Source organism: Syngnathus leptorhynchus, chromosome 14 (assembly GCF_054491065.1).
Source record: "Syngnathus leptorhynchus isolate UIUO chromosome 14, UIUO_Slep, whole genome shotgun sequence".
NCBI classification, from domain to species: domain Eukaryota; kingdom Metazoa; phylum Chordata; class Actinopteri; order Syngnathiformes; family Syngnathidae; genus Syngnathus; species Syngnathus leptorhynchus.
In genome coordinates, this window is record NC_141208.1 from 7,678,821 (window position 1) to 7,785,000 (window position 106,180).

At 38.2% G+C, this 106,180-nt stretch overlaps 5 protein-coding genes and 1 long non-coding RNA gene across 8 annotated transcripts; 3 read left to right on the forward strand and 3 right to left on the reverse strand.

Annotated features, from left to right (window-relative positions):
• Positions 1-869: 869 nt before the first annotated feature.
• LOC147046380 (myosin-7-like) lies at positions 870-11,987 on the forward strand. The gene is made up of 37 exons (XM_085930387.1): positions 870-1,086; positions 1,169-1,312; positions 1,391-1,547; positions 1,615-1,642; positions 1,728-1,836; positions 2,005-2,097; positions 2,175-2,238; positions 3,038-3,136; positions 3,240-3,343; positions 3,431-3,569; positions 3,853-3,971; positions 4,044-4,193; positions 4,300-4,470; positions 4,542-4,851; positions 4,966-5,033; positions 5,382-5,587; positions 5,671-5,794; positions 5,873-6,009; positions 6,476-6,731; positions 6,816-7,058; positions 7,127-7,303; positions 7,378-7,523; positions 7,603-7,693; positions 7,962-8,351; positions 8,445-8,571; positions 8,650-8,768; positions 8,841-9,037; positions 9,104-9,287; positions 9,385-9,550; positions 9,631-9,755; positions 9,846-10,154; positions 10,233-10,436; positions 10,520-10,816; positions 10,941-11,045; positions 11,136-11,231; positions 11,300-11,434; positions 11,868-11,987. Exons 1-37 carry the CDS (start codon positions 886-888, stop codon positions 11,886-11,888), a joined length of 5,811 nt encoding a protein of 1,936 aa, XP_085786513.1. The 5' UTR covers positions 870-885; the 3' UTR covers positions 11,889-11,987.
• A 2,814-nt stretch (positions 11,988-14,801) lies between these two features.
• LOC147046381 (uncharacterized) lies at positions 14,802-58,226 on the reverse strand. Its single transcript, XM_085930356.1, has 20 exons — positions 58,131-58,226; positions 53,199-53,278; positions 52,662-52,768; positions 45,207-45,406; positions 43,309-43,395; positions 43,033-43,110; positions 42,542-42,781; positions 39,412-40,638; positions 37,395-37,403; positions 29,472-29,836; positions 28,253-28,441; positions 27,444-27,558; positions 27,122-27,181; positions 26,664-26,920; positions 24,405-24,461; positions 21,554-21,646; positions 20,353-20,434; positions 20,161-20,270; positions 19,608-19,803; positions 14,802-19,304 (listed from the first exon to the last, which is right to left on the reverse strand). The coding sequence occupies exons 2-20, from the start codon at positions 53,205-53,207 to the stop codon at positions 19,300-19,302; spliced, it is 3,486 nt and encodes a 1,161-aa protein (XP_085786482.1). The 5' UTR covers positions 53,208-53,278; positions 58,131-58,226; the 3' UTR covers positions 14,802-19,299.
• Positions 31,882-33,448, reverse strand: LOC147046382 (uncharacterized). Its single transcript, XM_085930263.1, has 3 exons — positions 32,855-33,448; positions 32,065-32,255; positions 31,882-31,909 (listed from the first exon to the last, which is right to left on the reverse strand). The coding sequence occupies exons 1-3, from the start codon at positions 33,446-33,448 to the stop codon at positions 31,882-31,884; spliced, it is 813 nt and encodes a 270-aa protein (XP_085786389.1).
• A 26-nt stretch (positions 58,227-58,252) lies between the features above and the next one.
• On the forward strand, positions 58,253-62,302 carry LOC147046383 (LIM/homeobox protein Lhx8-like). 3 transcript variants are annotated; one of them, XM_085930355.1, is made up of 8 exons: positions 58,253-58,409; positions 59,485-59,628; positions 59,927-60,048; positions 60,176-60,396; positions 60,539-60,630; positions 60,792-60,887; positions 61,257-61,431; positions 61,634-62,302. In XM_085930355.1, exons 1-8 carry the CDS (start codon positions 58,383-58,385, stop codon positions 61,708-61,710), a joined length of 954 nt encoding a protein of 317 aa, XP_085786481.1. In that variant the 5' UTR covers positions 58,253-58,382; the 3' UTR covers positions 61,711-62,302. The 3 variants fall into 3 exon arrangements, with proteins under 3 accessions (XP_085786481.1, XP_085786479.1, XP_085786480.1); XM_085930353.1 differs by lacking the exon at positions 58,253-58,409 and adding an exon at positions 58,826-59,147; XM_085930354.1 differs by lacking the exon at positions 58,253-58,409 and adding an exon at positions 58,826-59,147 and having other exon boundaries at positions 60,542-60,630.
• A 627-nt stretch (positions 62,303-62,929) lies between these two features.
• On the forward strand, positions 62,930-70,501 carry klhl20 (kelch-like family member 20). The gene is made up of 14 exons (XM_085930146.1): positions 62,930-63,060; positions 63,992-64,052; positions 64,211-64,468; positions 64,577-64,685; positions 64,812-65,018; positions 65,158-65,316; positions 65,410-65,504; positions 65,640-65,755; positions 66,053-66,236; positions 66,708-66,851; positions 66,934-67,067; positions 67,317-67,525; positions 67,717-67,823; positions 67,997-70,501. The coding sequence occupies exons 2-14, from the start codon at positions 64,030-64,032 to the stop codon at positions 68,079-68,081; spliced, it is 1,830 nt and encodes a 609-aa protein (XP_085786272.1). The 5' UTR covers positions 62,930-63,060; positions 63,992-64,029; the 3' UTR covers positions 68,082-70,501.
• Positions 65,743-102,007, reverse strand: LOC147046385 (uncharacterized). Its single transcript, XR_015068208.1, has 3 exons — positions 101,850-102,007; positions 67,284-67,418; positions 65,743-66,504 (listed from the first exon to the last, which is right to left on the reverse strand). It is a non-coding gene; the product is annotated as an uncharacterized LOC147046385 (long non-coding RNA).
• Positions 102,008-106,180: the final 4,173 nt, after the last annotated feature.

Genomic DNA, 106,180 nt, shown 5'->3' on the forward strand with positions numbered 1-106,180 from the left:
TAAAATCTGGTTGCTTACAAGCCCATAAATACTTAATTTAGAATCAGAATAGGCCCAATGTCTGTACAACATAACGAGACAAATTATCATATAGATAATACAATTAAATCTATGCCGTACATTGATTATAGGTCATGCGGTTTGTTTTCTGAGGATACGTGACACAAAATATCAAATAGTAATTAAACAATCCATTTAAAAAAAACAGACAAACCCAATATAAGAAAAATCACCATAGCAATACGCTGTTCCAGTTTGCATCCTACAATAAAATTGCTATTATTAGTTGCTATTGTACTTCGTAATTTGATAGAGAGTAGTCTACGGCTCTCCACCTACAACCACCCCTTCCTACGTCATGTCCAATTGTTCTTTTGTGGACAAGGTGATAGCAACAAATAGCAGCACTAGACTGGACCCAATTTGGGGGATGTTTTTTTTCTGATATGCAAATGGGATACAATCCGTCTCATATTCATCACCTTATTTGGCTGAGTAACAACCTTTATTAATGGAGAGGACACCTGGCATCAGCTACCACAACCATTATTCCGCTTGACAGTTTGACAGCTTAAGGTAAGCACAACAGAACACGAGATATTCACTACAGTATTTACATTAGCTTAACATCTTAACATACAGGATTTGTTCTCCAATTAACTTTTATTTTGTTGACCATGTCTATAGTAGATCATAATGGATGAGACATTCAATTTTGTAATAGTAGACTAATTGCTACAATGTAAATATTGCAAAAAAACATATTTTTAACAGAAATAAACATACTAACATAATTTACAGAAAAAGTGGAGTGAAATGCAACTGGAACATGGTTGTGTTCAAACATGACATTGCCTCTTGACAGAAGAAATAAAAAGGAGAAAAATGGGTGATGCAGCAATGGCAGAGTTTGGGCCAGCTGCCCCTTTTCTTCGAAAGTCAGACAAGGAGCGTTTGGAAGCCCAAACTCGACAATTTGATATGAAGAAGGAATGCTTCGTTCCAGACCCTGAAGTTGAGTACGTCAAGGCATCTGTTACAAGTCGAGATGGTGACAAAGTTACTGCTCAGACTGAGTTTGGAAAGGTATATTTTTAAAAGTTTTTTAGTTGAAACCCTAAAAAAACTACATGCTTTCATTTTAAGAGTGCATTATTTATTTCTACAGACTGTGACAGTGAAGGAGATTGACGTCCATCCTCAGAACCCGCCAAAGTTTGATAAAATTGAAGACATGGCCATGTTCACATTCCTTCATGAGCCCGCTGTGTTGTTTAACCTCAAAGAGCGTTACGCGGCATGGATGATCTATGTAAGATAATCACATTCATTTTCCTGTCATTTCTTGATGTCACGCAATTTAAAAGTTTTTTGTTTTTGTTTTTGTTAGACCTACTCCGGGCTGTTCTGTGTGACTGTCAACCCCTACAAGTCGCTGCCAGTCTACAACCGAGAGGTGGTTGTTGCCTACAGAGGAAAGAAGAGGAGTGAAGCTCCTCCTCACATCTTCTCCATCTCTGACAACGCCTACCAGTACATGCTGGCAGGTACAAAATCTACATTTCAACCACAAATGTAAAAGCCATGAATGAAAGGAAGCTTTTTGATTTACAGACAGGGAAAACCAGTCCATTCTTATCACGTAAGTCACAGATATTGCATTTCTTAAGTAGTTAATAAGGTTTCGATGTCTTGTTCTAAACTGATGCTGTCACGATTAAACTCAGTGGAGAATCCGGTGCTGGAAAGACTGTCAACACCAAGAGAGTAATACAATACTTTGCCAGCATTGCTGCGGTTCCAACTGGAAAGAAAGATGCAGCAGCTGAGAAAAAGGTGACACATAACTGCATATTTTTCCTGAAAAGTGTGACTGAATTACAAACGATGTGATCTGAGCGGTGTTTGAATTTTAGGTTTCACCAAATTTAAAATAATCACAGCCATGTTTATTTCCCCACACACCTTGTCCATAAGACAGCAACTCACAAATTTTGTCTTCAGGGTACCCTGGAGGATCAAATCATCCAGGCGAACCCTGCTCTGGAGGCCTTCGGTAATGCTAAGACAATCAGAAATGACAATTCTTCGAGATTTGTGAGTATGTTCATTCATTGAGGCAAATTTAGAAATGCCATATTATTGAAATGACTGTTCAACACTTTGCATTTCAGGGAAAATTTATCAGAATTCATTTTGACAATCGAGGAAAGTTGGCTTCTGCTGATATTGAGACCTGTAAGTGAAGCATTATCTTTCCACATACATTTTCCAAAACACATCTTCAAGTGTTGCGAGATCAGACATCAGCTGACTTGGTGGGTAACAAGAAATCCCATGCCAAACAGTAACGCGAACAATTCAACTACAGAAGTACCGTATTTTCCGGACTATAAGGCTCACCTAAAAACCTAAAATTTTCTCAAAAGCCGACAGTGCGCCTTATAGCCTTACATATGGACCAAATTCCTAAATTTAAACTGGCCCAAAGCATTGTGTCATGAAATCAATCATAAGTGCCCCGCTGAAGACTATGAATCATGAATCAAAAAGACAATGGATCATTATTTTGTGATTATAAAGTAATTTGTTGCATCTGAAGTTGAAATAAAAAAGATAAAATGGAGAATGATTTGATTTGGATTACAAATCTGACATGATGCATTAATGGTGCACCTTATAGTCCGGTGCGCCTTATATAAGGACAAAGTTTTAAAATGGGCCATTCATTGAAGGTGCGCTTTATAGTCCGGGGCACCTTATAGTCCAGAAAATGCGGTACATAAAATTGAGACAATTATTGAATTAACCTAATTTATTGTACATGGAAACCATACAAAGTGGAAGAACATACAAATATCTCTCAAATTATTTTTATTTAGCTGCAAGCAATGACCTTCTTGTTTTGCACAACAATGCTAACTTTTTTTTTGCTATTTTTATGTTTAAATGTTTCAAAATATAGTGACAGCAAATGCCCAAACTGTGTTTTTTAACCACAACATACATTAATATTCCATATGTATATATTAAACAGATCTTCTGGAAAAGTCTCGTGTGACCTACCAGCTCAAAGCTGAAAGGGACTATCATATTTTCTACCAAATTTTGTCTCAGGTGAAACCTGAACTTCTTGGTAAGTAATCATAAGCAAATGATATTTTACCAGCTGGGATTATGACAAAATCAATACTTGCTCGAAGTAACTATTTTAAACATTCGGTGTAACGTAATTTTAGAAATGCTGCTGATCACCAACAACCCCTACGACTACGCCTTCATCTCCCAAGGAGAGACAACTGTAGCCTCCATCAATGACTCTGAGGAGCTTATGGCAACTGATGTGAGGGGGAAAAAAAACAGTATACATTGAAATCCAAAAGTTTAATCAATGTTTTGATTGTTTCATCTTTTAATTTTTAATTTTCAGGAGGCCTTTGACGTGCTTGGCTTCACTCAAGAAGAGAAGAACAGTATTTATAAGCTAACAGGTGCCATTATGCACTACGGTAACATGAAGTTTAAACAGAAGCAGCGAGAAGAGCAGGCAGAAGCGGACGGTACTGAAGGTAAGCTAATATTTGCCCACTTTTCTTTAACAAATATATTTTAAATTTTTTTTTACCGGCATGGTGTTATGGTCAAACTCAGTCAAGCTTCTCCAAGAGGTATTACATCTAGTGAAGGGTCCGGTTTATGTGGGGAAAAAATATTTATCTTGGTCTTTACCATGCACTTGTGTAACCTCTTCGAGCTTCCCCCGGATATCAAAGCAATAACAGAAACAACAGAAATAAAGAAAAAAAAAGATGTTCAATAAATACAGGCGGTATGAAAATATTCTCCCTACAGTTGCTGACAAAGTTGCTTATCTGATGGGCCTGAACTCTGCTGACCTCATCAAAGGTCTCCTTCATCCGAGAGTTAAAGTAGGAAATGAGTGGGTCACCAAAGGACAAAGTGTTGCTCAGGTATGTATTGGTGAGGAATCTTTTGAGGAAAAAATTGAAATACGTACTAGAAATGTATCAATTATTTTCTAGGTTTACTATGCTATTGGTGCACTGGCCAAGTCAGTGTATGAGAAGATGTTTCTGTGGATGGTGGTCCGTATCAACCAATCGCTGGACACCAAGCAGCCTCGTCAATACTTCATTGGTGTTTTGGATATCGCTGGATTTGAGATCTTTGATGTGAGCTGTGGTTAATTAATCATGGAGTAAAATCAGATTTCAGATCTCTTTTAGATTTACTGTGCATAAGTTGAAAATGAGAAAAGCTTTTAACTTTCATTTACAGTTCAACACCTTCGAGCAGCTTTGTATCAACTTTACCAATGAAAAACTGCAACAGTTTTTCAACCATCACATGTTTGTGCTGGAGCAGGAAGAGTACAAGAAGGAGGGTATTGAATGGATCTTTATAGATTTCGGTATGGACTTACAAGCCTGTATTGACTTGATTGAGAAGGTGAGTAACGTGTTATTAAAATATGGTTGCGCAATGTAGATTCTACTCAACGTCTATTTTGTTTTCCTTAGCCCATGGGTATCATGTCCATCCTTGAAGAGGAGTGTATGTTCCCCAAAGCCAGTGACACCACGTTTAAAGCTAAGCTCTACGACAACCATCTAGGAAAATCCAACAACTTCCAGAAGCCCAGAGTCGTCAAAGGGAGACCAGAGGCTCATTTTTCCCTTGTCCACTACGCTGGCACCGTTGATTACAATATCAACAACTGGCTTGTAAAGAACAAGGACCCCCTAAATGAGACTGTTGTTGGACTTTTCCAGAAATCTAACCTCAAACTATTATCCATTCTTTTTGCTGGGTATGCAGGAGCTGATTCTGGTATGTTGACCTTTACAAAAATTGTATTTGTGAATAAGGTGTTTCAGAAATACAAACCTTGAATGTGATTGCTTCCAGCGCAATATGTTTTACAATTCAGTTTTGTTCATTTAGATTCTGGCAAGGGAAAAGGTGCCAAGAAGAAAGGTTCCTCGTTCCAGACGGTGTCTGCTTTACATAGGGTAAGACATTTCCCTTTTTTTTTTTAAATAGTCACAACTATGAAAGGCTCACTGATTACATAGCAACATTAAAGAAAGCAGCAACACACAATGCTTTTAATTCTTGATTACTCTCATTGACAAATCGACAAATTATCACAGGTAAAATCAGGGAGCATTTATCCAAGCTGTATGCATAATCATTATTATCATCATGATAAACCAACAATTTAAGTTTGTGGCACTTAAGGACACTACAGAGATATATATTATACACTCTTTCACAAAAACCCAATACGTCAAAGCACCTCCACATCTAAAAAAATGGTTTATAGAATTCACATGAATCAAATTGATGAAACCTTGCAGGAGAATCTAAACAAGCTGATGACCAACCTGAGGTCTACTCACCCCCACTTTGTACGCTGCATCATCCCCAATGAGACCAAGACTCCTGGAGCCATGGAGAACCCTCTGGTGATGCACCAGCTGCGCTGTAACGGTGTGCTGGAAGGCATCCGAATCTGTAGGAAGGGCTTCCCCAACAGGATCCTCTATGGAGATTTCAAACAGAGGTATGCATCTGAGTGAATTGTCCATTCAAAGCACATGAATCAACGAGATAATTTCAAATGAAAAATGTTCCATTCCCACAAAGATACCGTATTCTGAACCCCAATGCAATTCCGGAAGGGCAGTTCATTGACAACAAGAAGGCTGCAGAGAAACTGTTAGGGTCTTTGGATATTGACCACAGTCAGTACAGGCTTGGACACACCAAGGTCTGCAACTTTTACTTTATATAAGAGAATATTATTTTTATATAATTGTTGCCAATAATAAATAATGCACTCCAACAGGTGTTCTTCAAAGCAGGACTGCTGGGTCAGCTTGAAGAGATGCGAGATGACCGATTAGCACTGATTATCACTGGCATCCAAGCTCGGTCAAGGGGTCTTCTTGCTAGAATTGAGTTCCAGAAGATTGTTGAACGAAGGTAACAAAGCCAAACACTGTAAAGATTTATATTTCATGATGAAAAAAATGTAGGTACACCTTGGCAAATACTGTATGAAAGCCATAATTTATGCAAGGCCAGGTCCTAAAACGGGCATCCTCGGCTTACTGAATACACTAAATTGGATTTACGGTTGTAGTCAAAATTATTCAACCACCGTTGTACACAATATTTCTTTCCAATTTTTCCTAAAAATATATACTTTGCAAATCACCAACAAAATAAGAAGAATATCTATTGAAAAACAACTAACATTATAAGTTGTAATTATTTTGTCTTAAATGTGGCCATGGTTGAAATATTGGACATTTTGCAAGTAGCCTTCATATAATATACAATAAGAATTGAATTAATTATTTTGTAGTGAAAGGCAGTCAATCTGAATAAATGGATTTGGATGTACTGTACAAAGTTCTAACATAAAATCAATGACTGTTGTCAACAGAGATGCATTACTTGTGATCCAGTGGAACATCCGTGCCTTCATGGGGGTGAAGAATTGGCCCTGGATGAAAATGTTCTTCAAGATTAAACCTCTCCTTAAGTCGGCAGAGACTGAGAAGGAAATGGCCAATATGAAGGAAGAGTTTACCAAACTAAAAGAGGCTTATGCAAAATCAGAAGCCCGGAAAAAGGAACTGGAAGAAAAAATGGTCACTCTTCTCCAAGAGAAAAATGACTTACAGCTTCAAGTTCAGGCTGTATGTCTACCATAAGAAATACCAATCATTTTAAGACCAAAACAAGCCTGCCAACTCATCATTATGTGTATTTCTTGATAACAGGAGCAAGATAACCTTTGTGATGCTGAGGAAAGATGTGAGGGATTGATTAAAAGCAAAATCCAGATGGAAGCAAAAACCAAAGAGTTAACCGAACGACTGGAAGATGAGGAGGAGATGAATGCTGAACTAACATCAAAGAAACGTAAATTGGAGGATGAGTGCTCTGAGCTAAAGAAAGACATTGATGACTTAGAATTAACCCTTGCTAAGGTGGAAAAGGAGAAACATGCCACTGAGAACAAGGTACAATCCAGATATTCCGTGTCCTGAAGACGATCATGTATGAACTGAAAATATATTTCTATGAATAGGTAAAGAACTTGACTGAGGAAATGGCTGCTTTGGATGAAATTATCGCCAAGCTGACTAAAGAGAAGAAAGCCTTGCAAGAAGCTCATCAGCAAACACTGGATGACCTTCAGAGTGAAGAAGACAAAGTCAACACTCTTACAAAGGCCAAGTCAAAACTAGAGCAGCAAGTGGATGATGTGAGATTCAACATGAAATATAAATCAATAATCAGTGCTAACTAATCAAACTAATTGTGAATACTTGCCAACAGCTGGAAGGATCCCTGGAGCAAGAGAAGAAAGTGCGAATGGACCTTGAAAGGGCAAAGCGAAAGCTTGAAGGGGACTTAAAATTAGCTCAAGAGAGTCTTATGGACTTGGAAAATGACAAGCAACAACTTGAAGAGCGACTGAAAAAGTAAGAGGTTCCAGGTTTAAAAAAAACACACAATTGTATTTTAATTTTGTGACTGAAATATATTTATGTCCACTCACAGGAAAGATTTTGAAATTAATCAGCTTTTGTGCAAAATTGAGGATGAGGAAGCCATGAGTACACAGCTCCAGAAAAAATTGAAGGAGTTGCAGGTAATATAATAATTCTATTAAAAATATATTTATATATTCAAATACATAAATATGTCATCGAAAGGACCACAATTTATAGCAAGCTAACGGAACTTAGTTTTGAGAGCCAAAAAGACCAAGGGTCAGTTTTGACTGGATTGCTGCCGATTGACAATGGGCCTTTTGTATTAATTAAAATTTGTTGTCTGCTGAAGAACACAATCATATTCTGGGTCCTGTGCTCAGACATTCTTGTACGGTTTTGCACACAACTTCTCATGCGTAATAGGCCCGCATCGAAGAGCTGGAGGAAGAGCTCGAGGCAGAGCGAGCTGCTCGAGCCAAGGTGGAAAAGCAGAGAGCAGACTTGGCCAGAGAGTTGGAGGAGATCAGTGAGAGGCTCGAGGAGGCCGGTGGAGCAACATCTGCCCAGATTGAGATGAACAAGAAGAGAGAGGCTGAGTTCCAGAAGCTTCGCCGAGATCTGGAAGAGGCCACGCTGCAGCATGAAGCCACTGCGGCCACTCTGAGAAAGAAACAAGCTGACAGTGTGGCTGACTTGGGGGAGCAGATTGACAACCTGCAGAGAGTCAAGCAGAAACTGGAGAAGGAGAAGAGTGAACTCAGACTGGAACTGGATGATGTCGTCTCCAATATGGAACACATTGTAAAGTCTAAGGTACTGTAATTAATATGACAGGTTAGTACTTGTTGTTTTGCTCACTTTGAATCACCTATTTCATTGCCTTTCTCTTTAATCGGTTGTTTTCAGAGTCATTTGGAGAAAATGTGCCGGTCTCTGGAAGACCAGATGAGTGAATATAAAACAAAAGCAGAAGAGGGACAGCGTACCATCAATGACTTCACCATGCACAAAGCCAAACTTCAAACTGAAAATGGTATCGTTTGTTGAATTCATTTTCTATCATTTTCAAATGTCCTAACAAAAACACATATCATTGCTCTGTGAAAATTAGGTGAACTTTCAAGGCAACTTGAGGAGAAGGATTCCTTGGTGTCACAACTCACCAGAGGAAAGCAGTCCTACACTCAACAAATTGAAGACCTTAAAAGACAACTGGAAGAGGAAGTCAAGGTAGCTTTGTGATGAGAATAATAATATACATTACAACGTGAGGCATAGCCAACTGTACGTATTTCATTTTAGGCCAAGAACGCATTAGCCCATGCTGTGCAGTCTTCTCGCCACGACTGCGACCTGCTCAGAGAGCAGTATGAGGAAGAACAAGAGGCCAAGGCTGAATTGCAGCGTGGTATGTCCAAGAGCAATGCTGAGGTGGCTCAGTGGAGGACCAAGTATGAAACTGATGCCATCCAGAGGACTGAAGAATTGGAAGATGCTAAGTGAGTTAACGCCACAACTGTATATCTAACAGTGACACAGAGAGTTTCACAGTAAACTAAATGCAGGAAGAAGCTAGCTCAACGTCTGCAGGATGCAGAGGAAGCTGTGGAAGCAGTCAATGCTAAATGTTCCTCTCTGGAGAAAACCAAACACAGACTGCAGAATGAAATAGAAGATCTCATGGTGGATGTGGAGAGATCAAATGCTGCTGCTGCTGCTCTGGACAAGAAGCAAAGAAACTTTGATAAGGTTGAACTAATTTCATACGGACTGCCAATGACCGTGATTTTATTTTATTCTAGGAACACAATTCAAAATATTAAAAAAAATATGGACTGCCTTTCAGATCTTGGCAGAGTGGAAGCAGAAATATGAGGAGTCTCAAACAGAGTTGGAAAGCTCTCAAAAGGAGGCAAGGACTTTAAGCACAGAGCTTTTCAAACTCAAGAATTCCTACGAAGAATCTCTCGAGCACCTTGAGACTATGAAGCGAGAAAATAAGAACCTACAAGGTCAGTTAGCAATCATTCATTCCAATATTCCATAAAAATCAATATCACTTGAATTTACAATGGATTTTATATGAATGCAGAGGAAATATCTGACCTCACTGAACAAATCAGTGAGGGTGGAAAGAGCATCCATGAGCTCGAGAAGATTCGAAAGCAGTTGGAACAGGAGAAGTCAGACATTCAAACTGCTCTGGAAGAAGCTGAGGTAGGTTGTGTAAAAAAAAATAAAAATAAATCAATTCATCATGAATAGTTTAAGCAGGTGCAGCAACACCACAATATTTGATCTTTATAGGCCACATTGGAGCATGAGGAAGGAAAGATTCTCAGAGCCCAGCTTGAGTTCAGTCAAGTGAAGGCTGAAATTGAGCGCAAGCTGGCTGAAAAAGATGAAGAGCTGGAGCAAGCAAAGAGAAACCAACAGAGGGTCGTTGACAACCTTCAGAGCGCCCTTGAGGCTGAGACCCGAAGCAGGAACGAGGCCCTTCGTTTGAAGAAGAAGATGGAGGGAGACCTCAATGAAATGGAGATCCAACTAAGTCAAGCCAACCGGCAGGCAGCCGAGGCTCAGAAGCAACTCAAATCTGTTCATGCGCATCTGAAGGTTTGAACTGACTGAAGAACAAGCCCTCCTGACTCCCCTTCAAAAACAGACTTTAACATTTGGGTTTCCATTTTCAAGGATTCCCAAATCCAACTTGATGAGTCTCTTCGTGCCAATGATGATCTTAAAGAGAACATCGCCATTGTGGAGAGACGGAACAACCTGATGCAGGCTGAGCTGGAGGAACTGAGGGCTGCACTGGAGCAAGCTGAGAGAAGTCGCAAACTTGCTGAGCAAGAATTGTTGGAAGTCAGCGAGAGGGTGCAGCTACTGCACTCACAGGTAAAAATGCATTCATGCAAATAGTAACTTGATCTCAGTTAAAGTTTGGTGAGCCGATGTGTATTTCTCCCCGATTTATTCAGAACACCAGCCTGCTAAACCAGAAGAAGAAACTGGAAGCTGACACATCCCAACTTCAGAGTGAGGTTGAAGATGCAATTCAGGAGTGCAGAAATGCTGAGGAGAAGGCCAAGAAGGCCATCACTGATGCAGCCATGATGGCGGAAGAGCTGAAGAAAGAGCAGGACACTAGTGCTCACCTGGAGCGTATGAAGAAGAACATGGAGCAAACCATCAAAGACCTGCAGCACCGTTTGGACGAAGCTGAACAAATTGCTATGAAAGGAGGGAGGAAGCAAATACAGAAGCTCGAGGCCCGGGTGAGTGCTACTAAATCATGCAACCATAAAATGCTGACCACATCAGAAATACACGGTGGATAAAAAAGATCCTATCTAAGATTCCAAATAAAAAAAAAAAAAATTCATGTTTTCCTCCAAACAGATTAAAGACCTGGAAAGTGAAGTGGAAATTGAACAAAGAAAGTCCAGCGATGCAGTCAAGGGTGTGCGGAAGTATGAGAGACGCATCAAGGAGCTAACCTACCAAGTAAGATTAAATTAGTTACAAAAATAACACAAATTAAAATTTTAATATTTTTGTTTGATGTATTTATTATTATATTTATTTTTATTTCAGACAGAAGAGGATCGTAAGAATCTAGCCCGTCTGCAAGACCTAGTGGATAAACTCCAGTTGAAAGTGAAATCATACAAGAGGAATGCTGAGGAGGCTGTAAGCACTCATAATATACTTTTGTGAAATCTTCCCATGTGAAAATAATTCTAATATTGTGTGTATAGGAGGAGCAAGCCAACAGCAACATGATCAAGTTCCGTAAGATTCAGCACGAGCTTGATGAAGCAGAGGAGAGAGCTGACATTGCTGAGTCTCAGGTCAACAAGTTGCGAGCCAAGAGTCGGGATGTTGGCCCAAAGGTCAGTTTGTGATGTTTTGTTCATGTGTTAAATATAATAAATACATCTTGCAAATATTTTTAGAATCCGGCTATGGAGAATATTGTGAATAAAACTAAATATTTTTTATAGCTACTAGTTGTTGCCAAAGTGGATATGGATGATTTTGTTGCACATTCAATTTCTGCCGAAATTTCACGAAAATCGAGAATTAATTGGGATAATTCTATGTTCATCATCATTAAGCAATTGTTTGGTGTTTGACTATCATGGTAAAACAATTTTATACAGTTACAGAGCGTACAGTATAACATAATACAGATCATTCTTGACCAAATGAAATGTCTAAATAAAACAACTTAGACAATATGATGGACAAAATTTACCTCACAAATTTCAACTCTGAGAAAATTGTCAGACTCACATAGTCTTTTTTTTTTTTCTGTAATTGAAGAAAGGACAGAATGAAGAATGAAGCTCCCGGATCATCGTTTTGCCCCGGAGTTACCTGTGGCCTGACTGTTGGTGATTCCAGGAGTGTGTTAATCAGTAGAATAAAGTAATCTGCATCTCACACCATCCTTTGCCTTTTTATTTCCAATTCTACCAACATAATAATTGCAATGATTTCAATGAGCTGCAAAAAATACATCTGCTTAAAGCCGCCGGTGGCTGTAAGATATCCCACTGAGTCGTGGCCATGCACATGATCTTTCTCATATGCGCACACACACACACACACACACACACACACACACACACACACACACACACACACACACACAAAGTACACAAAGTCTTAAAGGTTGTAAGAAAGAGATATACATTTTGGTCAGTGTTGTGATTTACTATTTCAAATAGACAAAAATGAAAACAAGACACAATTAAAAGGTATGAATAGCTTATATGTAACAGGTCCAATCATCTCTAATAAGACACTACAACAACATAAACTGCACAGAGATCATCGGAATCTCAGAAATCTTAATTATAATCCAGCTCTTGTCATTAATGACTTAAATCAAATCTAGCCATATGTTTTAAAAAGAATAATAGACTTGAAATTATTCTTGTACATTTAGTGTTTTCTCGCAATCGACATTCGAAAGAGTACGTTAATATTAAAATGCATTGAATTAGATTTGTGATCTCAATATAAATATTAGAGATGTCACAAGATAAATGTGGAAAAAGAACTTCTTTATATCCTGAATTATTTTGGTGCAATGTTATATATGTCTTACCTTGATGTTGTTTCTCCGTTTTTCTCCATGCTCATAGCACTTTCCATCAGCAGAAGAGTCCTTCTGAGTGTTTAAGATCCCACCTCATTGTCTGAATGGACGCTGATATAAAGGACAAGCCAAGAAAAGGACATATGGAGGGAAGGTCCAATACTCAACACCTCCTCAAGTGACATTTGGAAATAAGCATTCTAATAATAGCGGCTTCGTCTGACAGATTTCAAGACACATAGAGTGTCTCACTCCTTGCCTTTGTGCACATGCATGCATGAGATTGCACAAGGATACAAGGACAGTGGACAGCTGAGAATGGCACATTTAATGAGAGGCTTACAGTTCATCCTCATCCTTGATGCCGGGCAGAGATTTAAGGATAAGTAATGGAGTTCAGAAAACGGAGATGTCAAACATTCAAAAAATGATTTATAAATGTCACTCACCACGCTTCACTGGGCAGTGGCTGTTTGGCGTATTCTACGACACACTGTGCAGTGTGATGGCGATTGTTACTAAATGATGGGCAATCACTGATAAATACTGGTTATACATGTCATGGTTGCGACACGTTTTTGAATAATTTAAATAAATCAAATTATAGGCTTGATATGGAGCCGGAAAGGGATGAGTTTTCAGAATTCCAAGTTTGGTATTTATTGTCGGTCAGGTCATAATAAATAGGAGGAGTGTTTTTTTTTTCTCCCCCAAACTCCCCCTTCAAATGACCTAATCCTTAATATCACGTCACAATCTTATAAAATGATATCTAAAATTAGGTTGAGTTGCAAATGCATATTAAATATTGCATTATAGTGTAGGATAAGCGGTTTGGAAGATGAATGCTTTGTGATTTCACAATACAGGGTGGCAAAGAAATAACAACGGTGTTGACGTCTGCTCTTTTCTTCATCTTTTTATTTCTTGATGAATATTCACATCACTGGTTGACAATCACAAAGAACATCTCTTTCATACCAAATATTCAGAATTGGAGGGGAAGATGAGCTCTAGCTAAAAAAAAAGATGGATGTCTAACAATCAGCAGTTACTTTCTTGTCTTCCGTATGCTTTTGCTCTGGTGTTGTGCCCATCACAATAATTGCACACACTACAGTGGGCCTATTCAACAACACTGAAAAGCAGTTCCTTGTGATAATGTATAAATGTGAATGTTGCACACACACGTGTGCACTGAATGTGCAGTTCATAATTGCGCAAGAAAACTGTACTTATGTGTATACAAAAAGGTATACAATAAATTGACCCAGTTTTATTTTTTCTTGTTTACAAATGGATTTGTACTTGAGAAGATATCATTTGATAGTCCTAAATAGCCCAATATTTTTATGTTTTGGAAATACCAGCCAACATTTGCCAAATTGTGTTGATTGGTATGTAAGGATTTATATCAATAAGGAGTAATACTTTAAAAGATAATTCAAAAAACTGTGGAAGAAAGGGCTGCCCAGTGTGTCCTACTCTCCTGTACCAAATACTGCCAAAAGTAGACATCCGTTTTCAACGGATACATACGAAATATCTTGAGGTTCCAAAATGTCCGTGGACATTTCCAAGCCGAGACACCACATTTGCTGTCCTTTTAAAGAATCACTGAATTTCATTGATCAGCTATCTTCCAGAGCATAACAGGAACAGACCTCATAAATGAATTAAATCTTTGATATATTTGAAGACATTCTTGAAATCAGAGTCTACGAATTGGGACTCTCTCCATAAAGAAAAAGTATGTTTTTCTTTCTTGCACTGTTAATTTAATAATAATACCATTAGAAGCTGTAACAGGTTTAGGAACACAAATGTTCACCAGTCAACATCCACAACACCCTGTGAAGTATGATTTTTTTTTAATTATTATTATTATATCAGGAGTGATAAAAAGGTGGTTCTATCTATATACAGGGGATAGTGAAATCCTAGAAGGAAATGCAGAATTCCAGTGATAATTGGACACAAACACTTATGGGTGGATATGATCTAATTATTATTACCTACAGTGCAAGTCATAGATCTGCAACTTTACCTAGATTCCCCACACATGATTACTTTTGATTCCAAAAGCACAATCAATATTATTCTCTTTAAAATGTGACTTCTTCAAAACCTTGCTACAGTTGTTCTTTGCTACTGGTGCAGCACAAAAGCATATGTGTTAAATTTGGCTGTGTTTTGCCAGTTTGTGGAGCGAGCCAAAAACTTGTACCCCTAAACTGCAGACTTGTAAAGCTCCCACTTTTTAGGTCTTTTCCACCGTTTTAGGAGTGAGCCTTTTTGAGCCTAAAAAAATGTTGTGTGTCGCTTAATGCATCACTCCAGGGTGCTGAAATACAAATTACTCCAGACTTTTTTCTCAGACAATTCATAGTTGATTGCTGCTACGATCGAGAAGATAGGAAAGGGGGGGGGGGGGTAGCAATCGACACTGTCAAAGTGCCATTTGTACCTCGTTTTGTTTTTTTAATAAAGTCAGCATGAACACTTCTCCTGCTGCTATCACCACTACCACCCACAAGTATTTTACATCACACTACTGGATGCTTATAATGAAAATCAGAGATTTGGAAATAAAACATTAGGCCACATACTTGAATAGCTCATTCCAGATGGGCCTTTAGAATCACCATTAGATGAAAATTACAAAGCATACGTTATGCTGAAGAGTAGAGTTTAGGTGAGGGCACACTTTAGCTCAGCTTTGAAATGTTGTTATAAATGTCGTTATAGCCAGTAGCACAACACCAATGACCAACGCTTCACCAGAATCCACAAACTGACTAGAATGATGGTTTATCCAAGATACAACTCAAAGCCATGGTCACATACAGGTTGTCTTTACTACTATTACGAGTTCATATTGTCATACATGTGAACAACTTACTATTCTTATCAAAGTGCTGTTATTCCTTTGCACAGAATGACAGTGGAATGCACAATTTAATTTCACGCATGATCCACATATTTTACTTAGGCATCTTATGAATATGATTTGGAGGGTGCAGAACAATATCAAATCCGATTATTCTTTTATTGTCTAGATTTTCTTCTTATTTTGATCAATTTTAACAATCCAGACTAATAGATTCCCCAAAACATAGATGCACAGTAGCCGACTATACCCATATATACGTAGTACTGTAAAACAAAGTTTAGTACCTCAAGAAATGAACAAGACTGTGTTGAAAGTGCACAAGAGGGGAGCTGTACATAATGAATATAATTTGAATAGCATTTATGTGCAGGACACACACATATAAATAGCATGAGAGACAGATCAGCTTTCTGAAACAGCCTTACGGTTTCAGAGCCAGACTATCAGTGTTCCAGAGGCTAAGCGGCACTCTAAAAGGTGGATGAAACGGCAACACTTCACACATCTGACATCAACGGCCACAAACACCTCACTAAACCTTCACTGTTTAAGTGCAGGCCAGTAGATTGGAAATTCATGGTCTAAAGGCCTTTTGCCGAGTTGATGGTGGGCTGAACCTATATCACACAAAACATTCTGTCTGTAAAATTGGTACATCACAGTGTAAAAAGCTGAAATGTTGTTCATGGAGCCAACTCTTTAAGTTTAACAAAAATAATGCTCCATCATATTTTGGGTTCATTCGTTGAATGTTATACAATAACCCTACTGAGACAAAACCACATAGGATAATTAATTAACTAATTAATTCATCAATCAATCAATAAGTTAAATAAATTAGTACATCGATTAGTTAATTAATTACTTAAATGATTAATTATTTAAATAATTCATTTCAAACATCATTAAAAAAAAGTCCTCTAATATTACTGAGTGTGCCACAACTACAATACTTTATCAATGCCAGAGTAGAGTTGCATTGATGGGATTAATTTGCAGTCTAGTTCAGTCAAATACAGCTAAGCCTCGATTCTACGTAGCCTTTGGGGTCCAGAATTTGTGAATGGCGTTAACCCCAAAAGAGCGTTGTTTAGAAAGCCTTGGAAGGAAAAAAAATCAGAGCCATATATACGATAGTATGGGGAAATTGCAGTAGGGAAATACGTACTAAGACACACGCGTTTGCATTTGAGGAATAACATCATTGTTCTGGGTGAAAATAAATAGGATATAATTGACCATGTAGTTTTTGTTGTGCATTCTCTACAATATTGTCCATTAAAATTACGACGAAAAAAATGAGGTCGATACTCAAACCGCGTTAGACAGAATGTAGTGTAGAATCGAAGCACGTAAAATCGAGGCTTAACTGTAGTTCTTGGTGCTTTTTTTTTAAATAGTTCTTTTAGTAGGAGTAATAAAACAACAATAATAATAATTATAATCTTTGATGTGTTTTGATGTGCTACACAAACTATCAAAGATGGAAAGTATGACAAATTAAAATGTTTAAAAAAAAGCATCTGCAAAAAAAAAAAAAAAAACTAACATCTTTCTTGTATTTACAGTACAAATCCAGGCTATAACAAAACAAGAGAATCAAATTTGACCTCCACTCTTAATCAGTATTTCATTTCTCGATATCAGTATTTTCCAAAATAATTAATCAACATGTTATGCCAAAGTAGCACAATAAATCCTCACTTGGATTTATTTGAACACATTCTACCCAAAAGACACTTTAGATTAGGATTTTTGTAATCTTGCTAAAGGCTACCTATTCAGCACATGTGTCTGCTTGGGTATGTAATTGTGACAGCAGTCGGGATTACTATATTGCTCTAATCGACGTCTAATGAGAGACAGGAAGTGGAATTTGATGAATGAATGTCTGCTTGAGGTAAGCCTATGACAAACATGATAAGAATTTTAAATCAGTCTAGTTTAGCATTGTCTTAATCAACAACCCAACTTGTTTGGATATTGGGTATTTCTTCTTGTGTGTGCATAGACAGCGTAAAGAAAATTAACAGGTTGAATCTCTTTAGGCCCAATCCACAGCGAGCAAAGCAGCCAAACGAAACTGAAGTGGACCATTGTGAAAAAAATGCAGTTGGTGACTCTTCCCATTCCATTGACCACCGTAACTGCAACCCTGTAATAATACACTACACTGTATTATTTCATAATTGAACTACAAAAACATGACGTGATTGTCGAGGAAGAGATGATGACTGCATGGTGGAAACGGGTGAGAATAAAAAAGATGGTGGCTATTTTGAGAGGTCGTTGGTAGTGATTGATTGCCTCATTTATTTACTTCACTTGTGCATTTTGGCAACCATGCTTTGTTTTCTAACCACAGGTATAAATTAAATTATTAATATTGTTTAGTATTATTGTAAAACACAATAGATATACTGTGAGCGGTGTATTGGTACGACTTGGCGGGTCCCCTTAAATGTAAATTTAGCAAATCATTTTGTAAAGGTTTGAAAATGAATTACAGAACCCTGGACAGTGCCAGACAGTTCGTTTGGTTTCTACCACGGCGCTCGCTGCGACGGGCCTAATAGATCACATCACATTGAGATCGAAATATGCTATAACACATTAGCTTTGCCTTTAATAGAGTTTTATCTAATTCACTAGATTTAGACTCCCCCCTGGCCTCCAAATGTATGAACCTGAACTAAACTAAACATTCCTGCCATGTCCCACAGGTCTTGTGCTAAAACCATGTGATCAGAAAGTCCAAGTGTTGCAGAGACTTTTTGTCAGTAGGATGCAAATGTACATGATCCAACAGTTTAGTAGTGCTGATACATTCACCTAACACAAACAAAGCAATCTACAGTAAGGCTCGTCTATCAGCAGACAATAATCACATCCAGCCTACTGAATATTCATATTTTTCATGTCGCAATTTATATGCAATGTAATTTTAAAATGTGCAGCAGCAATGAATTTCAACTGAAGTTCAATACAAATGAAATGCAAATAATTCAAGGAAACACAGCAATTAAATAGACACTAATTCTGACGGATATCATTTTCCCTTCCAAAATCGTCTCAATCTATCATCAACTGTTGTTTCACTCTCTCTTACTAACAGTGACACTGATACCAATGTGTAACTGCAGATACAGTATAAGGGTTTCAATAGAGACAATGCTAAGCAAGCTCTAGTTACCTACAATGACACACAGTGCAGCGCTGTAGTTACCATAGATTTACAAACCATTAAGTGCTGGTTAAAAGGTTGACTGTGCCCATTTAAAGCAGACAGGGAATTAGTTGCTATCCAGCTGAATTCATGAGTAAGCTTCCGATGGTTAGGAAAGCGTGGAGCTGGATTATCAATAGAGGTGAAGTTGCTACTAGTTGGAGGATTAATGGATTGGTGAGTAAGTTACTAAAGTAGGTGAAGTTACTTCATGGAAAAAAAAAAAAAAAAGGCCAACTAAAAATATTTCTACGGAGCGTTGAGGTCTACAGTGATGGGATTTTAGTTTTGCATTTTACGTCCTCAATGACAGTGCTCATGAGGAGTACGATGAGACGGAAGTTTTACAGACAATAAGTGCTCTTCTCTATGGTGCGGAGAGCTAAAGGTCAATCCCCTGGCAGGCGGACGTTCAGTTTGGTGCTGCGGGAGGGGGGGATGGAGGGCGGGGCCAAAGGGAAGTCACCATGGAAGGTTGGTTGGTCAGCCGGCAAGCGCGGTGCCTGCCCCACTAAAACTCTGGCGCTGAGATTCAATCTGTGAAAGGGAGGAAGCCAGATTAAATTTCTAATGCTCAGTTCACTGTTTTGTTTTGTTTTGAAATATATTGCTAACTACTTTATAATTGTTACGTTTTTTTTATATATTGTGTTTTGTGTTTGTGAGTCAGTAAGTGACATAGCAGCGTCATTAAACATTTGAGCATTGACAATTAGAAATTACATTTTTCAAACCCTTACACCATACTAAGTGAGCAAAATTAACAGCAGAATACCGATGAGGTGTTCAAAGTAATGACTATAATTACTATTTATTCTAGTAATGTGTGTTTACACCTACTTTTCTCAGCAATGCGCCTGTCAATACTCAGGGGGTCCCTCAATCCATCTCCTCCAAAAGGAGTAGGCATGGGCTCCTTAACCCCATTTTCCTTTGCAACACCTCCCGGTGCTGTCGTTGCCTTGGCAACACCTGCCGGTCCTACACTTGGAGTGCTGTTTGGGGGTGAGGGTGTTTTTTCCTCTGCTCTCTCCTCCTGTTACCGTTTATAGACATACATGCATGGTAAGCAAGGACAAAAGCACACATCCAATTTATTAGTGGGCTAGTCATTGTGGCACTACTCCATCTAGTGGTGATGACTGGAAAGAGCACAATGAGTCAGCAGACGCATCATATACATTCATCCATCTATTCTCGACTCTATACTATAAAATAGAGCCTGTCCCTTGACCTTTGGCGAGAGCACACTGAACAATTGCTGGGCCCAATTTAATTTTCGAAGAACCTAAAAAAAATTGGAATGTGTGTGTGATTCAAACTCCATACAGGAACTCCTGAGCCAAAATTGAAAACGTTCAATATGAAAGAATTTATCATAATAGCAACTCACCTTGTGTCCATTCGTATGTCCATTTCCTTGTCCCACGTTGTCCAGTGAGCCAATCTTGGATTTTGCCTTGATGTTCAGTTTATGAGACTCAATCTTGACATCTCCACCACCTGCAGTAAATGTGTTAATATGAAACCATTCTAAAAGGAAAAACAAGCACGCACTCACGCACACACACACACGAGCGACAACCTGGCTTGTGCTTGATGTTGTCCTTGGAGCCACATTTGGATGTGACCTTGCTCACGTCAACCTTCTTGTTCAGGATCTGCACCTAAGAAGCAGAGATTTCAAAAATGAATATTCTGTCCTAGCAAATGCCCACACTGACGAATCGGCCATGTTCCATATCTGGCACATTTATTGAAAGGATAAAGGGATCTCTTTTTTGGGTATGTGGAGAAACCACAATCATCCTGAATTCTTTGAGGTTCGTTTTGATAAGCTAATTATTGCCAATCATATAATTTATGTACTTCAGAATTTATATCCAATGAAACCACTGTATATTACATTGATGAATAAATACTATAATATACTTGATGCTGTATGGCAGTGGTATAAAGAAGTTGACATGAACCTAGTATATTCAAATAAATGATCATGTGCATGTTATATGGAAGCTGAATTCCAATTCTTCCTTCTTTTGGGGAAGTACACTTAGAAGTAAGACCAAATGGCAAATTAGATAAGATCAAAATGGAAAATTAAATAATGTATACAAAAAGGAAGAAAGTATGATAACTGCAAATTAAACCAAATATGGGTCTCCCCCACCTCGCCTGTGATCAGCACTATCAAGTTCTTCCATTAAAACTCATCAAACAATTCCTTCAGAATTACTGTATCAAAAAGCAAACAATTAAAAAGGGGTCAGAAATTTTAAATTCCTTTAAGATCCAGTTCATTCAAGTTCAGCCCAAAGTAATTAGAGATTGGTTGTTAAGATTGTTTGTAAAGTAGTTGTGAAAGCACAGATCATGCGTTTTGACATGCAGTAGAGTTAAGGCACATATTAACTCTAAATATAATGAATGCTAAACTTTTCACATTCATCACCACGCACAGAAAAAGCAAAGACACAAAACGTACCTTTAAGAGTGGCAGGGGGGGGGGATTTTAAACAGCAGTGTGGCGCTTACTAAGATAAAGATCAGTCCCATAAGTGTAAATACAGCCCAGTCAGGTCTATATGATAGCTTTGCATACCCAAAACTGCTGTTATATATTTTTTTTTTCTCTTGCAGAAAGCAATGTAGGCTTTTCATGGCTGCTACAGAATAACAAGAGATTCTTGATACATCACAAATTTGGAATTTGCTTAAGAACCTGATATTGAAGTCTCATGCCAAACCAGTCTACTCTCATCAGCAGCAGCAGCAGCTTTACTTACATTGCCACCTCCAGGGACATGTTTGATATTGTCCTTGGAGCCACAGCGAGACGTGACATGGCTGAAGTCCAACTTTTTGTGCACTATCTGAACCTAAAGACAGTCAGGGAGACACATAGGCAAGCAAGAAAAGGATAGGTATCAGATGGAGGTGTTACAGACAGAAATAGAAAGCAAAAGAGAGATGAGAGCAGCAGAAAAGAGAAAGATCAGCTGGCAGCTTTAAGTTCACAGAAAACTTGCACTGTTATGGAAGTGTTTCTGTCATTCAACTCAAATGCTTCCTCTTAAATTAGCTCAGTGTTTGAAACATCAGCTAAATGGAGCTAATGCATAAGGCTGTACTTTTTTTTTTTTTTTTTTCAAAAAAAGAAATTCATTCCAGTTCCAAAAATGAATGCTGAATGTGAAACAGATGAGGATACTGACTTAATAACAAAGCGCTTCCATTGACAGCATAAGATAAAGCCAGCAAAGGACAGGTGAGACAGAGCACATGCAACACAATACTGTACTGCACAAAACATTCAGGGTGAGTTTTGGCTAAGCATGCCGTTCAGACTAAATGTTGTTGAACTGTCACCAAGTTTGAGCAACAACGACCAGGATGTTTGATTAAACATGGATTACAGACAAGAGAATGTTGATTTGCACCACAGTGGTCAGGTCAAGGCCTCATCATGCGTGATGTAACCTCATCAGCATACCAGCAACCTCATAGACATCAGCAACTTCAGCCTAACTGAGCCCATCAGTGTTCACAATTGTGTGTTCTGTTTTTTCTTTGACTTTTATTTTTCGAGTAAAATATTCCAAAAGAAAGACACAAAACGTGATGACAAGAAGAGAACGCATAAAATAAGTGGACTCACTTTCAAAAAGCAGTACCCCACAACTGTCAGACATAATATGTATTTAATCTTTTAATTCATTCAGCCCTTATCAAATGTTTTATTTAAATGCATTAAGAGACTATAAAAACACAAGGTTCCTATCATTTCAAAATACTTGATCGATGTTTTGTCTGAAATTTTAGCTTGTATCTGTGTGAGTGTTTTTTTTTCTTCAATCAAAATCAAAACTTAACAGTATTAACAAGAATGCTGCCCACACACACACACACACACACACATACATAATTCCTGATGCTTTGCTGCTGGCTCAATTGTGGGAATTAAATGAACATCTCACTCAGCTACTCCAACATCCCTAAGTAATATTTGATAGAGCTGAATAGTCGTAAATTTCCAGTACAATCTTCCGCCATGTCCATTTCATCTGCTTATATTGCACTTCTGGGCAGGTTCTCTTGTATATTTGCTATCTATCTATAGTTATAGGGGCCACTCATAAACAATGAAATACTTAACCAGCCATACTTCAAAATTACATGGTGACAGGATCAACCCAATTTATTGCCAACACAGATCACTATGAGTGAGTGGGGAAGATAAAAAAAAAACACATTTTTAAAAACAAGATTAGATAAATGGCTCAATGCGAGGGGCGTGGCCTCACAGTTATGCTTATCAGAGCACAAATATTGGGATCTATATTGTTTCTGTGCATTACGATATTCATGGTACCTAAATAAAATGTTTTAATTATGGCAGGGATCACCAACTATATTTGTCAGAGGGCCGGAATTTTACCAGACAGTCACCTTGGGGTGACCGTCAAAAGAAGATTACATAAAAATCAAATTTTGGCTATTTTTAAACAAATGTTTTCTTTGTTCCTCATAATGATAAAATCCAGTCACGGGCCGGATTGAATGGTTTGGCGGATTTGGTCGGCGGGCCACCAGTTGATGATGACTGGAGTATGGAATTGAGCTACATCATGTATTCTTCAGTGATGACTGAAAAAGACGACGGTTTGACAATTCAATGGGGATCCAGAGTACGTATATACAGTATGTACTTCCTATTTATTATAGTTAGATGTCAGTAAAACTGGAAAATGCCTGCCAACTTTACCCTCTTAAAAGTCCAGTTGTTCTTATTCAAGCAAAAAGCAGTATAAACCGGCACACAGCGGAATGAAATATGGATAAAGTGGGTTTGATGGAAATGTTTCAAGAAGAATGTATGCAGAACACTTTCGGAACTAAGACGTCTGATCGTAATGGGAATGAACAGGAAACTGAAATGAAAGTGTGGAGTTTTAATACTTCTTAATCCATGAATTCTTATGCTAAATACTGCATATACGCAGGAGCCACAGCACAGCGGAGATGATCTTTGAGCTAATTCCAGAAGTAGTCTTGACTTATAAATAGGGAAATTACTTTTTGCAAGAAACTGTTTCTTTTTTCAGCCTGATGAAAATGCAATTTACAAATCGTGCAACTCGGTTTGCTTCATATCTGTCATGTATTCGGGACTGATGTTGTCTCATACCACTATTATTTTTTTTTTATATTGTATAGTATTGTAAATGAAAAAAAAAAAAGATTTATGTTGCCTGTAGAGCAAAAACATTATTTCACTTCAGGCTAATCCTGATGACTAATATTTACCGATATCCACTAAATTGCAAAACCCTGCATGATTAAAATGAGGGGAAAAGGGAGTTTTGAACATTCAAAGAAAAATTCTTAAATCATTCGACTGCAACCCTTCACAAGATATATCTGAGAAAAACAATTTCCTTACCATACCAATGAGTACAAATAAATGCCCATCATTGTTTTTTATATTAGAGGTTTTAATTACTTTCTTTTTCTACGCCTTCCTCAATTTTACTGTGTCTTTCATTGACCATAGGAGACACTATGTGGTCAATGCAAATTAGAGAAGAAATTAAATATTGGTGTGTAGAAGTGAATATGCAGGTGGCGGCGACTCACTCTGGCCTTGGGAGGATTGGATGGGTCTGTTGTCTTGTTGTTCTGTGTGGAAGAAACCTGGGGAGACACCCACCTCCTGGTCAATAACTCTCACAAATTCTTACTGGATAGGATTATTAGCTTCATTATGAAACATGGTCCTAGCAGTTTTGTAGCATTTGGCTGAAATGTAAGCAGAGCAAGAACTATACATTTCAAAATCCATCCAATTATTTATTTTGGAAGTTACATAGTCGTCATAGAAGGAGTCTGTTTGGTCATTCATGCCCATAGTTAACCTCCACCATATTTCTCAAAAATGTAATAAAGGCAACAAGTTTTTTCTTGGTTGTTCAAGACAGTTCATCTTGAAAAAGGTTTCTTCAGTTCTAAATCTAGAGCAAGGATGGGCAACCAAAAAGGCCACTTGGGCATGTTTCCTCTACTACAGTAGATTCCTGAACACGCGCAACAATTTGCAGATTTTTACATTTTTGTAAATATTGTTTTGGGTTTTTCTTTTAGGGGGAGGTGCAGTAAGCCCTGTTTCATTGCAGAAAAAGTATAATGGAGGTTAATCTGTGTTTTTTTTGTAGAATACTTTGGGTTTTATTTTGCCAATGCATTTCATTGGGTGTCAGATGCAGATTTTCGCAATTCACAGGCCGACCTGGGGCAAGCCAAATATTCCATATCAAAACCCAAATTGGGTCACATAGCTTGTTAGTGAAGATGAAAAAAGGTAACAAAATCAGAGAGCATTTGTTGAAAGCGACACTGTGCATGAGGCTTCATAATGTACAAACAAATATCAGCATCATTAAAGACGTAGTGAGCCAGTGCTAAGAAATTACAATGCAGGGATGTGATGTGCTGGAGCGAGTATGTTCTACAGCTGTCACCAAGGTTGATCAAAAGAAGAGAGGCGTGAAAGAAAAAGAAGTGAACTTATTAAAGAGCACTAAAAGAGCAAGAAGAAAACACGAGAAAACACAAGACTTTTTTTTTTTTTTTGGGAGACTTGGACATATGCCTGTCAGACTGGTAATTTTGTGGTAGAAATTCAATCCATGGCTAAGTCCTGGCACAGGGTGAACTGCTGATCGGTGAATTTGATCAGAGCACCGGCTAAAGCAATGACAATGTCCCACTCATGCGCAGATTAGTCCCATCATTCCTTGTCAGTTCAGCTACCTGTCTTGCTCTCATAGTCGGCGTTTTTTTTTTTTCTGACTGACCGACTATACCCAAACACCGCCTGCCCCGACCTATACGATTCCCGCCTTACGTCATGCTTGCTTGTCGGTTCGACCTCTGCTTGTCTTTGACCATGTTTTCACCTTGACCTCCTGCTGCACTGCATCTGCAATGCGCCCGCTCTCCACCTCTTGCTCTTTTCAAAAAAACAGGACTTGTGCTGCATTTGGTTAGGAGGATAGGAGGAAAAAATTTTTTTGATTTGCACAAAGGAGTTTATGCAAATTTGCACACCATCCCACCTTACAGGTATTTTGCCTTTCCCTTCCAACGAGCCAGCAGCATCAATTCCTCCTCTATTTTTTCCCTTACAGGGCACCAAATGGAAGAGCTACAGTACATTTGTTTTGTATTTTCTAATACTAGTGTCAACGTCGAAAAAGTTTGTTTTGTTACGTTCATGTAACTTGGAAAAAAATGCTGATTGAAAAATATTCAGAAAAAAAAATGCTGATTGAAAAACAAGCCAATTGCCCCAATATAAGGACATACACATTGTCACAGGAAATACAGCATGCATGAACAGAAATAATGTGGAAGTGTCACAGAAGGTGTGAGGCCGTAAATTGCAACTTGGTGGTTGGAACAGTACAAATAACAAACAGAATGGCATACGTAAATATTGCTCATGGACTTTGGATGTTTTATGTTGTAAGCAAACAGGCTTACAGAATATGGACTAATTAAAACATTAAATACGAAAATAATAATGAAATCAACAACATAAGAATGGGATCTTGTATTTTTTCCCCATTTTGGGTTTAATTGTTAGAAATCACTGCGTTGTAACAGAGTCTATAAATTAAAATAATGCTTCACGGATTATATTTGAAGATGCCCAAGTTATAAAGTTTTCGTATGTAAGTTCACAGTAACAAAGTTTTATCCCTTATCCCAAAAAAATTCAGAATTCTAAATTTAACCTTGGACCCATGTGTAGTGAGCCCTATGATGAGCAATTAGTGAAGAAATCATTGCGGCATGATTAGCAAAGATAACATTTAGCTCCTTTGGTGGTCCTACCTTTCCTCCACCAGGCTGGTACTTAATGTTGTCGGTGGACCCGATCTTGGAACGCACGTTCTTCAAGTCTGGTGTGGGCGCATTGATGGGGCGGAGAGTTCGAGGAGCACGGGGCACCGTTGGCTTCTTTTCCAGAGCGGTTTGCTTGGGAACAGGAGGCTTGGTGATGACCCGGCGTCGTTGGGTGGGAGCGGTTTCACTGTTGGTTGTGTTTGCTGGAGTCGTTGGAGAGGTGGTGGAGGCTGGACGTGGACGAGCTACAGAGACAAAAAAAAAAAAAAAAGATCTCTCAAATGATGTTTGAATCAATTTAATGTCATGTCAGAGTAAAATGGTGTAACATTTGAAACCTGATCATGCACAACCCTAAAAAGTACTTACATCAATGTAATTGAAGAAAAACACTGTCCAATATTTCTGACTTTATGAATTTCATTCATATGCGTTAAGTTTCTCACCTGTAGGTTTGGTTTTCTTGACTTCTGCTGATTTGTTCTCAGTCTTGTCATTCTTATTCGCTGTAAAAAAAGAAGCAGTAAATAAGTGTTATACAGGGACTAGAAATAGGAACCACTGGGAATATTGTGCACTATACCGCTTATCTTTATTTATGTTGTGGATGAGCTGGAACCTATCCCAGAACGCATGACATTACCTCAGAGGTTTCAGTCTACTATAGGTTACTTTTAGCTTAGGTACCAAGATGGAGACTGAAGCAACTCCATCGCAAATTATTTTTTGTTGTTAAATGTGTGTATTTGTGTGTGCTCGTTGATTTACCAGCAGTTTTGGTCCCAGTAGAAGCAGAGGAATTGTTCTTATTGGCAACAGAACGCGGAGCGGGAGTGGCTTTTTGCACAGCCGCACGTTTCTCAGCTGCTCCACTTTCTGGTGTCTGAGAATCAAACCCAAAAAAATATAATGTCTGTGTGCGTGCGTGCGAGTGTGTATATTTATCCATCCATCATCCGAACCGCTTTATTCCCACGGGGGTCGCGGGTATGCTGGAGCCTATCCCAGCCGTCATCGGGCAGTAGGCGGGGGACACCCTGAACCGGTTGCCAGCCAATGGCAGGGCACACAGAGACAAACAACCATCCGCACTCGCACTCATACCTAGGGACAATTTAGAGTCTTCAATCAGCCTTCCAAGCATGTTTTTGAGATGTCGGAGGAAACCGGAGTGCCCGGAGAAAACCCACGCGGACACGGGGAGAACATGCAAACTCCACACAGGGAGGGCCGGAGGTGGAAACGAATCCGCACCCTCCTAACTGTGAGACGGACGTGCTACCCACCATATATATATATATATATATATATATATATATATATATAAAGAGAGAGAGAGAGAGAGAGAGAGAGAGAGAGAGAGAGAGAGAGAGAGAGAGAGAGAGAGAGAGAGAGAGCGTATAGAAATAATCGGGACATAATGGGATGTTGTATGCACTGTATAAGGAGAGCGGGAGTATTCTGCTTTGGAATAAGAAAGACTGTAACAAATTGTAGCAAAACATGTAAAAAGTGCAACAATGTGAATAGTTTTCAAGTGTACTGTTAATACTACAACACAATTATGGCTTTCTTACTTTTGCAGATCCAGTTGCTATTGGAGGCCTCTTAGCAGCGGTGGGTGTTGCCGCCTTGGGCAGAGGACTTTTTTTATTAGCTGGGGTCATGGTTGGGGAGGGGCGTTTGGCTGAGGTGGCCTCGCCATTGGTTGGGAGGGTGGACGGACGAGATTTAGATGCATTTGTTTTGGTCGAAACCACCTCAGTCTAAAGGTTCAATTAAAATGAAATGATCCATAAGAACAGAGTAAAAAAATAATAGAGGGGAAAAACAAGAAATGAATGTTTGGATCAAATAAAATAGGGAGGGAAATAGAACAAGCAGAAATGGAGTGAGCAATGTCATTGCAGAGCAAGCACATTACAATTGCAACAGTCCATTCATTTTCTATATCGCAAATGCTCATTAGGGTTGCAGGTGGGCTGACAAAAAGTCTCCATATTTTTCACAACCCAATGTTGGCAGGTATAGAACATGCAAACTCGACACAAGAAGGCCTGAGCTAAGATTGGAACAGCAAACCTCTTAATTTTGAGGCATGCTAACCACTCAACCGCTCCACTCCAACAACTCCAATCAGAGCAGCCACAAATTCCAAAATAAAAACATATTCATCAACATAACAAATTGTCATCATGCCTCAGTCGCAATGAGAAGTAAATTACAAAAGCAAGTGCCAAATATGTAGCAGTCCAAATGCACATAAATAATCAAATCAGATATTAGATACTGGGCATGCACAAGCAAGGACGATGAAAAGGTACTGTCGTTGTACTACGTATGTATGTATCAAATGTTATTATTGGTATATTTTGGCAAATAATAACCAATCTATGTAGTTTTAAAATATCTCAGTTAAGTGTGTGCTAAAGTGAGCGTACAACTCTAGCTACAATGTTGGACTCTGACAAAAAAACAACACAGAATAGTCAACATGGTAAACAACATAAAGAGAAGGGATATTTTTTCATTTGAAAACAGCTGCAGTAATAGTTTTATCATTGTACCAATATTTTCGTAATAGCTATACAAATACAATATATGTTTGCTTAAGTACTAGTAAAATTATCTGCTGTGTTTTTTTAGAAGACAGAAGTCCAACCTTGGATTGTGTCTTGCTATTCCTAAATTTGCCACCCTGCGCGTGTGAAGAAATACGGCATGAGTAATGCAGATGTACAAGTGTGCATGCGTGTGTGTGTGTGTGTGTGTGGCATGTGTGTGTAAAAGATCCACCTTGCTCTTGTTGTCCTGGCTTGGCAGGGCCTTGCTTCCATTGCCCGTTGGAGACTTGGCCACCACTTTTCCTCCTTTCTCATTCTTCTTTTCAGTCAGCTTCTTTTCCTCTTCTTTCTTATCTTCTTTGTTGGTCTTCTCTGGCTTGTCTGTTTTCTCTGCCTTCTCACTGGCCTTGTTTTTCTCAGCATTCATCTTGTCCATCTTCTCGTCATCTTTGAGAATTTTCTCAGGCTTCAGATTCTTGTCAGGGCAATTGTCTTTGTTCTGCTTCTCGGCTATCTCCTTCTTCTCAAAGGCATCCATCTTTTCTGTCTTGCTGGACACGATGTCTGTCTTTTCCTGCTTGGCCTTATCAACTTTCACTGTGAAAGTAAGATTAGAAACATTAGTGTCAGGCTATTTTAACCAATTCACAAAGACTGAATTACAACACAAATGGAAAAAAGTATTCCAAATAATGCATTAGGAAATAAAAGCAAATTAAATTAGTTTATATCTTCTCGTATTTATTAAAGACTGCGGTAAATACAAACGTTCCCTCTGTTAAGCGAAAAATCGTCATTAGGTATAAAACCCAAATTAGTAACTGACTTTTCTAACACAAGCTATAACACTGTGAATTAAAAAAAAACAACTGTGAAATAAATTTGTTCTGCTGCAAAGTTTGAACAGAATTACATACAAGTAAGTCTAAGACACAAGTATGACAGTAATTCGACACATTTTATAAAAATAAATTGTTATGGTAGAACTGGTTTGCTAATTATTATTGAATTAAAAAAAACTGTAATAAATGTATTCTGCTGCAAAGTTTGAACAGAATTACATACAAGTCTAAGACACAAGTATGACAGTAATTAGACACATTTCTTTTTTCTTTTTTTACAATAGAACTGGTATGCTAATTATGCATGCTTAGAAGGGCAGAAAGAGCCAGACTCTCTGCTTCTGTTTTTAAAATCTTACATAAGACATCTGGTTGCGCTCAGTCTTAATGCCGCACCATTTTCATTTGTGCGACACACTTGCCAATTTGATTTTGTTGTGCTTGTAAAATAATGACAGATATCACTTGACAACATTCCACATCTTTGGCTACCTTCAAATAAAACCAACAAAGGTTATATTGGATCTTTCAATTAGGTCAGCCTGGAGCCTCAATCAAACAGGCTTTGCTGATGAAAATTGATCACTGGTACTTGTGTGGTCACACAGTCAGTGATGACCTAATTAAATTACCTTTTATGGAGTACAATTCATTTCACACTTGGATTACCACTATAACCCAACACATCTTAAAATGTTCTCTCCCCCCCTCTCAGGGGGGGCCCATCCCACAATTTGAGGAGAACTGAAACATGAAAATGTTTGTGATGAGAAATCTTATGGGGAAAAAAACCCCAACTCAAAATGTGTCAAGGATATGAAACTGACAAAGTAGGTCTTTACAATTGATATATCTGTTAATTAGTTCTAATTCTGCAACACCGTTTCACACTATGTAAAACATGCACAGTGAGGGTAGATCAGTATGTTGTTTAACAACCTGATTATTTTTAGTGAGACTGTGGTGAGGAGCATCTTCGAGCAAACACAGATCTAAAAGACGCAGAAATAGTTGTTGCTCTCTGTGCAGTTGTGCCTGTAAAATCTTGAAGATCACGCCATTACAAACTCTTCATCTAGACGCGTGTGTGTGTGTTTGTGTGAGTGTGCATGCACAGACACTGCTAAAAATAGCTGCTCTATATTTGAATGAGTACAGTCAATGTCTAATCAATGTCCCAGCTCTTTCCTTATAATTGCAGTTTCTAAACAGATCCGAACGCTACATAATTCTGTAAACTACAGCATATTGGAATAGACTACAAATAAAGAAAATAAAAATGCATACTTTAATTAGCTTCATATTTTGTCCCTGTTTTTTGTTTTGTTTTGTCATGTTTCAAACCATGGCAGCAATGCAAAGATGTGGTGAATATGTGGGAGAGTCAAAGTTGACAAGTGGAACCTCTTTTTACGTACAAATTGAATCTATTCTGTAACTCAGTAAACTGACATTTTTTCCATTAAAATGAATGGAAATAGCTCATGAACCAAGTTATGTTTTCCTCATTTTTATCAAGGAATGGTTATAAATAAAGGTGAATATAGAGTAGAATGGGAAATAGAATAGGAAATAACAGTGTATTTGCAAGCCAATAATATCAACGTCTTACCATGTAGCCTTTTCACATTTCACACCGTTTCAAAACACAATTTTTTTTTTCTTACGCCCTCATCTCTTTATTTTTTGCTGTGGCGTCAGCAAGATCACACCTAAGAATGGGAAGTTTAAAGTGGCCTTGCTAGTGCGAAGAACCCAGACAGCGAGCACTCATTTTCAACACTATTTTTTCCTGACCCGCTATTTTTCTTTTTCTCGTGGGTCACACCTGAGAACACGGCACTTCAAAGCAGCTAACAGACCCAATTCCATTTATGTGGCTGGAGAAAGAAAACCCTGAATCTTCTGTGGCCAAGTCAAGATGATTTTTCTTTAAAGTTTTTGATGGTAAATGGACATTTCGGTAACAGTGGACATACATACCTGCTGAGGTTGGCACAGAAATTAAAACATTGGTCTCGCAGGTCCCATGATGTCTCCTGGGTGGTGGAGATGATGGCAACACAGGTGATATCATTAACGGAGTTGACAACATTGATGCCATTGCAGCTGAGGCCTCCGTGGCGTCTGTCACTGTGAGCGAGCGCCGGACCACCATATGCGGGTAGGGCGCCCTGAGTGGACACGCTGTTCCCATTACGGCAAAGTTGGTTAAGTTAGGTGTTACTGCTGCTGAGCCTTCCGCACTGCTGAGGTACATTTCAGCATTTAACGAAGGAACAGATAGGTGAGAACAGTCCGACATTGCTCGTCTGACCACACTTCGCTGAGGTAGCTCGTTGACATGATTATTTTTTGTCCCATTGTTGACTGCAACATCTAATGTCACTTTGCTGTCTTCATTAGGATTTATCTTTGCATCCTTACTTTCTTTTCCACCTGTACAAGTTTCAGCATGGTTCAAGTTGCCTTTAACCATCCCTCTTCCTTCTCCAATAATGTTTGCTTGGTTGGATGAAGCAGGTAATACGGAGAGCCTTGGAGATAATGCCATGTCACTTCCTGCTGCGTTGGCTATAGATTGAGCAGCTGGTTGATCATCAGGGTTTTGCCTCCCTATTGGTGACTTGAGTCCTGCGTCTTCAATCAGACAACCAGTTGAATTTTCTTCAAAAATATTCTCAAATGAAGAACAAACTGTATTTGTTTGATTAGTCTTGTCTCCCAAACATGAACGACCAGTCGGAATAGGTGCGCCCTGCCTTTGTCTAACTTCTTGGGATTGCTCAATGTAAACTCCATCTTTGCTTGGACGAGAGCAGTTCAGGTTCTGTAAAAGGTTTGTTCCAAAGTTAGCGTTTGATCCAGGTTTAGATTCCAGTGGGGCATTGAATAATTTCCCAGGAGAAACTGCTGGAGAAGTTGATGAAGAAGGGGAGGAATAGGGAGAAAGAGGGCTGCTGGGAGTTTGTCCTGCACTCCCTAGCGAAATGCCTCCCCTTTGTTTTTCCTCCCCACCTGTTGTGTTGTTATCCTCTACAATCAGCACAGGCATATTTAGACCCAGGGTCTCTGGTGTAATTCCAGAGGATGTTTTGCCACACCCTAATCTCAATTCTTCTTCAGTTAAAGTCACATTGAATCCCCTTTGTGGGGTGGTAGCAACCTTCCCGTCAGGTGCCATCTGGCCTGGGTCATGCAAGCCGCTGTGGTCGGCAGAGGCCAAGACTGCAGGGATGTTGGCAGCTGAGAGGGTAACCGCAGGTTTTGGTTGCTGCTGCTGATGCCCACCGGATGGTTGTCTGCACCCGTTGTTACCAGCAATAATGCCAGGCTCCTGCCACTGTGAGCCAGACAAAAAGGACATTTTCCCGTTGTCGTGTCTGTCCTTTGCCCGTGCCGCTGTGTTACTTAACCCCTTTTAATTCCGTCTTGGTCTTCTCTGTTGTTTGAGTCCGTCTTCCTCTCTGTTTTCTTCTTGCCTAATGTCCAGTAAGAGGAAAAATGCTCTATATATTAGAGCTTAAAAAAAATGATGGAAAAAAAAAAAACATCCCTGTAAAGTGATGCCCGAAGTGGTTTGAGGGTGCGAATGTACTGAGAAGAGCATGCACGCGAATTGTATGTGCATGTTTTAACAAGTGAGGCAAGGAAAACTCAGATAAGAGCGAATGTGTGTCTGGTGGTCTTGCTTCCTCTCTGAGCTCTGCACAGATCAGCTGTAGGGATAAATTACACCTTGCGCTCTCCCTCTCCCTTTCTCTCTCTCTCTCTCTCTTTCCTGACATCACACGATCACATGACAACCGGGAATATTCCCTCATTTGCTGGTACTAAATTTCATCTAGTCCCTAGCGACAAACATCTACAAGCATATGTGAGACCACACAGTTACATACACGAATATGGGCTGTGTCCGAATGTCCATCCTTTTTCCCTAATTCACTATATATTCCTGCACTATATGGCACTGGAAAGTAGTTCCCTCATTCTGTTTGGTGATTTCAAATTTTTCTTGTGGCATATCAGGTGACCACCATACATGTCCTGACAAAGATCCCTGACTATTTATTGTGAATAAAAAGTATATTTATTTTAAACGGTTTTCATTTTCTTTGTTGTACATTTTTTCAATTAAATTACATGAATTAATTATACCACTTTGATATTTGTGTTTGTTTTTCTGCTCACAATGCATTGTGGTCTATATTGTGGTTGCATTGTGAGTAATTTTGAGTACCCAACATTTATGCTTCCTTGACCTCCTTACAAATTGCATAACACTATCTGGGAACAGTGTGCATTTTTGGACACAACCATGCAACATTATACAGATGTCCTCAAATAATGATCAATAGCTGTCACGGTTGTTCAGATGGCATATGACAACTGCCTTTCATATGTTGATTTAGACAGACACAAGGAGAGATTTGCAGAAAAACACGGAGGACTGCAATTACCCTGACAAGTGTGATGAGGCTGTTGACTGGCGACAGATGTAAAAAAAACAACTAATATCTACAGTGACATCAGTTGACATCAATTATGATAATTTGCGTGCTTGTCTTAGAATTTATATTTTGCTGTTTTTGATTTACATAAATGAGTATTTTTTTGGAAAAAAAATAAATACATTGTAATCAACTCACAGAGGCTTCTCTTATTTCCTTTGGCCCAAAGAATATCTTAACTCTTATACCCTCAAAATAATGATAGGGAAAATGTGTTTCTTGAAAGATGCTTGTAATAAATGTATATACTACTGATTTCAATTGTTTGCAAATAGCAACCTTATACTACTACATAGTTCAAGTGACACACTCATTTAGCTATGCCATGTAGTCATGGTCAAGGAAGCTGAAGACATACTCATAACAACATGCCACCAACGCAAAGGCAAACTTCAAAATTAAAGCTTACCAAAGAATTTAAAGGCACCAATGAAATCGCCGGGCAGCACGGTGCCGCAGTGGTTAGTTAATTACCTTTATTATCTTTAGCTACCCAGTCACACCGAAACAATAAACTAGATTCCCTGAGAGCGCCAATTCATGTCTCTCCAACATACACCCTAATCTCTGCTTCCTTTCTTCCTCATCCAATCACACTTCATGACCTCCCAGACAATTGGAGATTACAGAACTCGTGAACAAAATCCAATGATTATTTTGCGTACCACCAGAGAGAACCTTGAAGATCACTTGTTGGTAAAGTACAATTTGAGAATCACTGCTCGAGCATACTCATGACACTAGTGAGCATAAACGGCATAGAAGATGGAGGAATGATTTCAAATTAATGCAATAGTTTGTCTTGTGTTTAAATGTTTAAATAATAAGCTGAATTTATTTAAGTCCAACCCTTTTCGACAAAAATGTTGCCTACATGTAACACACATCTTATGATGATGTGGAGAATCATTAGGTTAGATTGCTGTGCCTGTTGTAAAATGGCAATTTCATAAATGGCCCTATGGTAATAATATTCCAATAAACCACTGTTCATTGAATCCAAACAAAGGCGAATCACTCTGGACATATTGATGTTCAACAAGGTTTCGCTCCTTAACTGCACCTGCTTTTACTGGCCTGCAGTCCAGAGTTGATAGATGACGTCAATCATGAACTAACATTAGGAAAGCATAGGGTACCGAATAAAATAAGATTTTTAGATGCTGTTTTCTACCCAGACAGTTTTCATAGAGGTCATGGTAATTGATCTTTATGAAGGTCAGAGATTTCTGAGCAGCTGGAGACAGGGGAGCCAAGAGGAGACGGGGGATGCTACAGCTGCCTGCCTGTGGTGCTGGGAAAAGAGGCAGAATGGGTGGGGGCTGAAGGAGGGACAGAGGGTTGGGGATCTTGTCACAGTGTTTCTATTTTTAATCTTCAACCTCACTGACTGTCACACCCAGTCCACTCCTTCTCTATTCCTCCATCCCTCACTTGCAGAGTGGCTTAGTTGCTATGGCAACCGCCTCCCACATCTCCCCGACAACGCCTTCCCTTCTCCAACAACACCCTCAATTGCCCACCCCACCCCTGCAGTGCAGATGCAGTGATTATTACGTTGTGGCAGAGACTCTGAGAATCTGGGTAGCCAATGGAAGATATGATGTGGTCGTAGGAAATAGAAAAGGCAAAAACATAGATAAAGGAAAAATCCAAATAGCAAATGTGGACATAAAAGGAATAGAGATTAGAATTCAAAAAGAGAAAATGGAAAATACAGTAGTGCTTTTGTGACCTTCAAAAATATTTTGACAGCACCGTCGTCACTATTGGTGGGCCGTGGGGGGGTGTCACACTTGGAAATACGATTGCAAGGTGGTCTATCGAGCTATCTGAGGAAAAAAAACTCTACCCATTCGCACAGTGAGACTGTGATTTGCTCTAGACTTAGTGCACGCTATATATTTCTTTTCCCGGTGTTAAATCTAAAAATAACTAATCAATAACGAATCAAATAGATCACAGAGGTAGCAACAAAAAGAGCACCAACCCATGTTACTGCAACATCACAGTGTAATCCAAGGCTAAATTAAGACTATATTTTCTCTCCTGTGAAAAATATGGTTTTTGACCAACTCGCTATAATTGAAAACAAATGAGCCAAGACTGAGCCACACAACACTATTAGCAGCCAATGCAATTAAAAGGGGTCGTTTCTCATGCTGCGTCAGTGACAGCTCAGCCTTCTGTACATCCTCAGCAGGAACTGCTTCCTCAAGATCAAGAGGATACAGTATAAGCAGATGTGAGTGAGATCGCTTTGAACAAGGAGAGAGGTGCAGAAGCACAGACTACAAATATACTGTAAACGAAAAGATTTAGTGCATGCCACTGAATGGCACACCCTACAAAACAGCTGCTGACCTTTGATCTTAGAAATATACGTAGACAGTAGATAAGATAGATCCCGTAAACAAATTGGAATATGTATGTAAGATGAAATAATGATTAAATAATAAATAATGATGCAATTATGTAAGCTCTTTGAGTCGACACCTTTATTCTATATAATATTGGACTAAAAAAAATAAAAATTATGAAACAGATATTTGGGTTTTTTCACTATCATGAGGCCATCTGCCATCATTATGTTTAAAAACGTTTTGCCACAAAAAACAAATATGAATCTATAATCTATATATTTATATGTATTTCCAAATTACATTGCAAACCAAAAAGACTGCTGGAAAGGATTGTACCCGAGTTCTGAGAGCTCAGTGTTTCATTTTAAATATTTGCTTTAAAAATTGAAAGCATAAGTACACGGCACAAATTTGATATGATGATAGAAAATTGACTTACCTGGTGCTACTTCATTGGCAGCATTGTGACAGGAAGTGAGAGAGAAGGAAGAAAAAGAAAGATAATTTTAAGAACCATGATACTTGACACACTAAACTATTATGCAACTTAGACATTCCATTACCCAATAACTGTTAAACAATATATTATCAGAAAATATAAATTCAAGGAAGTGCAAAAACATGTCCAGTAAGACGTTGCAGTTGACGGATTTCAGATTGGTCCCAATTACACTCTAAGGCCGATTCTCATTGTTGTAAGAAAAAATATGAATTTAGACTCTTTGCCATGTCAAATTTATAGTTAGAACACACTGCCACTTACTGGTCAGGTTATTAAGTGAGGAGAATAATACACCACACTATATACTTCATTCGACAGAAAACAGATATATTAAGTATAGCCAGAGCATTCAATCATTATAAAAGTAAACACAATTCACCCCAAATTACAGGAGAAAATGCATTGTAAAAAAATGGTTACACCCAAGATGGTAGGTTGATGATGATGATCAAAAGTATTTCACAATTTTAGTACTTTTTGAAGTACCACATGAGTGGAAGCCCAATGACAAAATTTGATTTGTGGATTAATATAGTACACAAAAGAGAGGCCGGCTTTTACAAACTGCACCAGATAATATTATCATGTTTAAGGTTAGAATAAAACTTTTAGTACAGGAGGTGGGGCAAGGGTATGAGGGATCAGATTTTAGTATCATGCAGTGGATAAAAGTCTACACGCTGAGGGTTGAGCTAGAACACGGATGTCAAACTCATCCCGCCACATCATTTTATGTGGCCAGCAAAGACAAATTGTGAATCAAATTCGTGTGTCATTACTAGAATTGCAAATTGTCTTCACTTTTAATAATATATATTTTTTAAAATATTTGATCAGTTTGTACTCATCTGATTTGAAAACGAGTTATTTGTCAGTTTGTTTTGTAGCTTTTACTGTATATAATATGTACATTTATTTGGGTTGACAGTCATAATGGCCCTCTGAAAGAAGCTATGACTAAAATGCAGCCCGCGAAAAAAAAGAGTTTGACACCCCTGCAGCTAGCAGGTCAAATAAGAACGGCAACTAAAATAGCCGAACTTAATTTGGTGTTAATCAGAAGCAATTGAAATGGTGGCAGGTACGTGCTGGCTCCCATTTAAAATGGGTTGAATATAACTGGGTAATTTTTTTCTTAGCCATATGTAAACACTTGCATCACCACATTCTTTCAATTTTTTATTCTCCTCTCTAAAAGCTTATTTTTAAATATTTGGCATTGTACAGTTACTTTCTAAGTGTCAAAATGAAGGAAAACGTTTTGAACTAATTATCTCAAATTTTCCATTTCACAGTTGTGTAGACTTTTTATATCCACTGTAGTAGCACACATTTTGATATAACATTTCATCTTTCAAATTATAGTCATGTATACTTTTAACAACATCACAACATTTGCAGTTAGAGAACTATAGCTGTGTGCGTTTTTTTAGCCAGCTTGCTTCACACTGCATTAAATTAACATTTGTGTTTCTATGGCGAGAGGGCACTGTGGAAAGTTACACAAGCTGTTAGCCTTACGAGAAAGGACAGAGGAGAAATAATTTTACTTATCTGATTTAGCAGATCAAGTAATTAACAGGATATGAAAGAGGTCATAGAGCAATACACAGCAGCAAAGCATAGCGGAACCCTCATTTGGTGCGCGACTAAAACAATTTGAACATGTCCAGCATTTGTGCAAGTCGTTATGAAGGGATATAAGCACTTTTAAAAACCCTTCCAGTAAAGTATTTCTTCACTATTTTTGGTTTGTTTGCTTTTTTATGCTTAACTGCCGGGCCCTTGTAATTAAAAATTTGGACCAAGGTCCAAGCAAGTCTAGTACTGAATCCACAAGCAAACAGGCATGCATAGCACAAGACAAATATAAACAACTTCCTCCTATACAAGCATAAACGATTTTAGATGATCAGCCCCATGTTAGTCATACTTTTCCCTGTAGTTCACCAACCTTCCAGTGGGGGAAGCAGTGTTGCTGCGGACTCCTGGTGCTCAGAGTGTGTAAGGAGAGAAGGGGGAACTGCAGGTGTGGTGAACAGAGATGGGGTGGCTGCAGCTTTGGTGGGAGTGTCTGATAATGCTGGTTTTACAGCTTCACTGATAGTGGGGGGAGGACAACCAAGATGCATGACTGCACCGGTGGAGACTGTTGCATTAACAGTAGCAGGAGATGCGTTTGGACTGGGAGCAGTTGTGGGGGTTATGCGTGAGGCTGAGGGGATGAAAGGCTTTGCATCAACGTTGAGGACCGATTCACGGGCAGATTTAGAATACTGGGTGTTTGTGACGGGTGAGGGGCAGGGTTTTGACGGCACAGCAAAGGTTGGAGGGACATCTGAAGTGGTCTTAGAGGCTTGTGATGAAGGGACAATGATATCGGTTGATGTGGGCATGGAAGTTGAAGAAAGTACGGGTGCGTTTGTGATAGGGGTGGCGTTCTGTGAGTCGGGGGTAGAACCTGGCGGTGTCTGGAGGACTGAATCGAGAAAAGAGAACGTCTGGGAGACTGGGCTTAGATTGTCCCCCGTCATTAATGCTAAATCTCCACTAACAACCCCTAGTGTACTACTTTTATGGGTAGAGCTAATTGGTTGAGGTTTGCTGGTCACATTCTGGGTAGACACAAGGTAGTCATCGACACACATGGGCTCAAAGGAACTAGGAGATGAATCTGCTGTGCGATTGGTCAAACTTGTAGGTATTTGCATAGATGGAGAGAAACCTGGACTGGGGTTGGATTTAGGAACTTTGGAGTCCAAAGGGCCAAAGTCTGTTGCTGTGGCCCAAGTAGGAGCAACTGCAGCTGGGATGGGAGACACCGGCTGCTGGGGTGCTCCCCACTCCTCTGGAAGTCTTGCACGGCTTTTCAATTTCTTGCCTTTTACTCTACCTCCTGCTCCACTCTCTCTTATTTCCCACTCCCAGTTGTCTTCCTCCTCCTCATCCTCCTCCACACCCTGTCCACCCTTATCCTGCAAGCCATGTTTGTCGGAATGGCCGTTCTTCTCCTGGTTATCCAAGAAACTGTAAACCTCGTCACGCCCCTTCCTCTTCTTCTTCTTCCGCCTTTGCTGTTGCTTGCCAGCCTCACACCCCGATCGTTCGGGACTGAGGGGTTCAGATGTGGAGGAAGTGGGGCTGCTGTCATCCACTGAGCCGCTGGGAGAAAGGGTGGGAGCTGCCGAGGGGGGAAGGTTTTATATGAGCAGGAACCAGTCACATACTGTGTCAGAAAGCAAAATGAACTACCTAAAAGAAATGTATTATATAAAAATGTATGCTCTTTGAATTATGTCTAAATGTAAGTCCTTAAGGTCCCTAAACAAAAAATCCCACAATGAATCTTGTATTACTTGTATCACACATCTCTTTAAGGCTTCAGCATGTGAAGGATTAAATCCACGTGCTCTTTTTCTTTGATTTGTAAGGGTTTTGTGATGTTGCTAAAAGGCATTACAATTAATTAGATTAAATGGGTTGAAAAATCATTAAGTCTAAAAGGGAATTGATGGATTAATTTTGGAATAGATTTATTTTATGTAGATTATTTTTTTTCACCAAATAGTTTTAGAAACAAATCAAATTGTTGTCCAACAACACAGAGTGGATTGCGGTAGGTTATTAGGGTTCCACTGTAATTGATTTATTCACTAAACCTAAATAATTAAAAATGTGTATCATTTTTAGGAGTACTATATCTATCATTTATAAAAAAAATTCTGACTCATAGCATTTCTAAATTTGTTTTACATTCATGGCACATTTTAGAAACCAATCAAATTGTGTATGAAGGAGACATACGTAAGTTTAGATTCACATTTACCTAATGACATCATCATTAGCAGCACAACCCGAGATACAAAAGGCCTTGTCTATGAAGCAGCTATATATAACATAGCAAAAATAGCCATACAAAGTATAACAATAAAGCGAGTGCATTGTGAATACAGTACATCATTAAAAGCAGGATTCAAAACAAATTCATGCGTGCTGGGAGCATCATGAAATATTATGATCCATTGCTACACATGCAATGATTAGAAAAAAAATCAATAAATCATGTTTAAAAACAACATCTTGGAATAGGTAAGAAGAAAGGAATAACAAGCAGTACATGCAAGATATTACAAAATAAATGTTTTGCATATTAACTTGCTTGAAATGATCCAATCGTTTTTTCCCCTTGTTATCTGACCTGTCATTACATAAATAATAATTCTATAAACTCCTATTTTTTTATATTTATATAATATGACTATATATCACTCATCCAGCTAATAAAGAAATATATATAGAAACTGAAAATAGAGACTGCTAAAAAAAAACAAAAAGAAACTGTACCTTTATCAATCTGCTTTCACTTTATCTTTTCATGTAAAATATCTATCATTTCTGCCTTTCGGTCTTACATCATGAGATAAAACAATCAAAACCTCCGAAAAGGTGCATACCACCCTAAAGCCGACTTTTCACTTCATTGATTGATTGCCGCTTGGCATGCGATTCTCCTGCTATAAACAGCTCGGACAGGAGTATTAAGGTATTTAATGGATGCACTTAGTCTGGCACGCTCTCAAAATATGCATTATTGTTCCAGTGCAATGTTGAACATCTGATCAAATCACTAATGTTTATTAATCATATGGAACTATGACCATATATGCCAACAGAAGTAGATGATTATGTCATTATAACGTTTCCAATTTTCCTGTCAATTTCTTAATCTTTTTTAAGATAGAGAAAGTACTGAGCTGTGTGCTTCCAATAAATAAATGAGAAGATGCAGGAAATCTAAAGATAGGCACTGAAACGGCTCGGTCGCAAGAAAAGGCTGCCCTCTGCTGCTCAAAGTATTTCCTTTGTCATCACGTCACATCACACAGCTCATGACATTGCCTACACTGGAACTCTACAAGAGACAAGATTTTTTTACTAAGATTTAATATTTGTTCTTTTCATTTCAGAATTCCAGGCTGGGCACATTCATCGAAAGCACTTATCGTACATGCATTTTAACATACTTCTTATCATCACTTCACTAATTTCATCCTTTCTGCATGCAACTAAACCATTTCGGTTACCTGGACTGCGATCCAAAGACTGGATTCCTGGACCACCAGAAGAAAACGGATCATTTGGTTTGAAGGGATTTTTGCCACTGGTGTTACTGATGTTTTGGGGCTCTGAACCAAAGAGGCCAGAGGTTTTCTGCGTGTCCGTAGATTTTCCCATTCCCATCTGGCCTAGAGAGGAGTTCAGGTTTGTTTGGAACGGTGGCATGCTGGAACCCATATTACCACTCATTCCAGACTGAGAAAATCCTGGAGTAGAGAAAATAAATACATTCAACAGGTATACTTCACAATTCACACTAACATTCACGAGGTTCCGTCATTCAGTTGTCATTTAACGACACCTTGTCACACTTCTTTAATCTATTATAGCAATTAATGTTTGGAAGTCACTTTCATAAAAAGGTTTTACAAAACAAATACCTCCTTTCTAATAATATTTCTTACATTTAATTTTACTATCTTAAACCGGGGAAACATGAGATAAAGAATAAGAGAACCTAGGAATGAGTCAGGCATGCTGGCATCCTTTGTTTTGTTCTGGTTCCACTGGTCACTCATTCCACCCATCATAGGACCTTGGAAAGCAAAAGCGAGGAAGACAGAATCAGTAAATTAGTCATTTACCGTAAAGTTAACCCCAGTTACTTTCGCTCAACATTTGCAGTTACCATTACCTGGATAACTGTGAATCAAGTCACTCAAACTAATTCTTGTAATTAGTTAAAGAAAACATTAAATGTTAAATAAATACATTTTCATCAACAAATTCTTACCAGACAGGTAGTCGGAAGTGAATGCAGGTTGTCCAGGAGGGTCTTGGCGTCCACTTGGAAACATCATTGATGAGGTCATCCCATTTCCTGTCAAAGAAAAACACTTACTGTATTATATGTGTAACCAATACAGTATATAAAAGTTATTCTGTCCCAAACTATTATGGAGGCCATCAATGTCACCAGTTTCCTACATTTACTCACTGCCAAACTTTGACTGAGGGTCATTGTCAAATATTTGTTTTATCCATCATGTTGAATTTATCCCCTGACAACATCCATACATGCTGCTTGTTCATCAAAACATTTTGCAAAACTGGCTGAACCAGCTAATAAGTGTCTCTTTCTCGTGCGGGTATTTGTGCATCTTTGACAATGACACATACAGACAAAACATGTCGCTGTAGGGTCTATCTCTATGGTTACACCAGAAGAGGACGACAGCATCAGTGACTCTCGGCGGTCGTGTCTCACCGTCTCAGAATCATCACATTATGTCATTGAAGGACATATTAGTAAGTGTGTTAGAATAAGCGTCTTTGGCACGCGTGATTAGCTAGGTAGCTTGAGCTATGCTGTTATCTTGCTGTGAAAACTACTCTTGATTTCAGAGGTACGTGAAAAAAAGTGGACGGAATAAGTTGATCCATAAAATATAAGAAAAAGGCTAATTGTCTTCACACAATAAATGCTTTTACGGTTTCTCCCAAAAAATGAAACTGCTGTTTTGAGCTTTCACCATCTGCGTATATATGAGAATGACTGAAAAGGTGTAACAATTCATAATGCACTTTGTAACGCTAAAGACGTATTTGGAAATGTTCTTTACAATGCGGGAAAGGGCCCAGATTCAACAAAGGAGCCTATCATACCTAATTTTGCAATAAACTCAATTGTTTGATGAGTGTATCAGGAATTAGGGATATAATAAACATTCTATATCACACAACAGGATAGGTAAAAAAAAAGGTGAGGGCAGCACAGCTGGAATCTTGTCAGGCCTCTGAGGACTGCAGTCATTCTGCAGGCTCAAGGTCAAAGTCCTTTTTTTAAACCAAACGGCATTTCTGCATCAGTAAACTGAAAGCTCTCCCAACATTTCCCATCCAAGTAAAAGCTTCCAAAATGGGGTAGCATCCCAAAAATAGATACCCACATGCGTGGGTAGGAGTGAGTGTTTTTTAAATCAACATCATGTACTGCAGTATTTCATAAGATGCAAAGTTGACCTTTTCCTGTTTAGTTCATTGTACAAGTACACAGGGGAATACTTAAAGTCTCTTGAAAGCTAAGTCAGTTATTGTGACACAAACCAAAGCTGTTGTGTAGAATTAAGTCATCGTGCAAATACTATTCCGATTATTCTGTTATGTATAAACACTGCCTCGGGTATAATCCTTATTGCAATATGTAGTAATTAACATTTTGACATCAAATGTTATTAGGACTAACTGGTCGTGTAGTAATAATATTTGATCCACAATGGTTTCATCATCAATACTGACTTAAAAGCCAGCCAATAACGATGCAGTCAAGCGGTACAGGTTAACGTAAAAAAAACCTGCACACAGTAGGACGCAAAATAACCATCCACTGGATGGATAATCAGAATGACAGTTTCCTCAAAATTCCATATGACATCCTACAACACACGGTGAGACATTTGGCGAAGCCTCACGATGACATTTATCCTCTGGCCATGTGACATTTTAGAGAGAAACTGAGCTATGATTTTTAGTCAACAACTAGTCAACAAACAGTCCTTGCGTGATGTGTCTTGAAACATATAGCAGCAACACCATCTGCCTTAAGTATAAAGTGTACTATTTTTTATATATACCTAGAAATTAAGATCCTCAATAAAAACACCATTTTCTGAAATGTTTGTCGTGACTCACCGCTCTTGCCGTCCTTTCCATCCAGTAAAGGTCGGTAGTCACTTTTGGTCATTGTCTCGCCGACTTTGTCGTCATAACTCTCTTTTTCCAGCGCACTCATAAAGTCTCTCTTGATTAGTGCCTCGGCAGGGGCCCCGCCTGGGACCCCACCTCCACCCCCACCCAGTGCATCTCGCAGGCTCAGGTCCATAGTCGTTGAACTGGAGAGATAAAATAGAAACACACGCATCATTGGTTGTATTGCTCAGAGGTAGGGCTGCTCCATTCATCGAATTTTAATCGTGCTTACGATTTTTGCTCCACATGATCTCAAATTTCATATAATCGAAGGAAAATTAATATTTAGTGTTTACGTTCTGAGACAGCTGCATCCCTGTATGTGTGGAAATGTTGCTCCAATTTCAAAAACATAATCGTACAAATAATTGTGGTTTCAACATTGAACAAAATAATCGTGATTATGATTTTATCCATAATCGAGCAGCCCTACTCAGAGGAGTTATTTGAAATTAGTTTTATCTATCACTGCAAAGTTTTTATTTATTTTATTTTGTGTTCTCCTCTCTGTTGTAGAGTGACGTCAGGTAAAGGTTGTAAACAAGTTCTTCCACATCAAAACTTATTCAAGCATCTTTTCATTGCCCTTGCTTTGTGCACCAGAGTACATTCATGCTGGAACAGAAAAGCATCATGGCCAATCGCAAGTCAAGCGCAATGCGCAAGTCGAACTATGTTTTCTTTATTTTGATATTTTCTTAGAATCACACAGATGAAAGAGGAAGTTGGCAACTGTGCGCAATCATGGGATGGCGACTCCCCCTCATTACATTTAAAATGAGGGCAGTGAAATTACGGAAGCAGAAATTGATTTGCTAATAATAATAATATAATAATGATATGATTATACCTGCTTTTGACATAATAGATTTTGGAGGATTTCCCTGACTCAGAGAAATTAAAAAAATTAAAAAACGGTCTACATTTTTTTTTTTTTTTTAAATAAACATCAAGGTCCATTCATTGTCATGCCCATTGTGAAATGATACAAATATCAGCTATAAATGGTATCCTGACACTTTGACACCATGGCCTCTACACAAACCCCTCATTCTTTTTTTTTTTTTACATCTCCACATCCAGGCTCCCAGTGCAACAAGTTGTCATTGTCTCACAGAAGACATCCACACAAACACACGCACATAAGATACACACACACGATGGCCAGCAGCCAGTTTGAAAGCATGCAGTAGTGTAAGCAGGGAACTGTATGCCATTGTTTCAGGGTAATGGTGCAGTCTAGTGGAAACCAATTTTTTATTTATTTTTGCCACTCCTCTAGTCTTGCTTAACAAACTATTTTGTTATTAGGTGGTAGTCATGAATAGGCAGTTAGTTGCTAAGCTCATAGCGCCCTGAGTGCATTTGTCTCCTATAATTCATTCGTCCATTGGAACTTGGAACAGTTTCATAATCTAAAATATTCAGTGGCCTGAATTTAGAGATCTTTGTTGTGGGGTCTTTCATTCATTCGGCACAAGTTTTTCCACTGTTTGTATCGTTAACATATTTGTGAAAAAATACAGTATCTGCACACTATCAACTCAAGAAATGTAAGGCTTTCGACCAAAATTGTGAGTGTCAAGAAAGGAAAGAATTAGCATGCATGGTTGGTTTATGTTAATGATTTGCCCTTTGACCAATCCTATCTCAGTCAAAATGTGTTAGATAACCTTTGATAATAATAATTAAAATAAAAACAAAATAAGCAATGCTATATAATGTTGCCAGCTCCCAATTCTATATTGTCTATATTGAAAACTAAATGATTGTTTCCTGGCTAAAATTGACTTGAGTAATGTGACATTCCTAATGTTCCTAATGTGACATTTGACATTATAATATAGTGGTGTGTATGTGACGATAACATTTGTGTAACATAAGACATCTCAAAAGGCAATCAGCATCATCAGAAAATGTCAATTTCCTTGTACTGTACATGTAAACAGTACACATAAAAACATTTCAGATTAGGGTACTATAGTAAAAATATTTGGCTATATCTAGCCTCTTTCGAAATCAAGCCTTTTCAAATTGCAGTAGTTCTTGACAGAGGGTGCCATTATGATGTAACTGGTGGCAAGCAAAAAGCGATGCATGTCTAAAGTAAGAGAGGGAGAGAGACTGAGCGAATAAGAGGGGGAGAGAGAGAGAGAGAGAGAGAGTGCCTGTTAAACTCAGAGATTAAAAACAATCTCAGTATTCACAATCCCTGGCTTTCTGCCACCTCTGCCTCTCTGAACCTTTAACCGCCTGCTACATAATCATCTCATGCTCCAAAACCCGAGGAGCACTCACGAAAACGACGCACACGCACATGTAAACTAAAACACACTTGGATGAAGGCTTTGCAGGAGAAAATATTCTAATTTGAAAACGGGGGAAATAATGTTCTAAATTGCATGCATTACATTAATTCATGGGCAGCAATTTAACAGTCAATCAAACATTTATTTCAGTGTACAATGACACCTTAAGTGATACTGTTTGTTTTTGTAATTGTCCCCACAAATGTCAGTATACCCTCACATTGTCATTATTTTAATATGAAGCATATTTGCAAAAATATTAGATTTTATCGAGAGTGCACCTAAGTATACTCAAATGTCAAATTTGAAAACATCATATTTGGCACCATCTGTATAAAAAAAGTTAGTTACAAGGTAGCCACAGGTTAGTTGGGCTAAGTGATGAGTCATTGTACAACATCCGCGGTCTTAGCTCATGATGTAACAGTAATGAATGGAGAGGTTAGTGGCCTCGGGGAGAAACTCTTTCCTGCTTTCATGGGATTATATTCATTGAAAAAGCAATAAAGAGTCATGTCACTAATACTGATGATGGAACTTGTAAATTTGTGTTGGGCAAATCACTGTCCAAGCTGCAGTCCAGGAAGTAGTAGACTGATCCAAAGACAGGCGATAAATAGTATGTATTGTAAATTTACTTTGTAAATTGGATGTCGTTAATATTTCTCGACTGTGGGTATGTGAAAGCCTTTGGGACTGTGATTAAGGGCTACATACATAATTTTGACTTGACTCCAACTTGCAATGCCATGAAAGAGTATTTGCCCTCAATTTGTAATGAATTAATGTACGCACGTTTAGACTGAGATTTTTTTTTCAACTTTCAAATTATTATATTTTTGAGACAAATGATTAAAAATGAACAAAATATTTCAAACAACCAATTCGAGGGAGAAAAAAATCATAATGCACAAAATTGCTTATTTTAATAACAAAATATTTCTTGCTATAGTTCTTCCTTTGCACATATTATATTAAAACATGGAATTTAAATCTTATGGCCTTAAACTGCAAATTATGGCTTCCTCTTGCCTTTCTCCTGGTGCTGTTTGCCATTGACTCCCATGATAATTCCTTTATTTCTAAGATTAAAAACCACTAAGCAAAATACAAGGACAAAGGAAACACTACAATATTTCCCTTTTTCAAATTGAGTGCATTAAATCTGTTCATCAAATCCGTGCATGTTTGTCCAGGCAGTCAGTTACCAGGGTGACTCAGCACCTCATCACTGTGCCCTTCTTGACAGGCAGAAGCTCTGTCACGCATATACACAAACAAACACACACACACACACACACACACACACACACACACATATACGTGCGCACACAGCGTTTCTGAAAAGAAAAAAATGTTGATTAGTGCTGACAACACTGTCACCTCAAGCACACACACACACGTTCACACATCATACTGTCAGGAAATTAGAACTGTGCATATATTTTATACAACTTGCCTAATGATTGAACCATTTCTTCAAAGTTGTCAGCAGTATGGATTTCACATTGTGTTCGTGCAGTGGGATTTTTAAAACGTATTAGCTGGCATCCTTCCCAGGCGAGACGCACATTTGAGTCGGCGATGGCAGTGAATGAGGGAATGGTCGAAAATAATTTCTTCTAGGTTTCTACTCTCCGATTTTTAACATAAAAAAGTAGTAAAAATGAAAAGAGAAATAATCTGTACAGTCAAACCTTCAACATCAGAATACAACTAAGGCTGCACGATAATGGAAAAACATGTAGCGATAACGATGAAATGTAGTGATATCGATATTATTGTAATATTTAACATGTTCCAAAAGAAATTACAAGTTTGCTATATCATGGAAAAAAATTGCCCTTTCTGATGTAAGAGGCATACACCCACAATCCAGTCATCAACCCAATCTGATTAAAAATAGCTAACCCAAGCTTGGGGAAAAGTAACTTCATTTGTTCAAAATTCAAAGCTACCAGCCAGCAGGTTCGGAAAGCCACCCGATATGTCCTTGTGTGTATTGCATATCCACAAACTAAACTCGTTACTCATCATCTTACTGATTTATTTTCCAGACAGGTGTCCTTCACATTGCCTGTCCCCAAAAAACAGCGATAAAGACGATCTAAGAGCCTATTATTCTGGTGTATTGTACCTACTCTGTCTCAAGGTTTTGAGGGGCAAGGATTGTGTCAGTAAACCTTGCTGGTTTACCTGTCTGTCATGGTAAACAAGAATTGATTGGGCTACCTTGAAGGAGGTAATGTTGAATATGATAATCAAAACTCAGATAGCAACACTTTGTCATTGATCCTCTGTTTATCCTTTACCACTGTGATGCAGTTCATTAACTTGCCTCTCATTTCCATGGATGCTGAAGCAGCAAAATAAACTTGACTAAAATTTGACTCTATTGTTTCACCGTGTTCACGTAATGTAAACCAAACCCCGGTTCGAAATGCCAATAATAATCAACGTCTACTTTATCATTCATTGTGTTCTGTGAGAAATATGTGTAGCCTACTGTATTGCATTTATTTACTATACAAAAACAAAAAAATATGGCTTTAACTATTTGAAACCGGATTAAAGAGCAGCAATATAAACCACTTAAAATCATTAGGTCATAAAATCAACGACATCTGCACTTTACAGTATCATAGACTATTTATTGCAATAAAATTTTACCAACTACTAATGAGGAAAAATATTGTCTTTGGACGGCTGTTTGATCACATTTGTGTGATCGCACCCCTGTACTGCCTGCCCCTGCCTGATACACTGCCGTAATGAATAAGGGGACACATTTCCTGTAAAAGCACCCTACTAAAACAGACAAAGGTGCTTTTGTCTCAAAACACTAAGAGATAGACCTACTACTGCCCGTTTATCTGCTCATCACATACATGACTCAGACTCTATGGATGCTGGGCAGAAACTGTGGGCTGTACCAGATGTACTCTATGACCCCAAACCTAACTGCCTGACTGGTAATCTGAGAGGGATTGAATATAATCTCACCAATCCACACAGTACAAATGCTACATGTATATCATCATGCCAAAAGATATATATTTTAATATCTCTGATTATCAAAACACTTCATCTTTGTCGTGTGTATTGTAGCAATTAAAAAAGGGGCTCAGACTCACCTAATAAAGACAAGCGCTACAGAAAATGTTTATGCTGATTGATAATTTGATCGACACGCAACACAAACCTTTACTGCGTGTGTTATGACGTCAGTCTACGGGTTTGTTATTCCCGGAAGCTGCCATCTCCTTCAGTTCATCATCACTTGTGGCTTAAAAATAATACAAAAAAAGAGCGGATGTGCACACTTGTGCAACTATAATTTTAACTTCCACACTTGAAAAGTCATCATATATCACAGAAATGTACAAAAGTAAATTTGGCATTTCACTTTTTGTAAATTTCTCCAACATCTATCCTGGAAATGCCCAGTCTAACATTAGACAAAAGATGTATTTTAATGAGAACATAGTCTGCAATCATTTGACTCTTGCTATTCTTCCACGAGAATGGGCCCGATCCATGATATTTCAGTTTAGAAAGACAAACAGCTAGACAGACATGGGCACAGACAGAACAATGTGGAGGCCTACTAATCCCCACAGAGAGGATACAGGATGTGCCAGGATGCCTTTGTGTGTATTGAGGGACATCATTTTATAATCAAAAGCTCCCATCTAAAACACAGTCTTTACCTGACAAGCTGCATTAAATCAGAAAAGCATATTTTATATAACAAGGTCTTCCACCCTACCTACGAAAGAGACAGCGTGTAATAAAGCCGAAAGAAATGTAGATCGTGATTCCTCATTTTGAGATTTAATCATCCACACATGCACATCACGTATGCCATTTGATATTATTTTTTCTGATAGCTGACAACCTACGGGCCTAGTCTTTTTTTTTTAGCATGCGCGTAGATGGTCGCGATTGCGGCATCACTGTAACAAAGAGGAATGAATTCACGGATCTCCGCAGGAGACAGACAACACCCCCCACTACACGCCCACCATGCTCTGCTATTGTGGATGGGGGAAACATCGTATACTACAATGATACATATCGCTACTCCGACATCTTTGCTGGTAATCCATCAGACTTGCATACTTGTCTTGTCATCTAGATCCCACGCATTTCATCACTCATTTCAAATGATGGTGCAGAGCGCTGCAGCAAGAACAAGGTTTTCACACGCGATGACATAACAGCCCAACTAGTGTAAAATGAAGAAATTCAATTCACTCACGGTGCACTGGTGTCTTGTTTTCTCGTAGCGTGTGTAGCTGTCAGTCAGAGTGGGGGATTAAAATATCTCTCCACCTTTCTCTGCTCACTCAAAAAAAACTGATGACAGGGATGAGAAGTCAGTTCCGCCCACAATAGACCGTTTGACCAATTGGAAGCCAGAACGAGAAACCCCATTCGGCACAATTTGCAGACTCTTCGCGTGGCTCTTCGGAGGGTAGTGTTGCCTTCAAGTGCTACCGTACATACAAGAATTTCCCCAAATGCATAGTATCCAGGGACGCAAATTATATATACATTTTTTTCCGAACTGCTTATCCTCACGAGGGTCAGTGATGTCCCCAAAAGTCTTTTCAATTTGGGGACATGGGGAAAGTGGCAACCAAAAATAATATTTATGTCATATCAAAATAAGATGCCACCCAGGTTGATGAAACTGCAGCATCTTGCGCTGCAATCTGCCTGTTCTTTGTATTTGGCAGATACCAGTAAACAGTTTACATAACAATGCTTTGGCTACAGTTGTTAGCAACTATCAAGTGGGCAGAGAGACAAATATTTCGAATCTAGATTAAAAACAGAATAGTGCTAAAAACCTGTTTTGCAACTCAAAAAAATTGATGACTTTCATTGTAACCTCATCTTTGACACTCTTACAAGGAGTGCTTTTGGCTATAATGTGTTTACATGCACAGGTTCATCATATCGGACCATCTAGCTAGACTCGGAGCATGCACCCATAAAATTGATGTCATATTTTTTTCCATAAGTGTATGTCAATTGCATGTGTGTGCTTTCTTACCACACACCATACAGTTTACTGTATTACATGCAAGTCGGCCACACAGGCCAGATGTTGGAGCTCTGTGGACCAATCCAGATGAGTTTCCAATGGACCTCATCCATACAATGATGACCTAAATAAGGAATGAACCCCTGCAGTGTTGGAGCTTAGTTTAGAGATTGACACAGTAATATGAAAAACATCCTAAAGCACACATTAAAGCTATACTGGCAATATTATTAGAATAGAATATTACAAATAGAATGTAGAGACAAAAGAACTGCCGTGACATTTTCAAGAATTCTATCTGAAATAATATCTTCTTTGATCAAGAGAATTATCGAGGGAGGATTGGGAGATTTTACGTCAGTCAGTGATGTTGGTTGTCAGACTAACCCGGGGGTGCGGCGGAATGAAAGATTTGGAGAGAGAGTGGGGGAATTTGTTGAGGGGATTTGGAGTGAGGCTGTGCAGGGGGTGTCTGGGTTAGATTGGGGGATGAGACACAAGTGGGGCATTTGGAATGCTCAAAAGAGGTTTTATTTTTATTTTAAAAGATAAATTGATATCCTTTAAAAGTACCTCAAGCATAGTTGTTTTAGAGACTGGTCTGTGGATGTCTTCAGATGGATGCCTGAAGACGCTAGGTCCGTTGAGTCACCCTTGACACACAGGCCCAGACATTAGCTGACAAAGTCAATTTGGTGCAGCCTCCATGAGGAAAAGTAAAATGAATGGTGCCTTGTGAGTGGTTTGCACTTGGGAGTTCACAGTAACTTTCTACATTCGGCCACTTCTGCCCTTCATCATGGTAATGAAATCCATACCCGTTATTGGCACAGCAGTGTGTGGCGGGACCACAAACTGACAAATTTCAACAAAACCAAAACTCTAGGTGTGTAAAGCATGCAATATCTTTTTAGCTTGAGGTATTTTGACAAAACACATTCACTAACTTGTGATAAAGGCACTTGCAAAGTTTTTTTTACATTTTGAAATTTCTAGTCCCCTTTCAATTTACCTGGCTCATTAAACCTCTGGTGCAGACAATGACGCAAATTAACATTCAATTCTGTGCCACATTTGTTACTGACGCTTAAAAAGGATCATATCTATATGTGTCCTCCAAAAATCAAAGAAGAATTGGAAATTCCAAACGAAAGTAACCTCCGGATTAAAAAATTGGAATACATCTGAAATTAAAAAAAAAGTGAAAGCAAAAAATTGATCATTTGTGTTCTACAAAAACCAGCCGAAAAACAAAGCACCCTAAAATAACATGGATACACACTACCCTCTTGTGGACAAAAAGCGTTGGTGCAACTTTGATATATAAAAGGAAACCATAGGATTTAATTGCCATTTTAATCATCTCGCAGACAATAAAAAATTCGATCATCCAGATTTAAATGGTTTAAGAAAACACGAAATTATGGTAATAAATTAAATGACTGATGGACTTTATATACCGTATTTTCAGTAACCTATAATTATATCCCATATTTCAGTACGCTCTTTATTTTGTGCATGCTCAGAACAACATTCATGCACAACCACTGATCACCAAGTGTATTGTTTTTTTTAACATGGCATTGCAAGTAACCATTAACCAACATGCTCAACAAAAAGCCTTTTTAAATCATTGAGAAATCACTTGGAAAACAGTTTTTGTGAACCTACATTCTGTAAAACAATGCATTGAAAATCAAACTGTACAATTCACTAGAAAACATTAAACCCAGTTGGTGCATGGGCCTTGAAAGAAACCATTAAGTTAGTGCGGCTCTGGATAAAGGCACTTAGCAAATGTTTATTTTCATTGTCACTGAGTAACTGATAGTGTATTGTTTCTTTCCCTATCTACAGTGCAAGTAGTGGGGATTCAGTTCCCACTCAAGGCGGTATGAATGTGAGTGTGAAAATACTTGATTGTCTCTGCAAGTAGTCGCGGATGTAGTTGGCCGTTTGCCCCAAATCAGTTGGGAGAGGGTCCAGGTTACCGTGACGATGAACAGGCTAAGTGGTTTAGAAATGGGTTGGATGGAGCCACTATGGCATGCTTTACAAAAATGTTATCCTCCTTTGTTTTTAAAAGGCCTTGGAGTAAGTCCCAAATTGATAAAACTATTAATCTAATGACGGTGAAGAATGTTCCTATACTGTAGTACTGCAAATCATAAATACAAGCATGTAAAAGTAAATGCAAAATTATAATAGCAAGTCATATATAATAACCAAATAACATTTGCAAAAATGAAATTTAAATCTCTTTTTGTGAGCAATATAGGTTCAGACATTGCCTTGAACACAGGTTTGAGGAAATTGTAGATGCTTTCCACTCCTACGCTCGATCTTTCATGACTCCATTCATTCTGGTGTCCTGCCGCAAAGTATGTTTGTATGACTAAGGCAATGGGTAAAACATTGCTTTCATCTCTTTAGATTAACTGCGGCAAGCAGTGAGCCAAAGGACACACAGCCCAGCTCTGATAAGGCACATGCCTTAACACATACAGCCACTGGATAAATGTAAAACTTCCTGCTAATAGGGCCAGGCCATGCATAAGTGGATCTGTGCTTATCTGAGTGGCATCACTGCACCCTTAACATACAGAGCCAATTTACCAATTCCTTCAAAGACGTACACAGAAACCAGACAGGCAACAATTTAATGGGTTTAGTCTTTACCGATGTACTGCCTATATGACACATTCATTTTAACTAACTATGTTCTGTTTTTATGTATTATAAAAACAGTTTTAATGGTCATTAAATTTCAGGAATAACATGGTTTGATTTTGTACATTTCTAATGAATGTAATTAATCATTTTGATCATAGTTAATCAATAAAAGCATGTGTCATAATTTGGCCTGCAGCAAACTGTGTGTGTGTGCTGGTTATGATAATCTTGATATGATAAGACATGATCCGTGATTATCATGATATGATACATTCACTGTGATCTTTCTGTGGAAGGACAGCACAGTAGTCGACTGGTTTTAAATCCCGGCTCTGGCCTTCCTGTGTGGAGTTTGCATGTTCTCCCCATACCTGTATAGGCTTTCACCGGGTTTCGCAATTTCCTCCCACATTTCAAAAACATGGATGGTAGATTAATTGAAGATTCTTAATGGTAGGTGTGAATGCTTGTCTATTTATGTCCTGTGACCTGTTCAGGGTGTACTCTGCCTCTCGCCCAAAACCAGCTGGGATAGCAGTATGAGTAGACTTAAATGTGTTCTTGTGATGCTAGAACCTACTGGCCTATTGTTTGAATAACACCCATCCAGCGGAACCGACATTTACCTCCATTACCCCTCTATGTTTATCACCGCACGATGCCCAAAATAACCTGTCACTCTGCAGCCACTGTTCACCCGTTTCCTCCAATAGCGTGACTCTGCTATATCAGGGGGCGGGAACTCAATTAAAACAGGATAGAAGGAGGAAAACAAGATGTGACTGTGAAGTGGGTTTCACAAAGGGCAGGAAACTTAAAGACATGTCAAGGAGAAGTGGGAGCAAGATGGAGGAGCGATAGAAGGACGACGGCTGTGTGGGTGAAAAGAATTGAAGTGAGGTAAGTAAATGTGTTTGAAAAGAGAACAAAAGTAACAAGAACAAATACAGGGAGGAAGGAAAGTCCAGACATAAGAGGAAAAAAGAAAATGAAAACATCCCCAAAATATTGCTGCATTGCCTTTGAAATTCATGTATAGACGTCCTTATCATATAATTGGATAAACCCTCTCTGCATCCATTGCAGCCTGGTCAACCTGGAAGGGGGATCCTCTCATCTATGGTCCCTTCTCAAGGTTTCTCTATTTTTTCCCCCTGTTTTGACTACTGATGAAGGAAGGTTCTAATGTTTTGAAACTTATATAAAAAAAAAATACTAAGGGGTCGAATGGGGGCTGAAAATATTGCTGACAGTGATAGCACGATATAGTGCTGTAGATATAATGTATTATTCTAACTTGGATAAAGAGGTTAATAAATGATGGGACACTTTTACACTTCCATAACTACCGTTACAAACAATCACAACATGACATGACCAAGTCACAAAAAAAAACCTGCTGCTGTAAACCAAAACAACTCGATGTTCGTGAGACCCTGGTTGTTTTTGGTTGGAGAGGGGAAGCCAAACCCAGTGGGTGACATAACCCTCAACATCATGATTAATCCATTCACTGGGGATGGAACTGGCCTTCCCTTTTTAATACCACTTGTCCTTGTGAGCCTGTAACCCAAATGACTTTAGAAGAGAGGTACGGTGCATCCTAAATTGGCTGTCAGTCAATCACTGGGCACAAACAACCAGTCACACTCACATTCACACATAGGCATAATTTAGGGTCTTCAAATGACCTAATATATGTTATTTTAGATGGAAAACCAAGAAGGGGCTTAGCCGAGATTTGAATAAAGGATTCCTGAACTTGAGGTATACGTATTAACAACGGTCATCATATATCGTACGTATATAACGAAGTCACCCTGCTTCGTAATACGTTACAGTATACATTTAGCTATTATTTATCTATATTTTGATTGAGATGGATACTTGGATGGATTAAAAAAAAAAAACACATAGGGTCCACACTCTTCATGAGGAGGCCTTTAAGGCTCCATCTGCTGTCAATTATAGAAGCAGGTGCTGGTTGTTCAGAGCTCTCAGACACACTGAGCAAATGAGACTGGGGAAAAAAAAGCTTAGCATCTTTTTTTTTTCTTTCATTTTGCAAGTCTGGCCATGGGCAGATTTGTTCATCTAAAAATTGTGTGACAAGTACTTTAATAATATACCATTGTTCGTACAAACAGGGAGCTAATGGTCAGGTAATCTTTTCCACTGTTCATTATAAAGAGCAGATGCTATATGAAAGTGTTTTGGTAAATCCTTAAATTTACAGTGAGAGGGCGTACCAATAAAATGGAAAGGTCATGTCAAAAATATTTTAAACAATATCATTTCTGATTCCCGTTTAGAGCTTTAAGATAAGATAAAAGTTTGCACTTCATTTGACGCATCTCTGGCCTATTGTTTCATGATGCAAATTTGTGTATTGTAATTTAAATGGTAAAAAAAACTCATCGCATATCCGTTTTACTCAATACAAAAAGTATTACCAAACAACTTGGATGTCTTCAAATGTATCTAGTAAAAATGCAAACATTCTTAAAATAAAAATGTCTACCTTGATTTACATTCCCAAACATTTTGTGTTTGATTTTGTTTACCAAAACATATGCAAAACCAAAATGTATTTAGACAAAAAGCAGTGTTTTTTTTTTTTTTAAAAACATCTATTTATTTACAATATTGAGATATGTCGCCTATAATCCAAGTTATCAAGCAATTATATCCTAGGGGGAATTATGACTGACCTTGGGCTAAAATAAATAAAAATAGAGGATGCATGGCACGCTATCTGCAGAACATTTAAAGAGTTTAGAACTTTTGTGACACATACAATACTTGAAAGAGAAAATAATATTTGACACCTACATTTGAGACCAAATATCCTGCATGTAGGCCTCTTTCTGTTCGTCAAATGTCAGACCAATTTGTGGTTCCTGATGCTGCTGCAGGCGGGCCTCTAGGCGTCTGAGTGGGAGGTACGTTTTTTTTTTTTAAACTTGTGAAATTTAAGGGACAGAGGCAAATTAAAACAAGCTTTGCCGAAAGAAGTGGGTTCCCAACAAATACGAACGTGGTGAAACGGACAAGTTTATTAAGTTTGATGATTTGGGGTTGGAAATGTTCCAGTCTGTTTCCAATAGCGTGGTAAGTTGAATTATTCATTATTAATTTCCCAATTCGTAGAGCCGGACAAGTGCGATGAAGAACTTGAAACGGAGTTTCTTTTTTTTAAAAAAAGACAGAATTTCAAAAACCTAAAAATTGACGCACGAGTTTTTCCAATGCTTTTTTTTTTTTTCGTTTCAGTATAAAGATACGGTTTACATTTGAGTATAAATATGTTTTCTTTTTAGGGCAGTGTCATTTTTTACATTGTCATTCATACAAATTCGTGCACAACAAACAACACGTCGAAATATGGGAGTAGTTTGTTTTTTTCTATGTTTTTGATATTCTGGTGTGGGACATTACCTGCGCGTCTCTGCAAACTATGCACGGTTATGTGCGCATCCGCTTTATCAACTACCTTCACCTGTGAGGCAAATTACACGCACACACCTTGTCCAGCTGTGCACGCGTCGGCAGGCCCGTATTTCGGATGTGACTCCGGAATAGACCCTAAAAACTTTTGTTCCGTGTTTAATGTATAACTAGACCCCTATCATGACTAAACCTGTCAAATGAAGACTAGAATAATGTTGAAGATTAAAGTTTTTTTTGTAAATTCTAATAAAATAAATTGGTGGTCATGGGAATATAAACCTTGCTTCCTGTTTTGGTCTTAAGGGAGTATCTGTCAGTATTAGAAGCAGAGGCATGTCGGACACACAATTGACTCCTCCGGACGCTTTAGTCCAATTTGGAAATTATTTTCTTGACATAGTAAGTTCTTTTTTTCTTAAATTATTTGAATGTTGTCTGGGTTATGTTACCTAAATGCTCGGGGATTTATGTGGTAAAACAATTTAAAACAACGCCGACTGACTGAGCGCGCACATCAAAGAGTTGCCGCCCGTGACAAAAACAGTATAAATATGTCAACAATTGCCGTGCTAGCAAAACAACGGGTATTGAATTGATTTGAACCTTTTTTTTTCTGTTAAATTTGTATACTTCGACGACCTGAATGCAAAACTTCAATTGTGAACTTTTTATTTCTTAATGGTAATGTCATTTGTAAGCAATTATCTATTACATAAGCAACTGCGTTTTCTAACAGGGTTCCTCTGGCTCCGAGGACCTTTTTGAGGACTGCTTTTCTCCCTGCACTTTGTCCTCCTCCTCTTCCACAATAAATTCTAAGCAAGAAAAAATCTTCTGTTCAGCTTGCTGCCAGGAGATAGTGGACAGGTATCTCCTCAAGGTATGGCCTTGTTAAACTGTATCAAAGAGACTATAAGTACAGAAAAGAGTCAACTCCGCCAGACTTTTAAGACTGCTCAAATAAAAGTGAGATAAAAACTCCCAGTAATTCATGGGAATTCTCATATTGCTATTTTAACATGGCTTTCTGCAAACATAGAGCCAGGGGTAGGTAACCTCATAATTAGGTCTGAACTCTGTCATTCAAACATGCCACTATAGTTGTCCAGTATGCAATAAACAATCTTTGGCAACAATAAAAAAAAAAAAAAAAAAATTTAAGCTGATTCTCCTTTCAGGTGAACAATTTATGTTGGCATGTCGGCTGCTTGTCATGCTGTGTGTGCAAGACATCCTTAGGGAGACATGTGAGCTGCTTTATCAAGGGGACACACGTTTACTGCAAACTAGACTACTTCAGGTAACACAAAATGTTTTGGTGATGCTGTGGGGAATCAATTTCTCTTTTTTATAGTGGCTTAAGAAAAAAAAGAACACATTTTATTGATATTGTTTTCAGTTCATCATTATTTTTTGTTCTTTATCAGGAAATATGGGACCCGTTGTGCACGTTGTGGTCGGAACATCCATACCAGTGACTGGGTGCGACAGGCAAGAGGTAACACCTTCCACCTGGCTTGTTTCGCCTGTGCCACCTGTAAGCGTCAGCTGTCGACTGGAGAGGAATGTGGGCTATTAGAAAACAAAGTCTACTGCCGGCCCCACTATGATGTTATGATGGAGCATACCAAACGTTCTAAAGAAAATGGTAAGCAAAAAGGAATACAGTAATGACCAAATGTGATTGAGACATTAAATGGCAGGTGGACAAAAACACAGCATAAAGGTAAGATTTAAAAAAATAAATAAATAACATACACTGTGTGTTGTCTCTGATGACCAATCCTAAGTAGATACAGACCAGGCAGTGAAAGATTGCACCAGCACCATGCCCAGACCTGCTAAGAGGGCTAGGACCAGTTTTACTGTTGACCAGTTGCAGGTACTGAATTGTTGTCAAGCCCACCTCAAAACGTAGACTTTGGAGTTATGTTTTGTTCATACTCCACATACTTTACATTCACTGAAGTTATAGGTATAAAGGACCCATGGTTGTTCTGAGCACTGGTCATGTGAGCCTCATGCCCTCAACTCTATCTTCAGGTAATGCAAACTCAGTTTGCTCAAGACAACAACCCAGATGCTCAGACTCTCCAGATACTGTCAGAGAGGACTGGTCTAAGCCGCAGAGTTATTCAGGTGGGCTAACACAAAATAATTTAAATTATTGCTTCATCGATGGATAACTGTTGTCTGAATTTCTATTTCCTTAACTAAAAATGGGCATTATTTCAAATTCATAGTGCACAAAAATAACTGCATCAACATAACAGATCTCGAAGTTATGAATTCTGATTTATTTGTTTTTTTGTTTATGTCCATGTATATTTTACAAATGAATCGGTAATGATTTTTTTTTTTTTTTGGCATTCTCAATTATGGATTTTTATTGACTCACTGTTTCAGCCCTATTGAAAAGTCCCTTGTGGTACTGTAATTTAAACACAGATCTTATGCTGCATAACATTGATTGACATTGCAGCTTACCCTAATTTTTCTCAACTGCAGGTCTGGTTCCAGAACTGCAGAGCCCGTCAAAAGAAACACACAACCTCAAATTCTGCCCCCAAAACAATGCTTTCACTCCCTACTAGTCATCTGACACCACTGTTGGATGACTTGCAGTACACAACTTATATTCCACAAGATGTGCCTCTTCTGACCACAATGACCTATGTGGATGGTAAGAAATCCTCTCTTCACACTCGCCTCAACCAAAATTCCCAAACAGAAAAATCTCGAACCTACATCATTGTATAAAAGTGTTAGACCTTTCCCAAATTAAAGTTGTACGTATACATTGTTGGCAAATTTCTGAGAAATGCTTGCAAATTGTATTTGTTTAAATTCTGACTTTTTACCTTATGCATTATTTATATTTTCAGTACAAACGCAGGACACACTTCTACTTCAGCCGCTCATACCCCATCCACAAACACAGCTGCCCGTCAGACACACTTAAGATGCTGCCTACCACTGGGAGAGGTCAAGGTCACCACTCACAAATTGTCCATCTATGTTTTCTTCACCGCTTATCCTTATTTGGGTGGCGAGCGAGCCTGTGCCAGCGAGTGGCGGGGAAACACCCTGGACTGGAAGCCAGCCAATTTCACAAGTTATTACTGTAAAGTTTACGCACTCGAATGTGTTCCCATGCACTTCAGATACACAGGGAAGGGAGAGGAATTTGAGTGGAGTTTTATGTTTAAAAAGTATGCTACTTCAATTTATCTGCATAGTATGTTGAAAGCACCAAGACAGTTGAAGTAAATTGTTTGATTAAAAATAAAACTTCAGTCTACACTCATAGGATATAAAATGTCTGTCTACTGTTACAAAATTCACAGCCACTAGTTGAACTGAAAATTACTCGAACCAGTACTTACATTCTTGCACCTCCATTTTCTTTTCGATTGTTATATATAATGTGTAATGATCATTTGGCGCACTACAATTGACTGATTGTTATGCTCAATTCTTCATATTCTGTACTTGGTAATTCTTATGTATTATCACAAGGATGCCTTACCACAAAATAAAACACAGCAAACATGGTCATTTGTCAAATGTGAATGCAGGAATTACACGCTTGCATAACAATATTTAAATAGAAAATGGATGCTGATATGAAAGCTGAAAGTTGGTAGCTTACCGAACTGTCCCAATTATCATACGATTCTTATCAGTTTGGGGATTTTTCACAACTATATACAAAATCTGCATTTACTGTGTACTGTATAAACAGTCTCTGTACAATTCTTGATCTAGTGGAAACTTTATGATACAAGAGTGATTCTGACTACTGTACAATAATGAACTAGTCCAAGATAGAATGAACTGTTGCACTGTATGCAATAGTTATTTGGAACAAGAGCAACAATTTCAATTGAATTTTGATTCATATTATATTTATACTATTTTAAGTCGACATATTTAGTTTTGCTTCATTTGCGTTCATTAAGAATGGCCAAAAATTAAATGTTAAAATTAAGGAGACAAAATAAGTTTTGTTTAATCATCAATTGCGTTACGTTCTATTGTAGAATCATCAGCACGTATGAATGAGTACGTCACTCATGGTAAGACAAAAAAAATTCGGCCCTTAGGAACCGCTGATCTTGCGCGTTTAACTCGATGACGTAATTATGTTCCTTTATTTTGAAAGCGCCTTGTCCGGAAGCGATACTTGATACTTTGACATGCGCACATCGTCGATGAAGAAAAGCTGCGTATCCAACCATCAAACTTGTAAACATTAGCGACCCGAAATCCTTGTGTTTTTCTGCGTCTGATTTTGGCATGTAAATATAAGGTAACTGTACTTCAAAATCAATACACTTTCTATCGTTTTGACATTCGGAATTTTTTATAACAGCTCTGGATGTGGCGTGTTTGCTGATAATGTGGAGTTAATGTTAGCATGGCATTCTGTTGATACCAGTTTGAGGCAAAAGCTATAGATTCTCACGTATTACAAAAAGGTACTCTTGTAAATACATGAAATTACCCTTACACAAAATTACCATTGTTATTTTTCCTCTGTATTACTTAAAATACTCGTCATGGGAAATTGATTGTGACACTCAGCTACCGATAAAAGCAAACAAGTTAGTTTACTGTTTGTTTAAAGAGCAGTCTAACGTTTAAATTCAATGTTTGATTTAACATTAACAGTATTGCAATGCATTCTATAGGAATTTGTCTGGTCCATATTGTCGAAATCAAATATCTTTGCTACTTTTCTGGCTGAGCTCTTTATGGGATGTGTCTATTTGCTGAAAGTACAAATAGTTAACATGAAACGACATGACTTCCACGTTATTTGTAATACGTAATCTATAAAACGTATAAGCGAACGAGCCACTACATTCTGTGACAGATGCCTGACGTTACGTCCATTAACCATTCAAGTTATTTGTTGTAACCGGCGCGAGACTTTATTCTCAGATGTACAGTAATAAGGTAAACAAAGGAGGTCTAAGAAAAGCAAAATAGTAATTTAGCAAAGGTAAAAACATACAGTGTTGAGAGATGAAACATTATAATAGCCATAGGAGAAATGATTCATCCCTGACCCAGTTTTAAAACAGCCAGGCTGTTTACATGTAGTGATGAGGCTGATTTACAGCATTAGCAGAAAAGCAGAAGCAGAACTTCAGATGACCTGAACTTGTTCGGTTAAGAGGTGGGGGTGGGTGGTGCACAAAATTCTATATTCTGATATAGTTTCATTATGTTTGCAGGCTTTTAAGGTGTGGTACAAAACACTGTTCTACCTTGCATGGACCCAAAGCTGATGCGCAGGTATGTCTGAAAATAATGTGAATTTGGGATTCCTCAAGTTAGCAGTACGGAAAAGGCATAACCATGAATTGAATATGGTTCGGTGACTGGATTGGTCCATACTAACAAGTTTTTACAAAGCATATATTCGCTCATTTGACTGTGTGGTTCATCTCCAGGGCCACCAGCGCACGTCAAGACGCCACTGGAATGGACATCACCAGCCGCTGTACCTTGGGGGACCCTAACAAGCTTCCTGAAGGGGTCCCCCAGCCTGCGCGCATGCCGTACGTCTCGGACAAACACCCACGGCAAACCCTAGAAGTGATAAACCTGCTGAGAAAGCACCGTGAGCTCTGTGATGTGGTACTTGTGGTGGGTGCCAAGAAAATTTATGCCCATCGTGTCATCCTTTCTGCTTGCAGTCCCTACTTCAGGTAATAGAGCAAGTTGGATGGCGACTTAAGTTTGATGAACTTTACCAATATTTATTATAATGGTCGATTTCTTGCCACGTATAGAATGTTTTGTCCTGTTCTCTTCAGGGCAATGTTTACTGGGGAGCTTGCTGAAAGTAGACAGACTGAAGTTGTTATTCGAGATATTGATGAGAGAGCAATGGAACTGTTGATCGACTTTGCCTATACTTCGCAGGTAATAATGTTTGTATGCAGGACGCGTTTTTGTGTTATTAGTGTATAAATTGCTTTCAGTTTACTTCTGTAAATCAGTGGCCCCAAAATCCACCAGGTCAATTCGATGTTCTCCTTCCATCTGTAGGTGACTGTAGAGGAAGGGAATGTTCAGACCCTGCTTCCAGCAGCCTGTCTGCTCCAGCTTGCTGAGATCCAGGAGGCTTGCTGCGAGTTCCTCAAGAGGCAGCTGGATCCTTCCAACTGCCTGGGTATCAGGGCATTTGCAGACACTCACTCCTGTCGGGAACTGCTTCGCATTGCAGACAAATTCACGCAACATAATTTTCAAGAGGTGAAAATGTTTTTAGCCTGATACGTTTTAGGGATAGGCGACTGTCTGATGTGCTTACTATGAATATTTTAAATCATCCAAACTAAATGAAATGTTCCCAAAGTGATAATGAAACATTTATTTTTCATTGTCTCGTTAGGTTATGGAAAGTGAGGAGTTCATGTTACTACCCGCCAACCAGTTGATTGATATAATTTCCAGCGATGAACTTAATGTGCGAAGTGAGGAGCAAGTTTTTAATGCTGTGATGGCCTGGGTGAAATACAGCATTCAGGAACGCAGACCACAACTACCCCAGGTATATTTCTTGTTGAAAAAGCACTAAAGCAATTTTTTTTTTTACCGGTGTAGTTGGAAAAATGGACACCCAATGATTTTCTTTTGGTTTTAGGTTCTACAACATGTCAGACTACCGCTCCTTAGCCCCAAATTTCTGGTGGGCACTGTGGGCTCAGACCCTCTTATCAAGAGTGATGAAGAGTGCAGGTAATCTGAATGATAGATCAAATATTTCATGCAACTTTTGCCCTTAGGCCTTTCTTTCTTTTTTTTGTTTATATGTCACTGTATCAATTTGGTTAGTAGGATGTGTGCTATATAACTCTCTTCTGTGGCTCTTAGAGACCTGGTTGATGAAGCTAAGAACTACCTGTTGCTGCCACAAGAAAGGCCACTGATGCAAGGCCCAAGAACCCGGCCAAGGAAACCCATACGGTGTGGTGAAGTCCTTTTTGCAGGTTTGTTTTATTTAGTATTTATTTAGTATTACAATCAAGACATTTTATGGGGCTAGGTAATATTAACAAAATTACATGGTATCTTAAAACTAATGCTCAACATTTCAAAAATGATTAAATAACAATATTATGAAAACCAAGCTTTTTTTTTTTTTTTTAAGGAAAAAACAAAACAATCCAAAAGGGTGGCGGCATGAGCCTCAAACTTTCTTGACATTCTGAGCTCTCCAAAGGTTCAACTCCCCTTCAATGCTCCCTGTTCCAGAAGATTAGTCGAAATCTTTCATTTTCTTATAGTTGGTGGTTGGTGCAGCGGGGACGCCATATCCAGTGTGGAACGTTACGATCCTCAGACCAATGAGTGGCGGATGGTGGCATCAATGAGTAAACGGCGTTGTGGAGTGGGTGTCAGTGTCCTGGATGACTTGTTGTATGCTGTAGGAGGACATGACGGCTCCTCCTATCTCAACTCAGTAGAGAGGTGTGGAAAAGAATCCTGCTTTTCATTGTCTCTTCAGAGCTGTATATCCCAAAATTTACCAGAGTAGCTGCCGTTAAAAATTGGATTCTGCTTTGGTCTCGTCCTCTTCTGTGTTTGTTGTAATATGACTTTCCTGAGCCACACTATTTCAAACTGAAGCCATGATAGTTTTGTTGAGCTCTTTGCAGCTAGTTTAGTGACCTCCACCTCTTGCAGGCACATTGTCTGATGGTTTTACATGCTGTGCATGCCAGAAGCACTTGCCTTGCTAAAAAAAAAAAAAAGATAATATTTGAATGAATCATTTTGGGGACAAAAATTACTTCAGCAAAAAGTAGGTCAGATTAAAGAATTGAACAAGAGGCGAGAAGAAAATATTTTAAAAAAATTGGTAATTTCTTTGTCTGCCCATGCTTCTAGGCAAAAGTTTTCTGTGTGACATTTTTTCTATTTCTCCTTTGGTCGTTCCAGATATGATCCAAAGACCAACCAATGGAGCAGTGATGTGGCCCCAACTAGCACCTGTCGAACCAGTGTAGGCGTAGCTGTTCTTGGTGGTTTTTTATATGCGGTAGGAGGACAGGATGGGGTTTCCTGTCTCAACATTGTTGAAAGGTACTAGTTGAAACCTTAAGTTATTGCCCATGAAAATGCTTATGAAAATACATGAGTTGCTTTCAACGCGCTTGCTGTGCAGGTATGATCCAAAAGAGAACAAATGGACTCGTGTGGCCTCCATGAGCACCAGGCGACTGGGTGTCGCCGTGGCTGTGCTCGGAGGTTTTCTGTATGCTGTAGGAGGCTCTGATGGGACATCCCCATTAAATACAGGTATTAAATAAACTGTATTTATTAACTTAAATTAACTTTTCCAATTGTGGAATTTTTGAAAATGTATCTACAGTAAGATACAGTACATTTCAAGGTATGTATAGAAATAGGGAGGGAACATAATGCAGAAAGAGACAATTTTTTTTAAAAATAAGTCAACACGATGGAAAATGAGTAGGGTACAGTGTGGAAAACAAATTGGGAAATCATATTCACCTGACAGTTTTCCTTTCTCGTTCTCCTCCTCAGTGGAGCGTTACAATCCTCAGGAGAACCGATGGCACACTGTATCTCCAATGGGTACGCGGCGTAAGCACCTTGGCTGTGCAGTCTACCAAGACATGATTTATTCTGTTGGAGGCCGAGATGACACAACAGAGTTGAGCAGTGCAGAGCGTTACAATCCCAGGACCAACCAGTGGTCTCCTGTCGTCGCTATGACATCCAGACGAAGTGGGGTATGTACCGTAGTCAGCCGGCATGCGAATTGTATAAACCCGCATATGATTGATTTCCTTTGAAATGCATTAGGAGGAAAACATTAAAAACATTTAATGAGTCTTTCTCCCCCCAAAAGTTTCACATCAGCATGTTACACTTGGATCACGTAATGTTGATGTGTTGGTTTTGATTATCACTGCGTCTTCAGGTGGGCTTAGCTGTAGTCAATGGTCAATTGATGGCAGTAGGAGGATTTGATGGGACGACATATTTGAAAACTATCGAAGTTTACGACCCTGATGCCAACACATGGAGGTAGGTTCCTTTTGCTGCCCTAATTATATTTAAGTCGTGTATATTTAAGATTGTTTCTGTATCCTCGTTGAATGCCATTCAACAATGTGAAAATGACTCATTATTTTAAAATATTATGTTGAGTCCCCTACCACTCTGATCCCTTGTTTTAACTTGCTTTGACCTCTTCACAGGTTGTATGGAGGAATGAATTACCGACGACTAGGCGGTGGAGTGGGCGTCATTAAAATGACTCACTGTGAATCCCACATATGGTAACGTTAGCCTCCTTCACAGACACACACACACAGCCTTTGAAGTGGACGCCACCAATCCTCATACCTCCATAAAAGACTGTTACTTATGTGAGGATAAAAGAAATGTTTGGACGACACTGAAAGCGGAACAATATTTCCTACTCATCGTCATCATCCCTCCTTCAACTTTCAAAACTCTTGTCTTCAGTGATTGAACATTATCTCCTTGTTATGCATTGTGCACAGAGAGCACACGCTGGGCATCACTGAAGCGCCATATTGGGAAAGCAGATATAAGGACCCTTCCAGTGACCTCATCTTACTTTTACCTTCAAAGCTTTTAGCTTAAAAACAGACTTGCAATTGTGTAGGTTTGTTTAATTGAGACGTGTGGGCGGTGACTGTTTCTAAATCTTAGAACAAGGGAGGGGGTTAAAAGATCATCAAAGGAGGTCAAATAAAACATTGTACAGCATCCAGCAAACAAGCAATCATTTTGTCCAGTTTCCATGAGACAGATAACAACAAACGCTAACTCAATATACAACCTACTCACATTTCCACATAGCTTGAGGTAACTTGTACGACATCCCAGTTAATATTCATGTATGCAATTTAAACAACAGAAAGCGATCAAGACAAATTGCCGCTTGTCGATTAAAAAGTATCTTTACAACCCTGCCACTTTCCAACAGAAAAATCGGTACAAGCAAGTCACATCCTATTTGTAGGCTCCATATGACACATGTCTAGCATTGTGTTTTATGACGATGTGTTTTAAATACTTTGTTCAGGCCCCTCGTCACACTACTGCAATAAATAATGGTTTAAACTCCAAAATCAGTCATTTCTGACGCTCGCCGAGTCTCGTTCTGAAACAGCTCAGTGTGCTTTTAGCTGACTTGCACTATTAAATTAGTGCGGAGAGTCCACATATGAAAAGTTGATTTACTTTTCAACAAAAGAGGCCACACTGTCCTAAGTTGATATATTTGTTATTGATCACTTTCAAAAGCAGACTAATCAACATTTCATCTAATAAGTATTACAAGGTGAGATTGTGGCAATAAAAAAAAAAAACTTTAGTGGATACAATTGTTAGGGTTTGGTCTGGAAATCGTGTTGCTTGCTTACTGGATTACTGCATTTTTTTTATTTATTTTTTTTAGAAATAGCTTCCCTTTCGAAAGGTATTCAGTCATCTATATCTAAAAAAAAATCTCAAGAATAGGCCAAGGCTTTCTAATTGGATTGCTGATGCTTACAATTAACAGACAAATATGAAAATCAGCTTTCATCCCTCTTGTTCCATCAAGTTCTGCTTTGGGTCACATTACTTTTGAGCGGGCTTGTGTGCAGCAATAGTGCCACCTGCTGGAAACTGTGGAATAGTGCAGCTGTTTTGCAGCTTTTGTAATCGTGCTGCCTTTCCAATAGGTGGGAGTGACCTTGCGTGAAAACAGTTCATGACAGACGTTTATATACTCCGAATGTATTGCAGTGCAACTGGAAGTGAGTTTCAGATTTAATTTAATTTCTTTAAATCTATTTTGTTCGACTTTGTTAAACTTTGCATACAAAATTTTCAAGTCACCAGTTGTTTAATGCAGTGATGCTTGACGTTTTGACTAGCTTTTGTCTCAAAGTGCTCTGTCGTGTGTGTGCGTCCCCGTGTGTGTGCGCGTGTCACTGCAATCACAAAGCTCATAACGTTAAGTAAATGTTAAAGGCAGCTCAGCTCTGATTTGACAATTTCATGAAGGAACAAATGCTCTCTAGGATTAATGTTCGAGGAAAGTTAACCGCGCCAATCTGCCACGTTCTTAGTTATGCAAGTCTTTTGTGTTACAGATGCATTTTTCACAAAATTCGATCATTTCATGCATTTTATTATTTGTTTTTATTTTATTAACATGCACCATCTAGCCTCGTTTTAGGAAACAAAAGTGAAATCCTCTTGCTAAAAAATAGTTTTTTTCTCTCAACTGCCTAATTCAGTTATGCAGTTTTACTGCCATTTTTTTGTGTCAGAGCATCTCTGTTTTTATTTTACAAAACAAATCTGGTATTAATGCTCAAGGAGTACCGTTGTTCAAGAAGAAGAAGAAGAACTATAAATGATTTAAGTATGTCCTCACTATTTTTTTCCCCCAAGTACATGTTCTTTCCGCTCTCTTAAAAAGCCTTAATTTGAGCATCTTCTTCAACAATTTTACACTTTTCTGGTGTGTCTGTACATGGTTCAAAACTAGACGGGAGTTTTCCAGGAATAATGTGCTCTTGTAACGATCCGTTGGAATTTGTTTGGTGTGACCTCTGTGAAGTATGTCCTACTTGTAATCTGAATAGAATTCCTAACACAGATTCATTTTTAAACTATGGCCTCAATATCAAAAATGTTCGCCATGAAAATAATAAAATTTGGTTTAGTGGGGAAAGAAAGGTTCCCGTGTTCATGTAGGTTGTATGTTTTCTATGATAAAATTATTTTCCTGTCTGACCTGAAAAGTATTTGCTCTTTTCTCAAATTCATACTCTGAGCCACAAACTCTGCCATCATGTATGTTGAAGCCTGAAAGCTAATTTATTTTTAGCCGGAAAGCCTTCACACTTGCAGCTGGAAGTTTTTCTTCATCCAATCACAAAGTAATAGTGTTTATGATTGGCGTGGTTTGGAAGTCCAAAAAACATTTTATTTACGTCAAAATAAGCTTGCATATTCCAATCATGGTAATTTGACTAAGAAAGTGTTTTGATTGCGCTCGTGTTACTTGGAACAAAATGCAATAAGTACGATGAAGAATTCTTTCTTTTAATTTTATTTTATTTATTTATTTTTTTAGAAATAATAGCTTTTCCGAGCGGCACTGGTTAGTTATAAATATAAAACAAATATGTTGTACATGTGTTCATCTTTCTTATAAAGGGAACCGAAACAAAATGTCAAAATGTACAGTATTTAAATTTTCATCAAAAATAATTTCTTCTCAAGAGAAGGTTTTTAGCCACCTCCTCTTCATGCTCTCTATTTCTCCAGCTTTTAAAAAATATGCATTCACATGGCACTGATGATGCAGAAAGCCTAATATTTGCATCCTACTTCCCACCAGTGTGTACACGTGACATCAGCGTGGGAGCATTATTTATGATTTGATGATATGATTATGCCTTTTCTTTAAACTTTTTAAATCATACCCCTGGCCTCAGAACAGCTATGAGTGGTTTTTTCTTTTCTCTCTTTATTTGTTTGTGGAGTACGGACACAAATGGAATTGTAAAACAGTAGCCCCCTAACCTGTTGCCTGCTGCTCTGCAATGAGATCACTGGCTATGAAATATTAAAACAAGATGACTAATCTACTGTAATTGTCATTTATGGGGCATCGTATGACAGTGTAGAGAGCCTCGTGAATCAAGCATGGATGAATGACGTTTGAAGCATCATCACAAAGATTTCTACAATGGTCTCAGCAGAGCTGCAAGTTGAATGAAGAGCTTTGTAAACTCCATCAGACAAAAAGAAGTTAGAGGCATCTCCAGGAGCGAAAGTAACTTCAGTAAACCTGAGAACAAGTTGAAAATAACTCAGTGGGAATAACTGGGGATGAAAGTCAGACTTGCAACTCAGGTTTTCAGCAGGAGTTTGTCAGATGTTTGAGAACACACGCCGCTGCACACAGCTGCATCTGTCAAAGTTCAGAGAATGTTTAGAGATCGTAGTGCTCCTGAGAAACATTGATGTCAACCTGGAAGGGCTGCACAGCAAGAATCCCTCAAGGTGAACAATACAAAGCGCTGTGGACATACAAGCACGTATAGCAAAAAAAATGCTCTGTGAAGTCAGAAAATTCCAGGAAGTGAAATATTTTATATTTAGTATATATGAATATTTTATATTTAGTATATATGACTGTTTTTTTTTGTTTTTTTACGATATTTCGATATATTTACGATATATGTCTGAGTCTAATGGCCAAGGCTTATACTTCCTTATTGTCAGAGTTTGTCATGATCAAGTTGGGCCTTTTATTACTCTGAAAGCTTGCACTGAACGAACAAGCGCACGGGAAGACAAGTGTCCTTTGATTAAGCGACATCAGGAGACTGAAATAGGCCATTGGACCTCTGTGACAGTACTTGCTAGTCTTTGAGGTTATACTCAGGAAAAATAATTCTGATAGTACAAAGAAGAAATAAAATTCTAATAAATGTTGACTCGGAGTCAAGGCATTCAAAAAGACTGGATAGTTTGCAATCATTCTGCATGTTTTCGATAAAGTCTTTCTTGTGAAGAGACAGGTTAAGTGTGATGTTGAATTTAATCTGACAGCGGTATTTTGATTCACATCACATCCGTACTTTGAGTGTCAAGCTTGCCAACTTGCTCGTTATACAAATAAACAGCAGGTACAAAAGCTATTCCAAAATCTTTGTTAGATATTTCAGGCTAATTATAGTCGTTGCTTTTTGGAAATGCTTACAGCTGTCGGCTGCTGTCACATGTTGTCAGGTTGAGGTTCATAATGCAAATTTCCACCAACTTCACACAATATTTGTGTTTTAACTGTGTGCTTATTTTTATGTAAAAGCAGGTAGACTGGTGAAAAAGCCCTTCACATGATTTAAAATCTATCAATGTTGGAAAAACATGTATTATTCATCATGCATTTTCTGAAGAGCAAAAAAAATCCATAAACTCACTATTCCAAATATGATATAAAATGCAACGTAATGTAATGTAATATATATAATATAAAATACCTCAATCATTACATTTTAAAGGGTGAAAATTTCATGCAGGAAAAAAAAACCCAATAACCCAAAAAACTCCACAGGCATACAGTATTCTATCCTTTGACTCCCTAAATAAAAAGGAAATAAGCATTATTGCCACACAGCAGAGGCCTATTTATGTCACCTACCACATACAGCATATTCTTTTGTGGCTGACTTTATTGAAACTTATTACCTTCATAAATCCTAACCCTGGTAAAGAAATGATAAGGATCCATCAGTAAAATGCTCACATGTGCAATAGACTGGATATTAGATATCTTTGGTCATCTGTCATTCGAGGATGCTGCTCTGAATTGTAATGATATTGACTTTCATCCATGCATTGTTCATATTGCTCAGCCTGAATGATGGTGGGGGGGCAAGGCAGGGCCCACCCTAAGTAAATCGTTAGTCAATCACATGGTACATAGATATGGAGAATGATGCAGACTCATCTTCCCACCTATGGGTAATTTAGAGCCCTTAATTAGTATAGAATGCATGTTATTGGAATATGGGAGGACTACTGTACTTGGCTTGCAAAAAAATTGTAATGTGATTATGCCTTATTTTTCTGCAACTATAACGGAATACACAACTCCATGTTAAAATTCACCCTGTGGGCCGGTTTTGATTAGATAGTCAGTCACATCCGCAGAATAAATGGATATTCATGTTCCTTCGCTATTTCATGACATCATCATGAAATGAAAGTGCCATTTGATAAATTATTCAAATGTTTGACTCTATGCAGCAAGGCTAAAAAAAATTATGCATGGTGAACTGCAATAGCAGGCTGGACTATTTATGATCTTACTTTAGGAGGTGACAAGAAAAAAGGTTAGTGTACAGTGCTCATGAAAGTAAAATACTAATGGTGTTTGGTAGTAATGTTGCAGAAATATTATGGTAGGAACTACTACATCTGTGAACTTATTAAAATAGTAGAATAACAATTGCAATTTTTCTCTCTCTTGCTCTCACTTTCCAATGAATATCCAATTCCGTAGTCCATCATAAAAGCAGCCTTACGTTGAATCAGAAATAAAACATTTACTTTGAAAAACAATGATCAACATGGTCTATTTTCTGATGCAATGTCCGGTTTTCAATAAAAAAAAAAAGAATGGGAATTCATAATGTTTATTAGCTGATGCATCAAATCAGCAAATTAAATAATTTAAATAAAATAATTAGAACAATAATAATTTGTTGCAGCCCTAGAATTAAATATTACATATTGAATATTTTGTGCTTCATCCACTTCAGTTGAAATCATCATTAATAATTTCATGCGCTGCACATATTAGTTGTGCACCTGATCCTGTCTTATTTTTTACAAATGGATAGTATATTTTTAAATATATCATAAACGTTACAGTGAGCTTATTAGTTAATGTTTTCTAACTTACAAACTTGAACAGAGGTGAAAATCAGTGACGCAGGATCTTTTTGTGTTCCAAAAAGTGGTTTGATCAATAGAATCCTAACAATAATGTCAAAGAGCCAGAGGAAAATGGAGGTGAAGTGGACTCGGAAATGATTGTTTAAAAAAAAAAAAAAAAATACAACAACAACAAAAGTGCTGTGCTTATCAGCTGTGCCTCCATGTGAAAGCCCAATGAAACAGATGATGCACATACACTGAACAACAAAAAAAAAAAGACACAGCCGTGCCAGATTTTTAACAAGGAACTGGTCAAGCAAAGCACTCTTCTTCCTGCAGAGCCAGAAAGGAATCAGGAGGTTGGCGACTGCAATAACACAATAGCTCAGTGCTGTCTCCAACAATGAATAAGCAAGAAGCAACAAGAAGAAAACATAAAAAATCCACGAGGTAACATTGCCCACATACATGCTGCCATATTAAAAAAAATGGACCTAAATTTAAGGATATTGATTACCTAAGGATCCAAACAGGCTGGCAGGATGTCTCCCACCCACGACGTCAAACAATCTCTTCTAACGCTCTCAAAGAAAACAAAATGGTGTAATCTCAAGGTGCAAAAGACTCCCGAAAGACATCACTTAACCAAATGAAAACATCAAGCAAAACTTAATAAGCTCTCAGATAAACAACAGCAAAGCATTTATTCTAACTAAAAGCGGTGAAATAAACATAAACCCTCAGGGCAAACACTGTTCAGCTGACAAAAAGAAAATGACAAAATGAAGAATTAATTAAAGTGTGACAAAACAGCAAGTGTTATTAGGAAGTTCACTGAAAAATAAAAAGTGAGGGTCGGGCTAAGAGCGTCCTACACAACACTTCAACGCTACTGAGACATCACCAGAGGCCAATGGCACGACCCACGTGCAATTTTTAGCTTGGCAAAGACAGAAAGACAAAAGAGAGTCGTTTAGTGGGGTGAACAATCAGTAGAAGCAAGCCTTTGTGTAGTAAGGGCACATTTAACCTATAGCAAGCAGTGGCAGGAGCCAAGAGAATGTAACTGCATGAACAGGTGCCTCGTGTCACTTGGGCTTCATTAGGAGGTTAGCAGAGGAGAAAGAAGAGTCAAGCCTGAGGCAGCAACACAACCCCTGTCTCCCTCCCTCTTCAAGCCAGGCCAAGTTAGATGAGCTCTTACGCTTTGCATTTGACAAAGTTAGTTGTTGGATCACCTTGACCATGTTTACACTCGAAACACAATATCTTATAAAAATTGCGCTGTGTTTATAAAGCTCAGTCTAATTATTAACCAAAGAAAATGGGAAAAATGGTTATTAAAGTAAACAGCAAAGCACTTTGGGAGAAATCATTGTCGAATGGAAAATTCCTGGGAATGAACACACTGACTGAAATATGACTGAATAAACTGTAATGCAACAATAAATATGATTTACAAAGTCAATACCTTGTGGCAGGTGTTTGTTGGTTTGTTATTTAAAACCAGAGTCTGTTTGTCCTTTCATACTGTTGCGGACTTATTGCATTTGTGTGGAAAAAAAATATACAGGAACAATGCAGGTCGAATGACAAATAGTCTATTTCGGGATCACTGTTAAATAAAATCACATTGACGTGTGTGACAGTTATTGCTCATCTGGTTTCATCTTCAAATATGTGATACAAGTCTGTTTAATTTTCTCAGCCGTCGAAAAGCCGGAGACCGCATTCTTTTTTCCTTTGGTGCACGTGTCAGCTCCAATAGAAAGGAACGTGATGCTGTTTAAATATTTTAGTAGCGTTTCCTGTGTCTTCTGATCTAAAATGCATAATGTGATGACGGTGACTTGGAGTCTGTCACAAGAGATTTTTCATTTTAAGTCTGGAGTTGGCAAAGACTTGTGGAAGAATATTGCCTGCATTGTTTTCTTTCAATCTACGGCAGTGTGAAATTAACTTGTTGCACCTTTACAACGACAAAAAAAAACAGTGTTTACACATCAGTGCATTTTCTGCTTTCCACTCAAGCTGAACATCCACAGCTATCTTATTGCCAGAAACATCCTGACAGAAATGAAGACCCAGATGGCCGAAACATTTTTTGAATTACTTGAGCATATTCATTTTGCCCAAAATTTGAAACCAATGAAATAGACAAGAGACAGAACATGAAGTCAGGTTAACAAATAATTTTCTAATCAGTCATAGTTTAACTCAAGACTTTTCTACAGTTTAATATCATGTCAAATTGGCAATTAATTTGCTGACTTTATCAAGTGCCTTCAGGATCCTTTACTAATCGAAACCACTTTTATTCTGGTTATTTGTGTTTCATTGTGACATTGTTAGAAATACTGCCATACATTACAAAACTATCAATTTATGGAAACATATTACATGAAACTTCGGTTCTCTTCATTAGCCATATGCTATTGATACACAGTGCTTCAGAGGTGCTTTGGAACACATGGGATGTGAAAAACCGCAGCAGGTTCTAAAATCTATTTCCTGCCCCTTGATCAGTCAAAAATTGGTGCACACAAATGTGTGATTGGTCAATATCTTTGTACTTGAATTCCCTAAAAGATTTAGAACAGCTTCAGACCTCGTACAAATAGTCCAAATAGCACAAACCCCCCCAAAGTGTCCTATCTCCCTCCTCCAGTGGGCAATGTAAAAACTAGTCTATATTTCGTTAAATTAACAACATAACAAGGTCTGTTCAAATAGAATTAAATTAAATGCATATCAAAAGTAAGATGATGTTTATTTTAATATAATATAATAATTAATAATTTAAATAGTAATCCCCCCCCCTAAAAAAAAAAGCAATGGCCCGCAATGCCATTGTCAGAATTTTTTTTGGCCCACGTCCAAAAGTAATTGCCGACCCCTGGTATCGGCTTTTATGAAATCATTAATAACAACCTCAACAACTCTATTTGCTATGGTTGATAAATTCACTGTATAATTTCCCAATCAAATAGCGCCAGAAGCTCCTCAACAAATAAATGTGATAAATTTGAGTGGGAAAGTACAATCCATCAGGTCAAACATCAGCACAAAGCAGCACAATTACAAATTATTCAACATGCTACCTTGAATGGAAGGGAATCTTCAAAGTGTTTAATCCTGGTGTGATATGTTAAGGATTTTCTTACAGTTCAACAGTAGCAGAAGTGATTAAAAAAAAAAAAAAGGCTTCAGAATCAGATTTCAAGCTTAATTTTTTTGGGGTAGTAGAATAAATGCATAAATTATATTTAATGAAAATGATGTGAGGCCAATTCTGCGTCTGTTTAAAAGAGATAGTTCAACATTTGGGGAATAATAGATAATGAGGAAACGAGCCTTCTCATCTCTTGAACAATAGTAAGCTGGAGCCAAGGGTTAGCTGAGATGTGAAGTCAATAGTCGAGATGGAAAATACTTGCGTGCATGCATATCACCCTATAGGAAGTGCAAGATCTCTTTGTGTGTTGTTTAATAATTCCTTCAATGAATTGATTCTTATAATAGTTCAGATGGATTGAGGCACACTGTTATCACTTTTATTAAGAAGTGCGATGACATCCACCACACACATTTGCGGTGCTCAGAATGTGTATACCAAAATCACGTTACATCATCTACGCCACAAAATAGATCGGCTGTTATTTGGTCTTTTGTCTACGGTCTACTTTCTGTCACCAAATTGTGAGGTGCGCTGGCGGCGTTTAATAATGACCTTGGTCTGCCAAAATGCCCAGCGAGGTGCAGCACGTTCTGCCAGATTCCCAAACACAGTAAACTAGACTTGCCCAAACAGAAAAATTATTAAACAAAGCGCAAAGCACCGATGCTAAAAAGAGTGATTTCCCCACAGTGATGCTAATTGATCAATTTCACAACCGACCATTAATTTTTAACCACACGGCCAGAAAGGTTTGGATATTTTTTCTGCATAATAAATAAAATCACCATGTCAAAAGTGCTTGTCATATTTACAATGATACATTTGTAAGTAAAGTCTGAAATCCGGAAGGGCAAATACTTTTTCATGACACTATATGGAAAATAAATTATGTATCAAAGTAATTTTATGTTTTGTGGCAAAAGTCTAGTTTGTATAAGGCAATGAATGCATTTTTAACAGCAAAACAACACCTTAAACTTTTAATGAGGTCCTTCTGGTATAATGCTACTTAAGGCTATTCCATAATACAATAATAATAATTTCCTTCACAAATTAGTTGTGAAGTAGTTTTCTTTTGCTCTTTGTATGCTTTGTCAAATAAAGAAATTTGGTTCAGTCAAGCAATTGTTCTAAAAAAATCATATGGAAGAATCTTTTCTTAACTTTTGTTTCTCTTTCAATATATATCTACAGGTTACACTGTATTTGAATTCAGATTCAGCGAAAATACATTGCAGTAATCACAACAAAGAAATAAAACATTAAATTCCAGGGAATGTTAAGTGTGCACAAATCATGAAGGTCCAACAGTATTTGACCATATTTGTGATGTGCTCAGCATCGCCTGGTGATGGCACCATTGCTTCTCCGAATGTTAACCATCACTTATTTTTCTCCTGCCCTTATCTGGAACAGTGTGACTTTAAGGGAAGTGGTTAAAGGTTAAATACTTTTCTCAAGAGTGCTCCACACAGTCCCTCATCATCTGCTAAAATCCGCATACAAAAAGCTGCGAGCTATAAGCTCTCAGATCGCCATTTTACAACGTACTTATCAACTGGAATGCTGCACTTCAGCTTTAAGACTGTATGCTAATCACATGGCTCAGATTCAACTACAATTATTTAGCCTGCAATTCTGAATGTAAAGCAATGTAACATTTTGAGGGATGAGCTTGGTGGGTTTGGCCTTGTTTATTTCTGAGCACACATTCTTTTGTACTGCTGCTCCATAACAATATTTCATGCTCAGTGGAGCGTAACAGATCCTCCTCAGCTATCACAACACTGCTAATTAAAGGAAGGCATTCATGAATTGGATCTCAGTCTACAGATCTATAGTCAGTAAAGTCAGTATGAATGAACCACCAGGAAATGTCTCCCATGTGTTTAATCTCTTATTGTGCCATTTGCGAATTGCCGTAGTGCTTGCTCAGAGGGTTTTACATACTCTGCCAGCAGGATGTTTCTGTCAACATTCAGATTTCGATAATGCTGCATTCCAGCCCGTGTTGTAATACACATGCCCGTGGAGTCTCAGATGCTTTTAAAGCACACATTCGAACCAGGGTGTTAGCACCTGTTAGGCCATTTCCACATCAGGGCAAATTCACAGGGGATCAGAAGGCCTTGGAAAAAAAAAATCAATAACTCTGCCAGACACATTGGAGCTGGTGTTATGAGTGACCATGACTTATGACACCAACGAAATGGGTGACTGCAGGTGAATATCAAGACAATGGCTGAAAACGTCTGACATTCAGGTGAGTTTTTGTCCAGCTAATATAATACTAATACTAAATCGGTTATTTTCTGTTTTGGCTTTATTATGGCTAATGGTGACTAAGTGATTATGCAATATCAACCTACCTTCAAGCCTGGGATGGATATATTAAGTGCCTATGAATGTACAGTGCATAATTCATTATGCAACCACACTTCATTGTCTCAGGGAATCACAAAGTGCGTTCATGCGGACCGTTATCTTCACTGAGCTCTCAACTTTAACAGGAATAATTTCAAACTGAACTTTTTCTTTCTTCAATTTTCTGAGAAGAATAACATCAAACCCATGAAATGTATGAATTTTCATGGATACCGATAAGGATTATATTTTAGAATTTAAATAAGTGTCAGTTTGGTTTAATTAGGGAAGTTGTTGAACATAAATAGATCAATAATTTCATAAATTTGCTAAGCAATTCACACAATATGCGACTAACAAAACTTGCCTATGGTAGACCACCATTCGTTTTTTTTTTTCCCACTGTGTTTGGGTCCTTGACATTTGCAATTGCTGTGATCCTATTTTGTCACAGGCCTGGTGTCTTTCAGAATTTAAGCTTTAGTTGCTCTTTGGCACATTGTCAGAACATCCCATTCTCTCCCATGCCTCTTTGTTGCACACTCAACCACTGCTGCGTCCAGCCCTGCCCTTGGCAGTTACTTTGTTTATGCCATTCATTGTAAAGGGTCTGCATTGAGTCTTTTTCAAACAAAATGGAAACAGTGTCCAGGCATATGGGTCGACTAATATTGTAGAGGGTGGTAATCTAGTTTGTGCTGGTACTGGAAGAATCTCTATTCTACCATCAAATGTGCCAATGTACCATTACTGTTCAGTTATTTTGAAGCTAGCATTTGAAGGTACATTTGAGTCATATTCCATTAAAGGTTGATCAGTATTTTTTCTCAGGCTTGTCTACAAGAACCAAGATATAAAAAAAAAAAAAACATTTTAAATGTGCTTTGGTTTTTCCTCCTATTGAGTTTTGGGTTGTTTAAGATTTCGGGTAACGGCAACCAGAGTAAAGGTTGTATTGTTTGCACTGATGCATCACGTATTGTATTTTTCCAAAGCTTTTTTTTTCCATCAGCAGAACATGTCCATGAACCGGCACCAGTTAAATTAAATTTCAAGCCAAATCACAAAATAAATAATATTGAAGTGAAAATACAGAGGCTATCTAAAATATGACTTATGAAATTGAGCTTCCAATATAAAAGGAAAAGCCCATGATACAATAAAATCATATCCTGTATATTTAAGCTTCAGAAGAAAACAGAAGGCTATGACTGCAATTGGGTGGGTTTCCAAGTGTGAGCGTTCTCACTCCGTAGGTGTTGGGGTTGCAGGAGCTTGTTATTCTGGTCTTGTTTCTGCGACAGCATGCATAGTGCCAAGCTAACTGTGCAGCCATATTTAGTGATAGCAGCTGGTGAGCCTGCAAACATGCAAGAATGCACTCTTGCTTATCCCTGCCCAATTTCCATCCCTCCCTCCTTCTCTCTTGCTCACTTTCAGACATTCTCATTAAGAACAGAAGAAAAAAAAAAAACATCCGGATGACAAGCACAGCCAAGTTCTCCCCAGGTTTAAATCACACTGACAATTCAAAGAGGCATTTGTACTAACTTGCACTAACTTTACCCCAAAGCGCTGAAATGACTTAAAATTTCTGTGAGGCCATTTGTAATACTTTGAGCTGTAGAAGCTGGGTCAAATGATTTATTATGCTGTCCTAACATTAAGTCATGTCAGTCATCACTATGTCTAGCGGTTCTGCTTTTAATATTCTGTTCGGAAAATCCATCCATCCTTTACACTCTTGTCCTCATTCAGGCAATACGTTTTTGTATTCAGAGAACTGGTAGAGTACCGACTGTATATATTTCTGCTAGTGTGGGGAGAGCCGTGTTTGCAATAAAAATATTGCATGTTCGCCGGTCGCTCCAATTTTCCACATCCAATGTGGGAACAATATTGTTGCATGATTCAGCATTTGAGGTAAGGTCTATGAACCGTATACAGCATACGTCTGTCTCTGGACTTAGCCTCACTCTGACCATTTTATGTCGTGTTATTATCTGCGCACATTGAAAAAAAAAAAAAAAAATAGCGCCCACAGATATAGTCAACAATTATATTTACTTTGCAACATGAATCACATTTTAACCACAAAAAACATTGTGCAAGCTCCCGGGGGTCTAAATTGTTTTCTTCCATCCCTAGCACTTCATTAGTGGGTGTTGTAGATGAAATCTTTCAAGCAAGAAGTTAGATGATGGACAATACAATCCTCACAGCAAAATAAAGAAAATGATCACATCAAGGTGAAACGAAAAACAAGAAAAAGTGAGACAACCCACACAGGGTTGTGATGTATAGTGATAGAGAATCTTTCTGTCCCTGCTCTGAGGGGGAGGCAGTGTGCAGAACATTTTACCTCCATCTATTGAGTGCTGGAGTCTGATGGATAGAAATATTCCTATCCTGGCTATAGGCGCGTTTCCCTTCATTTGTACATTTTGACTACCGTCATCTCCCTCCTCATGCGACCTCAAGGTCACTGGTTATTATAGGAATGCAGAGACCTTCTCATGGGACGGGTGAGGGACAATTTTGTCAACAGGAAATCACACAGCAAAGATCAAAAGGTCATGGTGAAGACAATGACATATTAAGGTAGAGTGGAGACTGAGCAAGTTCAAATAGCTTCCAGTCAATAATAGGAGGTGGACACAATTTCCTCTTGACCTGTGCAATCAAAGCCATTCATTCCCGCAGCTAGCTGTGATTACAAGCTTTGGGGCTTTAGAGGTTGAGCTCATGAAGTGTGTTTTTTGATCGTCTAATGTTTGAAGGAGTTCCAAGAACATTTACCTTTTTTAAGAATACATCTGCTAATTACTTGCATGCATTACATTTATTATTTCCGCACCACCCTTTACATCTCTTACATTTATTATTTATTCACACCAAACCCACATTTGTTGCAAAATAGTGTGCACAGCTTTATATCGACGTGTGGTATAATGACTACTATTTTTTTTCAACCAAACAACTGCTGCAGAGCATTGGGCATTTGTTTGTTTGTGCCTATAGAAATACAGTATGTTGTCCACTGAGTGGATACATGACCTAAAGGCGACCTACCCACAAGCAAACATCCACCCACTCTGTGTTAGACAAGAGTGTGGCTGGCTACCCATTTACAGCAGGTCCTTCAACCTGTAAGGTTGCTGGAAAAAAAAAATGCTTTAACTAGATCGCACTAAGCCCTAGTCTTCAGATCGAAAATCCAAGAATGAGTCACAGTCAACAGGCGTTATGAACCTAATCAACAAACCTGTCCTATAATAATGGAGACATGATCTATCGCAGGCATCCTGTTAGTTATTTTTATATTTCCAGACATTTTAGAACTCTTTTGTAACATACATTAAAGCCAGACCACAGTTTGAAGAAAGGTTTATGTTTTGTTTAGAGAAATTCCTTGAGGGATAAAGCACAAGAAAAAAAGCACTTTTTATCCATCCATTTTCTGAACCGCTTAGTCCCCACGGGGGTCGCGGGCGTGCTGGAGCCTATCCCAGCCGTCATCGGGCAGTAGGCGGGGGACACCCTGAACTGGTTGCCAGCCAATCGCAGGGCACACAGAGACGAACAACCATTCGCACTCGCACTTAGGGACAATTTGGAGTGCTCAATCGGCCTACCAAGCATGGTTTTGGATGTGGGAGGAAACCGGAGTGCCCGGAGAAAACCCACGCGGACACGGGGAGAACATGCAAACTCCACACAGGGAGGGCCAGAGGTGGAAATCAAACCCGCACCCTCCTAACTGTGAGGCGGATGTGCTACCCAGTGCGTCACCGAGCCGCTCTACCTTTTTAGGTCTCCCAAAAAATAAAAATAAAATACAAATCAACTTAGTAATATTGTATCTTCAGCACTATTAAGTGCTTGCTCATGTGGGGGTTGTTTTTTTGGACCTGCTAAATATAGAAAGTGTTTTGATATAACTGTTGTGAATTGGCACAATATAAATAACTGACTTGACTACCGCCAGCTTCCTTTCACAAGCAAAAAAAAAAAGCAATGGCAAGAGAAAAAAAAAGACAGGTGTTTGTAGAGGACGTCATACATTACCAAGCGAGACATGTTTATATTTTTAAACAGTCATTACTGTGTGACAGCTGGGTGTCTGTCATCTAGTTTGTCTTGCTATGATTTATTTGCAGTCTGGCAGATCTGAATTTCAAATCACAGCTTGCACAACGGTGCTCATTCCCGGGAAGTCAGTATTCCCTTTGAGACTCATAAGCAAGATAGCCACACTTTAAAATAAAATGGCCCCTTTGCAAGGACCCAAGTAGTAAAACAGTACGGGGCAGTTGGCTTTGTATTGGCTGTATCTGTTTCTCTTTGGTGTAATACTGTCTTTAGACCGAAGAAGACTGATGATGATATTTGTTGCTATGTGGGCATGAGGAAATATTTTATATATATATAAAATAGTCATCCAAGCACAAATTTTGTTAAAACTGTGGTTAGCTTGTGATCACGTGTTAGGCCATGACCAATAAAATTGTGGCCTAATGAAAGTACTTAGGTATTTTGCAATGGTTTGGGCTGAGTAAAGCATGGATAATAGCATGAAAAGAAGCCCTGAGGTCAAACATGACCTATGAACCCACTCATTTTAAAATGGAATAAGTTAATTCAAGTAATACTTTGAAATTTGTTCCAAAGCAAAATAAAGAAAAGAGGACCATGGAGTGTGGGGCTTTAAGATCACTAACCAGTCAATAAGGTGATCACCACAACACATTTGAGAAGGGAAGCAACAGTGGAATGTTCCAGCGAGAGCAGTGTTAAAGACGGTACTATTAGTGATTTAAATCAATGAATTGATTTCTACCATGATTCAGAGGAATTTCCCTACGCTGTTAACATATTTACGAATGACATACAATAACAAAGACCACACACGTGTATGAATATTATCAAAATATGCCTTCAAATAAAAAGTCCAAAAATCACAAATCAACAGATGATATTTTATCAATTAATCTAGATATAGAAATAAGATGCATTGATGTTTTTTTTTTTAATAGCCTACATTAATAATGTTGCTGCAAGACAAGCAGCTGATGAATGAGCCATCACAATAAATAAATCTGCTGATGCAAGTGCAATATGTTTCTTGTGTGTGGTGATATCTAAATGCCATCTTTCTTAATGACTTTTTTATGGATAGTTAGTTTTCTCAGTGAACCACAGTACCCCAATAATGACTGTAGAAACAACATTCATGTCAGTTTCCTGAAATCCTAAGAACCTCACACACAGAACTCCCCTGAAATAATGAAAATATTTAGCTAAAAAAAAACAAGTCAAACTGTTGCAATAACACATTCGTGTTCTCCCGTCAGTATCTACTCTAAATAGTAAATGTTGTTTTTGTTGGTCCTCTTATCTATAGGTTGTCTGACCTTCATTCAGTCAAGTGACTATTTAGTTTACTTTCTTTTTTATTTAGTTTACCTTAATTCACGATTTAGTTTTGCCATTGCCAAACAGTCCTGTCATGCTCTTGCTTTTCTCAGACAATTCATACGCCAGCCTTTGCAAAAAGATTGCGTCATGTGGACAGTTTGCTACCGTGAAAATCGACATTTGAAAAAGTCGACTGTTGACCTGTTTACTGTTGGGGACTATATACAGCATATATTTTTTCTTGTTTTGAGTTCCTCTTTATTTGCAATAATGAAACTATTTTTGTGATTCTTAGTCAAACATGAGACATCATTTTTAGAGCAATCATCGCAATCTCTGTTTATCTTTTGGTTTTTAGTTTGACAGTGAAGCAGCTCATTTCAATTTCTTATCTTATGACTCTTTAGTTTTGGTTTATTTTCCGTGACTCATGTGCATGCCAACCCTGTCTGCTGAGCACTGTGAACTGCACCCAAGGTCTAACTACACCATTCTTTGGTAATCCTCAAAAATCACATTTACAATTCATGTAAAGCAAACCTCACGCTCTGAACAAAATCAGACTCTTTCAAACCTACAATGTGTATTGATCCCTGAAGGAAAATTCCATTTTCATCCACCAAGCAATCAATTTTCTATACCTCTTGACTTCTATGTAATTGTCCTTATTAGGATTGTGGGTGAACTGGAGCCTTTCGCAACTGATATTGGCCAAGGAGCAAGGGTACAGCTTGAACTGGTTGCCAACCAATCACAGAGCACATTCAATTTTCACCTTGCTCTACATATTGGCATGTTTATTACACCAAAGAGAATTTGACCATGCACATGCAGGGGAAGCAAGAAAGATGAGTGTGTGGGGAATTGCTGCCTTGCTCAAGGACATTTCAAGAATAGATTCTGTAAATATTAGAATCTCTTCAACACCAACTTAACATCCCGAGTCCATACCCTCTCTTGCCAGAGGGTGAGTCCTTGCAGACTGAGCTACTGTCAGTGAATTTTTATGCTAAATTAATCAATTATGTGACTGCCCCCCCCCAAAGCACACATTATTACTGTTTTTTTCTCCTTGTCAAAATTGGTATTATGTAGGGCCTTTGTGTTAAATACTTAGCCTGCAGCCATGGCAGCTATCTGGTTAACGTGTTCAAACTTCGAGCTAAAAATAAATTACAAAGTCATTAAAAGTCGGTGGTGTGAGAAAGTGTCGTCCTCAAGCCTTGTTAAAATTTGGGCATAAATGTTTAGGTGCTAATGTCGGCTGAAATTACATGTGGGAACATTGGCTGTCCAAGGCTTGCATAGAGAGGTTTGCCAGTGATGATTTTTTTTTTTCTTCCAAATAAAAACTGATATCTTTCTCAATGTCTGTGTTTTTCTATCATCATTTAATATTCAGCATACTAATCCCCTTTCTGTGACTGATGAGTTTGGCAATGTTCTGTTGTTTTCATAGTCTGTGTCATTTGTAGCATGATTAATTTTGGGCCAACATTGGTTTTGTGTCAACATTTGACCCTCAGATAGAACAGTGCATGAGTATTATCCTGGTTTCCCATTTCTCAACAGTTTTGGAATTTACATTTTGGCTGTAATTATTCTTGCATTTTCACACTGGCTTTAAAGCAATTCCTTCTAAACACAAATCAAGCAAAACCATAAGTAGCAAGCCTTTATACAATGAACAAGAATATCAATGTGTATGCTCCTATTTTTAATGAGTTGAACTCAAAGATCTAATAAATATAAATCTGTGTCTGTATTAGTGAGAACTTTAAATAAATAAATAAATAAATAACAAAAATAACAAAAATAAAAAAAACTATGACCTTAGCTTTCAAAAAGCTTGACTTTAAATCATAAACAGTAATTTCCTCTTGCACATTCATCACCACATCTCTCAATCATGAACTAGAAAATATGACATGAACATAAAACACAAAACATGAACATATCAGTGTAACCTTTTACCAATAACACCTAACCAACAGTTCTCAACTGGCAGATAAACGCTTGTGTCCTCCCATATGTCTTCATTGTAGTCTTTATTTTTTGGTCCATTGTTCTCCAAACATGAACATTTGTCATGATTTGGTTGCTCATGAAATGCTTGGTTACCCAGTCAAAGAGCTTGATAAAGAAAAGCACCCAGTCTCAAGTACTGAAGGAGTATGAAAACTGTTTACTGAAGCATGATCACAGTGATCACGTGAAACTGTTGCCCTTTGGTTTTTATTTCTGATTTGTTTGTAAACTGCTGTAATTTACTATGATTATGATTCAGTTGTGAGTCACGTTCTCATTAATTCAGAAGACAACAAAAGAACACATTTTAAGCAGATGAGGCAGTAGAATATTTTCTTTAATGGCACAAACTAATTTTGCACAGGCTGGAAAAAAATGGAACTGTTCAAACAATGAGTATTCTAAACCAAGATTATTCTAAAACCTATATGTTATAATAAAACAAGATTTTACATTGAATTACTGCTGCCACATGCCACTACAGTATATATTTTAGTTCACTTTTCTTCCTAGTTTGAAGACTTGCTATAACTTTCAAAAATGAATCACAAGTCATTGAATATTGTCACATGCGCTCTATTTCAGAAGGTGGGCGTAATTCACCAAACAAATTTGCCAACCATCAAAAAAAGAAAGTAAAAAAAAAAAAGAAATAGAAGTAGTCAGAGCAACTAATTTGTGATATGCTGTTGTTGTCAGAAGCAAATTTCCCTTTCCAAAATAAATTGCACATTTAAGATAACTACAATGCCTATCAACACCACTGTCATTGAATATTGTCACACGCTCTATTTCAGAAGGTGGGCGTAATTCACCAAACAAATTTGCCAACCATCAAAAAAAAAAAAAAAAGAAATAGAAGAAGTAGTCAGAGCAATTCATTTGTGATATGCTGTTGTTGTCAGAAGCAAATTTCTCTTTCCAAAATAAATTGCACATTTAAGATAAGTAACTTTCAACACCACTGTCATGCATTCAGTGGAAGTAAAGTCAGTGTGGCGCTAAGGACACCAAGCACGGTTGGATCATTGGGGCCGTTCAGGGTGTCCGCTGGGACGCCCAACACAAGAGACTCAGTGGGGCCTGTCAGGAGGACGGACCAGATACCAAACAAATAGAATTTTCCAAGGCTGTTCTTTGGGGAACAGCTGGAAAAACAGGAGACACTGACAGGTGATGTGGACGTAAGGTGAACAGGGCAATGACCACCATTACTGAGGCACCTCAGTTAGCCACTACAAGTTTTACCTATGTGTACTGTTTTACCCGAGTAAAGGTCAGCAAGACAACAAGAATGAGGCAGACAACAACATGACAAAAAAGGACAGCAATGAGGGGGACACTGCAGAAGACAGGTCAAAAATTGATCAGGACTGGATAAATGACAAAGCAAAAATATAGAGGAGCACAGAAAACATACACACAAAAACTCAGGGTTCAACACAAATAGTCCCAAAACCTTTTTAATATTTTTTTTTTTTGGTGGGGGATAGCTAACTATGATAATTGATTGTCCTCGTCATGCCTCACTAAACATGTTTCAAGTCCAACACATCAGAGATGAGACACAGTATTAGGGTCAATTACTCGCTCAAATTATGGGCTTTAAATACTAACTTGAAATTCAATCGGTCTTTAGATTAGAGAAGTAATGCCCTCAGCATCATTTAATTAGAAAACATTGAGGGTTGGTTTGCAGCTAAGAACAATCCAGTTAAATGGTTGATTTGCACGTACAGTGGACGAAGGCGTATGAAACACCCCTTCAAATGAACTCGAATTTAATAGAATACCAATACAATATTGATTGAGGTTGCTCGGTTAGATACGAACCGCTTCACCATAAATTGTTATCTATTTGACTTTTAAAATGATATTTGATGTAAAATAATGCTTTGGCAATACAGTATAGTGTTTACTATCTTGTTTTAGATGTTATCTTACAAATGCATATTTTTGCATAGAAGCTATATTCTTAAATCACTCATGAATATTTTACTCTCTGCCTCAGTTAATCAGAAAATAGTCCAATAAAATAATTTGAAGGAGTTAATGTAAGAGGTAATGTAGGTATACACTTCTGCATATCCAACTGTCAATTGTGGAATCAATCAACCAAATCAATATTTCATCCACCAAGCCTCGTGAAGACAGGTAGTCAAAAAATGGATGGACAGATGGATGGATTTAATATTATAAATAATAGCTGAATCTCACCAGCATATGTATATTTGGGCTTCTAAGGTTTTAAACTTTAAAACATATAATCAAATAAATATTTGGAACATAACCTGCCCAACAAAGAAGATTACTGTGTTGGAGGATTACAGTTTGCTTTCCTATCTACTTACTGTCTGTATCTTACGATACAATGTCGAAGACATTCCCATAACTGGCAGTTATCGCAGATGTGTCACATCCCACTTTCCATATCTCATGCATATGGGGTAGTTAATCAAATATTTACCACCGGATAGAACATGTTTTATTCCCTGCATATTTGCTCTCGTAGTTGACTAGAGTTCCCTTTGGCAACTCCCTTTGCTGAATGCTAATGTATACAGTATGGCTGTCGTGTGTTATCAGATTACACTATAGGCATGATTAAAACATGCCTATAGTCTCTCCAGATTTCTCCTCTGTGTGAGGTTGGCAAGTATCTTTGTGACCAATTTACATTTTATGTCCAGCTTTGCCCCCAACAGGAATTACTGTGACCTCTCTCATTGATTGGCTAGAACGTCATTTCCAGGCAGTCCTTAATTAGGATTGGAGTTAATCCCCCTCCGTCATGTCCCCCGCTGAATTTTTCCTCGCTCTAGCTGACCTCTGCCAAAGATAAGACGCACACCTTCCTTGTATTGCGCGTTAGTTGTTCACCTTAAGACTTCTGAGGTGTGCTGATAAAGCCAGGCTTTTAAGAAGCCTTTTTTTTTTCCGTGAGAACATGGTACCTCATTACTTACTGGCTGGTCAGTCAGACCATTTAGTGCGACATGGATGGTAGAAAGAATGAGTCACATGAAATGTGTCTTTACTTGTACTTCCCAAGTCCAGAACTACTAAAAAATGATTTATTATTCAAGGACCAATTTTGAAAGATCCTGAATAAAAATAATCTCAATTTAAAAAGAGTTTAAAATGTCATTGCAGCAAGGTCCTTCTGAAATTTCAAATCAGTGACTTTTTTCCATGGCAAAACAAACTCACAGTTCTGACCGACAGACTTTCTCCCAAAAGAAATCGACTTCATCCTTTGCGCCCACAAGGGAGACATTTTGAGAATTGCTGCGCTAGGTCGTTAGAGTGATTACAATAAAATAATAAAGCTTTTCGAGCCGTTGAGTATTATTTATCCATATTGTACTAACAACTGTACACTGCATTGCATTTCACACCAAATCCTATTAAATTCTCACGAGAACAGGCTCTATCTAGTCATGTGGATAAATGGAAGCAATGTAGTGTTCAACTTGCAGACTCAGGTCCATCATCTTATGACTGGGGAGAAGAGAGCTTTCTTTCTCAAGCACTCAATAATGACATTTGAGATTTGATTCCCTCCGCAATATCTGTGCTTCTTGTTCTTCACTTCATAATCTATGTAACCATGGGAACTTATATTTTGTCTGTGTCAGTGTTGAGTCAAATAAGGCCCAACACTCTTCTAGACACTTCAGACCAGTAGCGTTGAGTGGGTGAGGGCATTGAGTTGATTGCCTGAGGTGCAAAATTAGAAAAGAAGGAAAAAATGAGGGGGGGGGGAGAACGATGATGAATAATCCTCTCCTCTGGTGTGGAGTCGCATCATTGCAATGATGTGCATTTCTGAGTTGGGGCAAAGGTTAGCCAATAGACAGGAATCAATCAGCAAAGAACGGACGTGACATTGAGGGGAAAAAAAATGTGTCCAGTACCGTCAGCTACTGGAGTTTTAATGACTTGTTTTTTCGTTTAGTTAGCTTTTCATAAAATCAGCTCTTTGCAAAGTAATGAGTCACACAGATGGATTTTTAACAAGTGATTTGCCTTAAACGCCATCACAAGGCAAATTCAAAGATAAGCTTGAGCACGATCACACAGCAGTCAGCGCAGCTATTTGAAATCGGTTGGTTATAATGGATTGTTTTAAACTTCTCCCTGCTGTCAGGACATACTTCAACAATACCTGTTGTGAGCATCGCTCTTCCCATACAGACAATTTTGATAAAATGAGTCACATTTAAAGCAGCAGGGTTCAAAGCATAGGAAAACAGTAACAACATATAGTCTTGAAAATACAGTCCCACTGTGCCATTTTGATGAATGTAATAGTGGCAGCCCGCTTTTAAGAACCACCTGAGCCTTGTTTTTCACTGTCGGCCGCCAGCATTTGAGTTTGAAGCTACTCCTCACAGTTGTAGGTGTAAAGAGGATAAATATGCTGGTGTGGTTAATTTTTTTTTTTTCTATCTCAAGCTCTCTATATACATATGGTTACATATGGTAGCTTTCTTGAAGTGTATAATAATTGTGGTGGGATATATTGTAAAACTTCATGCCCAATATGATGGTTCACCTTCCTGGGGTGCTGGATTTACTACAGTCTCTACAGTCTTTATCACAGCAGAGGAAATCTGCATATGTTGACTAAAGAATCTACAGACGATCGAATTTAACAAGGAATGGCGACATTTTAGAGTATCTACCAGAGTGCATATCTGGCAAGAAGCTCTATAAATGACAGCCTCAAGTGGACAGGAGAATCTTCACAACCCAACTAATGTGTAAGTGAGCAGATCTTTTTTTTTTTTTTTTTTTTTACTTAAGCTCATAGAAAAATATGACCATTCGTGATTGTTTTTCTGACTAACACTTTGTGAATGTCCTCATCAACGATTGACAGAATTATATAAGAATGGCAGAATTATATGAATTAGCTAGTTTTTATTAAATAAATAAAAATAATTTGAGATCAAATGGTCACTAATGTAGAGTATTTTACATGAAATGTAACCTGTGATAAAATGCATTTATTTCCTAGCTACTTTACAATCTACAGCATAATGGGATTGAAGAGAAAAAAAATCATCTCACAAGGTCAGACAAGCACGATTATTACCCAAAGCACAGCTATGACGGAGTAGATATTAGACAATGGAACAAATGAAATTTACTCAAACAATGATACTGGCAGTCAATCAAGCAACAAGGGAGTCAATTCCAGACACACAACAGATGCGATGGGAAATACAGAATAGACAAAGCTTGGCAAAAAGTCTGGAAGGATTTTAAGTCAACACTTAAATGCCTATTGTCAAATAAAAAAGGTTTTGCTTGAATAACATTGAACTTTTATTCCCCTTAATTTGCATATTTCTTAACAAATTTGTCATTTGTTTGACCTTTTTTTTTTTTGACCTTATTGTATTTATTTAATAGTTTTGTCTAAAAAAAACATTGTGTGTCTTGTCTCCTCTTCTATACCTACGTGCGACAGTGTGTGTCCGTGTGTGTGTGTGTGTGTGTGTGCGTGATCTACAGTGGTATTAAGCAGCAAGACAGATGTTGCTCCCAGCTGAGTGAGGATTTAGTGAATGCTTAATGAACATTGTAATTTCACTCTTTGCCCTGTCAGCACAGCAGTCTTCCTTTTTATTATCAGGGATGGCACAGTGCTTTGTAAACTTTTAATCTTCGTTTTTATTGAGTGCACACACTTATTGTGACTCAATATGCTTGGCCATTGATTTTCCTATATAATTTTCTATGTTTCAGTTATACATCAGGAAATTCTCCTGGAAAAGTGAATACATCTACATCATTAGTAATGGAGGGAATATCACGGCTGATAAATATTACTACTACTGTTCTACTGTATGGACATTGTATTTACCTTATCTGTCTATATTATATTTTGTATTATACAAGAGGAATATGATTGACACTGTTCATATTTGAATACATCAAAACTGGGTAACTTAATTTTTTAATCAGTGCTTCTTATTGGCCTCAAGCACAGATGAATGGGGAAAAAAATGCTATTTTAAATGTGGACAAAATACATGCATGCGGACAAAATAGCTGAAAAATATTTGTTTTACTAAATACATTTTTTCAAGGAATGTATATATGATCCACTATTAAAAAAAAAAGGGAAACTGATTCAAAAATAAAATTACCATGTGCTGTGATTTTTTTTTTCCTAGTGCAAATGACTAGCTTTAAAAAAATCCTTATTACTGCTAAAGGTGCATCTACTAAATCAGCACCAAAAAAGACAAACTGTTTTTTCACTTTGTTATGGGATGTGTCATTTTGAGGGGAAAGATGATTTACGCCATTTTGGGATGAGGCTGTTACAACAAATAAATGGGAAAAATGAATATTGTCTAGATTTGCTGTATAAGACTCCAGTGGAACAGCAATAGCCAGAACACACAGTGAGGGCAGTCAAGTTGTGTGTCTCAGTCCAGACGATGCAATCTATCTAATTATGTCTTGATGACTCCGGGGACAACAGTTCCCATTCTAAAGTCCTGAGTGACTAACAGAACGCTTTTCACAGAAATCCAAGTCCAGTTCAGAAATGCCACGATTATGTTATTGAGGTGTTTTTTTTCCACCCCCTGTCTCATTTGCTTGAATCTATAAATGATTTTTTCTGTCTGGGTGATAGTGTGTGCATTTTTATGGGCTGAAATTTGCAATGTCACCACATAATGCAAAGGAGATTCAAATTCCAAGTTATGAAATCCAGAGGCCGAGACTCGCCACTCGTGAAATCTTTGGGCACTTTTTGAATGAGAACTTTACACTGAAGGCTTGCATAGTTCATTGGCGCATGTTGTAATGGAAAACCACGTTTGTCAAGCTGGGACAAGCGAGGCTGATATCAGGCCGCTCTGGAACCTGTAACGGAAAATCTGCTAAAGTTTTAATGAGAAAAATTAGATTTTTGCCCCACTGAGGCCACTGGCAAATATATTCCTTTTGCAGGACTGCTCTTTTTTATCACCTAAATTGTCATTATTGCTGCTTTGCTCGCTTAGCAATTACCATAGAGCAAAATCAATTATTCTCAAATGAGTTGTTCAATAACACCATTCACACAAAATTAAATTATCTGATTGTTTAGCCACATTATTTACCTCCTGCATCCACATCACAATCAACTCCTTTACTTCACACAGGATGGTAAATTATTATTGTTTGTGAAAGCTTGTCAGGATCATGTTGGTGGATTGAAACTTGCAATGTGACAATCAGATACAGGTAATAGGCTATTACATCAGCTAGTGTTACAATTATTTTTAAGATGCTGTCCTCTGTTCATAAAAAAGATTTTTCCTTTAGAAAAACATTCCCATAATTGGACAGGGTAAACTGGAAATAAAATTCCATGGTCGTCCTTGAGTGTTGTAGGGCGTGGTATAGGTGGATGATGCAATAAGAGGGGTGACCAAACTCATTCAAATTCTGGAAGATCCACAGGTTGATTGAAAAAGCTTCCGAAAAAATCCATTCGTCGAAGTTGGGTCAGGCAGGGTCAAGAACAATCAAATCAGTCCTGACACAAATGTTGGAAAGTCATGCATGGGTAGAGGATCAATCTGCCAATGGACAAAGATACTTAAATGCCAGTGAACTAAGTTGCGGTGGGTTAAAGTTAATTGTAGTTAAGAAGAAAAGTTTGGTCACGCTGCATTCAGGGACACACAGGAACCGGGAATATTCAGTGGTGGCTGCTGGTCATTAATGGAGGGGAAACTCTTTTTATTTATTTTTTTACAGCCAAAATCATAAAAGTGTTTCTTTATTTACATCATCGCTGTCAGGCGGAAACCTTGTACTGTTAAATAACAACTTTACAGGAACTCAAAAAACTCCCAGCTTGTTTCGAGTTCCCAGGCACTACTTTGTTCCAGTTGTATTGTACCTTACATTGCTATTTCAGACTCGCGTCAACATTATACTACCTAAAAAACTAATACGCAAAAAAAAAAAAATTGTTGGGTGAAGCAGAAGCTTATACAGGGCTCCCCAACCACATATCTTTCAGTAGAGCAGGGAAATGTTTTCCATGGAGAACTTCATATTAACATGAAAAATATCACACGCATAAATATCACATGCATTAAAATCACGTAATATTTTATCAACCCTGCAGTACAGCTGTCAGTTGCTCAATCTTAAGACCCTTGGAGCTATATATTGTTTTTTTAATATATATATTTTTTTAAAAATTAAAAAAATACTTTTATTGCCATAAAACAAAGACTCTATATCTGCACTCTCAGAGTTTTTTCAGCAGTTTTACAAGTGGTACTTAGGTGAACTTCATTAAACCATTTTCTATCCATGAGCACAGAGGGAAGCTGGTTGAATAAGCAATTACCACTAAAGAGTGCTTCAATTGGGATTTCTATTTCAGTTAATGTGCACTGAGGGGACAAAAGACGAATGCAATTTTGTGAAAAACCCGTTGAGGTATATGGGGTATGTGAAGCCCGCTGAGTCATTCGGCTATGCTACCTCTGCAGGTGGTGCTCCACTTAACAAGCAGAAACATCACAGCATCCCAATTAAAAACCAAAGTGCTTACTGTCCATGCCACTTTGTGTTTTGATGTTGATGAATGATCATGGCAACAACAAAAACTCTCCTCTAATGAAGAGATGAAAGTAGCCTTCACAGGTTATAGAGGGGCTTCTGTATTTTCATCAACTCCAGCCATCAGCTAATTCACAAGAAGTGTTGTTTTGAATCATTCATTACCTCATTTAAAAGTTTTATGGTCAGCTTCCTCCCTCTGGATTCTGTGCATCAAATTTAAGGCTGTTTTACTTGAAGTTGCACTCCTCTTGCATTATGTCTGATGAAGCTATGCTTAGATTGCAATTATTAATTTTGGATGTACAGGGAATTGCACGGTTACTGATCTTTCAGATGAGCCAACACCACCGCTTTTAATATCAGAACATCCATTGCAGACAAACTAAATTTTGGTGAAAAACTACAATGAAAATACATCAACATAAAACATACATAACACACTGACTTATTTCACCTTCCAGACAGGAAATCAGGAGCAAATACGAGTAATCCAAACCTTGTTGTATGCACCTTATGCTTCATCTTCCTCCTCACATACCTGACGCAATTACCCAACTACTTGCAACTGCTTCCTGCCACATGACGCAACCCTCAAATAGAACAGTGGGAGACACAATAACCCAAACAAATGTGAGAATTTTGAAATTTACATTACATTTACATTGCAATACATATAGAAAAATAAACAAACATGATCCTTTTAAATCACAACAGTTCCATACAGCTTGTAACCAAGAGATTTCTGATGGATGTTTGGCCACTTTAATTTTAGAATTACCCCGCTGCTTTTATTCTTCATCTCTGCTGTCCACAGTTGAACACATTTTGCAAACCATAAAGCAATCCATGTCACAGTGAAGATATATAACTCCACTGTGACACGGATTGCTTTATGCAATGCTGACTTTTCAGCTTTTGAAATAATTCAAATGCTGAAAAGTCAGCATTGCAGCAGCTTTCATCATCATCATCATCTGTCAGCATCAGTCATCGGTCCTTATAATGCTGAAGCGGCTGCTTAGAAGCACAAAACTGTAACAATGTATTCATTTATTTATGATAACCTACCGGCTCTCTAAATTGCTCATTTTGTGCCTTTCCAAGCACAAGTAAATGATCCTCATTATCTGCTGCAATGCACCGACGTGAACAGTAATGTGCACATTGTGCAAGGAGTAACAATTTGAAATCTGTAATTGAGTGAGATAAATGTACTTTGTACGTATTGTTGCTTTTCTGCAGGAAAGGATGATACAATATCCCAGAAGGGGTCGGTCATGTGTCATGATGGGCCATGCTTTTTATGAGGACTTTTTTTTTTTATTCCACTAATGAGCACTTAAATGGCTCATCAGCAACTGTTTTGTCGTTATACACTGATAAATGCAATAGTACTAAGAAAGAAAGTACTAAGAAACAATTCATGAAGTTCTCAAATGATACGCATTATAAATCATCCATCCATTTCATTTTCAGAACTGCTCATCATCACTAGTTTTTATTAATTCTGATTTATTAGGGAATTATTCATAGGAAAAAAACACATGATCCTGATTTGTTGGTATTGTGACCTATTCTAAAAAAAAAAAAAAAAAAAAGCCCTTGTAATCTCTGTAAACAGATTCAAATCTGTTGCAGCCCCTTATGGCAGCATACACTTTTGGTGATTAATTACTTTACATTAGTGTATTGAGTGCATAATGGCTGCTGATCCATTACATCCTGTCTTTGACATCAGAAAATCAATCAGGCCTAAATGAAAGAGAAAAGTAATGTAATGGTCCAAAATAAATGACTAATGGAGACCTTTTATAAAAGAACATAGAAGGAAGACGTTGGCTGCTGTAAAGAGACTGTTATGAATGGTGTGCAGTTAGTAGAGGTGGAATGGTGCATTTTTATTGGATGTTTTTGTGCATACAGAGAACATTACTTATTCACAGCATTTTGATTGAACAATTTTTATTTATTATTTATTGATTTGAAGTAAATTTTGGGAACAAAACATGCTCTGCTAAGTGGAAGTGAATGAAGTGTACCATGTTAAACAAGTTATTAGTTAAACTTCAAACAAATTATTTAAACAAGTTATATTAACAATTATCATATTTCCATGCTAATTCCCAAATAAGGCGAATTGCAGTCCTCAAAAAAATTAAAAAAAAATGTGTGCTGACTGTTTTATATGCAATTTCATTTTGCAAAGTAAGCAGGAGGACAGTGCATTGCAGAGGCTTAATGTTCTGTTGCTGCTCGTGTTTAATTACATTTCTAGAACAGCCCAGGAACTGGCCTGGCACACCCTCCTTTAACTCAAAGAGCTCCAGTTGATTCATGTTGCTCTAATAGATTGTCTGCATTAATGTCACCTTGGACCCTCTGTCCAAAGTTGGTTTTAACTTGCTGGATAGCAGACGCTTCAGCTTTTACAGTACACATTCATTATAAAGTGACAGTGGTGCTTCCCCCACTGTAGAAATGATGAGGACTTCTATCTTGAAGAGAAAGAAATAAACATGGCTGCATGCAGCACAGTAGAATTGAGACTTTATTGATTATTAATAACTTCTACTCACTGACACGATCAGTCAGGATCTAATCATTATTAATGTACAGTGTTCTTCAACACAAGAAAAAGGTCACGCGATTAAAGAGACTGCTTGCAGTCATTACAAACCTTTCTATGCATGCAGCAAAACCCCTTAAGCAACTGCCACTTGAGATTTTAGCCAGAAATATCCTATGACACAGCTAAGTGTACATCTATATAATTAATTTAGAGACTATTAAAACACCTTCTGTGTCATTCATCTCACATTGTGCTCACCTTATGCATTGTTAAACCTTTTGGAATTCAATGGACACGTCTCAAATACGCATGCACATTTTTATTTCCAAAGATGTTGTCTGCATGCCTTCTGTTATTCTTCCTCTGTGTGTGCGTGCTGATGATTTGATCAGGCCACTGACTTGGTTGTCAAAGAATTCAACAAAGACATTATATACAATATTAATAACAATAATAATAAAATAATAATTAACTCATAATAATAATGGTAGATCTAATATGGTAGATATTCTCTGTGATTCTTTCCATTGTTGTAAAAGAGCAGAATATTTTGCTGCAGAAGACCCAATAAAAATCTATAGCTCCTGTTGCATGATATCCCTTCAACACCAAGCAGAGCGTAAAGAGGCAGGACGATGACCTGATCCTTGAACAAAAGGCCAAAAAATAAAAAATAAAATAAAAAGCTTTGTTTTACACTCTTTTTCTCTTGCTTGTTACATTTGACTCTTATCTTGCACACTCCACAGAGTTCATACAGTCCTACATAAAATACTAGTTCTCCTATTCTATTCTCATTTTCTTCCTCAAACCCGCTTCTCCTCACGCATGCACATTCTGAATTTGTACGTCGCACATAGTCAGCTGTCAGTCACGCACAAGATTTTCCAACAGCAGCCTGCCGTCACACGCACGCGCATGAATAAGCAGACACAGCCGAAAAAAAGAGACAGGCATATGGTGAAAAAAAAACAACCCATGAAGGTCTCGCTGGAGAAACACAAGCAGAGGTAAACACTCATTTTTTTTTTGTGAGGAGGAAACCTACTGCTTGATTCCTGTGGTGTATGAGATGACTATAATTTGTTTTGTTTATGGTAGAATTAACAAGCAGAATCTATTTCTTAATGTGTAAATGCGTCATTCAATCAGAGTAGTTAAATGAGCAAGTAGCTCTGTCATCCAGGCATGTAAAGTGGTTATTGCAAATGTTTCAGAAACTGAAAATGTGTCCTTATCCCGAATATTACACACCTGGTTTATTTACACAGCAACATTGGAAACATACTTCTGTGGCTTCATTCGATGGAAGTTTTGCAAGGGTTACTTTACGGCGTCATTGAAGTAGACAAACAATCATAAACCAATACACACTGATGCTTGCCCAAGTGCCAAAGACAAAACCTCATATATATGTTGTTAAGTCAAGGGCTGACAATATCAGCACAAGGAAAGGTACAAGGTTGGGGGCGGAATCAAAGAACATTGCCTTGTCTCTAACGGGAATACAACCAGTGGAAAACACTTACACTCCTTTGATTTTAGCAGCAGGCTTGATTTGAGATACACACTTCACTGAGGTTCTAAGTGGTTTTAATTATTCTGCCTTAGAGGTTGTGCTTACGTTTCTTCTTGTTGTCTCTTGAAAAATACATGGTTTTGAAGAATTCACAAATTTGACAACAGCGACTTTGATGAGGGAGTTTAAATTTGGGAAATCAACAGTTTACAGCACAATACTTACAATTTACAGCACTTTTGTTTTTACGGTAATGAGAGCATGTATAATGACGCCCATTTACCCATTTATTAGTGAAACATTTTGTTCTGTATTCTATATACTCTGTTAAATGACAAATAGAGAAAGTCTAGTCTAATTAGGATGATTTTTATAGATATATAAAGTAATTTATTAGTCTCTAGAGCCAGCTTTTGTAGCCAGGTATCGGACCGCCACATTGCTTTTTCGGACTGTGGCTGGTTAGGGTTAGGTAGTAGTGCTCCTTCTGGGCACTCTGGATGTTGTGGGGCTGTTCTGGCTGACACACCTCTATAACATTGCATGGACATCGGGAACAGTGGCTTTGTATTGGGAGACTGGGGTGGTGGTGAACCGGAGGGTGTGTTCCAACTACAGAGGAATCACAGTCCTCAGCTTCCCTGGTAAGGTCATTCAGGGGTGCTGGGTCCGTCGGGAGGTCGAATCTCGGATTCGGGAGAAGCAGTGTGGAACAGTGGACCAGCTCTATACCCTCGGCAGGATCCTCAAGGGAGCATGGGAGTTCGCTCAACCAGTCAACATGTGCTTTGTGGACCTGGAGAAGGCGTTCGACCATGTCCTTTGGGGAGTTCCATGGGGGGTGCTTCGGGAGTACGGAGTGGCAATTCCTCTGATAAGGGGGGTTTGATCCCTGTATCACCGATGCCAGAGTTTGGTCCACATTTTCGGCAGTAAGTCGGATTTGTTTACAGTGAAGGTTGGACTTGGCGAAGGCTGCCCTTTGTCACTGATTCTGTTCATAACTTCTATGGACAGACATTCTAGGTGTAGCGGAGGCGTTGAGGTTGTCCAGTTTGGTGACCTCAGCATCGCATCTCTGCTTTTTGCAGACGATGTAGTGCTGTTGGCTTCTTCAAGCCGTGATCACCAGCTCTCACTGGAGCGGTTCACAGCCGAGTGGGAAGCGGTCAGGATGAAAGTCAGCACCTCCAACTCTGAGACCAGGGTCCTCAGTCGGAAAAGGGTGGAATGCCCTCCCCGCATCAGGGATGAGATCCTGCCCCAAGTGGAGAAGGTCAATTATCTTTAGGGCTTGTTCACGAGCAAGGGCAGGATGGAACGTGAGCTCGACAGGCGAATTGGTGCAGCGACTTAAGTATACATTATGCAGCAATTTTTACCCTGTTGGTTTTGCTTTTATTTCATTGTTGAGTTAAGTGTGCCACTTACAGTTTCATGAAACGCATACACTCTGGGTTGAGTGACTTTGAAATTAGAGTGTTCTCTGCAAAATATGTTCAAATCAAACAGTACAGTTATCATCATTGTCAAGTTGTCCTGACTTTCCCCAGTTCTTTGCCCCAACTTGAAAAAAAGGCCTTGGTCCTTAGAACACAAGACAGAATCAGATTTCCCTCTTTCTTTCTGCAATTTATTGCAAGGTTAATTAGAGGTTGATTAGGTTGATAACCTTAAACAAAGAAAACATTGCATTGTATTAAGTTTAAGTTCAGTAATTGCATACATATACCAGGAAAAAATTAAGCATACGTACTTAAGTTAAAGTAAATAAACGACGTACCTGAGTGTTCAAACATGAACATATGCCAAACATAAACATTCAATTTGCCTTTGTGAGTACTTTAAACTGATTGAGCCACTCAAAGTTAAGATAAACACAGCTTGTGGCTCAAACCAAACATTTCAAACAAACTAAGCATTTCCCGAACTATATTATCCAAGTCTATTTCCTACCTGTTGCGTTTGTCCAGGAACTAAGGAGTCTCTTTGGTGTTTTTTTTTTTCTTTGATTTCTCAGTTTAAGCTTTTCCTTTTTTTCACTAACACACTTTCCCTTGTTTGTTCCCCCAGCTCACATGCTGGTCTGTAGGCAATATGGCCATCCGTCCTTGGCATCTGACAGGAAGTTTGGTTTTTTCTCTGCCTCCTGCAGGTCTGGAGGGGGACTAGTGGCTATTTCGACTGAATGATCTCTGCCTCTGTCATTTGACGTGAAAATCATAGAGAGCTTTTGGTAGGATTGAAACAAAGCAAGCAACTAAATACCAACAAACTGACGAGACTCAAGGGGCTAGAGGAGGCTGACTGGGTAACACAAGGGGAAGGGAAAATGAGCACTGGTGCACACAATAACATAAGAAGACTGAGGAATAGAATGGAACAACACGAAATTAACATTAGAAAAACATTCAACGAAATTATCAATCATAAAACATAACAAATATGCCCCCACATCAAAAAAAGCAATTTAGAATTAGATGGATGGATAATATAATGACAATTCTGTCCAGTGAAATATGCTCGATCTTTCCAAATAACAGTCATTCTTGCATTCATCAAACGTTCCTAATAATATTTATGCATCTGGATCAAGATGAAAAGCTTGTAAGAGAGATGAGATTTTATTATAATAACCTAAAGTTTCAGACAGAGAGATGAGACAAGATTTCGTGGGCTTCACCACGGAGATTTGATGTACTAGAAAAGGGCAGTCTTATGGCCATTTGAAATGAATACAGACTTTTTTTTTCAAACACCATAAAATAAATATGAATCAACTTCAGCGTTCCTAAATTGTGTCACTAATCCCATTTATTTTGAGCAGTAGCATTGATGGGTTTCGAAGTGGCAGTCGAAGCCTAAGTCATAGTGTTGGTATTGATGCCAGCCAGGACTGAGCGTCAATCTCTCACTGATGAATCTTGACAGCCATTTCCAGGCCACCATTTTTGTCCTCCTCAGCCTTCAACTGAGGTCAAGATAAAAAAATATATATATATTGTAATTGCAGTTCTATTTTAGTGAAATGATAAAAATATTATCAAGCAAAACAATCAATCTCCATGTGTCATCATCAAAATTCGAACATTGTTAATTTAATACATATCTGACAGTGTCAGTTAAAACTGATCTTTATTATGGATCTAAAATGCAGGATATTTGACAGTGAGTCTTATGTTATCAAAAAAGAAAACGATATGAATAAATGACCCGTTCCATACTCTGATTTACTGTTATTTGCTTGTACTGGTGATAAATAACAGGTTACTCAGAGGAAGAACAATTTAATGCCCATGAGGGAATTGCTTTAGATGTCTTGGACAGATGCTTTTCACAAGAAATCCAAAGATTAATGGGATTGCTCTCACAATTGAGATAATCCCGCATTATACTTTTTTTGTGGCGATGCACTGCTCTAATCATAACATGATGCATCTGCATAAGAAGCCAAAGTTAAAGCTGTCCTCCTCACTAGAATTTTCTATGCAGAACCCTCGAAGCAGATGTACTCCATTAGCATAATACTATGTGTTTATGACTCTTCAGTATGATTGGATTTTTTTTTTTGCCTTTGTGAGACAACAGTTATAATTTCTCTTTACCTAGTTGAACATTGAATTACTAGATTGATTGTGATCATGAATGAGTTTACTTTAACAGTGACGGAGCAGACTTTTTGTTGAGTGTGCGAAACAAAAACAAAAAAGTTAACAGTGTGGAGTTTGCATGTTCACCCCGTCCTGCGTGGGTTTCCTCCGGGAACTCCGGTTTCCTCCCACATCCCCCCAAAAAATGCATGGTAGACTGATTGGGCACTCCAAATTGTCCGTGGGTGTGCGTGCAAGTGGTTGTTCGTGTCAGTGTGCCCTGCGATTGGCTGGCAACCGGTTCAGGGTGACTGCTGGGATAAGCTCTAGCACGCCCGCAACCCCTGTGGGGACAAGCGGTACAGAAGATGGATGGATAGATCTTTATTTTTAATTTCATTTACAATTAAAATGATTTCCCTAATTCTCATTCCTGCGAGAGAAGTCAATTATCACCTGGCTGCATGCATTCTTGAGGTTAATACAATTATTATCAGTGCCAGGCCGTCCTATAAATGCTGTCACATTATGTTTCCCTGTCATGCCTCATTCCGTGTGAAGCTTTTGCAGCTGCATACAGAGTGTAAATTGGAATTTTTACGTCATAGTCCAGAAATAATCATCGTTACTGAAACCAGAGGCTCTAGAGCATTTTTTAATGAGCGTTTTTGTGTACATGTAAAGTTTGTGGTGACCACATTGATGACAACTTGCAACTAGAATAGAAATAACACACTTGGAGCTTCAGGCACAACACACCACAATCCCAGTGGCCCCCCCAGAGGTATAGAAGTGCCTGACATCCATTGACACCAAAGGGTGCAGCCAGCAGAACAGGGCCAAGACTGAGCCTAATGCATGAGGCACTTGATCACCGCACCAACTACCGAAGGCCCCTGAGGAGCCACCCTTGAAAAACAAACAGAAGCAGCTCTGCCCCTAGGCCAACCTATAGTCCAGTTGCATTCCATCCCTTGGGTTCCCATAGCAACCAGTAGCAGCATTGATTGTAGAGACAATCTGCAGATCACCATGGTCAATTTAAAAAAAAAAAAAAACATCAGAGGGGACATTGCATCTGCTTCACAATATTGACGAGGCTGTGTCTGAGAATGACGGCTTGCTGGATGATTTGGCTGACTGAGAATCTAAGAGAGCAGTTGCCCCTCCTCAGTGAAGAGAAGCAATGTTGCGTCACATTCCCCACAATGGAAACTCTTGACTATAAAATCGGGAGATTAGCGAGACAAATGACTGATTGGGAGTTATGCAGCAGATGAGGCTGAAATTTGAGATTCTGAATCAGGAAATGTGGTGTGTAATCAATTCTGTGGTCCGTGCGTCATAGTTAATACACGAGTAACTCTGTCTATTTACTCAGTGGGTTCTTCTAAATCTTTCAGAAACTAGAACTTTGACCTTAGCTCAAGTCCTGACGACATTTGAACATAGTTATATTTCTTCTAACATGATATTATCACTTAGGTTAGGCAGCCAAGTCACATGATTGTCCACGAAGGTGGAATGGTTCAAAGCAACATGCTGAACAAAAGTACGACTCATTTCTCTGTACCAAAACAAGACCATGACAATATTGAGGCTGTTTTAAAACAATGGATATTGTGACATCCTATTTATCTTTTCTTGCCGGCGGGTAAATTTTGGTCCACAGATATAATTCCTAGAAGCTGCAATTCATTCCTTTCCTTGATATTTTGAGTAAATTGTTCCAATTTTGGCAACATTTTCATTTCATCCATAATTGGTCAACATCCAAGAAAACATAGAACATTAGTGAAGTGGACAATGAGACAGCAGACTAAGTTCCATCATCAGGTTGAAAAGAGAGGTGAAACACAGAAAGACACAAAAGGATATGAGAAAAACACCGTTTTAAAAGAAATTGCTACTCATTTTATTTTTAAAGAATACCAAGTTATGCTTGTGCAAAGAGTACTTAAATGAGGTTGTGTGCTTTCAAAAGTTTAAGACAAAGTCAAGTCACCTGTAAAGGTCATAGCAGAGATTTCCTTTTGTGAGTGGACTTGGCAACAGCTGGGTTCTTTTGAAAAAGGCATTGATTGTAGGAGAAACCTTGTAAAGAGTTGGTGTCCAAAGTCAGACCAGTAATCATACACCACGCACCTTACTCTTGTTCAAAGTGCTGGAAAAAGTGAAGGAAGACTCAGTCAGGAACAGAGGAGGGTCAAGACTCTTCAGAAGAATGTCAGAATTGACTGTATGTCTCAAAAAGGCAAACACTGTTGTCATGTTCAACAATGACAAATAGACGCCATTCAGTGAACCATGGCTAGTAATTATTAGCACGGAAGATCTTGACAGGTCCCTTTGCTGGGCAACGTATGTCCTTCCAAGAGTTGTGGGATGTTTTCAAATAAAAAAAAGGGATTTTAGTAATCACTTTACCTCAATATTCCATTTAACCTTGAATATAACCTTACATTTTAATTAGAAAATGTAATAGTGTGTAGTGACCATAGACCATCGTAATTATGTCCTAGCATAGCGTAACATTAATGAAACAGTCTGTAAAGTATCTGTCTGAGAACATAATGATGACAGATTCTAAAATAAAAAGGTTTAATTTGAAAAATTAATAAATATTCCCTGTAGAAAAGAGCAGGTACTATGCTTATTTATATATGCCACAGGCATGATTCAAAATACAAATTAAGG

What these genes read in the sequence shown, in the direction of transcription:
- LOC147046380 (XM_085930387.1), top strand. Translation starts at nt 886, where the DNA reads ATGGGTGATGCAGCAATGGCAGAGTTTGGGCCAGCTGCCCCTTTTCTT. An exon ending in ATGACAATTCTTCGAGATTT is followed by an intron (nt 2,098 to 2,174) that starts GTGAGTATGTTC and finishes TTTGCATTTCAG; the next exon opens with GGAAAATTTATCAGAATTCA. An exon ending in TCAAGGAGCTAACCTACCAA is followed by an intron (nt 11,046 to 11,135) that starts GTAAGATTAAAT and finishes TTTTTATTTCAG; the next exon opens with ACAGAAGAGGATCGTAAGAA.
- LOC147046381 (XM_085930356.1), bottom strand. An exon ending in CCTGTGTGGCCGACTTGCAT is followed by an intron (nt 45,407 to 52,661) that starts GTAATACAGTAA and finishes TTATCTCTCCAG; the next exon opens with TTCAACGACTATGGACCTGA. An exon ending in TGGAAAGGACGGCAAGAGCG is followed by an intron (nt 43,396 to 45,206) that starts GTGAGTCACGAC and finishes TTTCTTTGACAG; the next exon opens with GAAATGGGATGACCTCATCA.
- LOC147046383 (XM_085930353.1), top strand. Translation starts at nt 59,082, where the DNA reads ATGTCGGACACACAATTGACTCCTCCGGACGCTTTAGTCCAATTTGGA. An exon ending in TGGACAGGTATCTCCTCAAG is followed by an intron (nt 59,629 to 59,926) that starts GTATGGCCTTGT and finishes TTCTCCTTTCAG; the next exon opens with GTGAACAATTTATGTTGGCA. An exon ending in TAAGCCGCAGAGTTATTCAG is followed by an intron (nt 60,888 to 61,256) that starts GTGGGCTAACAC and finishes TCTCAACTGCAG; the next exon opens with GTCTGGTTCCAGAACTGCAG.
- LOC147046382 (XM_085930263.1), bottom strand. Translation starts at nt 33,448, where the DNA reads ATGTCCTTTTTGTCTGGCTCACAGTGGCAGGAGCCTGGCATTATTGCT. An exon ending in ACATTGAGCAATCCCAAGAA is followed by an intron (nt 32,256 to 32,854) that starts GTTAGACAAAGG and finishes GTGTCCACTCAG; the next exon opens with GGCGCCCTACCCGCATATGG. An exon ending in TTCTGTGCCAACCTCAGCAG is followed by an intron (nt 31,910 to 32,064) that starts GTATGTATGTCC and finishes CCGTGTTCTCAG; the next exon opens with GTGTGACCCACGAGAAAAAG.
- klhl20 (XM_085930146.1), top strand. Translation starts at nt 64,030, where the DNA reads ATGGACCCAAAGCTGATGCGCAG. An exon ending in GACCCAAAGCTGATGCGCAG is followed by an intron (nt 64,053 to 64,210) that starts GTATGTCTGAAA and finishes GTTCATCTCCAG; the next exon opens with GGCCACCAGCGCACGTCAAG. An exon ending in TGACATCCAGACGAAGTGGG is followed by an intron (nt 67,526 to 67,716) that starts GTATGTACCGTA and finishes CTGCGTCTTCAG; the next exon opens with GTGGGCTTAGCTGTAGTCAA.